The 115,075-nt window shown below is 40.5% G+C and overlaps 6 protein-coding genes across 8 annotated transcripts; 2 read left to right on the forward strand and 4 right to left on the reverse strand.

The window, feature by feature from the left end:
- The first annotated feature begins 4,379 nt into the window (after window positions 1-4,379).
- Window positions 4,380-14,479, forward strand: slc46a1 (solute carrier family 46 member 1). The gene is made up of 6 exons (XM_088346358.1): window positions 4,380-4,835; window positions 6,324-6,715; window positions 7,981-8,453; window positions 9,583-9,666; window positions 12,381-12,537; window positions 12,600-14,479. The coding sequence occupies exons 1-6, from the start codon at window positions 4,518-4,520 to the stop codon at window positions 12,667-12,669; spliced, it is 1,494 nt and encodes a 497-aa protein (XP_088202484.1). The 5' UTR covers window positions 4,380-4,517; the 3' UTR covers window positions 12,670-14,479.
- A 1,712-nt stretch (window positions 14,480-16,191) lies between these two features.
- On the reverse strand, window positions 16,192-32,089 carry sarm1 (sterile alpha and TIR motif containing 1). The gene is made up of 8 exons (XM_088346374.1): window positions 31,179-32,089; window positions 25,809-26,427; window positions 23,896-24,108; window positions 23,717-23,808; window positions 21,972-22,298; window positions 19,552-19,741; window positions 19,323-19,444; window positions 16,192-16,926 (listed from the first exon to the last, which is right to left on the reverse strand). The coding sequence occupies exons 1-8, from the start codon at window positions 31,643-31,645 to the stop codon at window positions 16,803-16,805; spliced, it is 2,154 nt and encodes a 717-aa protein (XP_088202500.1). The 5' UTR covers window positions 31,646-32,089; the 3' UTR covers window positions 16,192-16,802.
- Window positions 32,090-35,180: 3,091 nt separating this feature from the next.
- Window positions 35,181-48,592, forward strand: vtna (vitronectin a). Its single transcript, XM_088345178.1, has 8 exons — window positions 35,181-35,297; window positions 39,250-39,369; window positions 39,440-39,871; window positions 43,034-43,173; window positions 43,240-43,396; window positions 43,475-43,627; window positions 45,935-46,417; window positions 48,023-48,592. The coding sequence occupies exons 1-8, from the start codon at window positions 35,240-35,242 to the stop codon at window positions 48,142-48,144; spliced, it is 1,665 nt and encodes a 554-aa protein (XP_088201304.1). The 5' UTR covers window positions 35,181-35,239; the 3' UTR covers window positions 48,145-48,592.
- scarf1 (scavenger receptor class F, member 1) lies at window positions 47,460-65,721 on the reverse strand. 3 transcript variants are annotated; one of them, XM_088345176.1, is made up of 12 exons: window positions 65,583-65,721; window positions 65,354-65,415; window positions 65,169-65,270; window positions 62,660-62,904; window positions 62,364-62,560; window positions 58,866-59,084; window positions 57,934-58,062; window positions 54,854-54,960; window positions 54,620-54,731; window positions 51,058-51,182; window positions 50,822-50,959; window positions 47,460-50,741 (listed from the first exon to the last, which is right to left on the reverse strand). In XM_088345176.1, exons 1-12 carry the CDS (start codon window positions 65,681-65,683, stop codon window positions 49,705-49,707), a joined length of 2,574 nt encoding a protein of 857 aa, XP_088201302.1. In that variant the 5' UTR covers window positions 65,684-65,721; the 3' UTR covers window positions 47,460-49,704. The 3 variants fall into 3 exon arrangements, with proteins under 3 accessions (XP_088201302.1, XP_088201301.1, XP_088201303.1); XM_088345175.1 differs by having other exon boundaries at window positions 62,364-62,904; XM_088345177.1 differs by having other exon boundaries at window positions 62,364-62,904; window positions 65,514-65,646.
- Window positions 65,722-69,133: 3,412 nt separating this feature from the next.
- Window positions 69,134-93,086, reverse strand: rilp (Rab interacting lysosomal protein). The gene is made up of 9 exons (XM_088346303.1): window positions 92,545-93,086; window positions 88,413-88,539; window positions 82,096-82,217; window positions 76,901-77,086; window positions 76,643-76,806; window positions 74,197-74,319; window positions 74,034-74,111; window positions 71,484-71,611; window positions 69,134-71,413 (listed from the first exon to the last, which is right to left on the reverse strand). Exons 1-8 carry the CDS (start codon window positions 92,875-92,877, stop codon window positions 71,497-71,499), a joined length of 1,248 nt encoding a protein of 415 aa, XP_088202429.1. The 5' UTR covers window positions 92,878-93,086; the 3' UTR covers window positions 69,134-71,413; window positions 71,484-71,496.
- A 3,860-nt stretch (window positions 93,087-96,946) lies between these two features.
- On the reverse strand, window positions 96,947-114,061 carry prpf8 (pre-mRNA processing factor 8). Its single transcript, XM_088345239.1, has 43 exons — window positions 113,916-114,061; window positions 113,313-113,435; window positions 113,066-113,234; window positions 110,942-111,106; window positions 110,582-110,800; window positions 110,288-110,500; window positions 110,055-110,180; window positions 109,872-109,977; window positions 109,386-109,576; window positions 109,193-109,312; window positions 108,899-109,088; window positions 108,680-108,799; window positions 108,456-108,590; window positions 108,202-108,331; window positions 107,762-107,958; window positions 107,441-107,647; window positions 107,018-107,181; window positions 106,821-106,947; window positions 106,432-106,624; window positions 106,133-106,320; window positions 105,782-106,020; window positions 105,469-105,615; window positions 105,167-105,377; window positions 104,882-104,998; window positions 104,547-104,794; window positions 104,291-104,470; window positions 103,897-104,032; window positions 103,576-103,745; window positions 103,363-103,492; window positions 101,734-101,880; window positions 101,475-101,635; window positions 101,192-101,383; window positions 100,854-101,091; window positions 100,613-100,741; window positions 100,270-100,383; window positions 99,996-100,169; window positions 99,676-99,869; window positions 99,350-99,589; window positions 99,056-99,197; window positions 98,832-98,972; window positions 97,944-98,083; window positions 97,619-97,821; window positions 96,947-97,495 (listed from the first exon to the last, which is right to left on the reverse strand). The coding sequence occupies exons 2-43, from the start codon at window positions 113,422-113,424 to the stop codon at window positions 97,341-97,343; spliced, it is 7,020 nt and encodes a 2,339-aa protein (XP_088201365.1). The 5' UTR covers window positions 113,425-113,435; window positions 113,916-114,061; the 3' UTR covers window positions 96,947-97,340.
- Window positions 114,062-115,075: the final 1,014 nt, after the last annotated feature.

Here is a 115,075-nt window from a genome sequence, read left to right on the forward strand (position 1 = left end):
GCTTTGAGACTGGGAGGTCGGTGGTTCGCGCCCCGGCCGAGTCATTCCTAAGACTTAAAAAGTGGTCGGCGGCGCCCTCTGTTGGCTGCGGCTGCATCGGCTCGCTACAACGGGTCAGGTGCAATCGACATTTCGTTCTGTGTACATTGTTACACAGAAGGACAATACAAGGAAATTATTATTATTATTATTATTATTACAACATGGATATGCTCTGACAACGGAATTAGACGACTCCAGTTCCACATTTACAGTGAGGATAAGGAAACAAAGAGATAAAGGAACAAAGAACTAACTGACTTTGTTGTAAGAAGGCTTTGTTTTCCTCCAGGGGGGAGGGTTGCTGAGGGGGGTGAGAGTCAAACAGAGTTGCTGGATACAACCGGAATGTTTGATGTTTGATCTTACACTACACATATTCCAGTGTTTTTTCCGAATTGCTCAGTCCACAATTGAATGGATTTGGGAGTACAGAATATTAAAGAAATTCTTCCTATGTTGTGCACTGAAATTGCCATCAGTGATTTCGTTTTTGGTAGAAATTGTTTGATTGTATTCAATAGCACCAAGCTCAAAGTCTTACACAGTGGCACCGTAAAATAATCACTTTTGTGGCCTGTTGATTATTTTACAATGTCAAATTTACGGGCATATATCATAAAAACAGAATTCAAGATAAGTATGAGTGAAGATGACGAACTAAGCTCAATGTGGTTCCAAAATCATGTAAAAGCATCCCAAGGGATATTGCTAAAGTCAAGTCATGTTTATTTGTGACGCCCTTAATCACAAGGAGTCTCAAAGGGCTGCACAGACCACAGATTGCAAACTACAGACTGCACTAAAAAACTATCGACTAAAACAAAAACCCACAATTGATGGTACTAAGATTACTCATATTATAACCAGAAAATAATACTCAATACTTACTACTTAATTTGTAGCTAAATAGTTACTTTTGTGTGTCAGTAATATAGGTCATAATTAGGGCGGCAGTAGCTCAGGAGGTAGAGCGCTCGTCTTGGGATCAAGGGATCCCAGTTCGAATCCCGGTTCGTCTGTGTTACATGTCGAAGTGTCCTTGGGTAAGACACTGAACCCCTAATACCCCCAATAAGCAGGTTAGCGCCTTACATGGCTGCAAGGCCGCTATTGGGAAATGTGGAGCACATTGTAAAGCGCTTTGGGAAGTCATTGACTTGAAAAGCGCTATATAAATAATAATAATAATAATAATAATAATAATAATTTCCTTTGTATTGTCATTCTTTGTAAGAACGAAATGTCGATACACCTGACCCGTTGTAGCGAGCCGATGCAGCCGCAGCCAACAGAGGGCGCCGCCATTTTACCAATGTTATAAATGCAGATCATTTCATTTCATTTCATTTCATTTCATTTTGAAACTGAACCACTTTCCTCATTGAGGATCAAAGCACCAGTAAAACAAATGGACCCTAGACTGACCAGTTCTGAGATTTGATGCTGGACCTCAATTTGTCTCAAGTCCTAAGAAAAAAACAATAAGTGCAGTTGTTTTGCAACACGTGTCAAAGCCTCCAATTTAGAAAACCCGGCTCCAAAATCCGCCCATGCTTGCAAAACAATCACTGCTTGTCATCAAGAAAACAAGTGATGTCCGCACTGAAGTTAAATACATTGGTATCGTTGTTTGCAGTATTTTGTAACATTTTTTTTAAAAACTTTGCTTGCACATTGTTTTCGAAACCATTATTTAAGACAAAAATAGCAGTCAAACACTCTAAAGTAACTGCGGGATAGAAACGAATTTCAAGAAGTACTGTATATTTATATAATGTACACCAGGGGTGTCAAACCTAACTCGGGGGCCACACGATAGAACAAAAATTCTGTCGGAGGCCGGATTAGTAGATTAAAGAGAAAGAAAAAGAGAGAAGAAGAAATAAGAGAGAGAGGGAGGGAAAAGGAGAGGGAGCGGGACAAAGAAAGAAAAAAAGGGAGAGAGGGAGAGAACGTGAGAAAAAAAAGAGATAAAGAGGAAGTCGTGAGAGAGGGGGAAAGAAAGGGAGAGGAAGAAAGAAATCCAAAGAGAAATAGAAAGACAGAAGGAGAGAAACGAGAAAATAAAGCGCGAAGGATATGAAGAAAGAAAGAGAAAAGAAAAAAAAGAAGTTAGAGCAAAAGAGGTTAAAAGACACAGAGAGAGAAAGAGACAGAGAGCAACAAAGGAAGAGAAAAAGAGAGACACAGAGAATGAAAGAGACAGAGAGTGGGAGAAAAGGGGTGAAAAAGAAAGAGAGAGAGAGAGAGGGAGAGAGAGAGAAAGAAATACAAGTACAGTGTCTTTGTTCGATGCACCTGACATATTTCAACCGGCAGCTTGTCTTTCTCTTGCGTTTCTCTGAGTGTTGTCTCAATCCCGTCTTCAATCCCATCGTGGGCCTGATCCGGCCCGCGGGCCGCCTGTTTGACACCTGTGCTGTACGCCGTATAACAGTTTTCGTATAAGAAAAAAAAGTATCAAATATACTGCTGCCGATAATAAGCAACTCTGAATTTACTTCAAGTGGGGAAAAAACTACACGTATAAATAATGTCAAGAACGCGTTGTTTTTGTTGTTTATTTGGTAAATAAAACTTGTTTACACAAATTATCTCGTTTTAAATTGTAGAAACATATGGGCTGCTTTATTTAAACTGGCCCGCAGTTTATTTTATGAGTATGTCAAAAAGAAGCAAGTCTCTGGCTCATTTCTATCAAAAATCGTGATTTCTTTTCCTTGCCCTCATGTAGGTTTGAGATCAGGGGATGGTGAAGTAATAGTCTGTGGTTTGCAATAATCTGTAGTCTGTGCAGCCATTTGAGACTCCTTCTGATCAAGGGCGTCACAAATAAACATGAATTTACCTGATTTTTTTTATTTTTATAAATCCAAAGCAAGTGCTCCTTCTCGCCACTAGGGAGCAGTAAAGGCGTAAAAGAGCTGACAGCAAAGGTTCTATCGATGTTTGGGACTAATCTTCCCTGTGAAGAAAAATAATAAAACAAGGCGGCGCTCAAGGTTAACAAACAAACGCTCGATGGACATTGTTGAATGTGCTGCTACACAAGATTTGAAACCTGAAAGTGATGCACTTGTAAAGACAAAAAATGGAAAATTTCAGGAGACAGCAGCATCAAGTAGACTACAGGAGTGCAATTAGAAAGAGGGGAAGGGGTTGGGGTTAGGTGGATAGAGAGAGAGAGAGAGAGAGAGAGAGAGAGAGAGAGAGAGAGAGAGAGAGAGAGAGAGAGAGAGAGAGAGAGAGAGATAGAACTAAACCAAAGAGGAGCAGAGAGGGGGGCGAGAGTGTTGTAGGCATCGAATGGACTGAACCATTTCAAGGCAGTAGAGTATTTCTGGCTCTGCATTGCATACCTGTCAACCTGTACGGTTTTGCCGTACAAAGTATATTTATTATGCATTTTAAGAAGTGTACGACGTACGAGAAAATCTGTAGGGAAAAACGCAAATTTGTCAATTATGGGTGCCATCCGGTATACACCGATCAAGAAAAAGCAAATCAATCAAGTCAAACGAGTTCGCCGCGGAAGCCTCTATCTCGGTTTTTTTCGTTGCAAACGAAGCGAGCGGTTTGATGTAGTGAAAGGAAGTCTGTCTCTTTTTATAGAACCGGCTTTTTCGGCTCAACTCATTAAAGAGAGCCGGCTCTCAAACGGCTCACTTGCTTTGATGCATTATATTACGAATTATTATGTTGTATAAAGAAGTTAAGAAAAAAAGGAAGTATAAATGGAGAAAATGAAAAAAGACAGGTTTGTGTTTATCCCTTTAATCAGTATATTACCAACAATATTTTTTTTAAATGAATTAATAATTTGAAAAAGGAAAATGTATTTTTCTACTTAATTATATTTGCATGTATTTTTTTCTTCTACAGTGAACGTCCAAGCTACTCAATTTTTCAACTTTTTATAATGATAAATTTTTGAACCTTTTTTTAATAATAAACCTCATTCATGTAGAGCATCTCAGGATCTCACAATAAAATGTTAATTAACAATATAATTGATATAACGAAACACATGTAAAATATCACATGTTAAACTACATAAATAAAAACGTTTGAAAAAAAAATGGTGGAAGATTATTTTGTATTTTGTAAGGGAAAATACGACAGTTTTAAGGGCATGGAGCCCTGGAGGTTGACAGGTATGCTATTTTATTTGGGTGAGCTTGAGCACCCGCAAAAACGGGCTTGTTACGCCCATGGTTTTAATGAAAAATATGGGAGGAAGGTACTGTATTCCAGTCGTATGTGTTGTAGTACCGCATTTAATCCAACAGGTGTCACCAAGTCAACACCTATTGAGAAAATCAGCAACTTCCTTTTGTTGCTTTTGCTGAGGTTTACAAACCGCTGCCATTAACTTTTTACACGGCGACAAACACAAAATCAGTTTTAAGAATGACTTGTCACTGCATGAAGTAAGTGGACTTTGTAAATGTTTAATACTTGAATACGAGTAAAACATGTACGAGCCGGACACGGCTGCCATCCTTCCCGAGGACGAAGAATCGAAAGCCGACGACTCGTCCAACTTGTCGCTCGGCCATGAGGAAGAAGAGGACACCCGGCCGCCAACCCCTCGCCCGGCGGGGCCGCCGTTTGCGTGCCCGCTCCCGGTGACAGTGGAGCCGGTCATGTTCCTGTCTGTGTTTGCTGTGGTGCTCCAAGCGCCGCTCGTCACTCAGTATCTGTGGGAGCGGATTAGCGAAGACCTCGGCTACAATGCCTCCAAGACGTCCGAATGCGGCAACAGCTCCGTGGAGCCGGGAGCTCTGCACAAGGTATCGCGGAACCCTTGCAGAATTGGGGGTGGTTTATATATATACTATCTCATCTCATCAGCTGCACCGCTTATCCTCAGTAGGGTCGCGGGGGTGCTGGAGCCCATTCCAGCAATCATCGGGCAGTGGACAGGGGACACCCTGAACTGGCTGCCAGCCAATCGCAGGGCACACAGGGACAGACAACTCGCTCGCTCATCACACCTAGGGACAATTTGGACCGGCCAATCCACCTGAATAATATATATATATATATATATATATATATCAGATGGATGTCTAAATAGATAGATAGATAGATACTTTATTCATTCCCATGGAGAAATTCACACTTCCAGCAGTATCCTTGTGTTGAAAAATTAAATAATGAAATAAAAGATATAGAATACAAAAATACCCAATATAGATATATATATATATATATATATATATATAGATAGATGTCTATAGATAGCTAGATAGATGGATAGATGTCTAAATAGATAGATAAATAGATACTTTATTCATTCCTGTGGAGAAATTCACACTTTCAGCAATATCCTTGTGTTGAAAAATAAAATAATGAAATAAAAGATATAGAATACACAAATACCCAATATAAATATATATATATATATATATATATATATATATATATAGATGTCTAAATAGATAGATAGAACAACATATTCCACCAGCCTGCCCTGACCTTGTACATTGAACTAAAGCCCACTCGGTGAAAATCTTTCATTAAACTGAGTCTATCGTAAAAAATCCTTTATAGTCCAATGTATAAAATCCTTCAGCGCTTTTCAAGTCACTGAAGACCTCAGAAAGCGCTTTACACTGTGCTTCACTTACCCATTCACACACACACTCATAGACCAATAGCGGTGTTAGCCATGCAAGGCCTACCCGCTTATCTGGGGGCATTAGGGTTTCAGTTTCATCCCCAAGGACACTTTGACATTTAACTCTGATAAGCCGGGAATTGCGTATTCTATTCTTTGAAAGCAGCCACTGTCTCTTGGCGAATTAGGCAGATGCGATGGTTAGGGATTTCAATGAAAAATGACTACAATTTCCCCTTGTCCTGGAAACGGCAGCCCTCACAGTCAACTTTCCTTTTTTTATTTACAGTCGCCGTGTCAGAAATAGGGTGGGCTAAAATTCTCACAGAAAGCCAAGGGCAACTGCCCCTGGTGAAATGGGGAATTTTCTTTTTGTACAAATTAATTTTATAATGCGGTCAGCACTACTGGCGGGCCACATATTATTAATTTTGTAACAGAGGCCAAGGGTCAGTAAAAAATTGATCATGGGCCGTAACTTGCTCCCAGGCCGGACTTTGGACATGCCTAATTTAGGTTGAGACCAGCAACCCCTACCTGCCATTCGAGAAGAACTGTTTTGGAAGTGGATTTTACAAACTCTCACTGTACTAAAAATAAGTGATTCCCATTTACAACTACTAAAGATCAAGAAAAAATATTCATTTTTGTTCTCCAGGAAGTGGAAACCCTGACAGCACACTGGAACCTCTACATCAGCCTGGCGGGCTTTTCTGTGGGCCTCCTGGTGGTTCCTCTTTTGGGCTCTTGGAGCGATCTTGCAGGTCGCAGGCCGGTGCTCATTATCCCCAACTTGGGCCTGGCCATGCAAGTGGTGGTCTACCTGGTGGTCATGTACCTGAAGCTGCCCGTGGTCTACTTCCTGGTGGGCCGCCTGTTCAGCGGCCTCTCGGGCGATTTCAACGCCATACTGGCCGCCTGCTTCGCGTACGTAGCAGACACGAGCGACAGGAAGACACGCACGTTCAGGGTGGCCGTCCTGGAGGCTTGCATTGGCCTTTCAGGGATGTTTGCCAGCATTATTGGAGGCCACTGGAAGCGGGTGCAAGGGTAAGGAATCCTTTATTTGATTAAATCAGTGTTCTCGTTTGCCCGCGTCCCTGCGTCCTAGACGCATCATTTTCGCTGGGGACGCATAGTCTCAAATCAACTTGCGTCCCCGGGACGCAACGTTTTTGACACCAAATTGTCATTATTACCCGATTACTTTTTTTTTTTTTAACAAAGATTTACCCCACTCCAAACTTTTCCTCAGGCAGATCCGCCATTGTTGTTTTGGTCTCGCGCCGATCTCGGCAAACGAGATCTCGTTGCTTCGAGATGACGTCATTATAAGTTTTTGAGTGAAAGAGACGTATCCCTTGAAAAAACAGTAGGTATTTGGTGCAAATCAACAAAAAATTGGTAATTTCTTCAGTGTCGGTAATAAGTCGAAACCTAACACAGAAAGTGGTAACAACGGCAATAATTCCGGCACGAAAAAACAGAAGACCGCGAAGGCAAGGAAAACACGGGTTTTGAAGCAAACAATTCGACGAAAGAAAATAAACAAAAGAATACTCCGAGCAAGAAAAGGACTTTTCTGCCAAAATGGACTAAATTATATTCCTGGTTACGCTATGAGGAGGATGATAATGGATTGGACTTTGAGAAGGCATTACAACTATGGCGGGACAGCAAACCACTAAGAATATATGAACTGAAAAATTTGAAGTGATAACTGCTTTGTATTACCAATTAACTGTGATGATTAAAACTGCATGAATATGTAAATATTTCAGAAATATTGTTTTGTATAGTGTACAATATTGTGAACTGAAAAATCTGAAGTGATATCTGCTTTGTATTACCAATTAACTGTGATGATTAAAACTGAACGAATATATAGATTTATATTATATATTTGTCGCCGATTTACGATTTCAACCGCGATAACACTAAATTTTGGGGACCCATAGATCTCTGTTGGGACCCATAGATTTTTGAGCATGCGAGTCCCTAGGACCCATCACTTTTCAGAGGTAAAATGAACACTGTTAAATAGGCGTTTTAATGAACAGTTTAATGCAAGGTTGTCTGAATTTGCAACAAGTTTATACTTGGCACTCCAGGATAACTGCGTGAACAGTCCGTGTTGTGGGTGGTCGAGGTCCTTAATGACTCTCGTACAAGACAAAACCCAAAAACAAAGATTTTGATGTGCCTGGTAAAGAAAAAGCAAATTCCTGTCCATCCTTCAAATTTTCTGTATGTCGGACTCACAGGAAAACGTTGGGATTCCTGTATTAACGCCATCCATTTTTTCTTTTCTGTAGCTACGTCAGCCCTTTCTGGTTGGTCCTGGCGACCAGCCTGGCATCAGCTCTTTATGCGTTTCTGTTCGTCCCTGAGTCTGTCAAAAAAGACCCAGACGCAAAGCTTTTTAGCTTCCGCCACTACAAAGCCGTCTGGCATATCTTCTCCACCGGGGGAAGCGAGAGCGCCGGAAGGTTCCAGTGGTGCAAACTGTTGCTCTACATGTTCTGCTTCTTCCTGGTGGTCACTGTGCACACCGGGAGCAGGGAGTTATATGTCCTGTACGAGCTGAGCCCGCCGCTTTGCTGGGGCCCCACACTCATCGGTTACGGCTCGGCGGCTCTGCATTTGGGCTACCTCACCAGTCTGCTGGGCTTGAAGGTCATGCTGCGCTGGTTGGAGGACTCGTGGGTCGCCGTCATTAGTCTGGCGTCCAACATCACTGGGCTGCTTGTTTTCTCCGTGGCTAACAGCACTCTGCTCATGTTCACAGGTGACACATAACTTTTACCATGCAGTTTGTAGTGGGTTTCATCTACTGTAGCCTACTTTACATCCAAGTCGCTTTTCCTCTCTTTCTAAATTGTACTGATAGATAGATAGATGGATAGATAGATGGATACTCTTTTCATCCCAGTAAGGAAATTCACCCTTCCAGCAGTATCCTTGCGTTGAAAAATGAAATAATAAAATGAAAGATATAGAATACAAAAATATAATAGAATAGACCTTTATTGTCATTGTTACAAAATGGGTTAACATATTGTGACAACGAAATTGGGCATGACACTCCAGTTTCACACATTCACAGTGAGGTAAAAAAGCCAAGAAGATAAAGGAACAGAGAAGATAAGGTTATAAAACAAGGAGGATAAGGTTATAGTTATAATTTACACAATATTTACACAAGAAATGTCGGCATGTAGGATGTTACATACAGTTTGGTATCATAATACAGTTTGGTATCGTAAGGGTTTGTGCAATTATGCATTTGGTGCAAAAATAGTCATTATAGTGCAAAAAATAGTCAACATAGTGCAAGGTGAGCAGTAAACATAGTGCAGTCAACATGTGCAAGAAACATAGACATGAGTATCATTTTACGTTCGTATGAGGTCGTGTTTTTGCAAGAGTTTTTCAGTTTTTTGTGCGGTGTCTGTTTAGGGTGGTAATGGATCTGGGGAAGAAACTGTCTCTGAGTCTGTTTGTTTTTGTTTTGTGTGACCTGTAACGTCTGCCGAAAGGCAGCATGTCGAAGAGGTAAATACCAAATATAACGTGTTGATATGGAGTATTTAAATAGTGCTATGGAAACTACACACTGTAATAAAAATAAGGTAATATGCAAATGTGGGGGTGGGGTTTAATGTGGGCTTTTACGCCACCGGGTGGAGTTAGAGAGCCTCATGGCATGAGTAAGAAATGATCTCCTCAGTCTGTCTGTGGAACAAGACTGTGACAGCAGTCTGTCGCTGAAGCTGCTCTTCTGTTTGGAGATGATGCTTATAATATTTTGGATTTCATATTTCCATAATGACAGATGAGGCACAGCCTTACCTGCCTCGCGTGAGTGTAAGTCACATCTCCCCTTGCCAACATTTATTTTAGTATTTTCCCACCAGGTTATGGTTTTCTTTTCTTCTTCGTGGCTGCTACGCCTGTGCTCCGATCTAAGTTGTCCAAGCTGGTGAGCCCGTCTGAACAAGGTGAGATCCAGATTTGATTCCGATTTAGCTCATTTGCTTTCCTGCTTTTGCAAAGACTTCGTTTTAGCTAAAGAGCTGTGAAAAAAATAGTTGCCCTTGTCCTGATTGCTAAGGTTTTTGCATATTTATTTAAGGTTTCAGATTATAACCAATTTTAATATCACAGAAAACCCGTCATGCTTCATCCTTGAAAAGTCTTAAAATGCAGTAAATTCATTTTTCTAAAAAATAAGGCCTTAATTGGAATTAAAATATCTTAAATCCAATTTTCAAAAGTCTTAAAAATTTGATCACATAAGATTTATATTTTTTTTAACTGAAAAGATTTAAAGTCAAGTCATGTTTGTTTTATAGCCCTCAATCACAAAGAGTTTCAAAGGGCTGCACAGACCACAGATTATTACAAACCACAGACTATTATTACACCATCTAATTGATCTAAAACCTACATGAGGGCAAGGAAAAACCTCAAAATGAGGAAAATGAAGAAACCTTGAGAAGTGACCGCACATGAGGTAATGCCCCTTCCAGGATGACCAGGCTGCAATGGCTGTAACAAACAATACACAGATATTGTCAACATGATGTATAAGTCATTCATAAGATATAGAATAGAAGGTTTTATTTTAATCCTAAATATAAATAGTTCCACTGAGGTTGCAGACCGAATCTCAGGGGGAAGAGCATTCCACAGCACCGGGGCCCGAATTGAGAACGCTCTCGAACCTGCGGATCTCTTCTTGGCTCTTGAGATCACTAGTAGACCAGCATTTTCAGAGGGAAGGCTCCGGACCGGAACATAGGGGGAGATTTCATCTTAAAGATATGAGGGAGCAAGTCCATGCATGAATTTGTATACTACCAACAGAACCTTAAAATCACATCTTAAGCTTACAGGGAACCAATGCAGGTTAGCTAAAATCGGGGTCATGTGATCAAACTCAGTCATTTTTTTCATGATTCGTGATGAACATGCTCAGCAATGTAGCAGAAGAGTTCTATGGAATTAGTGGTTATCTGCCAGTTTTGGCTGAGGATCCATACAACCTTTTAATTTATTGTTTTTCATGTCTAAAACTCTGTGGCTTTGTGGGTAGGGCCCGCCCTGAGACTGGAAGGTTGCTGGTTTGAGCCTTGGCCAGGTCATACCAAAGACTTACAACATTGGTACCCATTGCCTCCCTGCTTGGCGCTTGGCATTAGGGGTTGGAATTGGGGGGCTTGGTCACCTAATGACTGCCAATGAGATGTTGCAACACATCAGTTGGGTCGAGCGAGGGGGCTGGGAATCCCCTCCTCTGTATCAATCTCCCAGAAAGAGTCAAAAGTGTAAAAAATGTGAATGTGTTCTTGACTCTAGCCACCTCTCACTAGGGCAGGGGTGTCAAACTCATTTGAACTCAGGGGCCACACGATAGAACAAACATTCTGTCGGGGGCCGGACTAGTAGATTAAAGAGAAAGAAAAAGAGAGATAAAGAAATAAGAGAAAGAGGGAGGGAAAAGAAGAGAGAGGGCGGGACAAAGAAAATCACTGCTTGTCATCAAGAAAACAAATGATGTCCGCACTGAAGTTAAATACATTGGTGTCGTTGTTTGCAGTATTTTGTAACATTTTCTTTAAAAACTTAGCTTGCACATTGTATTCGAAACCATTATTTAGGACAAAAATGGCAGTCAAAATGAGCATCAACACTCTAAAGTAACTGCGGGATAGAAACAAATTTCAAGAAGTACTGTATATTTATATAATGTACGCCAGGGGTGTCAAACTTAACTCGGGGGCCACACGATAGAACAAAAATTCTGTCGGGGGCCGGATTAGTATATTAAAGAGAAAGAAAAAGAGAGAAGAAGAAATAAGAGAGAGAGGGAGGGAAAAGGAGAGGGAGCGGGACAAAGAAAGAAAAAAAGGGAGAGAGGGAGAGAGCGTGAGAAACAAAAGAGATAAAAAGAGAAGTCGTGAGAGAGGGGGAAAGAAAGGGAGAGGAAGAAAGAAATCCAAAGAGAAATAGAAAGACAGAAAGAGAGAAAAGAGAAAAGAAAGCGGGAAGGGTAGGAAGAGAGAAAGAGAGAAAAGGGAAAAATGAAGTTAGAGCAAAATAAGTTAAAAAGACACAGAGAGAGAAAGAGACAAAGAGCAACAAAGGAGTGAGAGAGTGAAAAGAGACAGAGAGTGGGAGAAAAGGGGTGGGAGAGGGAGAGGGAGGGAGAGAGGGAAGAAAGAAAGAGAGAGAGAGAGAAATACAAGTACAGTGTCTTTGTGAGAGGCACCTGGCTTTGGCACCATCAAGTTGACATATTTCAACCTGCAGCTTGTTTTTCTCTTGTGCTTCTCTGAGTGTTGTCTCGCGGGCCGGATTCAATCCCTTAGCGGGCCTGATCTGGCCCGCCGGCTGCCTGTTTAACACCTGTCCACTAGGGGGATATGGCTCCGATATATGTGTCTAAAACTTTGGAGAGAACTATGTTTTTCAGAAGGAACGTTTTCAAATGGCCTGAAATGTGATTTAAAAAAAAATAGTTGTTTAAAATTGCCTCTAATTCATGTGGTCATTTTTTGATTTGTTTGTTTCAATTGTGGAAGGGGTTTTGTCGACCTTGTCTTAAATTTAAAAGGCCTAAAAGAAGTCCTAAAAAGCCTTGAATTTAACTTGTTTTCAGCGTTAGGAACCCTGGGATTAAATAATCAAGTCAAAGTATTTCCTCTGCCAGGTGCCCTCTTTTCCTCGGTGGCCTGCGTGGAGAGTTTATGCTATCTAGTGGGTAGCGGCCTTTTCAACTCAATCTATCCGGCCACGCTTTACTTCATGAAGGGCTTCACTTTCCTTTTTGCTGCTATCATCCTCCTCATCCCAGCCGCAATCATCGGGTGAGTGTCGCTCTTCATTTAAAGAAAAACATCGAGTGTATTCTGAATAAATGTGTCTCTAGGAGCTTGCGTTGCTTGGAGACGAGGGAACTCGGCGAATCCGTCGCGCCCGGGACCGACACTGGACCTTAAATAAGTATCTTAAGCTTTGGGTTTTTGTCATGAGAACCTTATACACTTGAGCACTGTGCAGCAAAGGGAGGAACAAAAAACATTCTTTTTGTTATGACGTTCTACTTAAAGTTTTGGCAGACAACCAATTAGTTATTAAAGTTAATTGACAATTATCCTGCTCATGAAAAATGACTCTGAAGTGAAAACTTGTTTGCTTTTTTTGCTTTTAGTCCTTGGCAGCTGCATTTTGAAATCTCAGTTTGCACAGTTTTGACGGTGATTTTTTTATTAATGTAAGTTTTATATTGAAATCGATTTAAATCCGTCCTTTCAAGAAGTATTGTTCAAAGCTAAGTGAGAAGTCTAAAAAAATTGTTGATCTAAATATCTTAATTTGATGTCGACCTAAGCAGATGCACATGGTGTCCCAAAGAATGTAGACGCACTTTGAAATTGAATAGCCTAACGATTTTTGAATTTTAGCTTTAATTTTGGAGTAAGATAGGGGAATACTGGGCTTCTAGAAAATGGAAATGTGGAAACAAAGCTGAAGTGTAAATAATTCCACACATTAACCATTGTGTCTTTGCACTTCAGCTTTAACTTTAATTTCCACAATGCATTCAAGATTTTTAGTGTTTTTTACAAGACAATTACAGACGCTACCCTACTTACGAACGACATAGGTTCCGGACGAACGTTCGTAAGTTGAATTTGAATTTGAGTTGCTTCAGTGTTATATTTTGTACGTTTAAGGTTTATACAAGTATGTTTAAGGCTTGTATTAGTGACCTGAATTGTTTTGGACTAAAAAATAAACATTTCATAAAATAATATGCTCTATATGCTGTATAAAGATAAATACATTTGAGTTCAACTTACTTTTGGAAGATGGGCTTCAAGAGGTCCTCCTCCGTGGTAAAATGTGGCCGAAAATAAGCGTTCCGACCATTATCTCAACCGCATCAAGCTTTCTTATTCCACTTTCCTTTTAAAAGAAACAGCTCGCCTCTTCTCTACACTCATCACCAACCATATTAAATGGATGCAAGAGATATTAAACAATAAAAACCTCAAAGTTCTTAGCGCTAGCGATACAGTACACGTTGCTATGTTTACACACGAACCAGTGGGTGGATGCTAGGTGACCTCTCACAGCACCACACGGCGGAAAGAATCACTACAGTACTGTCGTGTACTCGGAAAAAGGTGCACACAATACAAAATCTAACTTACAGCAACGTCCAGATATTTTTTGACATCCCGAAAAAAATGTTCGTATCTAACGTTTTACGTAAGTCGAATGGTCGTAAGTAGGGGAGCCTCTGTATCCGCCATACTTGCTCCAAAACCAAATCTTAAATAGAAATAAAGTCTACTTAGAGTCAAAGTGTGGATACATTTTATTGAGAGAAACTGTATATGATGTACAATTGTAGTCAGTCTTTTACGTTTTTATTGTTATAACCAGAATTAGGAATGCAATATTAATATTATATCAGTTTACTGTTCTTTTTTTGCAACTTAATACCTAATGCAATATTTACGGAGTATGGCCTTAGTGGGCCGTTACCCCTAAGAAGGCAATAATGAACAGATGACCTCTACTGTAGACATCAAGCACACTCTTTTTTTTTAATAATTTGAACAATCGGCGCAAAAAAAAAGGTTGTGTCAGCATGGGTACAATTTTTCAATGTTTTTAAAATGCTTTGATATGTTGATCAATTGGTATATCCATTGGTCAGGAAATGATCTCATAATTGTATTTTTGATACTGTATACTGGTAACTTAAATGATTATTAAATATAATTGTTTTGCAATGTACTTGACTGCTCCTTGTCATTTCTTGGCACTTTAAATGTCCGCTGAACTGGTTTTACTTTGATGACTAAAACAATATTTCTTGATGGCAAAGTCAGTAATTTACCTGACAAAATGAGTTTGACTGTCTAAAAATACAATCATGCATTATTATTATGACTTTTATCTGTTTCAAGGATGGTTTTCCCATCCGAAATCAAAATGAGGGCACCAACAATTTAGCTAGAGTGTACATGTTGCATCAATAATTGACGGCACAAAAATGGAAACCATGTAAAGCGGGAGCAAAGCATCTGCTCCAACACCAGATAGTCCCCAAGCACACTGACGTGCTTCAAACAGATCCAAAGTGAGTGGGGGGGATCCAGCCCAGATGCACTGGGAGCTAACAAATCAGCTTTAAAATGCTCAAAGGGAAGAGCAGAGGTTAAGCGGTATATTGGTTTGTTTGGACTGGGCAGCATGGTTTCTAAAGAAACACGCAATGGATACTATTAACTATAAGATTTGTATTGCTTGCAATAGGATATCTTCTGTTTGAATTGCACTAAAGCACACCTGTCAACCTGTGCGGTTTTGCCGTACAAAGTACGTTTATTATGCATTTTAAGACGTGTACGACGTACGAGAAAATCTGTACGGAAAAACGCAAATTTGTCAATTACGGGTACCATCCGGTATACACCGACTATCACCAAACGGCAAATCAATCAAGTCAAACGAGTTCGCCACGGAAGCCTCTATCTCTGTATCGTTTTTTTCATTGCAAACGAAGCGAACCGTTTGATGTAGTGAAAGGAAGTCCGTCTCTTTTTAGAGAACTGGCTTTTTCGGCTCAACTCATTAAAGAGAGCCGGCTCTCAAACGGCTCACTTGCTTTGATGCATTATATTAAGAATTATTGTTGTTGTATAAAGAAGTTAAGAAAAAAAGGAAGTATAAAATGAGAAAATAAAAAAGACAGGTTTGTGGATATCTCTTTAATCAGTATATTACCAACAATAATTTAATGCAGAAAATGAATTCATAATTTGAATAAGAAAATGTATTATTCTACCTTATTATATTTGCATGTATTTTTTCCTTCTTCAGTGAACGTCCAAGCTACTTAATTTTTGAACTTTTTTTTTTTATAATAAACCTCATTCATGGCGAGCAACTCAGGATCTCACAACTAAATATTAATTAACAATATATATGATATAATGAAACACATGTACAATATAACATGTTAAACTACATAAATAAACACGTTTGGGAAAAAAAAGGTGTAAGATTATTTTGTATTTTGTAAGGGAAAATAAGACAGTTTGTAAGGGCATGGAGCCGTGGAGGTTGACAGGTATGGTAAAGTAAAAATGTTTATACTGTTTTTAACATGGGCGTAACCAGCCCGGGCACCCCTGAATTCAACCAGTCTATAGTTTGCAATAATCGGTGTAGCCCTTTAAGACTCCTAGTGATAAAGGACTATACAAATATACATGACTTGACTTGACTTGAGGTTTTTTAGTTTTTCCCTGGCCTCATGTTGGTTTTAGATCAGGGGATGGTGTAATAATAGTCTGTAGTTTGCAATAATCTGTGGTCTGTGCAGCCCTTTGAGACTCCTCGTGATTAAGGGCTACACAAATAAACATGACTTGACTTGGGTGAAGGAAAACTTGAACAATTTGGACAGGATCCCAATAGAAACAATGGATTTAAATGCAAAATGTGTTTGTCTGGCTGCAGCTCTTTTATTGAATAAAATATGGCATCTGACAAATATTAAACAGGCCTTACTGCATCCTTGCACAATAAACTGCAAACCATGTCAACAGATGTGTATGTGCTTTGTGTTTGGGTTATGTTAATGCAGATATACAGAGGATACATATTCAAGACACGCAAGAAAGGACAATCATTTTTTTTCCTGGCAAAAAATAAATAAATAATTCATAGCAAACACAGAACCTGCACAATGGAACTTTGACGTATATCTCCATCAGTGGCATTGAATGAGTGGTACACACAGATAAATAGATTTTTTTACGATATGATACATCAATGATTGTATTTCAATGTGATAAGGACAAAAATGACATTCTGAAGCTTTGATTCATGTTATTCTTACTGACTGTGTAATTTCTTTCACTGTACCTGAGACAGAAAAAACGGCATATACTTGACCTGATTACGCAGTGGAGTCCCGGTTTTTATGCACAATCCATCAAGACTTCATGTTATTCTTTGCAATATATTATTCCTAGAAGCTTCCAAGCATTGTCATGTTAACTTCACATGCGCGTGGGCTTAGCAAAAGAAGGCTCAAATTTGACATCAGCTATTCTTGCTCGGATTTGTTGAGTTTCTTCTTCTGTTCTTTGGAGCTATCCAATAGATCTTGGTTCCCTTTTAGAAAGCGGAGTATCTTCTCTATGGAGGCCTCCTGGTATTCGTGCGACCACCTGTGTCAGGAAAAAATGGGCAATCTGTTTGTAAATAGGCGTGCGAGAGAACGTGCCACTCAATATATATATTCAATATGCTTTTGACAGGAAAAACTAGCTCATTTTAAGTGTATTTGTTCTTAGTTTTAGGTCTTCATCTAATTTTATTGAAAAAATAAAAAAAAATCCTTGAAGTAAATAAGAAAGTTTTACTTATTTTGAATGCAATTTTTCTAGTTTGAGAATATTTTAACTGTTTTTTAAAGTAAAATGAAAACATGCACAGTGCTGTTTGAGATAATAGCAGTGCAATGTGACTAACCACAACATCTCAGGTTTTAGTATATTTTTTTATTGTTACATGCCAAACAAGTTACCAGAAGGTGCAATCGATTCTCAGAAAATAAACAAGCACTCATAATAGGCACGCTCTGAGGGCTGTGCAATTGGAAAAATAGTACACAGGGGTGTGTTCTAAAAATAGCAGTGTCTGCTGTTGACTGTACAAACTCAAAACTATTGTGTACTATTGTATTTCCAAAAAAGGTAGGATTTGGCAATTCTAATATTTAGTTGCATGATCACACTTTTTTTATAACTGCTTCACATCCGTGTGGCATTGAGTCAACCAACTTGTGGCACCTTTCAGGTGTTATTTTACTCCATGATTACTTAACATTCCACAATTCATTCACATTCTTGGTTTTGCTTCACAAACAGCATTTTTTATATCAAACCACAGATTCTCAAATGGATTGAGAGCTGGGGATTGGGCTGGCCACTCCATACTATTCATTTGATTGGTTTAGAACCAACACTTTGTTTACCAGTGTGTTTGGGTCATTGTCTTGTTGAAACACCCATTTCAATGGCATGTCCTCTTCAGCATAATGCAAGATAACATCTTCGAGTATCTTCACATACACAAACTGATACACGTTTAGCCAACCAGTGGAAGTGGAGATGGGTCCGGGAGAGGAGGGGTTTTGTTGTTTGCGTATGCATCCTATGCTATCATTTGACATTCCTCTACCCAGCATTTTTGTGAGGTCCTATTGTTTTACGTATGCATTTCTAAAAAAAATAAAAGTAAAATCTGTATTCAATCGTAACTGTACATCCTATTGTTGAGAAGAAACATTGAGAAAATTCAAAAGCAAAAAAAAATAATAATAATAAGAATAAATCTTGGTAGAAAACATTCCTTAAAGGTTGTAAAATCATCGACCATAAGCTTGAGAAAAGACTTTTACTAATTTTAAATCTGTCATTTTGGATAAGTTACAGTTCAGCCCCTTTACTTTCAGTGCAGCAAACTCTGTCCAGAAGTTCAGTGAGGATCTCTGAACGATTTAATGTTGATCTAAATGACTAACGATGATAAATGGAATCCACCTGTATGTATTCAAGTCTCTGTATAAATGCACCAACACTGTGATAGTCTCAGAGGTCTGTTTAAAGCGCAGAGAGCATCATGAAGAACGGGGAACACATCAGGCAGGTCCGAGATACTGTTGTGGAGAAGTTTAAAGCTGGATTTGGATACAAAAAGATTTCCCAAGCTTTAAACATCCCAAGGAGCACTGTGCAATCAATAATATTGAAATGGAAAAAGTATCAGACCACTGCAAATCTACCAAGATCGGGCCATCCCTCGAAACTTTCAGCTCATACAAGGAGAAAACTGATCAGAGATGCAGCCAAGAGGCCCACGATCACTCTGGATGAACTTCAGAGGTCTACAGCTGAGGTGGGAGAATCTGTCCATAGGACAACAAGCAGTCGTGTACTGCACAAATCTGGCCTTTATGGAAGAGTGGCAAGAAGGAAGCCATTTCTTAAAGATATCCATAAAAAGTGTTGTTCCAAGTTTGCCACATGCCACCTGGGATACACACAAACATGTGGAAGAAGGTGCTCTGGTCAGATGAGGCCAAAATGGAACTTTTTGGAAACAATGCAAGACATTATGTTCGGCGTAAAAGCAGAATAGCTCATCACCCACAACACACCATCCCCACAGTCAAACATGGTGGTGGCAGCATCATGGTTTGGGCCTGCTTTTCTTCAGCAGGGACAGTGAAGATGGTTAAAATTGATGGTCACAAAGATCAAGGGGGCCAAATAATTTTGCAAGCCACTGTATCTGAAAATATATATTTTCAGAAAATGGGTTTTTATTGATTGAGTGATCAACATTTGATTTTTTTCCCAATGTTCATCCAAATACAAGGTTACAATGACGACAAAATCAACAACTTCGATACAATTGAGAAAAACAGGAAAAAAAGTGCTGATAAAAAAAAGATGAAATTTATCTTGGTCCCATCCCCTTTAGTGGTCAAACTTTTCCTAATAATACATTCAGGAAATCAGTATTATATAAATGTTTAAGAAGTCTTTTGTCTACTCACTTGATGCCATTGAAGTTGAGAATTGATCTCATGTCCTCTGGCAGAGTCCCGGGATCAGGCCACGCAAAGTTATCCGTGACTGGCACAATGTTCTTCTTACCGGACAAGGCCGTGACTATTTCCTGTGATATCACATTCAGGATCAAAATAAAAACGTACATGACGGAATATATCATTTTTATCAGATTCTGCATATTAAGATGGAAAAGCCAAACGTAAGCGAGCTTACCTTATGCACCCAGTCTTTCATCCCCATGTCTCCCATGCACTTGTCCAGAGCATTGGCGGACAAGACCAGGATGAAATTTCGAGCCCGCTGGACGCTCTGGATCAGTTTGTCTTCGAACTTTCCGGCTTCCAGTTTCTCCACATCGATGAAAACGCTGAATCCTCGAACCTGCAGGTGCACCTTGAGCAGGCTTTTGTGCCAAGGAAGGACGCAGAACAAAATACCGTAAATTCCGGACTATAAGCCGCTACTTTTTTCACAAACGTTCAACCCTGCGGCTTATTCAGTGATGCGGCCAATGCATGTAATTTTTCTAACAGCCGCCAGCGGCGCTCGAGTTCAAGGCACATGGCGCAGCTTACGAGCTAAACGCAATCGAGCAGTCCAATAAAGAAGGAAACAGAGCTACTGCACGCAAACTTTACCTTGCGAGCGTGTTGCTAACGTGGTTTTGATTAAGGGAGCGTGGGACGACATCTATATGACAAAGTCTCTTTCCCATACTAAAGGAGGACAACTTTGATGACGTCAGTTATAGGGAGGAACATGAGAACGGTCTACCGTGATTTCTACACGTACGGTATGTTTTTCTTAACAGACCTGTTAACTGTATTGCGAGCCTGTTAGTAGCGTTTTGCTACCCTTCACAGGCACGGTTTGGGATTGGTCATTTAACTGTTCACACCAAAAATGAAATTGTTGAGTATTCAACTAACCTAATCACATGTTGTCTGAAAGTAGTCTCTCCTTCCACATCAAGTGTCCTTATCTTCTACCTTAAAATCTGGGAATATTATTTATCACACCACCTAGCTACTTCATTGTCATTCTTCTACAAAACATAACAATACCGTTTCTCTGCAAAAAGGACTGATATTTAAAAATGCATACGTTGAAATAACAACAAAATCGTTTTCCTTGATATTGCTTTTATTTAATGGCAAAAGTCTAAGACGGGTCCCAGGTTCCTAAATGTTGATTGGCCACCCAAAGATAGCCAATACTAGTATCAACTATAATTAAGAAAACAAAACAAAAAAGGCTGGCATGTGCACTGATACCTGTTATTGGTACTTTCCCATCTGTAGGTCTTAAACACTTGTTCTCCTACTACTATTCTACTACTCCAGCTACAAGTACCACTCCTCCAACTACTGCATGTATTAGGTATTGGTAATGTAAGTTTTATGAGAACTTTTACCTGTACTATAGAAACATCCTACAATTAAAAATACTACATGTAAATACTATCATGAGTTTTAGAAGTACTTCTACGAGTAATGCGAGTGTGAGGGATACAAGTACAGTGGAACCTCGGTTTTCGAACGCCTCTCAGTTCGAACGAATCGGTGTCCGACCAAAAATTTCGAGAAATTCTTGTTTTGCTGTTCGGTCAAAAAAATCGAACGCCGGTAATGCGTGAGTGCGTAGGCTGGGGTGCGATGCTGAGCGGCGTACGGGTGTTTTAACCCCTTATTATGCCTCCAAAGAAAGTCAGTGCAAGCAGCAAAGTTGCTACAGGTGAAAAAAGAAAAGTAGTGCGTACAACTATTGCATTTAAGAAAGAAATAATAGCCAAATATGAAGGAGGTCTGCGAGCGCCTTCTGCTGACCACCACAAAGGTAAGAAATCCTATTCATAAGATTACGATAACGCGAACGTACGATTAGCCTGGGTTAGCTTTATGTTTATGTTAAACATTCAAGGTAAACATTCAGGGTGTTGGAACGGATTAAAACGATTTACATTATTTTTAATGGGGAAAATGATTTCGGTGATCGAACAAATCAGTTTTCGAACAGGGTTCTGGAACGGATTATGGTCGAGAACCGAGGTTACACTGTACTAAAACTGGTATTAGAATTATTACATTGAATATGAGCTCGACCGCCAGCACTACAAAAGTTACATGTACACTACATGTGACGTACTCCAAGTATGAGTCCAAGTACTTCTACTAGTATTACAAGTTCAAATATTAGTTTTAGACTATCATACTCTGTGGTTAAAAAAAAAGTCTGTGTGAGCATAATCAATTAATTGCTTCTATCAACATTGACTCTAACTATACTACTCTGCTATGTGACCCACTTTTGGACCTGCTTTCAGTGGGTCGTGGACCTTTGCCTTGGTATAATAATTCTGTGAGAAAATGAATGAACATAGGCCCGGGCAATAAAATGATAACAATGATTATCGTCATATATCCATCCATCCATTATCTGCACCGCTTATCCTCAGTAGGGTCGCGAGGGTGCTGGAGCCCATCTCAGCCATCTTTAGGCAGTGGGCAGGGGACACCCTGAACTACTATACAGTATTTTTTGGTCTGAGGAACATTACAGGCAAAGTTGAACTCTGGCATGTTGGCAACACTTTTATTTTTGCCTCGTTTTGTAAGTGAAACCTAACAACTGACCTCGCCAGTTGCGATCCAGTGGTTCGGCGGTAGCTGATGAAGACATCGGGTCCCGCTGGCTGTGCGTCCGTGTTGCAGGGTCTCAGCGGCTTGCGACTGGCCGACAGAATCTTGGCCCGGTGGACTCCGTTGAGTACGTGGCAGTCCTGCAGAAGCTGCTGGTCTGTCAGAGACTGGATGTTGTTGCGGTCAACTCCAGACTGGACCAGGCCGTACGTGTACTGGCGAAATCGAGGGTCCGCCTCTGTCAGCCAGTCGGCCATATTGTGTGGGTCACACGTAGCATAGTTGGCGTAGGTCTTTAGCACGCGGAGGTCTCTTAAGAACCTGGAGGTACATCACGAATTCAGTATTTGTCAAACTGAATTTTTCAACAAAAAGTAAACATTTTGAGTATTTACCTAGGTAAGCCAGAACCACAAAGTTTTGAGAAGTGAAGGCTTTTTCTCAAGACTAGCCACAAAAATCTAGTTTAACTGCATTTTCAGTAAAAGTAGGTTCCGCTAAAACCAAACTGCAGCAGTATTTTTACTTTCTGGACCTGGATTCGACATTAATGCAACCAAATGCCTGCATCTCGACTAATGGCCGCCTTCTTATGAATCCTCTCACATCTGAAGGTATTCTTGACGAATATGTATGCTGTGTAGAGGACATTGCAACTCTGGACTTCCCGTCCACCCCTCTCTATCTCCTTCTTTGCTGGATTCCAGAGGACACGTAAAGAAAGAGAGAAGTTATAACAATCAAATATTTTAGGTCTGGTTTGTTTATCTGTTAAAATGATGAATGATGTCAAGACATTTGCCTTCGGAATTGTGTCTAATGATCAAATCAATCTAGTGTTACAAATGACTGACCCTTGTCTCTCTCCAGTTAATGTCAGATCACTACCCTCAAACCATGCAAAGATGAGGGAGATGTTGCCAAGACCATCTCCCAGCCTGTGTGTTAAGGAGTGTGACCAAGTACTAACAACACAGTTCTGTTGGGGACTGAGAAAAGTAACAACAGATTTTTGGGTTACGTGCTAGCCTGGCTAGTCAAGTCTGCCTTAGAGGGCGAACAAACGCAAGCTTTCTCTTTCACACTTCTTAATAACTTTTTTGTTTAAGGTTCTAAGTCTACGTATTGTGTACGTAGTCCCCTTGGGACGAATATTAGCTTGGAAATGCTACCAAAGCGGCCAGGAGATGCCTAGCGAGACAAAACCAACAAAGGGACCGCCATTGTTTTTGTCAGGCGGTATCACGCTGTTCATCTGAACCAGCAAAATCCTGAACCTGAAGTTTGTGCATGCAAGCCTTCGGCCAACAAAAAGTTTTTTCCAGCTTGAGGCTTTTCTTGGTTTTTGTTTTTTTTGTCTTATATTATTTTTTCCCAACTCATCTTTACAAATTGGTTCTACTTTCCAACTATGAACCGACCTGAGACATCTCTATTAGTATGTAATCAGATATAAACTGGTGTGATCCGGGGAATATTGATCTGATTAGAATAACGCTGAGTTGCCTAACTGTCCTACGAAAGCTTTTGACTAACGCAAGTTTGAGCCATTTGTGTTGTGTTTGTTTCTCGATATCCCACATGAGCCTATTTTCCTGTCTATCCCTACTTTTTACTATTTTGTCCCAAGTGTTATCAATTTTCTTCTGTAGATTTTCCAGAACGAAGTACCTTGAGTGTTTGAGTATGCAGGTATTGATTCAAATACATTTTGCCTTAGCTCAGTGCAATAGACTTGCCTCTTGCGGCAGAGGCCTGCAGTCATGCCCAGGTCTGTGCTCAACTCTTGCTCTGTGATGTTCAACAAGAGGTCTCCATCCACCTGGTGCTCCTGACTCAACAGACAGACACCCATGTATCAAACATGTGAGACGCAATAAGGGTTTTATAGATTGAGGAGCAAGAAATCCAAACTGACCTGGAAGCGGTCGCAGAATGCACTGAAGCCCACCTGCTGCAACCAGGTCTGCACCTCGCAGGTCTTCCAGTTTGGCACAGTGGACAGGATACGCTTGGGCACCTCCTCACCCATCATTCTTAGAGCTCGCTTGGCCAAGGAGCAGGCTGTCCCGTTGCTGGAGTACATGACAATTCTTTTAAGGCTTTGTACCGCTCCAATTTCGTGGAAAATCTGAAAACAGGCATAGGAAGTTCTAATGTATCAATTGCTTTTGCTTTCCATAATGTGAAGGGTGGAGCTGCTAGATTGATTCCTCTTGGTCTCCACCCTGGACAGATTGACCAGTTGGGCAATGATAGACGTGTACAGTGGATGTAAAACAGAAATCCTCCCCTCTCTTCCCAACATCCCTCACTTCTACACAAGGCATTCAATTAAGTGCAATTTATTACAAGGTAATGGATGCACCTGCAAACAAGATTAATTTAGCTTGCGCGAGGCAACCAGTGCCTAATTTAATTATCCTGCCCTCAGACCGAACACATTAGAAGATTAGCGCTTTTGATCACGACCTTTTTTCATACCGAGTAACATTCAGTTACACAATGGTGCCATATGTTTACTACTCAACTGAAAACTATTTTAATGTTATTGTCAGAAGCTGAGTGCAACGGCTGCACTCACCGTAAGCTACGCAGCTCTAGCATACCACCCAGAGAAACATTGAAAAAACTGCATGGTTTCCTCCAAAACATGTGTTTATTTGGTTGAAAAGAAAACACTATTTTAGGCTTTCCCCTTAACAATAAGATGTTCATTCAAGGATAACTCATTTATCAGTATACATTTTTATACTAAAGTTAAGGCATTATATTTTCTGTATACTTTTTTTTAAAAATAGATTTTATAAACTTTACACATGTATCCTAACGTATATCTGAACGTAATACTATTTGTATTCATCCATCCATCCATTATCTGCACGGCTTATCCTCAGTAGGGTCGCGGGGGTGCTGGAGCCCATCCCAGCTGTCTTCAGGCAGTGGGCAGGGGGCAGGGGACACCGTGAACTGGTTTCCGGCCAGTCGCAGGGCACACAGAGACGGACAACTCACTCGCTCATTCACACCTAGGGACAATTTTGGACCGGCCAATTAACCTGAATTGCATGTTTTTGGAAAGTGGGAGGAAACCGGAGTGCCTGGAGTAAACCCACGCAAGCACGGGGAGAACATGCAAACTCCACATAGGGAGGTATATGTATTCAGGAGTGCATAACACACTAAAAGCTATACCTTAAAAGTTAAGCATATATATATATACTGTTGAAGTGTTGGGCGGCACAGCGGCTGGATAGTTAGCGCAGAGCCCCTCGGTGTAGAGGTTCAAGTCCAGCTACCACAACCTGTTCTTCATGCATGTTCTTCCCGTGCTGTGCTTGGCTTAGATTAAACAAAAAGCTGTATAAAATGTCAGTGCATTGGTCATGTGTGTTATATGTACTTAAATCTTGAGTACACTTAAGAAGGTATAATCAGGGTTGGGTAGGGTTACTTTAACTTGATTACTTTCAATTATTTCTGGATTACTCCAATACCGAATATGCTAATAAAAGACAAAAGAAACTAAATCTGTCGCATTTTATGTTAGTTTTGCCAGAGATCAAAGAGATCAAAGCCAGGAGAGAAAGCTTACCACGTGTTGTGAGTCATAATTTTATTCATATTTAGTTTATTTTGTCATTTATTAGCATATTTGGTATTGGAGTAATCCAAAAGTAATTGAAAGTAATCAAATTAAAGTAACCCTACCCAACCCTGGGTATAATTCAGAATTTCCTAAGGTATAGCATGGCATTGATTAAGCCGCCATCACTTAAAAAGAATAGAAATCGGGATTCTCCACCACGCCACAGAAGTAGACAAAAGTACCTTGGTGTTGCGTTGACGAGACTTGATGCTGGTCTCAACGCAGAGGTAGAAGGCGGCAATGCACTTTCCTTCCAGTCTGGTCCCGTCCAGCAGCGGCAAGAGGTGCTGCAGGTCCGATGCCGTCTTACCCTGCATGCAGTCGGCGCTGTCCGACAAACTGCGTGCAAAATCGTCTGGATCCAGGGACGCAATGAAAGGCTCCACCAGCTCCAAGGTGCCGGATTTCACCACCTCCTTCTCGATTTCCCTGTTGGCCGCCAAGACGGTGACGGCCAGGCACGCGTGGAAACGGATGAGTTCGTCCTCTTTGGAGAAGGCCAGCGGGAAAAGCCACTCGGCTGCCTGCTTCTCGATCATCCACCTCTGGCAGCGGTGGCCCCCGTACATGGCGCAGTTGGACAAAGCCACCGCGCAGTGCCGCAATACGGTCGGGTCGGTGCCTCTGCACCAGTATAGCAGAGTGTCCAAAGCACCATTGGTAATGAGATGCAGGGACGTCTCCTCGGTGTGTTTGAACATGTGCTCCAGGATGCCAGACACACTGCGGGCCAGCTGGGCATCTTCCTGCTGCCGGGTCAGGTTGAGGATCACCCCCAGTCCTAGGCGGGCTACGTAATCTCTGTTCGGGGCAGAGACAGAAATGGTAGTACCTTTCACAGTCATATTGCTTTAAGGATTTTTATCATGCATTGTGTTCTGTATTCCGATTGGCTAATCAGACCCTGAGAGAGTAGGTATTGGTATAAGATTAATAAATACATGTTTATAGGTACAGTATACAGTGCTTGTATTTGTTAAATGAATGGATTGGGCATGTAAAAATGGTTAGTTCTTTGGTTTCAATGTACTTACAGGGAGTGCAGAATTATTAGGCAAATGAGTATTTTGACCACATCATCCTCTTTATGCATGTTGTCTTACTCCAAGCTGTATAGGCTCGAAAGCCTTCTACCAATTAAGCATATCAGGTGATGTGCATCTCTGTAATGAGAAGGGGTGTGGTCTAATGACATCAACACCCTATATCAGGTGTGCATAATTATTAGGCAACTTCCTTTCCTTTGGCAAAATGGGTCAGAAGAGGGACTTGACAGGCTCTGAAAAGTCAAAAATAGTGAGATATCTTGCAGAGGGATGCAGCACTCTTAAAATTGCCAAGCTTCTGAAGCGTGATCATCGAACAATCAAGCGTTACATTCAAAATAGTCAACAGGGTCGCAAGAAGCGTGTAGAAAAACCAAGGCGCAAAATAACTGCCCGTGAACTGAGAAAAGTCAAGCGTACAGCTGCCAAGATGCCACTTGCCACCAGTTTTGCCATATTTCAGAGCTGCAACATCACTGGAGTGCCCAAAAGCACAAGGTGTGCAATACTCAGAGACATGGCCAAGGTAAGAAAGGCTGAAAAACGACCACCACTGAACAAGACACACAAGCTGAAACGTCAAGACTGGGCCAAGAAAAATCTCAAGACGGATTTTTCTAAGGTTTTATGGACTGATGAAATGAGAGTGAGTCTTGATGGGCCAGATGGATGGGCCCGTGGCTGGATCGGTAAAGGGCAGAGAGCTCCAGTCCGCCTCAGACGCCAGCAAGGTGGAGGTGGGGTACTGGTATGGGCTGGTATCATCAAAGATGAGCTTGTGGGGCCTTTTCGGGTTGAGGATGGACTCAAGCTCAACTCCCAGTCCTACTGCCAGTTTCTGGAAGACACCTTCTTCAAGCAGTGGTACAGGAAGAAGTCCGCATCCTTCAAGAAAAACATGATTTTCATGCAGGACAACGCTCCATCACACGCATCCAAGTACTCCACAGCGTGGCTGGCAAGAAAGGGTCTAAAAGAAGAAAAACTAATGACATGGCCTCCTTGTTCACCTGATCTGAACCCCATAGAGAACCTGTGGTCCCTCATCAAATGTGAGATTTACAAGGAGGGAAAACAGTACACCTCTCTGAACAGTGTCTGGGAGGCTGTGGTTGCTGCTGCACGCAATGTTGATCGTGAACAGATCAAAGCACTGACAGAATCCATGGATGGCAGGCTTTTGAGTGTCCTTGCAAAGAAAGGTGGCTATATTGGTCACTGATTTGTTTTTGTTTTGTTTTTGAATGTCAGAAATGTATATTTGTGAATGTTGAGCTGTTATATTGGTTTCCCTGATGAAAATAAATAATTGAAATGGGTATACATTTGTTTTTTGTTAAGTTGCCTAATAATTATGCACAGTAATAGTCACCTGCACACACAGATATCCTCCTAAAATAGCTAAAACTAAAAAAGCCCCACTCCAACTTCCAAAATATTCAGCTTTGATATTAATGAGACTTTTGGGTTCATTAAGAACATGGTTGTTGTTCAATAATAAAATTAATCCTCAAAAATACAACTTGCCTAATAATTCTGCACTCCCTGTAATTGTAAAAAAAAAGGTTTCTTGGCATGAATTTCACTTATCACGGGTTCACTGTATTGAAATTGTGAACACAATGGGAAATGGTAGATATACTATGTAAGTCAATTTGATGTCATGTTATTGTCCTGAAAACACTCAATGGTTCTGTATGTGCATTACTGACTAACTTTAAAATGTTAAAACAAAAATATTTCGCGATTTTAAGCCCATTCACAATAACAGGTATTAAAACATTTCCGTCTTAGAGTTACATATAGAAAAATCGAAAGACACACAGGTCTTTTGTTACACTTTTCATTTTTTAAATAAAGCTTTTTTTTTGTTGTGTTAATACCCATAAACCCAAAAGCAAAACAAAACAAAAACAAACAAAAAAAAAAAAATTCACGTAAAAAACAATTACATTGCATATTCTAGCACCATTGGCAGAACATTTCCTTCATTTTTATTATTAATTTTTATATTGTACTTTGTTTTATAATTGTTTTTCCTATGAGAGAAAACCCTTACAACTAACAATGCTGTCTTGAATATGCCGGATAGCAGGTATTTTTCTATTCATTTTATGTAATTTTATTTAGATTTTATTCCTATTGTTTTTATTATAGTGAAACTTTTACTTAAATGAGAAAAACTGTCTTCCTTGTCTCATATTTTTCCCATACAGTAATAATTTTCATAAGATTAAAATGTATTAAAATGAGCTTTGCAACGTAAAAATCTTGGACATTTAACTAATTAAATGCTATTGAGGTCTATAAAAGTAATTGAGCAAGTTTTACTTGTTTATCTAGGAGTATTATTTTTACGACATGCTTAGAACTGTTGTTAAATGATGGCCAGGTGGCAAATTGCCCACAGGCCATAGTGCTAGCACTAATGCTATAGGGATCGATACGGATATCACCTTTAATGTGTTAGAGAGAAATTTTCTCTGTAAATACAAGTCATTCCTGTGAAGAAGATTCTCATCTGGAAGTAGGTCTTGTTCCTGAGAAAAACTAAGTCCCAAGCAAAGGACCCAATGGTATTCTGTGCTGAACTTGTGGTGCATTCAAAGACCAGATTTGCCAATCCAACCTTCAAATATTCAAATAAAAACTCCTGTCGTCTGAATGTTTATCTTTTTCCAGTGATGTTCCAAATGTTCAATGTTCAGGAACTTCTTTAGGACAGTTTTGTTAGCTATATGAGTTAGTGGGTCTGTGTTTGTATGCTGAATATATGCACTAGTTTGTATGGTTGGTGTTGGTGTATCCCTTGAGCACTACCGTCCTAGGGGCAACAGTTCCTGTGGTGAGTCTTGGACACGGACAGCCTGGTGGCACCAAACCTGCTAGCTGCATACCAATTATTTTCCTTCAAGCACTTTTCTTCATGATTTGGACTTAGGGATTTTTACCCATTGAAGATTTTAGCATAAATGAGGTTTTGGCTAAATCTGATGTAGTCAGGGAAAAATGTTCTGTCTGTTCAAGTATAAATATTCTTAAAGGAACACATCTATGTTTGAAAATCTCATAAACTCGTTTTAAAAAACTACACTGTTTACAAAATGAACGACCGGGTGAAGAGATAGATTGATGGTTGGTTATGTATTCCCTGGATGCATACTTCCAGGAAGTGACTCTGCACTGATGTGTCTGACGTCTTTGTGAGTGTATTTTCTTTGTGGTACTGGCCTGCAACCATTTGATAATCCAATCAAATAAAATGTATTGTTTTTAATCATGGGAGAATGAACAGTATCAGCCAGGGAGAGTGACATGTTTATATCAAAGGAAGAATTCTGTGGGAAGAATAATATTAAGTAATAGTATAGCTACATTAGTATTTTAGCATTATTGTCTATGTTGTATCAGTTGGGAATCAAATGAAACTGGTTAAAGTTAAAGGAACACTGTGTATTATTTGACCACTAGATGTCACTGTAAAAACAAGTGCTACTAAGCAGATAGTCATGTCAGCTTGTGAGGCTCATGTTGTGTAAAATAAATACAAATTTCTTAAACTTATGACGATTTGAAAAAATGCACGTTATGTGATAGTTCGTGTAGTTTTGCTTGTTATTAAATTCGATAGTATTGAATTTTAGAATTAAGTCTTTTTCTACCGAAACGGTTTGACCCATCACGTGCGCCTTCAAGATAAAAAGGAAAGACAACGTGGTACCATGAGTAAAAACAGTGTGATGATGAAATTACATCTACTGATTTTCTCATGTCAACAGCATCCCTATTAGTCTAATAATAAAACAACGAATTTAGGCTTATTAACATTGATTTTATTATTGTCATTATTATTATTCCCAATCTTATTAGTAGGCCAGCCGGAAGAATATTGTCAAACATTAAACTGATCCGTGGTAGAGATATTGTTAAGAGATGCAGGAAGTTATCAGTTACCAGTATCCGTATTGGTATAGGAAGAAAACATCTCATCTCATTAGCCGTACCGCTTATCCTCATTAGGGTCGCGGGGGGGCTGGAGCCCATCCCAGCCATCTCCGGGCAGTGGGCAGGGGACACCCTGAACTGGTTGCCAGCCAATCACAGGGCACACAGGGACAGACAACTCATTCGCTCATTCACACCTAGGGACAATTTGGACCGGCCAATTCACCTGAAATGCATGTTTTTGGAATGTGGGAGAAAACCGGAGTGCCCGGAGGAAACCCACGCAAGCACGGGGAGAACATACAAACTCCGCACAGGAAGTCTGGAGCTGGATTTGAACCCACGACAGGTTCCCATGACATGAACTGTGCCGCACAAGCGCTAACCATATTGCAAGATATTTAAAACATTTAAAAGATATCTGGCACCATGGTTACTCTCATACTGCACATAAAACTGTGCATGTTTGTTTCTAAGACGAAGTTAGAGTTGCAACCAAGTTTTGTGTTTTTCATCATCTCGTGTCCCTGTTTTATTAGACACGTAGTGCTTCATTCTTACCTGTTCTCTGCAACCAATATCTGCTCCAACAACTTGGTGGACTCGTAGGTGATCTCCAAATCAGGTGTCTGCTGGAGCTGCAGCAGGAGCTCCAGGCCTCCATCCAAACGGATCCTGTTGCAGATCTCTTCGGCCACCTGACGCCCGACTGCAGGAAGCACCCAGGCTTCCTCTACCAGCTGGTAGATCTCGGCGATGGCTCCGCGGGTCTCGTCAGAATTGGACTTTTCCTTGGCGCTTTTAAGCCGATTGATAGCGGAGCGCAGCGCGGGTAGGGAGCTGTCTAGAGCCGCTCGCACGTCGGCGTGAATCCCCGGAGACACCGCTCTGGGTTGCTCTCCCCCGGAGCTGCTCCTCCCGCGCTGCAGCCGGCTGACGTATTCGGGCACCGTCAGGCGGTCCGAGCTGAACATGATGTGCAAATGTCTGCAGAGTCTCCACAGGAAGAAGGTGAGAAAAAAGAGCATCTACCGGTGGAAGCAACTGCAACCTGCTTTGTTTACAACAGCATCCGTGCATGTACGATCCGGTTGATTCAGGAGAAACAAACAAGGCCTCTGCTATTAATCCCAATTGGCAACACTTTACAAATGGTTAAACAAATATTTCTCCATCGGTGTGTCCAAAACCATCCAAAGTCAAAATTAACATTACAATGAGGTATGAAGCATTAATCACACAGTATGTCCTTTTGTCTCTTCCTGAAGTCAAGTCTGTTGTTCTCATACGTTGTCAACACCGATGAACAATTTCTTTCTTGTCGTCAAAAGATAATCCACTCTAAAGAAATTAAATATGAAAACAGTTACCCGCGAAATATAAAATGACCCGTCACTGCATTGGCCTCGGTCACCATGCAGAATTCAGCAGCATCCGCGAGCTACTGCGCCCTCCGGAGAATTACTTAGGATGCACTTAGCTCCGCCCCCTGCTCGTGGAAAAAATCGGGACGTAGCTTGTAATAAAAGAAGCAACCCAGTCTACGCGCTTCTGCATCGGAGCGTTGTCCAATACTCATCTCATCTCTCATCTCATTAGCTGTACCGCTTATCCTTATTAGGGTCGCGGGGGGTGGGGGGGAGGCTGGAGCCCATCCCAGCCATCTCCGGGCAGTGGGCAGGGGACACCCTGAACTGGTCGCCAGCCAATTGCAGGTTGTCCAATACTGAAACCAAAAAATAAACTGGTCCTCTACTGCAGTGTTTTTCAACCAGTGTGCCGGGGTACACTAGTGTGCCGTGAGACCTCGTCTAGTGTGCCGTTGGAATTTGCCCAATTTTATCTTTCCAAAAAAATCAGGCCATTATTCAGTATGTTTGCTATCTTCAGACGAGGAACTGTCATAGTCATCCATATCAGTAGGTGGCAGTAGATTTTAAGATGTTTTTATATACTAATTATCTGCTCATGAGGTAGCACAGTACATTTAATAACTGAATTTGTTTAACAACGCGGTTTAAGATTGCACTGTAAAAAATGAAAACATAAATAACGTACATCATTCTTTTTAAGTATTATTTTCTTCTTTTTAAAAATGTACCACAAAAAACGTAAAATAAGTTTAATGATTTATATATTTTCATTGAAAAACAAACAAACAAAATCAGAAAAAGTTAGAAACTAACCGGTTTTTGTTCCACTTTCAGATACAGTGGAACCTCGGTTCTCGACTATAATCCGTTCCTGAACCCTGTTCCAAAACCGATTTGTTCGATAGCCGAAATCATTTTTCCCATTAAAAATTATGTAAATTGTTTTAATCCGTTCCAACACCCTGAATGTTTACCTTGAATGTTTAACATAAAGCTAACCCGGGATAATCGTACGTTCGGGTTATCGTAATCTTCCGTACGAAGGATTACGCTAACATGAACGTGTAAAAATACAAAAATCAGGTCGTTTACAAGTCATTTAGCACCGGGGTCTTCACAACAAGTGGTGAGCGGTTCATTGGAAAGGGGGCTCCGCTCCAACACCCTGAATGTTGGGCTCCGTTCCAACACCCTGAATGTTTACCTTGAATGTTTAACGTAAACATAAAGCTAACCCAGGCTGACCGTACGCTTGCGTTATCGTAATCTTCCGTACTAAAGATTACGCTAACATGAACGTGTAAAAAAAAAAAAAAAAAAAGGATAAAGCAAAGAATTATGAAAAGGATTTCTTACCTTTGTGGTGGTCAGCAGAAGGCGCTCGCACACCTCTTTCATATTTTGCTATTATTTATTTCTTAAATGCAATTGTTGTACGCACTACTTTTCTTTTTTCACCTGTAGCATCTTTGCTGCTTGCACTGACTTTCTTCGGAGGCATAATTAGGGGCTAAAACACTTGGTACACCTATATTAAAAGCAAAAGCAAAACGAAGCACGTCCGCACGCGATAACATTTGGTCACGAAAAAAGCCATCTACACCCGTACGCTGCTCAGCATCGCACCCTAGCGTACGCACACACGCATTACCGGCGTTCGAACTCCGATTTTTTGACCGAACAGCGAAGCAAGAATTTTTCGAAATTTTTGGTCGGACTCCGATTTGTTCGAACGGAGAGGCGTTCGAAAACCGAGGTTCCACTGTATTCCTTTTTCCTATTCATTTTAAGTATTTTTGTTGTTATTTTTCTAGGGGAAAAAACATATGAATGTATAACAAAACTTTAAAAAATGATTAAAAATGTTTTAAAATCATGAATCACAGCATAACTATTGACCAAAATTTGATAGTTTAGTAGACACTCAAAATAAGAAGAGAGGATATTAATGGAGTTGGAACTTTGATGAAGAACAGATAAGAATATCCAACCTGTTACAAAAAGCCCAGCCCTTGAGCCCCCTCTTTTTATTAAAGGTCACAAAATGCAGTTCAGCCCCAATGTGTTAGGACCAGAACGGAAACAGGACCCAATTGCATAACGTTTACCACAATTTTTATTGAAAGAAAGAGGAAGGGCTGCGCCCACGCTCCAATGTTCGCTGGACGCGGGAAGCAAGGCGTTCTCGCACTCGGATTATGATCTGAATACGGAAGTGGATCTTCCGTAGCGAGCGATGGCGGTGTCAGGGACGGGAAAAACAGGTCGGTAGCCGGGACAGGGGGAGCAAAAAACATGGTCGGGGTTGGAAACGAGTCGTAAGCCAGGACGGGAGAGTAGACGTAGTCGGGATCAAAAATGGGTTGTAAGCCATGACGGGAGAGTAGACGTAGTCGGGAACAAAAATGGGTCGTAACCCGGGACGGGAGAGCAGACGTGGTAGGGATCAAAACAGGTCATAGCCGGAGACAAACGGAAGCAAAAACGGGAAAGTTGGGAGTCAAGGTCGAAAAAGGCTTGCCTTGTATACAAAGAGGTTCGCAGACGGACTGACCACCGGAGAGTGACAGGACAGGGTTTAAATAGGAACAGGAAGCCAATCAGATAGTTGGGCGCAGGTGATTTCAATCAGTAATCATGAAAGGTTGTGGAAATTAAAGAACAGCAACATGATTGGCTGATAGTTGCAATGATGAAAATAGTCAAAATGACGAACAACGATGATTTATAATAGTCGAAATAAAGAATTGGCATCCTGTGCGATCTCCTTTGCAGGTGTCCAATATTAAAAAGAAAACAAGCCACTCAGCACTTTATACTGTCAGTTCAGACCACATGATAATCCACGCTTAGAAAAACACAAAACTGAGGCCTGGAATTATTTTTTTTTAGATTAGATTGTTTGAATGGAAAACCCTGGATTTGAAAACCAATCATTAGGGAACCTAGCCTCTGTTTTATGTAATGTTAGAACTCGGATTGTGTTTTACCAATACTGCATACAAACACAATCAAATCCTCGTGTAATGAATCTGCAAAAACCCAAGTTTGACAAAATCTTCAGCAAAATCTCCGTAACATGTCCTCCAACGTGACTTTCTTCATTTGTTTACACAAGTTCGAAAGAATGTGGCCAATTTGGTGAAAGCAAAGCCCGGAAACGGGGTGACTGACACATGTTTCCAATGATTGGGAGCACTCAGTCCATCGTTTTTGCTCTCATTCTGTTTTCCCCGCAGCAAAGGAAACATGAAGCTGTGGGCCGTGGCATTTCTCTCTCTCGTCGCTTGGACTTTAGCTGCCGATGGTGAGTACAAATCACTGTTTACCATTGAAATTATAATAAACAACAGCGCGCAGGTAGTACTTAAAGCGACAGTGCATATATTTTACTCACTAGAGGGGACTGTATTGTGCCGTGCATCCATAAATCAGTACTAAAAGGCAAACGAAAGAATGCAAACTACGGTGAATCAATGTGACCAAAAAGCATAATTTTGCATCTCATTTTCTTTTGTCCAGCCTTTTTTGAAGAAAAAAAGAAGAATGAAAGCAAAGGAAAAAAAAACATAAGAGAAAGCAAGGTAAAAGAGGGGAAAATAGAAAAAAAGAGGGAAAAAAGCAAACAAAGAAAAAAGAAAAGAAGGAAAAAAAATGAGACTATAAAGAGGAAACAAGAAAAAAAAAGAAAGCAGAAAATAGAATGAAGAAATAAGTGAAAAGAAGAAAAGGGGTATAAGAAAGAAAAATAAAGGAAGACAACAGAAAAGGGGGGGAAAGACAGGTTTTGTTTTTTTGCGGCGGACAATCATGTCAACCCCCTCTAGGTGAGCCTAAGAGTAATTTTTAATAAAGACACATTTATATGATTTTTGCTCATTTTTTATATTAATATTGTTTTTTTCTTTTAAATGAATTTTTTATCACTAGGAGGCGCTAAATAATAGTCAAGTCAAGTCATGTTTATTTGGATAGCCTTTAATCACAAAAAGTCTCAAAGGGCTGCACAGACCACAGACTATTGCAAACTACAGACTAACATTACACCCTCCCCTGATCTAAAACCTACATGAGGGCAAGGAAAAACTCAAAAACCTCAACATGAGGAAAATGAAGAAACCTTGAGAAGGGACCACACATGAGGTAATCCCCCTTTCAGTGTGAAAATATATTATCAACATGGAATATAGGTCATTCATAAGCTATAGAATAGAACTGTCTCTTAAGCCTAGATTCAAACATTTCCACTGCGGTTGCAGATCGAATCTACACACTATCCCTTTAAGACTTTATTCGTGCTATCTTGGCAATTAATTGATGAAATCTGCCTCTCTTTCAACATCACATGTGATTTTGTTTTCGAGAAGAAAGTGGAAACTCACCAGAGCCAATTTAACAGTAATAATTGTATCAGTATAGTGGTAGTAAATATAATTTGACATGAAACAATGTGTGTCTGTATGTGGAGTTAAACTTACAGGATGAGCTCAAACAAATATTCACCTGTTCAAATCAAGATACAAAAAAACAATTTTGGCAAGGTAAAGGGAGGAAGAAAATGTCGTTCGAATGATATGGCAAATATTAGATGTAAGCTAATCAACATTGTTATTGTTATTATTATTAATATTATTATTATATTAATATTAGCATAATAATCATTATAATGATTATAACCGTCATTTTCCTATGGAGATGAATAAAGTATCTATCTATCTATCTATCTATCTATCTATCTATCTATCTATCTATCTATCTATCCATCTATCTCTCTATCTCTATCTCTCTATCTATCTCTATGTATCTCTCTCTATCTATCTCTATCTATCTCTTTCTATCTATCTCTATCTATGTATCTCTCTAACTCTACCTCTCTCTCTCTAACTCTACCTCTCTCTATCTATCTATCTATCTATCTATCTATCTCTCAATCTCTCTCTATCTCTCTCTATCCATTTATCTCTCTATCTCTATCTCTATCCCTCTATTTATCTCTATGTATCTCTCTCTATCTATCTATCTATCTATCTATCTATCTCTCTTTCTCTGCCTCTCTCTCTCTATCTATCTATCTATCTATCTATCTTTCTCTGCCTCTCTCTCTCTATCTATCTATCTATCTATCTATCTCTACCTCTCTCTATCTCTCTCTATCTCTACCTCTCTCTATCTCTATCTATTTCTACCCATCTCTATCTCTACCTCTCTCTATCTCTCTCTCTCTCTCTCTCTCTCTCTCTCTCTTTCTCTCTCTCTTATTATTTGTAACTAATGATATTAAGTGATTACTAGCATTTTACAGTTAATAGATGGGTAAAATTAAATTAATCTGGTAGTATAAAACAGTGATGGAAGTAATGATGATGATAATAAAAAAGGGACTGTGTATCCACAGAGCCAATGTGAAAATGCGTCAGGACCAGAACGAAGACAGGACCCACTTGCGTGCATTTTTCTTAGTTTTATTAGGAAGAAGGAAAAGGGTAGTATACACGATTCATAGATCGTTGATCGTGGGGAGCAGGTTACTCAGATGCGGAAGTGGTATTTCCGTGGCGAGCGAAGACAGTGTCGACAGCGGGGAAAAACAGATCGGTGGCCGGGACGGGGGAGCAAAAAACGTAGTCAAGTGCAGAATAGGGATCGAAGCTGGGAATCAAACAGGAATCAGGACAGGTAAGAGTCAGGGTCGGAAGGCTTACCTAGCGTAGACCGGGGTTCAAAAAGAGACAAGCAGCCAATCTGCGTCCGAGGCAGCTGGCGCCAAAGGAGCAGACCCAGGTGCCCCGCATCAGCAATCAGGACGAAATGTATATTCAAGAGGTGTTTGTTTGTAAATACACAGAAGGGCTAACTTTGGGACACAATTATTAATGAAGTCAAAGGGGTAGGATTTATTAAGCATATGCTTCTTCCTACTCCCCTTCAAACATGTACGATAACGTTGTTTGTGTTTGTTTTTTGTTTTTTGTTTTTTTCGTTTTGTTGTTTTGTTTTCTGCATTAAGATGGTTGAATTGAGTGTGTGCTTTAAAATAAACACATTTCAATGAAATATTTGTGTCAAGTCCTGTTTATTAGTATAGCCCTTAAGAGTCTCAAAGGGCTGCACAGACCACAGATTATTGCAAACCACAGACTATTATTGTCAGGAAAGACCAGAACAGAGCAGGAGACCCCAGAGCGTTCGTACAGTTCTTTATTTGGGGAAGCGTAAGGGTTAGCGGGAGACGTGATCAATCGTAGCGTGGGACGAAGGCAGGTCGAGTTGACCAGGACTGAAGAGAAGATCGTAGCGTGGGACGAAAGCAGGTCGAATCGGAGGCAGGCAGAATCAGGTAAACAAGTCAAAAATACACAGGAAAATCAGGCGAGTCAAACGGGGTAAAAAGTAATCCTCCGACAAAGAGTTCTCCGCGTAACGCTTTTAAAAAGGGAGCATTAACCAATCAGGAAGCACATTCCAGCGCGCCACATGATTACCCCAGGTGGCTCCACTTGGGTAATCATGACAATTATGACACCATCCCCTGATCTAAAACCTACATGAGGGCAAATAATACACAGATATTGTCAACATAAAATATGGGGAGGGGGGTCCTGGGGCAGACATGCTTTTGTTCTCCTTAACGACAAGTACTGGAAGAACGAGTTTGCTGCCTTCTGTTCTGCCATCTTTCTCAACTCTTCCAACAAGATGCCTTTGGTTCCTGTGAGGTAAACCAATAAAAGAAGACCATTTTTTTGGTGCAGGGGCAAATCATATTTAATTTCTGACATTCTATGAAAGAATTCCCGGTTCTTACAATAAGGAGATTATTTTAACAGCGCAAGTTCTTCATTGGTTTGTGTACCTATACATTTTTCATTTGGACTGATCAAATTAAGAATATTGATGGACTGCAAAATCCATAATTACTACGTTTTGGAGTAATTACCTTAGATATTATTGGTAGCAGCCAAGATCCCAAATCCTGTTTTTCTGTTTCATAAATCCGGGAGTGTGTGTGTCTTCATTAAGGTACTTTGAACTATCAAAAATGGTAAAAAAAAATTCACTTAGAATTGCTATGTAGGCGTTTTTAAGTGAGACTTGATAGTTTTTTTACTCTGTTTCCCTGGTATAACTATCTGAAAAACAAATGTGGTGCTCCAAAAAAGAGAGAGTTCTGAAAAGAATAAATTCGGCTTTACTATGTATTTGGTCAATGAAGTTTTGGTTAAAAAATGTATTGACCAACCAAATTTTTTTATCATCAGAGTCGTGCATGGGTCGCTGTGAGAACGGCTTCGACTCGGAGAAGAAGTGCCAGTGCGACAGCATGTGCAAGTACTACAAGAGCTGCTGTCTCGACTTCGAGGTCACTTGCGGCATGATGAGTACGAATCCCCTCTTGTGGTGAGTTAAAACCAAATATAAGTTAATTATAGATTTCCTGTCTCCTCTCAGCTCGCGGGGATACATTCGAGTTAGCGGAAGACGACGACGATGATCTTGAAAGTGCAACTCGGTCCACGCCTGAATCGCCGTTCCTCTGGCCCACTCTTCCACCCATCCCGGACTTTGTCCCTGGGGCACAAAGGCCGCAAGAGGCCACCTTTGAAATGAACAAACCTCCGCCGAGGTCTCCAAAAACCACGCGGCCACCAAAAGTGAAGCCCGTGCAGGGCGGAGAAGACCAAATTCCAACAAGGATGTCAGCAAAGCCCACAGTTAGAACGAACATGGGAAACACAGCCACTCAGACTACCTCACCTCCGACTACACCTATGACCACGCCCGGTACCACTGGGGAACCTGACCCGGATGCCGAGTCCTGTAGCGGCAGGCCCTTTGATGCCTTTATGCAGTTGAAGAACGGCTCCATCATTGCCTTCAGAGGTAAGACTTTCAGACTAAAACGGGGCGGCATTAGCTCAGGAGGTAGAGCGCTAGTCTTGGGATTAAGAGATCGCAGGTTCGATTCCCAGCTCCTCCGTGTTATATGTCGAAGTGTCTTTGGGCAAGACACTGAATCCCTAATGCCCCCAATGTCTCAAAGGCGCCTTGCATGGCCGCTATTGGTGTGTGTGTGTGTGTATGTGAATGGGTAAGTGTGAAGCACACTGTAAAGCGCTTTGGGAGGTCTTCATTGACTTGAAAAGAGCTATATAACCATTTTAAAACTCGTAGCCGAACAGTGCTGTCAAGAAACTAAAACGTTTAATTATGATGAGTTGCATTTTTCCCTGGTGAACTCAAAGTTAAAGTTAATTAGTTGATTAATACATACTAGGCGGGGTGCGTAGTTTGACGAGTCTTAAGAAGTTGAAAGGAGAATTCTGTATTAAGGATGTGTAAACAATGCCCAACTGTGTTCAAAGAGCCTTTGTATATTTTTTCATTTTACTGCGCCTGTCTGCTTTTCTCCTACTTTTACTTTCGGTGTTGAGGCCAGATGAAAATGGTGAAAGTAAGAAAACTGTCACGAACCAGGACAGGAAACAGGAATGAGAACCCAATTGCGTAGCGTTACGCACAGTTTATTGGGGAGAGGGGGAAAGCGCGCACACTCGATCCAGGGATCGATGGTCACGGAAGTGGATTGAAATCAGAACGAGGGAATGGTCAAAATCAAACAGATCCGGCCGAAAATAAAACACGATAAAAACACAGGCAAATTCACAGGACTTGGCATATCACACAGAATCTAGCAGGAGTTACGCAGACACTCTGACACCAGGCAACTCGCGAGAACGCGTTTTAGTAGTCCGGCAGCAATCTGTCAACGCGTTTCAGCTGGTGTCAGTGGGCGGGGCCAATTGGGCGCCGTGGCAACCGTGACAGAAAACAACACACACAAAAAAAAGATAAAAGAGCTATCGAATAACGATACGGTTTAAGAAAATTACGTACTTGCCCGTGCAACACAAAGAACCTGACGAAACCTGCAATAAAGATTTCAGCCAGAAGATGGCCTCAGCCAGCAGAACATTTTGAAATTATAGACACCACCTTTAAACACACTTTAAAAATAATCAAGAGAATTGATTTTTTTAACCAAACACATTTTTAAATTTAAAGATGATGATGATGATGCATTTTATTTAAAAGCGCCTTTCAGGCCACCCAAGGACACTGTACAGACAATGAAAAAATACAATTTAAAAAGTTGTAAGCGAAATAATAAATAAAAACAAGACATAAAATCATAAAAACATAGAGAATAAAGAATATAAAGAAATTATAATTGGTTTGAAATGTTTAATATTACTTAAGAAAAAGTGAAAAAAACAAATGTTAAAAATGTGTTTAAAGCATTAAAACCCAAATAACATTTAAGACTCAACTTCAAATGGACCTTGTCTTATATTGATCCCTAGACAAAAAAACTACAAGGAAGATGCAAAACTACTGGGTTTTTGGGTTTGATAAGTTTAATCTGTTTTGATTATTGGACACTTGCAAAGGAGATCTCATAGGATGCGAGTTTGTTATTTTGACGCGTATTGCGCAGTGATGTTTGCATCATTGTCACGATTGGCCAATCATGTTCCTTGATTCCCTCACTCTTTTGGGAGGATCTGCTTTTTTAATTCCTAAAAAGAAAGTTCTCAGGGGAGGGCCTTTAAAACATCTAAGACTCACTCCCCTGTTCTTGAAAATCGAAAAGCAGATGTCATTGGATCAGTTTTCAAGAAATGTGAGGCAAAAAGTTAAATTAATTTCTTTATCACATCCTTCATTCTTTGTTTTTTTTAACAGCGTTTTCCTCTCGTTTCGTGTTTCTAATCTAATTTTAACATGTATTTATTTCATGTTCTGCTGCTTTTTTATGATTTATTTAAAAACATATCATACTGTACTTTTGCGGGGTTGGGGGCGGATTAGCGCATTTACATTCAAAATGCGTTTACTTGACAATATAGAAAATTCTCCTTTCAACTTTTTAAGACTTGTCAAACTATGCACCCCACCTTTTAGGTTACGAAGCTACTCCCAGAACTAGTTAAATTCATAAGAAGTGGTATCACTGTATGAAAACAGAAAAGTCTTACTTTCTTACTTCATTCGAATGTAGCATCTCCTTTTCAGTCGACAGTAACAAAATGGCTGCCACTCGTGATGACGAAAAAGAAGCTAACTGTTTAATGGAAATGAGCAAAATAAGAAACAGCCTTTTCCCAAGAGCCATTACCACCCTGAACACTGATCTACAGCATTCAGGAGCATAATGCATATGTGCAATTGTTTAATACTACTACACTGTGAATGATGCTACCTGCACAACTCTCCAGGAACTCACACATATTTATAACACATCATTAGTATATTGCTTTTTTACATTTTTACACACATTTTTATCTTTTTATCTTTTTCATCCTTTTGCACTGACAGGAGAAGCGCTCAGTTATTGTACTTTTGTATTGTGACATTAAAGGACATTCATGTCACGGTTGCCATGGCGCCCAATTGGCCCCGCCCGTGTGGCGCCAGCTGAGGCTCATTGACGGATTGGCTTTCCGTCTATTTAAGCTTAGTGCTCTTACTCTTCGTTTGTCAGTCCGTCAACGAACCTCTGCCCCGCAAGACGTGGGTTTTGACTCGGTCCTGTTTCCTGTTGGCATTTCCTGTCTGGTATTGTTCCCGTTTATTTCTGTCATGTTTGATATCGGTTTCCAGTTTCTTTCCCGTCTACTTTTGTTTATTATTCGCTCCAGTTTGTCCTGTTTTGTTTCGATATCCTGTTTTATTATAATTCCTGTCTGTCCCGTCCTGTCCGGTATCGACCCAATCTGTTCGATATCTACTCGGACAATTGGTATCGATCTCGTCGGCCTCTAGGTTCCTATCATTTCACGCCAGACTGCTGCCTAACATGCATGACTCCCCATTTCCCGTACAATAAAAGGCTTGTGTGAGACGTCACGCGTTTGGGTCCTGATCCTGTTCTGGTTCATGACAATTCATTCATTTTTTTTAACTCAATATGAATGGGAGGGAGCTTTAATTTTTTGTGTTTGGTGTGTCTTCGATGCAAGTCATCGTGATACTTGTTTGCAGGTAAGTACTTTTTTGAGCTTGACCAGAGGACAGTACTTCCTGGCTATCCAAAACTCATAAAGGACGTGTGGGGCATCACCGGGCCCATTGACGCCGCTTTCACCAGAATCAACTGCCACGGGAAGACATACATATTTAAGGTATGCAAGCGTCCTAGGTAAAACGTTAAAATGAAGGAAACTTTATGTTGAGATCATTTCACTCAGGGTGACAAGTATTGGAGATTTGACGACGGTGTTTTGGATGAAGACTACCCTCGGACGATCAACGTGGGTTTTAATAAGATTCCGGATAACGTGGATGCTGCTTTTGCCCTACCAGCTCACAGCTACAATGGCAGAGAGCGAGTTTATTTTTTTAAAGGTGAAACCAGAATTTATGCTTTATTTCTAAGCATGTGACATCACGCATTATTTTGGTTCTTTTCGTTGTCCTCACCAGCGGATCAGTACTACATTTATGAGTTTATGCACCAGCCGTCCCACGAGGAGTGCGTTCGCGTGGCAGGGAGATCGCCATCGGCGCTGTTCGGGCGCTATACTAGCATGTACTCTGGAAATTACGAGAGCTACTTCAGTGATCTCTTCTCAGACCGTGAGTGCTGTCAGTGCTTTGCTCAAGGGCACAGTTAAAGCAGTCAGAGCTGTGATATTCTAGTTTAGAATTGCTCAAGGACTTAAAATACATTTTAATAATAATAATTTTAGCTTCTCAATTGTAAAAATTAAACAAATTCATTAAAAAAAGGAAAATCGTAATTTTTTTTTTTCAATTCATTAAATCTTTTCATTGATTAGCTTATTTTTGTCTAATCCAAATAAAAAATTTCCCAGACCAGAACCAATTTCCTGAATTTAATATTTTTCCCCAGAATCGGTTTTGGTCTATCTGTGTTTGTATGTAATACCAAATAATGTAAAGTGTTAACAGGCATAGTGTTTTTTTAACAGAAATGGGCAAGTATTGATACCAGATATAAGTATTTGTGAATGTATATTAAAAAGATTTCCTCAATGTAATATTTTGGATTAAAATCGGTATTGGTCAGGTTTTTTTATTTCTTTATGAAGTACAACGAAAACCCAGCAGTGCAATAATTTACTTGGCTGGTTTCTGTGCAGAATGCTCAGCACTTCACTTTTTTTCTGGTCACAGAGGGTTGAAAAATATTCAACTTAGGGAAAGCGCATTTTACCCATCCGTCTAACCGTAGTATTGGCGGGGCGGGACAAACACCTGAATTGGCGCTTTACACAGAGGGAGGGGTTGAATGTGTGCACAAATGCACACCATGGAATTTGAAATAATTTACATACTGAGAAATCTCATAGTTATTCTGAATAACTTCGTATTTGTATATCTATCCATATACTAAAGCCATATCCCCCTGGTGGGGGATGGCTCAAATCAAGAACACACCAAACATTTATTCCCCTTCGCTCCTCCCAACCGGATACCGAATATTAGGCCCACAGTACAACAAGGGACGAGTTGCTGTGCAATGCGCAACCCTTCATCAGCGAAGTGGCCCGACAGCATACACTGGTTTACCCCCTCTGCATCATATGCGTTGATATCAGTCATTCTTAACTATCCTTTGCCATTCATATCTATCCCTAGCACACAACCTTGCATCAATTATATTAACCCACATCCAGAACTCGTTTCACTCCATCCATCCTACCATATTGTCCCTTCCTCTAATTCTGTTTCCCACCACTTCTGCACTACATACTCTTTTAGTCAAAGAGCCTTCATCCATTCTTTCCATTTGTCCAAACCATCTCAGAACATTTTCATCAGCCCTCTCTGCAAGCTCTCTCACCACACCAGTTCTTCTTTCTTCCTCATTCCTTAACCTATCCTGTCATGCCACTCCACACATTGTCACGGACCAGGAACGGAGACGGGACCCAATTGCGTCCGTTTTACTTAGCTTTATTTAGAAGGAGGAAAGGGTATCCACCCACGATACGGTGATCGTTGGTAGCAGATCGCTGGGAACACGGAAGTGGCACTTCCGTGTCGAGCGAAGGCAATGTCGAAAGCGAGAAAAAACAGGTCGATGGCCTGGACGGAGGAGCAAAAACATAAATGGGTCCAGAATAGAGGTCGGCAACGGGAATCAGACGGAAAACAGGGCAGGATAAAGTCAGGAGTTCAAAAAAGCTTGCCTTGCGTGTAGCAAAGGTTCGCAGACGATCCGACAAATGATGACAGGAAGGTGGGGGTTTAAAGAGGCAGGGAGCCAATCAGCGCCCAGGGCTGTTGGCGCCAGGGAACGGGCACAGGTGCCTCGCATCAGTAATCATGACACACATACTACTCAAGCATCTTATTTCAAAGACATTAAACCTATCACGCTCATTTGCTCTCAAACCCCATGCCTCTGAGCCATGTTTGAAATAATAATACAAGTTTTTGAAATTTTGGCGGGTCCAATTAAACCCTCGCGGCCCACCACAATCTTCCTATAGTGTGGGAAACACAGATTTTATTTTATCACATGAAATGAAATGATCTGCATTTATATAGCGCTTTTCAAGTCAATGACTTCCCAAAGCGCTTTACATTGTGCTTCACATTTCCCAATAGCGGCCGTGATCTGTGCAGCCATGTAAGGCGCTAACCTGCTTATTGGGGGTATTGGGGGTTCAGTGTCTTACCCAAGGACACTTCAACAAGTAACACGGACAAGCCGGGATTCGAACTGGGATCCCTTAATCCTAAAACGATCGCTCTACCTCCTGAGCTACTGCCGCCCTCACAGATCACATTCATTGATCTTTTTTATCTACAGCCCAATAAAAAAACAATGCTTTATTATTTACTTTTTTTAAATCTTCAACAAAATGTCCATGACAAATTTAATTGTATTCCTCGGTCTGATTTCTTTTGTAGTTCCCCAGCATCACAGCCATTACCACTTCATTGACAGAGACTGGAAAGGCCTTAAGTCACCGGTGGACGCCGTCATGGCTGGCCGACTCTACGTCCCCCCGAGGCGTCCCCAGCCCGACCGACACTTGGACCGATACCAGCAGTACGGACAGCAGTACAATCAGCAGTACAGTCAACAATGGGGGCGCCGGAGGTGGAACCGCTCGCCTTTCTGGGACTCCATGGCTGAGAGGGGCATGAACATGGGCCAGCGCTTCGCTGAGAGGGGTATGGACATGGGTCTGAGGCTGGCTGAGAGGAGGATGGAGATGGAGGAAAGGCTAGGACGAGATTGGAGCCGAAGCTGGGATCAGGACCGGGACCAGGACTGGCGCAGGGACGGCTACCGGCAAAACAACAGAGGCAATTACGACTCCAGATACAGGAACGACGCGTTTTATGAGAGGAGGCTGCCTGTACAGAGTGTCTACTTTTTTAAAGGAGGTAAATCCCTGCACATGCTTTCATGTTCTAGCTTTATTTCAATTGCCACTATACATTTACTGTGAAACCTAAAGTATGACAAAGAAATTTTGTTTGATTAACCAAAAGAAATAACTAGGACATACCATAGACATCCTTAAGAAATTAATCAAAGAGAAAGTAATATTATACTACCATTATAGTTGGTTCTGATGTAACTCAGGGTTAGCGTGACTTTTATATAAACTCAAAAAGAAGAACCTCACTAAACTGATTGAAAAGTGATTCATAAATGATATAATCATCTCTCAAAATTACACGTGCTGTACATAAGTGCCCGACTTGCTTCCGATCCTCAACCACGCTTGGTTTGCGAGGGTTTCCCCTTCTCCAGTCCAGCGAGGACCAGATCGCTGTCTTTTCCTCTCGCCCTGACTTCCCCGATCTCTTAAAGCAGTGGTAGGGAACCTATGGCTTGGGAGCCTGATATGGCTCTTTTCATGAGTACATATGGTTCCGAAATAAAATGTAACTATTGCACATCTCTCTGTGGCGTTCCTAAGTCAAGTGATTTCATCCCGATTTTGGTCAATATAAAGCCGAAGCAACTTAATGCAGAAGTTTGATAAGAAACCATTAACTGATAAATAAAAACGCTGGCAAACGACTTTGATTGGGTGAGCAGTACAGGTGGGCGGATCCCTGCACACAGCGCAAGGCACTTCCTGCTCTCTCTCTCGCTCGGTGCAGTCTACCAGAAAGTGAATATGACAATATGCTTATCGTTTGCAGTAATTTGTGACATTTTTACAAAAAAACTTTGCATGCACATTGTTTTGAAACTGTTATTGAGGACAAATTTCATGGAAAAAAAAATCCTCAACACTCTTAACTGAAGGTGGAAGACAAATTGTAAACGGCATATTTACATTGATTTGGGACACAGGATTTGACATTATTATCATTTCATACATTTGATTAAATCATCAAATGACACACAGTGAAATAAAATGTGCTGAAGAATTAGCTTTTGTCTAGAGAGTGTGTTTTTTCAATTTTGTCTGAAAATATATGATGTGGCTCTCTCAATTTCTTCTTAAAACATTTTTTGCTTTCATGGCTCTTTGGGTCAAAAAGATTCCTGACCCCTGTCTTAGAGCATTGTGTGAAATGTTACGCATTTGGGTCCACTGCTTGTCCCGGTCACTTGGAGTTTAATAAGATTTTACCATGACGCTGGGATTTAAAAATAATTGATTTAATCTAAAACATTCAACAGTCACATCTCGTGTCAGTTGACTTATTTCTACATTTATGGCAGTCATCAAAATAGAAGCCGCCTAAACACGTGAGACACAGGCAAAACGTGGATAACTTTGTAATTAAACCTACATTTTATTGCTTTATTAGAATTTGTTATAACTTTGACATTGAGTGACTCATTTTTACAATTGCATGACAATTCAAAATGACCTTTTTGGTTACACTGTTTTTATGATAGCAGTTGTTTATGATGCAAGGGTTTATTCATTATTTTCTTGTTCGAGTCCAAGAACAGATACTTGTGTGGTATTTATGTGTCCCTCGTGCAGTCAATAAACACTTTTATCCCCCTGTGATGTGCAGATAAATACTATAGAGTGGACCTCAGCACCAAGAGAGTGGACCCGGCCATGCCTCCCTACCCCAGACCCATTGCCAAGTACTGGCTCGGCTGCAAGGACAAAGCGGGGCCTGAGAAGAAGTAACCTCAATTCTTTTTTCAGATGTTTGCTTCAAAAAAGAGCAGAGTAACACAGATGTGGGTTGCTTGTCTGCATGGGCAAATATTGAAGATAGACTAAAGTCCAAGGTGTTAGTGACCCACTATGTTTACTTCCATTACATCATAATACCCTCATGTATCATATGCAAGGTTTTTTTACATTTAACTCATTCACTGCAAGCCTAATAAAACGGAAAGTTTGACGTCTTTAGCTGTGAGTGGCACTGTTTGTTACAAGTTTGTTTTTTATACTTAGTCTTTTTGAATATTTCATACATTCATATAAACTTTATACCAGCTCCATGTGCTCATAACGTTTATTAGCAGGTAAAAAGCTATAGAACTATTAACTGAAACTGTGTGGATGCATCACAGTTTAGAATTATGTTTTTTTGTTCATCCTTGACAAATAAAGACATTACTTATCTGCACCGTTTTGTCACTGGGGGAATGTTTGAGGGACTTCAGTTTCAGACGAACAATTTCAATTTAAAATTAAGGGGTGGGGTGCCTGCCACAAAATTGAACTTGATTAATTGGATTATAACTATGGAAATTGGTTGGCCATCATATAAACAAATCATTTTATTTTAATCCCATCATCTAAAACCACCAATGTAGAAAAACAGTCATGATTACTGATGTGACTCAGCTGTGCCTGCTCATTTGGCGCCACCCGCCGCAGGTTCTGATTGGCTCCCTGTCACTATTTGAACCCAGTCCTGTCAGTCCATTGGTGTCAGTCCGTCTGCAAACCTCAGTGAATACTACGCAAGCCTTTTTCGACCCTGATTACCACCTGTCCTGTTTTGCTCCCGTTTGTCTCCGGCTAACTCTTGAAGCTCATCTTACAAAAGTAAGTTAAACTTAACTTTATTTATCTTTATAGAGCATATTACTTAATAAATGTTTATTTTTTAGTACAAAACAATACAGGTTACTTATATAAACTTTAAACATACTTATATAAACCTTAAACATACAAAATATAGCACTGAAGCAACTTACGAACAAATTCGACTTATGAACGATCGTCTGGAACGTATCTCGTTCATTATTTTGACAGGTTAAAAACAGGGCCATGAACCACAGCAGCAGTATGTCCTTGAGAATAAAACTCGGAACTTTGAGGGAGATACAGAGAGACCAAGAAGAACAATGACAAGTGGATGAGACTGGGACAGGAAGGAGTTCTTTGAATTGACATTATGTTAAGTTTTATTTAGTACAGTACGTGTTGTGATGAGGGGACCTCTGTTTTTTTTTTTTGGCGGACCACGTCCTTTTTTTCATAATTTAGAATCCACACATAGCTTTAGTGTACATTTTTACAAACCTACATTTATTTTTTTTAAAAGTCAGCGACAGAGAAGCCCAGCCCGACCCGGACGTTATGATTGACAATTAAGGCCTTACGGGGTCGAAATTCAGACTGTACTTGGGCTTGGGCTTGAGATTTTACCTCTAATATAAAGTGCTGTATATTCTGTACAAATATTGCTGTGTTGGAAAAACAAAATTTTGGAAATTTACCGTTTGTGTATTAATTATTTGAGTGTGTTATCATGACGTTTTCATAGCAAGGCTCATTGTTTACACTCACTACTTCACCATCATCAGTTCTGACCTCAATGTGAGTGGCAGCGGCCCCTGCTGCCCCCACTGTCAAGTAACTGCTCTCAGTTTGGGAATCCTGTCCCGGCCTACCTCCCTGAAAGTCGTCCGCCCCCGGCGTATTGCTTTTTAGAATGGACGACAGTGGTCTTTTGAGGGCAATGCACTCTGACGACCCTGAGTCAGCAGGACCCGTTTGCGAAGCCAGTCTTCTCCTCACCGGTTTCCTGACGGCGTGCTCAACTCCTGACGGCCCACCTTGCTCCCATAAATTCCTGCGAGCCCCGAGTTTTCTCCTGGGGGGTTTGGTAATAGCTTCGGGGTCTTTGGTTTTGACCTTTCCGGGTTCCTGTTCTCGAAATCTCTGGAGGCTTCCAAGTCGCCTCAAAACAGCCTGAACGGGGCCTTGTGGTCTAGGTTCCACCCTGGTGGTGGGCCGCCCTGTCTTCCCCACTGTCACGTACACTGTAGTGACACCGGATGGATGATCAGCAGAGGGAGGAGCTGACGTTTTGTTTTGAGCACCTATGTTCGACATGGTTCGCCTTCGTCCAGACCCGGTCCGGATCGCCTTGGTTGGTTTTTGGTCCTCTTCCTGTTCTATAACCTCACAGCTTAAATCTTGGCAACCCCTCACCGAAATATCTCCGCAATCTTCTCGTTTGTCAGCGTTCCCGACCTCTTCCTCACCCGGGACGGCAGAGCGGATCAATCCACCTCGGTTGGATTTCGGTTTAAGATTAGTCGAAGGGGCAAGGTCTTGGGCCGAGCCACGCCTCTCTTTGGGGCTGAAGCGAGTACCCTCGGCGAAAGAGACAGATGGCCGCTTGGATTTGGCAATACTAGACGTGCGGGGGATATCGAAGGGAGACGTTATGTCCTCGCAGCTGAAGCTCGAGGGGTCCAAAAGCATGTTACATTTGGAGCTCATCTCCTGGAAGTTCCCGCCATCCATTCCTGGGACATCTGTGTAGAAAAACTGCAGTTTAGAATTGAAGAAGACTAAAGTGCACTGTACAAAACTTCGACCCCAATAGATTTTGTACCTTCTCTTGGTGGGACGCAATAGAGCGCCTCCCCTTCCTCTTCATCACTTTCAAACGATGACCCTTCAGTCACCCAACCAGAGGAAGGAGGCTCGATAAAGCTATGGTTGAAGGTCAGCTCTGGGTCATGATGAGAAACTGCGTGGAACAAGACATGCAAAAATGCAACCATCAGCTTCAAAGCACACGCGCAGTCCAGATGTCTGAGAGTGGGCAAAAACATTTGTATAAAGTACCTGTGACACGAGGGAGACCTGAGGACCAATCCGAAACGCAGGGCAGCGCAGCACCGATGTTAGCTAAAACGCTATAGACATGATATTTCATGCGCACGGACAGCCTGCCATCTGTAGCAGTTGATCTTGAAACAAGGAAGGCGCAACATCAAATTCTGTGGCAGCAATATCAGAGTTTTGCTGTACTGTGATACATTTTTATACAATCACCTCTATACACGAGAATTTAGATGTACACATTTTTATTAGAACAATAATCTTGCTCGCTAAAGAAAATCCAGTTCACGAGCAGTCCCAGAAACTACCACTAGGGACCACTCGAGATTGCTCACCGCCAGCAACAACTTGGTCCAGTTAGCGCATGCGCCTCCCGGCATCAGGCACCTAAATACCTGGAGAGTACCTGTTTTCTACAGCAGGTTTGTTTTGATGGCATTTCTCTATTCACATTTTATAACATCTCCTTTTTGAGACATTAGCCAATGAGTTGCGGAAAAGAAGGAGAAAGAGGACAATTGAAACGAAGCAAGCAATATTAGAAAAACACGAATGCAGTGTTAGTGTGAGTGACCAAGCCAAGGAGTACACTCGGGAGGCAGCGAGTGCCGATCACAAAGCCACAGAAGAATTTGCGCAGCGCTTCACTGCAAACTTTGCACTATTGTAACAATGAACTAGTTTTTTTTTACTAAACACTACGCTGTAAATATTTTTTCTGCCTTTCCTTCTGATAGTCGTTTATCTTTTATTTCTCTTTAAGTTTTTTTTTTACTTGTTTACCCTGGAGTGCCATGTCCAATCTCGTTGCATACAATGTTTCACAAAGTTGATATCAATGACTATAAAAGATAGTTTAATTCAATTTAATTTGATTCAATATTACTGTTGCGAAAGAACAGTGAAGAGAAGGATGAACCAGAGAAGCTTTTGACCACAAAGATGATTAGAGAAGTACTTGCTAAGTGGGATGAAGTTGGTGTCAGGACCAGAACGGAGACAGGACCCAATTGCGTTATGTTTTATTGAAGGAAAGAGGAAGGGCTGCGCCCACGATCCGGTGTTCACTGGACGCGGGAAGCAAGTCGCTCTCGTACTCGGATTGCGATCTGAACACGGAAGTGGATCTTCCGTAGCAAGCGATGGCGGTGTCAGGGAAGGAAAAACGGGTCGGTAGCCGGGACTGGAGAGCAAGGCGTGGTCGGGGTTGGAAACAAGTCGTAAGCCAGAACGGGAGAGTAGACGTAGTCTGGGACAAAAAGAGGTTGTAAACCGGGACGGGACAGCATACGTGGGCAGGATCAAAAAAGGAAACAGACAGGAGCAAAGACGCGACAGGTGGGAGTCAGGGTCGAAAAAGGCTTGCCTAGTAGTCAGACTGACAACAGGGCACTGACAAGACTGGGTTCAAATAGTGACAGGGAGCCAATCAGAACCCGCGGCGGTAATCATGACAGTTGCTTCTTTCATTTAAAAGAAAACATCCAGAAATATGGCAACTGGCCTTAAGCCTTTCCCTAAGATTATGAAGGGGAGACGGAGACAATTCTCTTTAGATAAGTTTCTTTTGAAAAGACATGTAGAAAATTAACAGCGTTAAGAGTCCATCTAAAAGGGCAAAAGAACGTGATGAATGAAACCTGAAACAGGCAAAAAAGAATGCGTGTTCACATACTTTAGGCACAGAACGAAATGTCGATACACCTGACCCGTACAGTTAAACTGTAGCGAGCCGATGCAGTCAGTAGGTGACCAAACCCCCCAATTCCAACCCTTAATGCCGAGCGCCAAGCAGGGAGGCAATGAGTACCAATGTCGTAAGTCTTAAGATGACTCGGCCGAGGCTTGAACCAGCGACCTCCCAGTCTCGTAGCGGGCCCTACCATCTAGGCTACCTAGCTGGTTTGTTACAGCGACGCGAGTCCCTCCATGGTAAGTGCACATAATAAACTACTTTGTTTCGTTAAGATCTTCATATTTATTTTATTGCGGTAATTTTTTATCTTTAATGACTCTTTAATGTTAGTTTTATAGTTGTTGTTGCTACTATTATATCATAACTGTTATTATAACTATTATGTTTATTTTTATTGTTGTTATTATCATTGGTGCCGCAGTGACTTTTGGTAACTAGGCGCATTATGACGTTGAGGAATGGGTATTACGAAGATTAGTGTATAGAATATGTGATTATTATAATTATTGACATCTGACCTATGTAATAAGTATATCCATGAGGTTTTGTTATATTAGACACAAGAGGAAAGGATTATTTGTAAAATGTATTTAGTAGGGAAGATAAAGGGGTAGGGAAAATAAACATCTGCTTCTGACTACCCCTTTTCGAACATGTTACGTGACATTATTTTGTTGTTGACTCATTGTTTTTTTCCTGTTTTTTTTTTAATGTTCGAAATAAAGTTTTCATTCATTCATTCATAGCTATTCGGGGTTTATAATTACCGTATTTTACGAACTATAAGGCGCACCTAAAAGCCTTTATTTTTTCTTTCAAAAGCTGACCATGCGCCTTATAATACAGTGTGCCTTATATATGGATCAATATTAAGTCACAAAGTCTTCCAACTAAGGCAAGCAGCCGCCGACTAGATTTTCCCCCGAAGGCGAAGTAATCCGCGGTGTATGCTGGGATTTATATACCGGCGTTTCATTTCCTAACCAATGTGTCAATCATCATTTGAATCAGTCACTATTGGCTAAAGTTATTCGGAAGTAAAGGGGGCGGAACCTTTTTGTCATTTACAGGCTTGCATTGGCTAAAGGGGCGAAACAAAGCCTGCAATTGGCCGAAAAAGATGAATGTGAATCACACGTTGGGTTGCACTACGGCATAGAGAAAACATTTTTTACTATTCTGTATTAGTAAATATTTTACTCTTCTGGATTTACTACACTCACGGTTGTAAGAAGACAATGGTTACGTATCATTATTGAACGTGATGGCTGCAAAAGAACTTAGGTGAGCTATGCGGCTTTATATTTTCCTGGTATCTTGTTTTAGAACGATCTTGGTGTTTCTTTGATGAGTCTATTTTTAAACAAAATTCAACTCAAAGTGTTTATTGTCATATGCACAGTAAAGAACCCCGTTTCTCTGCACAAAAAACTCTTACTTTGCTGTCTACACAGTTGCCAGCAAAAAATAAAATGGAAACTAAGAAATGTTCGGCATTTCTTGAGTCCCAAGACTTTAACCTTCCGAATGATATTTGGAACGATGCATTTGAGTGATTGGTGACATCGTACAGACACTGTTTCTGTTCATGTCTGAGACACGTATTTGCTTCTTTGCAAGCTTTCGGAATGTTAAGGGGGTAATAAGTTTGACTGAACTATCTGACGTTCCCATTGTAGCGCCTTATAATCCGGTGCGCCTTATGTATGGAAAATATAGGACCAAAAACTATTTTTTGGGGGTGCGCCCTATAACCCGGTCCTCCTTATAGTGCAGAAAATACGGTAATTCATATTGGCAAAATTCGCTCGTCACACCAAAAATTGAGCTTGTATGTATGAAGAGGTGCTATTAAGAATTGATCCTGACCTGTCTTTGCCTTCTACTGGATGTCCTCCACAACACAGGCAGCAGAAGACTACAGCAAGGAGAAGCAGGAGCAAAGGCACCAACAGACCAGCTAGCAAAGCACCTCGCCCACCTGGCACGAACACAACAACACAATTCACACATCATTCTCTTTGCAAATTCCTTTAGATGGGTGGGCTGATTTAGGGAATGCCCGGATGTCTGAAAGGCAGAGTGGATGACGTAAGGACATACTGTTGGGGCAGGCCCCAGTGACCGGGTGGCAGCTGACGCCTTGACCGCACTCGCAGGCTGAGGAACAGTTGAGGCCAAACTGTGCAGCAGAGCAGCTATTGTTACAACTGAAAACGGAGAAAAATGAAAAATGATGTCATTCCATTCTAATAAAATCCGGTCTCTTGTGATTAAGCTCTGAGTCACCGCATAGTTTTATGCTTCTGACGATTTAAGGGCTGGTCATAGGACAGCATAAGGGATGCTTTCTTGTGTCTAGATTTAAAGACAACTGAATTGATTTCCAAGATTTTATGTTGTATGGGCCCATACTCGTTTATATACGGCATTTGATGTTGATATATGAATCTGATAAGTATGGGTTGGTAGACACTCAAAATAATAAAACATCAACTTTTGAACTTGCAAGTAAAACCAGAAAGGACTGTATATCAAAGCCCTCACAATGCCCAATTCCAAATCTGTTTTAAAAGGCCTCCCGTGAACACTTTCTCTTCAGTAAATCTCCTAGACTACAAAAGAAAATCCGCACAAAAGAATGTGGAAACCAAATAACAGCAACATTATTGGCAGTTAGTGACATTGATGTAAACAGTGCGTAAATATCAAAATAACAAACAACAGTGAGGTAGAATAATCACAATTAGAAACTGGTGTCCTTGTCAGGATCAGAATGGAGACAGGACCCACTTACTCACAAGTTTTATTGGAAGAAAGAGAAAGCGTTGCGCCCACGATCCGGTGATTGCTGGACGCGGGAAGCAGGTCGCTCTGATACTCAGATTGCGCTCCGAACGCAGAAGTGGGTCTTCTGTGGTGAGCGATGGCAGAGTCGGGGACGGAAAAAACGGGTCAGTAGCCGGGACAGGAGAGCAAAAACGTGGTCGGGGTCGGAAGCGAGTCGGAAGCCAGAATAGGAGAGAAGACATGGTCGGGGACAAAAAGAGGTCGAAAGCCGGGACAGGAGAGTAGACGTGGTCAGGATCAAAAACGGGTCGAAGCTGGGGAACAGTCGGAGCAAAAAACGGGACAGGTAGGAGTCAGGGTCGAAAAAGGCTTGCCTAGTGTAAATTGATGTTCGCAGACGGACTGACAAAAGGGGACAGACAGGACCGGGTACAAATACTGATCGGGAGCCAATCAGAGCCCGTGGCAGTTGGCGCCAAAGGAGCAGGCACAGCTGAGTCACATCAGTATTCATGACAGTTCTATGCTGGGTTGGTGGAGTGTTGGAGAGTGACATCATGCTCATTGCTGCGTTATTTTGTTTTGTTTCGATTGATTAGTAGGGCTCGAAAATCCTCAAAGTAAGAAGAAATTTGCTTCAAGTAAAGTCCTTGCAAATGTATCACGAAGGAGCCATCTCCGGGCAGTGGGCAGGGGGACACCCTCAACTACTGCCCAGCCCGTTGCAGGGCACACAGAGACATACAATCCACTCGCACATTTAGGACTGGCTTATTAACCTGACATGCATGTTTCTAGAATGTGGGAGGCAACCACAGTACCTGGAGGAAACCCACGCAGGCAAGGAGAGAACATGCAAACTCTGGAGAGGCCGCAGTCGCTGGAAATTAACCCTGGACCTCTGCACTACAGGGCTGCGCGCTAACCACCCAGCTGCCATGCTGCTCGATTAAAATCTGTTAAAATCCATACTGTTTTCCCATTCTAACTATCACTTTATTATGTTGTTAGTGTGTCGTAAGATGATTCACACATTATAACTTTTAAATCCGATCCAATTGTGGTTTCATTATTTTGCACTACTGATTCATAGTCAAAATATTCTGCAATGAATGGTACTGTCTTTTCCAGACTATTTGGGGCACCTGATTATAAGACACACCTTCAGAAATCCACCCTTGTGAAATATTTTTTTTATTTATATGGCGCAGAGAACTACAAAGCCCATGAAATTAAAACAGAAAATCTATCTATCTACCCTGGTTATATCCCTCAAGAGGGGTGACCGACAGCAAGACAAACACATACAAAAACTAAGAAAATAAAAAAGGGAAAAAAAGAGCAAAACACACACACAAAAATTCCACTACTACTCCAGTTCTGTCTCTCACAATTTCATTTCTCAATCTCTCCAATCTTGTAACTCCTAACAAACTCCTCAAACACTTCATCTCAAACACATTTAATTTCCTTCTCGAATCTGTGTTTAGGCTCCAAGTTTCTTCACCATACAACACCATTCAGGGTAAAGGTGATGAGTATGAATGTAGTATTCGAGAGCTATAAAACAGAAAATAAAAAAACGTATTTCATCAAACATATTTATTAGGGAATCTTGTTTTGAATTAATGAGTGAATTAATTCACGAATGGCTACCGTACTGTATGTACAAGCCTTTTGTTTTAGTAATGCATTTTCTAAATTTTTAACCATATTTCCAGCTCTAGAAAGCTGCACTAGATCTTTGTGCACACTTGTAAATCTTTGGCAAATTTGGAATTTTGGGTGCACCATGTAGTCCAGAAAATAAGATATCTTAGCTGTCATGTTGACATTGTTATAAAGTATTTGTATTTTTTGTTACATTGCTGCTTTTTTTGGTGTGACTCTTTTGACCTTTGTTATCATTTTATTTTTTATATTGTTAAAGGTTTGTATATTGTATCGTTTAATCTATTTGCACTTTGACTTCCTTTTTCAAAATATTGTGTCATTGACGGTATTATAGTCGTCAGAATTACCTTGTAATATTTGAATTTGTGTTAAATTGCTTCTTTTTTGTATGACTGTAGTCACACAAATATTTATATAAGTATTTGTATTATATATAATTCTATAAATATATAATTAATACTATTTATATACATTTGTACTGTTAAAGTTTGCATTGTTGTTATTTAATAAAAATTAAAAAACACAATTTACAGGCTGTTTTTAATAACAAATATTAATAACTCAAGGGAGGAAGGTTAAATTATTTATGATATTGCCAAGCACAAAGTATCGGATCGGTATCCAACGATACAACCAATTATTTACTTGAAGCCAATCGATACTAAAAATCCCATATTGACCACCGCTACTGCACGTCAGCGTGAGGAAATGAAGCTCACCTTTCCCCTTGAAAGCCCGGCCGACAGACGCAATTTCCTGTCACGTGATGACAGTCGCCATGGTAACACGGGCTGCACAGGAAGCGACACGAACCTCCATATGTCATGTCGGGGCAGACCTCCTCGCACCTGCAAACAGTAATGACAATCTTATTGAATTTGTGAGTATTTAATGTTCATTTTGTTGTCTGACAGTGATTATTCCTCATTTAATTGATTTACCCCTTGTTCATTTTATTTTTTGCAGCAAAATACCCCACTTGAAGAATATGAGAATCTCTGCCCACCCCCCCAAAAAAATACTCTAAATTACTCTTAAATACTGAAAAGAGCAATAGTTATTTACCGAAGGAATGATTTTGGATAGAGACTCCTTTCCGAAATGTTTTTTTATTTTTATTTTTTCCTCTCAAGCACCCCTTGAAGTCCATTTAAATATCCTTAGGAGCGGGGTTGGGTAGGGTTACTTTAACTTGATTACTTTCAATTACTTTTGGATTACTCCAATACCAAATATGCTAATAAAAGACAAAAGAAACTAAACTTTGTGCAGCCTTGGGGAGTAACGGAATAAATGGAACGGCAAAAATTATGTTGGCAAGCTGTTTGGATTCATTTTCATTTTGTTTCTGTCGCATTTTATGGTAGTTTTGCCGGAGATCAAAGCCAGGAGAGAAAGTTTACCACGTGTTGAGAGTCAACATTTTATTTGTATTTAGTTTATTTTGTCATTTATTAGCATATTTGGTATTGGAGTAATCCAAAAGTAATTGAAAGTAATCAAGTTAAAAGTTAAAGTAACCCTACCCAACCCTTCTTAGGAGTATTTTACCCCTATTTTACGATGGTATAATCCATCAAACACACCATCAGATACCAACAAAAATGTCTTTTTTTTTTTTTTTTTTTTGTGGAGTTAAACTTGTGCCCACCTAGGTCCTCTCCATCCTGGATTACAGCTCCAACATTTTCCAGTTTTAGGATCGCAGGGCTCATTGCTTCGGCAGCGGGGGCACCTCTCCTGGCAGCTTTTACCATAGAAACCGGGCGGGCACAGTCGGTCGCAGCGGGTTCCATTCCAGCCTGCCTCACAGGCCGAACACGCGCCGTCGGTGGGGGAGCAAACTTGGCCTCCTTTGCATTGTCCGCAACTGGGCAGGAGAATTATGGCAAAAATGAGCGATATAATCAGTGCTGGGTGCATTATTGAAAAAAGTAATTAGTTACAGTTACTAGTTACGTCATTTGAAAACTAATTGCATTACCCCCAGACTACTGACACCCAAAAGTAGCTTGTCACTCAAGAAGTAACAATCAAGTTACAAATTACCGTATACTGTACGACTCACATTGAAAATAGAAGGAAATGTGTACACCAACATGGGGAAGCGTCATATTTCTTGTCTTGTGCAATCATAAGAACTTGCAGACTAACACAGCCGAGACACTCCATATCCATTTTGTCTTTTGTCTTAAAACCACTCGAACATTTCCTTCTCTATCTCTGGGTAAATTCCTAGACCAAAATTGAGCACTCTTTCACCGTAAATTCTATGCCCACGTTCGCCCCTTTGATTTTGTTTTTCATGTATAAGCCACGCCCCCATCCCCACGCGCTGCCTACCATTCGCACATAGCGCACATAAACTGACCCCAGATTTCAGTATTTTATTTATTAGTTGGAACTAAGGTTTAGATATGAATATATACGTTAGGGAGAATATCAGGATATCAGTAGGGAGAAATTACACATCCTTCTCTTTTCTTGTGACAATGCCACCGTTACTGTATTTAGTTGTATTTTGTAGGTAGATATAAATATTCCCACTGTTACATTTAGTGTTGAGATGCTGGCGAAAGGAGGGTCACATAACGAAGCAGAAACAGGCAAACAACAGATGATATAGTAATTCATATTCTACTTTCAAAAAGTAGTGGAGCAACCCATCATGTTGTAAAGACAGTCTTATTATGAAATTTTGGAACCTAGCGTTCACATGCGTAAATGCACATCAAACAAGAAGCTCGGGTCTTGTACAAGTACGCGTTATCGAGAAATAGAGGTAAGATTGGGCCTAAAAAGTTCAGCCCGACCCGACTCAGCTCGCGGGTATTAGAGCCCGAACTAGCCCAAATCCGAGTAATTAACTTGATTTGAGGGACCAAGCCCGTAACGAACCCAATTTTGCATAATTATATGTGTAAGGACTTTTTTGTTCATTATCCACCAGTTATTGTTCTTAGTTGATTTTTCTTTGTGGAGGATCTGCGTGCGTGATGAATTCCGCCCTGTCCCCGACACGCCGCGCCAAGCGCGTGGACGAGGGCTACGTTGCACGAAACAGGGACGAAATGCACCATGCGGATCATACACAAAGAAAAATAAAGTACGAACAATTACGGACACGCCCCAAGCGTCAATTATTTCTTTTAAAAGATGATGATTGATATTTTAGGCCCAACCCGACCTGAATTTCCGTTCAGGCTCAGGCTCAGGTAAGGTTTGTGATCGATCTTAAGATCTTGTACAAGGGAGTAACGCGTTACAAAGGATCAACACTGGAAAGAGGCCAGGTAGAATTAATACACTAACCTCATTTTACACACACTTCCGTAAATCCCGGGCTGACACGGCTAGTTGCAGAATTTGCCCTCGACACTGGCTTAAATATGAGTACATACGGTAGGGAGAATATCAGATAATCAGTAGGGAGAAACTACAGATTTACGTACCATGTGCTTCAAACGACGCCACCATAATTGGATTTAGCTGTATTTTGGAGGTGGGTATAAACATTCCCACTTCCGTTTCTGCATTCAGAATTGAGGGTTACATGTCGTTTTCTTAGCAAACGAGAAATTGGCTATCAACAAAAGATGTAAAATGTAAATGGTCTGCATTTATAGAGCGCTTGAAGACCTCCCAAAGCGCTTTACAATGTGCTTCACACTTACTCATTCACACACACACACTCACACACCAATAGCGGCCATGCAGCCATGCAACGCGCCGACCTGCTTATTGGGGGCATTAGGGATTCAGTGTCTTGCCCAAGGACACTTGGACATATAACACGGAGGAGATAGGGATCGAACCTGTGATCTCTTGATGTTGTGAACCGGGTAATGAAAGGCCTACCGGTAGCTTTAGTAAAAAGAAAACTCATATGTGTTTTAAATAACTGTTTTTGTTGGGGTCTTGTGCACCTCCTGCCACCAGAGGGCACCTGATGGCTTTGGAAATGGGACGGGTGCGTCCAATCACCACCCACCTGTTAGTAATTATCCTTAGCCTTCAAAAGGACACTTTGGACAGCACCTGTTGTCGGATCATCACCATCAATACCGCCGTCACATTACTTAGTTCCAGTCTGGTTTATGAGGTTTGGTTTTCTGGTTCAGATAGTTTGCACACTTTTCATTGACCTATTTTTTGTTACTTTGTTGAGAATTTTGTTATCAAATACCATCATTTTTTAACACTTTACCATAGTTCCTGCTTCGCTATACAATGGAACCTCGGTTCTCGACCATAATCCGTTCCAGAACCCTGTTCGAAAACCGATTTGTTCGATCACCGAAATCGTTTTTCCCATTAAAAGTAATGTAAAATCGTTTTAATCTGTTCCAACACCCTGAATGTTTACCATGAACGTAAACATGAAGCTAACCCAGGCTAATCGTACGTTCGCGTTAGCGTAATCTTCCGTACGAAAGATTACGCTAACATGAACGTGTAAAAATAAAAAAATCAGGTCGTTTACACGTCATTTAGCACCCGGGTCTCCACAAAAAGTGGTGAGCGGTTAAAGGATAAAGAAAAGAATTATGAATAGGATTTCTTACCTTTGTGGTGGTCTGCAGAAGCCATGCTCTATTCCCTCAAAAGAAGGGAAACTCGCACATCTTCTTCATATTTTGCTATTATTTCTTTCTTAAATGCAATAGTTGTACGCACTACTCTTCTTTTTTCACCTGAAGCAACTTTGCCGCTTGCACCGACCTTCGGAGGCATAATTAGGGGCTAAAACACTCCGTTCACCGATATTGAAAGCGAAAAGGAGCACGTCATAACAGTTCCTCACGAGGGGTGGGGGCAATCTACACCCGTACGCCGCTCAGCAACGCACCCTAGCGTACCGGCGTTCGAACTCCGATTTTTTGAACGAAAAGCAAAGCAAGAATTTCTCGAAATTTTTGGTCGACAGCCGATTTCTTCGAACTGAGAGGCGTTCGAAAACCGAGGTTCCACTGTAGTAATTTATTATTTGCTTTAAAAAGTAGTGGAGTAACACATGATGTAATGACAGTCACGTTACAAAAGTGTGTTGAAAACGCATTACAGTACTCGTTACCGAAAAAGGGTCATTCATTTGTAACGTGCTGCTCTCAATATTGGAGGGTGGACCAGGAATGATAAACACACAAACCTCATTTTACACCCGCTGCCGTACTTCCCGGGTTGACACGGCTGATTGCAGAACTCGCCCTCGAACCCCAGGTGGCACAAACAATTCCCGGTGGCGGGGTCGCAACTGCTGTGCGTGAGGTCACAATTACATCGCCGATCGCAGGTTGGCCCCCACCAGGCGGCATCGCACTCGCACACGCCGGTACGCTGGTTGCACTGCGACAGGTAGCAGTTGCAGGTGACTGGGCACTTCAGCCCCCAATGGCCCTTGTGGCACTGGCAGCGGCCCGTCAACTGGTCGCAGCCGGCACCTACCGAGCCCCCGGGGACGCACTGGCAGGGCTTGGCGCAGGTGGAAGTCCACCAGCCCTCGTCGCAGGTGCAATTTCCGTACACCGGGTTGCAGACGGCGTGGCGGGCGCATTTGCAGGCGTGTTGGCATAACGGACCCCAGCGGTTGGGGTTGCAGGTGCACTCGCCGCTCACCGGGTGACAGCGGCCGTGAGGGTGGCACGGGCACACTTGACGACAATCTGAGGCCCAGAACTCTGGGGGACACCCTGGGGTCAAATCACATATTAATGGCGTTAATGAATGAGCAAACTGATCTGATAATGTCTGTTTCTAAAAATAACTTGCATGTGTGTTTATATGACTGGCTAAACCATCATCATCTGCACCGCTTATCCTCACTAGGGTCGCAGGGGTGCTGGAGCCCATCCCAGCAATCATTGGGCAGTGGGCAGGGGACACCCTGAACTGGTTGCCAGCCAATCGCAGGGCACACAGGGACAGACAACTCGCTCATTCACACAGAGGGACAATTTGGACCGGCCAATCCACCTGAAATGCATGTCTTTGGAATGTGGGAGGAGGAAACCCACGCAAGCATACAAACTCCGCACAGGAAGTCCGGTAGCTGGATTTGAACCCACACAGGAGGTTCCCAAGACCTTAGAACTGTGCCGCACACACACTAACCACTGCTCCGCCGTGCTGCCCTTGTTAGAATATGATATGGTGAAATTGTGAATGTGTTTAATTGCTGTTAAAAGTTGTCAATAAAATAATTCAAACCAAAAAAAGTGTGTTTGTATGTGACTAGCTAAACCGATTTTCGGGAAAATCTACACAGTTGTACTTTCGGCCTCCACTTGTGTTTTTAGCTTTCTTTTGTGTCAAGGCACCCCCGTTAAATACCAGAAAAACATTGTTGAACATATGTGTAGTCTCCTTTACTGGGGCCACTAACGCCTCTGGCAGCCAAATTGGGTACTGCAGCTCCACCACCGAGCACTCCAAGCAGCCAAATACAATCTTTTAGCGGCCTGACCATGCCGGGCTTGTATAATTGCTTGTATATTTATATTTGTAAATGTGCAAAGTATGAACTTTTTATTTTTTTACTATTATACACCAAAATACTCTACAATGCATTGACATAAAAGTACAAAACCTTTTTACAGGCCCAAGCGTTCATGGAACAGATTAAAGTAAACATGTATCAGTAGCCTAGATGGTAAGGCGCCCGCTTTGAGACTGGGAGGTCGCTGGTTCGCGCCTCGGCCGAGTCATACCAAAGACTTATAACATTGGTAAAATGGCGGCGCCCTCTGTTGGCTGCGGCTGCATCGGCTCGCTACAACGGGTCAGGTGTATCGACATTTCGTTCTGTGTACATTGTTACACAGAATGACAATACAAAGGAAATTATTATTATTATTATTATGTATTTATGACATATAAATCTGGACCATTTAGGCAATCGGCAATCAAATACACAATGTACTATGCAAATCCATGAAGTAGCAGAAATGTGAAAAGTAAACTGCAATACAGCGGGGATCATTTTCTCTGAGTGTATGTGTGTGTGTGTTCAAATATGACTTATAGGCTCAAAACAGCTTCACTGATTTTTGTGAAAATTTACACAGTAGTACTTTATGCCTCTGCGAGTGTCTTTGGCTAGGTTTCATGTCAAAGCACGCCCAAGAAATACCAACAAAATCAATAAAGATCTGCTTTTGTATACAAGCGGCTCTGGAGCTGGAAGCAGCTCTTTGGTGACCCTAGTGCAGGGGTGTCAAACTCATTTTAACTCTGGGGCCACACGATAGAACAAACATTCTGTCGGGGGCCGGACTAATAGATTAAAGAGAAAGAAAAAAAGAGATAAAGAAATAAGAGAAGGAGGGAGGGAAAAGGAGAGAGGGTGGGATAAAGAAAGAGAGGGAGAGAGCGTGCGAAACAAAAGAGGTTAAAAGATAAGTTGTGAGGGATGGGGAAAGAAAGGGAGAGGAAGAAAGAAATCTAAAGAGAAATACTTAAGGAGAAAAGAGAAAAGAAAGTGCAAAGGAGAAAGAGAAAAGGAAAAAAAGAAGTTAGAGCAAAATACGTTAAAAAGACACAGAGAGAGAAAGAGACAGACCAACAAAGGAAGAGAAAAAGAGAGACACAAGGAGTGAAAGAGACAGACAGAGAGTGGGAGGAAAGGGGTGGAAGAGAGAGTGAGAGAGAGAAATGAATACAAGTACAGTGTCTTTGTGAGAGGCACCTGGCTTTGGCAACATCAAGTTGACATATTTCAACCTGCAGCTTGTTTTTCTCTTGTGCTTCTCTGAGTTTTGTCTCGCGGGCCAGATTCAATCCCTTAGCGGGCCTGATCTGGCCCGCGGGCTGCCTGTTTAACGCCTGTGCCCGAGTGGCTCCTTGGCGCTTTTTAATCAAACCACAGCCCCAACAACCTCGCCCAAGTAGAATGCCCAACAATACCGGGCCATTACGCTAGTTATTATCCATAGAATAATGTCCTCTGTCCACTCACGTGTTTTACAATGAGCGCCATAATACCCTGGCGGGCAGCGACAAACTCCAGGATAGACGCAAAGCTCATCCTTCTGACAGGCATGCTCCCCCTCACACACCGCTGTAAGAACAGACACAAACAAAATCCACGATTTTCCATAACAAAAACCGGGATGCGAAAAAAACCAAACCCCTTAAACTCACGTCTTGTGCACTCTTTCCCTTCCTGACGCCAACCAGTGCAGCACACCAGAGTGGTAAGATCCCTGTAAAAGTGTTAATGAACTAAATGGACATTTAACAAGTACTCATGAATGAAATGAGTCGTTGAGCAGTAAATTGAACTCCATTGCAAGTTACTGACATGCTAGCAATGTGTCCTAGTTTTACAATCAGAAGGTCATCCCCTGCTTGCTGACATCATGAAGTGTACCTGGGGTTGCGGCAGACGTTCCTCCCCTCGGGGTCCAGTACAAGTGAGAAGCACATCAACCAGCAGCATAAAGTCGTCAGACTAGCGAGGAGAGGTTTCATCTTCAACTAATATTCCTTCCCAAAAGTTTGCACTCCCACAAGAGTCTCTTAAAAAGTGCCACCCTCCACCCTTCCCTTGTTCTGTTTCACCGTCCCCTGAGTCGTCTTGTGGCAGAGAGCCACTGGGTTTCCTCTTCCCATTTCCTGGGGAAGCTGAAGCGGCTTCCTCCTATTCATCCAGAAGAGGCTTTTTAAAGATGGAGCCGCAAACATCAACGACAACTTTCTCATTTGAGGATAGAAGAAGCACATAACATCCATGTCGGTCTACTTCCCAGAAACTGCATCGTCCAGGTGGGTTCTCAACTGGTCTGACCTTGAAGACCCAACTTCTTCAACCCAAATCAAGAAATTCTTCTCCTCAAATGGAAGACTGTTTATATCAGGGGTGTCAAACTCATTTTAACTCGGGGGCCACACCACAGAACAAACATTCTCTCAGGGGCCGGACTAATGAGGAAGGAAGAATGAAATGGACAGAAAGAAAAAAAGAAAGAAAGAGAGAAGGAAATGGAGAAAGAAAAAAAGAAAAAGAAAGAATGAAAGACTAATAGATTGAGGAGAAAGAAAAGAGAGAACGAAATAAGAGAAAAAGAGGGAGAGAAAAAGAGAGAGGGTGGGACAAATAAAAAAGAGAAAGGGAGAAAGAAAGAGAGAGAGGTAAAAAAAGAGAGAGATAATATGAGAAACAAAAGATAAAAAAGAAATTGTGAAAGAGGGGGAAAAAAGAGAGAGAAAAAGAAATCCAAATAGAAAGAGAGAAGGGGAGAAAGAGGGGGATGCAAGAGAGAGAAAAAAAAACAGAAAAGGAAAAGAGAGCCAAAGAAAGTAAAAAGACAGAGAAGAAGAGGAACAAAGAAAGAAATAGAGAGACAGAGCGAGTGAAAGAGAGAGAGATAGGTGAGAGAAGAAGGGAGGATGAGAGAGAGAGTGAAAGAGAGAGAGAAAGAAATACAAGTACAGCGTTTGTAAGAGGCACCTGGCTTTGGCAACATCAAGAGGACATATTTCAACCTGCAGCTCGTTTTTCTCTTGCGCTTCCCTCAGCTTTGTCTCGCGGGCCAGATTCAATCCCTTAGCGGGCCTTATCCGGCCCGCGGGCCGGCAATTTGACACCTGTGGTTTATATCATAGTAGAATTTTTTATTTCTTAAACAAACCAAATGAGCCCTTAAAGCAGGGGTGTCAAACTCATTTTAACTCGGGGGCCACACGATAGAACAAACATTCTATCGGGGGCCGGACTAGTAAATTAAAGAGAAAGAAAAAAAAGAGATAAAGAAATAAGAGAATAAGAAAAGGAGAGAGGGCGGGACAAAGAAAGAAAAAGAGAGAAGGGCGAGAGCGTGAGAAACAAAAGATTAAAAGTCGTGAGAGAGGGGGAAAGAAAGGTAGAGGAAGAAAGAAATCCAAAGAGAAATAGAAAGACAGAAGGAGAGAAAAGAGAAAAGAAAGCGGAAATGGTATGAAGAGAGAAAGAGAAAAAAAAATAAGGAAGTTGGAGCAAAAGAGGTTAAAACACACAGGGAGAGAAAGAGACAGAGAGCAACAAAGGAAGAGAAAAAGAGACACAGAGAGTGAAAGAGTCAGAGACAGAGTGGGAGAAAAGGGGTGGAAAAGAAAGAAAGAGCGAGCGAGAGACAAATAAATAAATACAAGTACAGTGTCTTTGTGAGAGGCACCTGGCTTTGGCGACATCAAGTTGACATTTTTCAACCTGCAGCTTGTTTTTCTCTTGCGCTTTTCTGAGTGTTGTCTCGCGGGCCGGTTTCAATCTTTTAGCGGGCCTGATCCAGCCCGCGGGCCGCCTGTTTGACACCTGTGCCTTAAAGCATAACGATTTCAAGTAGTTCTATTCCCTTCAATTCTCAATTAGCTGCATTTTGACTAAAAAAAGAAATGCTTCACTTCAGAAGCTTATGCCATATTTCTACAGCCTCAACATCCACAAACATGGAATAAAAAGGGCAACATTTTCTTTGGTCTCTTGGCTTTTCTGCTTTCTGTCCACCCAAAAATGTATTGCACTCGATCGGCTGCAATCCATTATCTCTGATCGCTTATTGTTGTTAGCAGGGACTGGCAGAAGCGTACTTTTGACAGTCCTGGCAGCTCTTATATACAGTCCGTCTTGAACTACACTCATGAGGCCACAATCCATTATCCCCTATTCCATGTTTCACGATGGATTATCGCGGTGGGGTGTTCAGCAATAAACGGATAACAGTATGTAAACAAACTTTCCAGGTATGGGGGATGTTCACTCACATTTGAGGATATTACTGCCATCTACTGTTAAAAACTGTAATTGACCCCCAGTTATTTTGGTGTTCCTGGCAATTTTCTAACAAGGCAAAGGCCTGCAAACTTCCAAAAAACAGGTTCATGACCCACAGGACTTGTGATTATCAATAACTGTTGTTAGCAAGACATTGTTTGGGGGGGAAAAAAAAATCTATTCTTTTTTTTCATTTTGGTTCCACCTGGTGACGGTGTGATTCACAAAGAACAAAAACCCCAATCGAGAAAAGCTTTGGCCAAGTTTCTTTTCTCCCACGAAAAAATTTTCAATTCCTTTAACGATTTAACTTCCTTGTGTTTCAAGTGGTGGGATACCAAGGCCAGGAATCCAACAAGTATCTGATTCATTATAGAGCTTCACATCAAAGTTGTGGTAGGAATTGGATTATTCCTTTGTTCTTGACTGTGGACGATTGGACTTACCTTAGTTGTAAAACATCAGATTTGTGGTTTTATCAGGAAAATGTATATATATTATCTTGTTTCGGCGGATGAGTGGTTAACAGGGCTGCAGCCCAGTTCTGAGGTCATGCGTTCAAATCCAGCTACCAGCCTTCCTTTGTGGAGTTTGCATGTTCTCCCTGTCCCTGCATTGGTTTTATCCTCCCACATTCCAAAAAACATGCATGGCAGGTGAATTGGAGACTCAAAATTGTCCCTAGGTATGAGTGAGTGAATAAATGGTTGCTTTGCATGTATATATAGATATAAATAAATGTATTTTTATTTTTTGTAAACAGAAATTAAAAAAAAAACGGAAACAATGGTTTCTTCGAAAAACAGACCCCAAAAGTATTTGGATGTCTCATGTCTCTTATTGTGTGTTTCATGCAAAGAGGTGAGGTGATAAACCCAACATTAATGTATTTGAAGTCCATTGCAATAAAATGAAATGAAATGATCTGCATTTCTGTAGCGCTTTTCAAGTCAAGACTTCCCAAAGCGCTTTACAGTGTGCTTCACATTTCCCAATAGCGGCCGTGCAGCCATGTAAGCCGCTAACCTGCTTATTGGGGGTATTAGGGGTTCAGTGTCTTACCCAAGGACACTTCGACATGTAACACGGAGGAGCCGGGAATCGAACCTGCGATCACTTGATCCCAAGACGAGCTCTCTACCTCCTGAATGAGCTTTCTGACAGACACTTAATATTTTTAAAATAGATTTTATTGATCAATGTGTCAGTGTCTCATAAAAATTGTACCTTCCATTTCTTTTGAAGAAGAACAAAAATCCATGCTTACAAAAAAAAACGAAATTGGAGGGTGGGGATCTCATTGAAAGAAGTCTTTGCTCCATGTAGTACTCACTGGATACACAACAGGTTTTCTTTTTGATATTTTAAATATGTATCCCCATACATATGACAAGCATTAAAAACATAGAATGCCCTGTGCAAACAAAAAGGCTTTTTCAAAAGCATTTCTCACTCATTACGGGAAGACAGTTTTGAAACATTTGAATATGTTCCCGGATTTTCCAAAAAGGCCTAGCATCACAAAACATTGCAGAAATACCACCTTTCACAGTGGAAGTTCTCTAGTATACTGCATTTGTTATAATGGCAATTGGAGTTTGGGCTCATGGTGATTTTGAATGTATATCTAAAATAACAGATATATAACATTTTCAACCGGTTATAAAAATTAACCCATAAATTTGCTTTTATGTCCTTCTAATGACAGTGCATTATTTTCTGTACAAATCCCAAGTCAATCTTGGCTCAAATGGCGACGAAAGCAGCAGTTTAAGGCACAAAATACAGTAGCTGCAAAACAAACAAAGACAATAAACAAAGTAAAAGTTCATAAGTCAGATTGTTATTACACTTTTCAAGTTCTAGACATTGCGTTTACACACTTGATAAAATGTTGTATTCAAAATACTTGTATTGGTTAGTCTTTGGATTTTAAAATAAATAAATATATGATATCGGGTAAAGAAAGTTCAGATACAGTAATTGAACTTCATGCTACTATGGAGAATAGGTTTGTTTTATTATATTTTAGTACCGTCAAAAGTAAGAGCTGCTTGAATTCACTAGTTCAAGTACTCTAAATTCTATAATACAAGCCATTACTTTTTCTACATTTTAAACAATGCTGCTTACAATAAGATGCATCTTATTCTTTTTTATTTTTCTTGAAGTGGATGGTCACAAGGGTGTCGACCTCACATGTGTGCCGGGCCCTTCCCGAATATCTTCCTAGCGACAGTGCCTGTCAGCGAGTCTGTATAACTCTAATATGTATGCAAAGGATGGGAGAGCTTAAGATCAGTCCAATGGCTCAGTATTTGCACAGGCATCTGTGATTGTGAATTTCAGTCAGTACAGTACATTGAGTTTTGTTTTGGGAATGTTTTTGTCGCACTCCTGTGTATATGTTAATGCCAATTTACTAATATTTATATATTATATAGTAATAATATGGGGGTAATAAAATATTGAGGGCAGCACAGTGGTTGGGTGGTTAGCGCGCAGCTCCATGGTGCAGTGGTTCAGCTACCGCAGCCTTCCTGTGTGGAGTTTGCATGTTCTTCCCGTGCCTGCGTGGGTTTCCTTCAGGTACTCCGTTTTCCTCCCACATTCCAAAAACATGCATGTCAGGTTAATTGGCCGGTCCAAATTGTTCTTAAGTGTGAATGAGAGAGTGAGTTGTCTGTCTCTGTGATCCCTGCGACTGTCTGGCAACCAGTTCAGGGTGTCCCCTGCCCACTGCCTGAAGATAACTGGGATGGGCCCGAGCACCCCCGTGACCCTACTGAGGATAAGCGGTGCAGATAATTAATGGATGGATAAAATATTGACTGCTGCTGACAGTCTGCAAACGAGTGTCCTGATTGCAGTATAATATGTTTGTTACTTTTCTGTACTAGACATTTCCCCGTAATGTAAGAAATGAACGTGATCGGGTTCATGTTTGTGGCTGTTTAAGCCTGTGGCTTAAAATTAAGTGAGGCTTATACGAAAACAAAGTTGAGTTTCTCCCTTACATTTGTGCATGCGGCTTTTCATCGGGTGCGCTCTGTATTTGGGAAATTACGGTAGCTTTCATGCTTTAACTCGAGAGTTTAAGCAGTAGTTAAAGCAGCTTTAAAGCTTCAGCTTTTAAATTAAAACTCTAATACTTTAGCCTGACAGAACTAAAAATATATTTTGAATTAGAGATAATTACGTAAATCATTTTCGTAAAGAGATGTGGGATTAAAATTAAAAAGAGATTGAGAAGTGTCTCTTTGTTGCATAGTATTTTGTAAAAAAGCTGGAAAGCTTGAAAAAGCAGGCATGTTGGTTGTTTGGTTGGGTCCTTTAACCACACGGGTTGTAGGGGCACCATTTCCTGTTGTGTGTCTTGGGCAAGTACACTCTGGTGGCGCTCATCCCTCTCCAGGCCAACATATGTTTCTACCTGGTCTCGAAGAAGTCATCTATTAAAACAAGAAATAGGATCAAAGAATAGGAGTGGCTCCTTTTAAAAAATAAGAAGTAGCAACAGACCTGTCATCCCTCTTTAGTGTTGTGACTCCCCGCTGGCCTCAGAATCTGCGATGATTTCCCAGCTTGAGGCCGAGTTGCTCATGTGGGTAGGACTCCGGCTACTCCCCGACCACGTCAGGAAGCCGAAGCTGCAAGGAGACAGGCAGGCCTTAGGTCAGCTCAGTGGGTGGGGATTAGACCTAAATATAGCGCGCGGTTGGCTAAGTCCGCTGAGTAATAATGGGAGGGAAGACAGATGCACTAAAGACCACCCTTCTCCAGAGTTTCTTGTTTGTTCGGAAATAAATATAAAATTAACATTTCAAATGTACAGCTGTGTAATGCGCACTCGTAATTTCGGATTAAAAATCTGTATAAAATTGTGTTTCATGGTCTCTCAGCTCAAACTAAGCATTGAAATTAACAAACGTTGATTACAATTATTTATTGACAAGAACGTTAACTATGAACACAATACCAGCATAAAATTTACAATGTATTCGTTTCATGCCCATGAAAGTCCGATTCATCATCAAATACACCAAAGTGTTGGTTCCCTTGTCTAGCTTTTTTGAGTTAATTTATACATTTCAAGACGACTTTCGGTTTCTCTCATCCTTTAACATTTGTCTCTGGTACCGTGAGTAAAAACAATGTGATAATGAGATAAAGTTCCTTTTTTAGATATCATCTAATTGGCGGTCTGGTGGTTATAATTTGGCGCCTTCACTGATGCAACCTGGGTTATTTCCCATTGCATCCGATGTTTTGCAATCGTGGTCAAGAGATATCTTTTGGATGATCAATCATTGCACAAATATGCTAAATACTAATGTAAAAACCTAACGTATATTGCACCTGCAAACTTTAAATTCTCTTTTAGGTAAAAATAAATGCCATATGGACAAATAAATACAATAACTTGTATAATAACTTATTGACTCAAAATAATCAAAATGTATATAAAGATTTACATAAGGACATCAAGTCAAAAGGACTACACAAATAAAAAGCAAGATTTAAAAAATGAAAATTATTATAAAAATGAACGTGAAGATACAAAAATACACCTCTGCACACACATTCTTATTCCATGCTGCAGATGCTGTCAGCATGCAATAGGTCATGAAATATTTTTCAAATTAAAGGGACAGTTGCACTATACAATAAATAGATTTCCTTGCCTAAGTCCAAGTATAATACATCTAGTAAGTAAAAAATAGAAAGACTTCAAGGATTTTGAATGTTGTCAGGTTGCAATCCCATGGCTTTCCTCTCTTTATTCAACCCTTAAAAGGACAGTGTGTATTACTGAGCAGCTCCTCCTATTCATTTTCCTCATGCTGAGGTTTTTGAGTTTTTCCTTTCCCTCATGCAGGTTTTAGATCAGGGGATGGTGTAATAATAGATTGTAGTTTGCAATAGTCCTGCAATAGTACAGCCCTTTGAGACGCCTTGTGATTAGGAGCTATACAAAAAACATGACTCCTAGAAGTAAAAAAAAAAAACCTTCATTCATTAAAAAAAATAAACAATAATGATTTAAATAGTAAGCAGAAATACATAAACTATCATATAAACATTAAATTATTTTTAAATACACGTAGGTCAAGAAACTTGCATATGGTGTGGTTTGGTCACTTTGAAATTCAATAGGTTGTATTCTTCCTTGTGCTGTTAGCGTATTTCTGTTTGCACAACAGTATACAGTGACCTCTAGTGGTGAAATAATACCCACTGTCCTTTTAAGGTGCAGTCTTGGGATAAACCATTAAGGAGTTGGTATTACCATTTGAGTTTATTTTTCAATATGATTCTACATTGACCTACTGTTAGCGCTTTACTTAAGCGTACACTTTGAAATTAAATGCGATGTCACTTCTGTTATGCCACATGTTGATTAGTATGTTGCATGCCAACGTGGCTAGCACTGATAAGTAGCATTGATTATATGTTAGCATGTGAGTATTTCCAATAAACAGACGTTATTAAAGGAGCTGTACAGATTTTGGAACATTTTTACTCACTGCTGCCATCGCCTGGTTTCTGTCATAATTGCAGCCTCTTCGGGCACTTCCTTATGTTGCGCATGTAAGTACATGCATTTCTTAGACACGCTTCAGTAAACTCATCTTGGGGTTCGGGGTTGCATATAGACAGGCCGTTACCTACTTTACCCATTTTAAATAAAAACTGGAGGGTTTCTCTTGTCGGTGCAAATAAAAAGGTAAACATATGAAAAGGATAAAAACAAATTAAAACAATAGATGAATGCTACTAGGTAAATATGCACATATTCATAGTAGCAGTTGTATAGAACATTCGCAGTTCAGGGTGTCAATGCTATACTGAAATTGGCTCAGGAGGTAGAGCGCTCATTTTGGGATCAAGAAGTCGCAAGTTCGATTTCTCCTCCGTATTATATGTCAAAGTGTGGTTGGGCAAGACACTGAATCCCTAATTTTGTTCCTCGATATTGTATGGCTTGTATAACTTGTTTTTAGATTTACAGTTTTTAAGTTTGTCCAAAAATTCTGCCTTAGCAAGGTTCAAGAAATTCAATATACTCACAGGTTTCGTATGCGCGACTCTTGCGGTTTTCCAGTACCGTCCACTTCCGTCACGGGACCTTTGTCTTCCTCATCCTCACTGAAGTGAACACAACATTGTGTATTAAAGTCGTTACAGTTCTACACATTTTGTCATGACATAAATGGATGAAAAAAAGCTTCACCTGCCACTATCAGCGGGAAGAATTCCAAGCATCTTTGCTTTGATGACTTTTCGTTTTTTAGTGATGGCCGCTCGCACGGCTTCTAAAAGGAAGCCGGGACACCGTTCCTCATTCAGAATCTCCCTGGAAAAACGACACAATACCGAACAAAAAGAAGATGTTTTGACATAAATTGACAAATAAGATGCTACAATTATCTTCTAATAAGTGAAAACAACTGGAAATAAATCATTTTCAGGTTCTGATCTGCGGCTAGGATACGAGATAGCGGGCGATCCGAATGATTAAAATCTTAGATCAGGAATGTCAAAGTCAAGGCCCGAGAGAAGGTTTTCTACGACCCCTGAGATGATCTCTATTCACTATTGTTTTACACACCATTATTTATTGTTTGTTACTTTTCCTTGAAAAATGTGATAATGGATTTTCGCACTTTCTATCCAGTTAAGTTTGAAAAAATTTAGTTGAGTAAATGCTGGAAAATTGCCGTTATTATTTTTTCCTTTGACGTAAATGTAGCTCACTTTTGCTAAAACTAAAAGCGACTAAAAGTGCCTGAATAATAACAGCTTCTTTCATTTAATTTTCATGTAATGTTTTTTATACAAAATAGATTGAGCTTTCTTGCTTGTTAAAATTAAAAATGACTGACCGAACCATAAGAAAATAGTGATTCATTTGTTATATTTTTAGTATATTGAATTAGTTTCACTAGACCAGTGTTTCTCAAAGGTGTATCAGGACCTAAAAGTGGGTCGTGGGGCTGTTCTCAGTCAGTCGCAGGCTTTTGCCTTGGTGAAAAATTGCTTAGAAAACAAAATAACTGACAGTCAATTACACTCCCTAACAGTAGATGGTGACAATGCCCGGCAAATGCGAGTTGACAATCCCATTTCACACCACAGCAAAAGGCCGGTAGTTTTTTTTACATATGTTTAGCATTTCGAAACCCAAATACCTTAATCTGTTTATCCTGGTGAATGGGGACCCCCGTGTGATATCTGAAAATCCACCAAGTAGCCTCCCCACCCACATTTTAACATGTCCCCGCTTGCAGCAATGGTCAACCGGAGATAATGGATCGCAACCGCAGGTGGAAAGAACCAGAAAAAAGACCCTCCACGTTTTCTACAGCTTGAGGCAAGTTAAATTTAAGACTTTTTAACTTTATTCAATGCCTTTTGAAATCAAATTTAAATCCAAGTCGATAAAAAAACTAAAATCAAACAAACAAAAAGAAAAAAACAAAGATTTCTTGCACACAATAATTGTGCCTCGTACACATTTCCTGGCACAGCTTTTAGCCATGGTGAAAAGCACTCGTCGAACAGCCACTTCTCATTAAAAGTACACTTTCCCATGGTTCAAAGTAAGCGTCCCTGTAGACCTAAGACATGCGTCTGCTCTGAAAAGCACGACTGAAACCACATCGCCGTTTTGATAGTTCTGTTATGGTGGTCACGTCGTCTTGCCACTAAAGTAAATCGGTGAATTATTAAAAAAGACAATTCATAATTGTTACTAAATCTTTTTAGTTCTAACAAATTAAAATGTTAATGTGTTCACATTTTTAAGACTTTCAAAAGTTGGATTTAACACATTTTAATGCCAGTTAATGTCATGATTACTGACTCCTTTGCGGCCAACTGCCTCGGACGCTGATTGGCTCCCTGTCACTTTTTATACCCCCGTCTTCCTGTCACCGGTTGTCAGTCCGTCTGCGAACCTCAGCTTACGCTAGGCAAGCTTTTCAAACCCTGACTCTCTCCTGTTCTGGTTCCAGTCTGTTTCCCGGCTCCAACCCTTTTTCTGATCTCTTTTTTCAATATTATCTACTATTTGTTTAACCTGCCTTTCATTCAATACATTTGAGAAGTGGAAAATGTTCCTTGATTTTGGTCGCAGTTTGTAATCAGGGTAGGGATGGTGGGTCCTCAAGTCAGACCAGTTGAGAAACACTGCATTGGACAATACGAGTATTTTAAATATTTTCAACAATGCATCAAACCCGGCCTTTGCTTGAAGCCTTTTGTTTATTTGCCTCCTTGTCCGTTTGAATTTTCTGTCTTATCCTCATCCTGCACTTTCTGAGGGTATTTTTGCAGGACAGTTACTCGCATACCCCTTTCAATGTAAAGTCAAGTCATGTTTTCTTGTATAACCCTTTATTTTTTTAAGGGCTGTACTGACTACAATGACACCATCCCCTGATCTAAAACCTACATGAAGGCAAGGAAAAACTGATTTTTAGCCTATATAATAACAGTGGGCATAATTACTCTGGCGGGTGTCAAGTCCATCTTCAAAGAACCTCAAAAATGGCAAGTATTGATTTAACATGTCGAATAACACCTAAGATATGTGTTTTTTTCATCATGGGCATCTTGTGACAAGAAGATTGTGGCAAAGAGAGGGAATCCACCAATTAGAAAGGAGAAAAAACTACCTTTGGTAGTAGTTAAGCTCTTCTTGCACCAGGAACAGGTTTGTTTTGAGCTCATTCCGCTCAAATATGATGTCCCGAACATCCTTCTTGTTGAAGACAGGCTGGTCAGGATCCTCATAGTCCGTTAAGGGTTCTCTCATATGGTTTGTTTGACTTATACTGGACTGAAAATATGACAAAAATTCATTAAATTTATCCTGACACAAATTATAAATGGGGTTAATTAACAGGCAATAAATGAGAATTCAAGCATCATACATGTTGGTTACTGTTGGTTCGATCCATCTGCGCTTGCAGCTTTTCAATGACTTTGACTTTCTCTTTAAGGTCGGCCTCCATGTCGGCCTTTCTCTCCACGGTGCTCTTGAGTTGGGCCTGCAGCACGTTCTGCTTGTGCCGCAACTCCGCATTCATTTTCATGAAACGCTCCAACTGCTCCTGGAGCTGCACAGGAGCACCAACAGTACATCCGTTAATTGCTACACCATTCATAACACTACACGATGTATGTCTGGGTATAACGGTTGTAAAACTGCAATTTGTTGTCGTTGTTGTTTGCAGATGACGCAGCACTTGTGGCTGATTCTGAGTAAACATTGAGAAGGTTGGTCATGGAGTTTGGAAGAGTGTGTGATAGACGTAAGTTATGTGTGAATGTTGGGAAGAGTAAGGTAATGAAGTGTTCACGTGATTGAGTGGGCATGGCATTAGAAATAAGGATGCATGTACAGGTGCTGGAAGAAGTTGAAAGCTTTAGGTACTTGGGTTGTGATGTGGCTGCAGTTGGTGGAACGGAGTGCGAGGTATTGCACAGAGTGAATCCAGGAAGAAAGGTTTTGGGTGCTCTGTGGAGAGTGATGAGCAACAAGAGTATGAGTATGGATGTTAGGAGGGGATTGTATGAGAGTGTGATTTTGCCTACAGTGTTGTGTGGTGCAGAGACTTGGAGCCTGAACGCAGATTTGAGAAGGAAATTAAATGTTTTTGAGATGAAGTGTTTGAGGAGTATGTCAGGAGTGACAAGATTGGAGAAATGAAATTGTGAAAGACAGAACTGGAGTAGTAGCGGAACTGAGCAACCGTGTGGATAAGAGAGTACTCGATGGTTTGGAAACATGGAGAGAATGGATGAGGAGCGAATTTTCAGAAGTAAATGGAAGGAGACCAAAAGGAAGGTCGTGATTGATGTGGATGGATGGTGTTATGAGTGCACTGCAAGGAAGAGGTCTAAATCTAGTGGAAGCTAGAGCTCTTGTTGGCGATAGGAATGAGTGGAGAGGTGTTGTAAAAGGATAGTGGGATGTTTGGATGCGTTCTAAGGGATGGGCAGTGCACCCGTATGATGCGGCAGAGGTAAACCAGTGAAAGCTGTCGGGCCCTGCTGTTGAACAGAACAGTGTGTTGTGTCACAGTGACCCGAGTGACATGGCCGCTTTCTTGTGCCCCGTTTCATCTGGAGGGACGAAAGCATGACCAACTTGGGTGCCGAGGTGCTTAAGTTGTTTGGGTGTTTGGGCTTTTGGGTTGGCCGTGGTCCAAAAAAATAATGTGTGTGTTTTTTGCTACTTTTTCCCTTTTTATTTTCTTTGTTTTTGTGTGTGTTTGTCTTGCTGGTGGTCACCCCTCTTGAGGGATATGACCAAGGTAGATAGATAGATAAAACTGCAATTGAAATGACTGCACAACTATTTGAGCTCAGAAATCCTGTCATTAAGGTCACCATAACGGGGTCACACCCAGTTATGACAGCAGCCGAAATCCCGTGGTATAAATAGCACACCACATGCACACAAAGGAGAGGAAAAACCTGTTCAGACGTGTCAACTAACACTTAAACAGGAACTGTAATGACACTCTCTGATCTATTGGCTTTGTTATGGGTCCTGTCATAAAGTGAGCTTCATTTCTAAAGTCACATAATGATTAAAAGAAATTCAATGGAATATAATTTAACATAAGATTCATTTGGGTTGCTTTAACTTCAGAATTTTGAAGCTTTTGTCACCATTGCTAGGCCATACATTTGCTGGTGTGTCACCCGAGAAAAATGACTCTTTTTTTAAAAGAGAGCAAGAAAATAGTGAGAAGCATTTTTAATTATGCAAAAATCGAATTGAATATAACAATTTCATAGACTGTTTCTGGAAAAGGAAATTATGTTTTTATTGGATAGACAACTTCTTTGATGATAATGTCAAAAATATCTTGTACAACGTTTATTTAATCCCTCACCAGAAAGAAAATGGTCTTGTCAGTTAAATCTTCCAACAAAATTTCCATAATTGAATAAAAAAGATTATTTTCAGCGACCATCATTTTCCAAAACATAATTGAAGTGGGTCAGCACGGTGGCGCAGTGCATAGTGGTTATTTTGTATTCTTTTTTGTGCTTCTTAGCACCTTTAAAATTACATTATGCTGTAGCAAAGATCAAATTGGACGGGTAATATATATTTAATATAGTAAATAATTTTGTTTCTTAGTTTTATGCGTTTGGTCATGAGATCAAACCTTCCTGTGTGGAGTTTGCATGTTCTCCCCGTGCTTGCGTGGGTTTCCTCCGGGCACTCTGTTTTCCTCCCACATTCCAAAAACATACATGTCAGGTTAATTGGCCAATCTGGATTGTCCCTAGGTGTGAATGAGCGAGAGAGTTGTCTGTCTCTGTGTGCCCTGCGACTGGGTGTCCCGTGCCCAATACCCGAAGAGAGCTGGGATGGGCTCCAGCACCCCCGGGACCCTACTGAGGATAAGCGGTGCAGATAAGGTATGGATGGATGGATTGTTGAAGTGCATATGTCTACTCTAAAAACATATTTTATTGTTAGGTGTGCAACAATGAATCAATTAAATAACAATTTTTTGACAAATAATGAATTAACTAATTACATACCTTTTTCAATGTAAATGTTTACCCATTTTTATTGTCTTCAATTAAAGAATTAATGAATTAAAATAAAGCTGAGGAATGTTACCTCAGGATTGGTCAACATACTCTTTTTCGTGAAATCTGTAGATGATTGTTGTTATTATTATTATTGTTATAAATTATTTAAAAAAACAAAAATTGTGAAATGCCAGGTTTATGATTCACAAAGCATATTTTGGAGGTACTTTGATAATTTAATTCCTTTACTTTTAATTTTTCCTTATTGTTCTTGGAATTGCCAGTTACTGAATTGTATCTTTTCAACATTGTTACTTTAAAGGAAATCAGATTTAGAATACAGTGTTTGAACCCCCCAAAAAGGCTTTTGTTAATGCGTTTATCAAAAATAATGAATAAATTGATCAAATATTAACATATTCATCTGTAGCCGCCCTTTTTTACTGTGATATTGATTATGATTCAAAATACAAACTAATTTGTAGGCATATACATACAAGCAAGCATCTACGTAAACTCCAGCGCATGTAAAAACAAACTGCAGTAAAAGCCCAACACTGCATTCTAATTGTTCTTTGTATGTTATTTTCTCAAAATGGCTAAAACCGCAGTTTTACATAACTGCAGAGTAAAAAAGAAAAATCAAGTCGTTTTTTACCATCATTGGCTTCATGTTTATGTATTTGTGGTTTTAGAAGCAATTTTGTCGCTCATTTGAGAACTACTAGCATATTTTGTAGATTTTTATGAGGGCAACATCTAGCATCTCTCAAGATTTTGATGTTGGAATACTATAAAAATGGATTATATTAGATAATAATGTATTTCAGGTCGGGAATGTAAAAGAGTTGCCACAGTTCGCTTCTATTCAACCGACAAATAAACAAGATCTTGGTTGAGAAATACCTGAGGCTAAAGGTAAACTCTGGCAGCGTTTTCAAATGTCTGGAATTACGACCTCCGATAAAAAAGTGTCACACAAAAGCAAAGAGGATAAGCAATCTAGTGTAAAACGTCATGAATTGTGCCTAGAAGAAGATAAAGACCATAGTTTTTTTTCAGTGGGGATTTTCCAGTGACCCGCAGTCAGGTGAGGCAAGTGAGCTTGTGCTTCACCTCAATATAAAATTAAAAATACAAAAAATTGTTGTATTTATTCTGTGTTGCTATTTTTTTCTCATTTACCTTGACAATTTTTTGATACTCTTGTTCAAGATCGCATAATTTTCACATGAAGTTATGAACTTTATAAACACAGTTACTATGTTTTTTTTCTCTCTCCATCCAAGGAGTTTAGTGTATCTAATTCAAGAACATTTCTCGTAGGCTCATTGCTCCTTTATTTTAAATTATATTTTATTTTAAAAGAAAATTGTGTATGTGCATGTGTGTGCGTGTATTTGTGGTCTTGAGTACAAATCTTTATAAGACCGTGGCCGTTTCCATGTATTTTCAGGTCCTAGCTGACTCAAGTAGTCAGGAAACCAGCAGAGCTGAAAAGTAGATGTAGTCGTGTGATTCCTGACAGAGTGAGGAATTCAATTCTCTTGCCTCATGACTGAGGGCGATAGTGAGACCAAGGATTCTGATCCGGCACACACCTCTGCTCCATACAATCGTATTAGTGGAAGTATTAGCATGCTAACTGCAAGTCAAGCCATGCAGTGATATTTTGCTCGTTACATGGCGTTTTATTCATCGTGTAGGATTACCTATCCATTAATGCAGAGGTGTCCAAACTTTTTAGGAAGCAGGCCAAATTTGGTCAACTGAAAATGAGTGAGGGCTGACTATTCAGCCTGTCTTTAAAAAATTCACCCTTCGGGAAAGGTTTGCATTGCTTGGCGTTCAGCGTCGCGATTTAGTAGCTCGCCTTTGTGGCATTTCCGTTTGACTCGCAGGGTCTCGTGAAAAATCTCAGCTTTGCCGTTCAAACAGCTTCCAGTTGCTTCACCTTTTCACAGCGTTCATTTCCAGTTAGCCTTTTGCAGTCAGCGTGTTTCGTCTTGGAGTGCTTCTTGATATTATTCTTGGCAAATTAGGCAGACGCAATTGTTTTGAATTTCATTGGAAAAATATAACAATTTCCACTGGTGCTGGAAGCGGTGGCCCTCGAAGTCGACTTTCCTTTTTTTATTTACAGTCGCCATGTCGGAAATGGGGTGGGCTAAAATTCTCACAGAAAGCCAGTAGCAATGTGGCCAAAGGGCTACTGCCATCATTTGGTGAAATTGTGATTTTTCTTTTTTGTACAAATGTATTTTTTACTGCGGCCAACATTACTGGCGGGACGCATTTTATTAATTTTAAGTTGGCGTAAAAATTTTAGCACAGACCTTAACTGGACCCCGGGCCGGACATCCCTGTATTAATGCTTTTATTCAAAAGAGACAGCTCATAGACTTCATTTATGAGTTGTGGTAAGACAATACAAAGTTGTACTCTATGCTAGTTATAGTTTTCTTGCTCTCCCAATCAAAGGATGAATAAGATGTAGATTCAATTATTTGTAAATCGGACCGTGCCTCAACTGACACGAACCTTACTGCACACCACTGCTACTTACTGCTTCCACCTCCTTGGAGATGGTGGTGATCTCTTGTACTTTAGCCCGTAGCTCATCTCGCTGCTTGTCCACCACCTGCTTCAACTTCAGCATCACTTCTCGCTCCTGCCGCTGGACGCGATCTGAAAAATAAATCACAAGTTGTCATGATTACTGATGTGAAGCACCTGTGCACGCTCCTTTGGCGCAACTGCCTCGGACTCTGATTGGCTACCTGTCCCTATTTAAACTCAATCTTGTCAATCCCGTGTTGTCAGTCTGTCTGCGAACCTCAGTGTATACTGGGCAAGCCTTTTTCAACCCTGACTCCCACCTGTCCCATTTTTGCTCTCGTCTGTCTCCGGTTACGACCCGTTCCTGACCCCGACCACGTTTTTGTTCTCGCGCCCCTGCTTATGACCCGTTTCTGACGTTTTTGATCTCCTGTCCCGGCTATTGACCTGTTTTTCAGTCCTAGTCACCGCCATCGCTCGCTACGGAAGATCCACTTCCCTGTTCACATCACAATCCGAGTACGAGAGCGACTTGCTTTCCACCCCTCGTGAACGCCGGATCGTGGGCGCAGCCCTTTCTCTTTCCTTTAATAAAACTTGTGAGAAACGTGACGCAATTGGGTCCTGTGTCTGTTCTGGTCCTGACACAAGTACATAGTACATGATAAATAACTCTTTAAAATCAAATATTTAACTAAAACTAAGCTAATCAAGCATTCACAAATCTGTGTAAGTTAATGGAAAAGGGATTATTATGTGGGCACTCGATTTGCCGTTGCAATTTTCTTGAAACAAACTGACTTGAATACAGTGAATGTGTTGCCATAACTGACATACCATCTATGCAAGGTTTCATATAAATCAGTCAGTTTGATTATGTGTGAAGACTTTGCTGTCCAGTCATGTGACTGCCAGGCTCGATTTGATTGGTGAAACAGAGTCAAATGTCACGATTGTGGATGAACTGGAATGGTGAAACAGTCATGTGACAACGCCTGCGGTACAAATCCGAAGAACCAAAACAAATAGATTGTACAGGGAATAATAGATACAAAATAACTGTAGAGAGTGGAATGTTTTTAAATGTAATAAAGTAAAAGTAGCATTCTTTTCATGAAAATACTGTTCAAACAGCGTCGCGATTTAGTAGCTAGCCTTTGTGGCATTTCCGTATGAACTTATAAAGTAAATATAAGTCCTGTATCTGCTAAAGTAAATATGTAGGCTTGATTTCAGGATAGACGAACATCTATCTATCGATCTATCTATCCTGGTCATATCCCTCGAGAGGGGTGACCGACAGCAAGACAAACACATACAAAAAAAGAAAATAAAAAAGGGAAAAAGTAGCAAAAAACACACCAAATTTTGTAGACCATGGCCAACCCAAATGCCCAAACACCCAAACAATTAAGCTCCTTGCCACCCAAGTCGGTCATGCTTTCGTTCCTCCAGATGAAACGGGACACAAGAAAGCAGCCATGTCACTCGGGTCAGCACGCAACACACTATTCTATTAAACAGCAGGGCCCGACAGCTTTTGCTGGTTTACCCCTGCCGCATCATACAGGTGCCCTGCCCATCCCTTAGAACGCGTCCAAACTGCCCACTATCCTTTCACAACACCTCTCGACTCATTCCTATCACAAGCAAGAGCTTTAGCTTCCACGGATAGACAAATAACTAACCAATAAAAACGTTTTGTTTTCAGTTCCACAAGGCATAATTTTGAAAAAATGAAATCAAAGATAACAGAGAGTATGTTGTTGTTTCAATGTAGACATTTTCTATCTGTTGGTTCAGCACACAAGCACACACTTATTTCACTTACATTATATTTTATCATTGAAATGTTTAACACCGAAGAAGTCTTGACACCATACTCAGTTGCATCACTCCACTGTGAGGCGTGGGAACCGAGAACTTGCAGTGATAACATAAAATAAACATTTTGACCTCCTGTTCCAAGTATTGCTGCCAAAATAACAAATAGTCATCCAGGGCACTCCGCCCTTTCTGAACGAAATTTCTGGCTAGTGATGTCAACAATCTGGAAAACATTAGCAGAGAGAATCCTGGTGCAAATTCTATACAAAATATGAGTTGCTACACCCTCTAGTTTCTCAGCTAACTAAAGGCGAAGGGCTCATGGAGAGAATTCCATCCGTCCATCCATTATCTGCATTGCATATCATCAGTAGGGTCGCGGGGGTGCTGGAGCCCATCCCAGTTATCTTCAGGCAGTGGGCAGGGGACACCCTGAACTGGTTGCCAGCCAGTCGCAGGGTACACAGGAACAGACTACTAACATGCTCATTCACACTTAGGGACAATTTGGACTGGCCAATTACCTGACATTCATGTTTTTGGGATGTGGGAGGAAACCGGAGTGCCTGGAGAAAACCCAAGCAAGCACAGGGAAAACATGCAAACTCCGCACAGGAGTCCCAGTAGCTAGACTTAAACCCATGAACTCAGAACTGTGACGCGGTAACCGCTCAGCCACATGGAAATAATTATTTTACTTAAATACAAATACATCTAAATACACACAGTACATTTGTATATTTCAGTCTCTGCAGGTCAAGTTATCAAGAGTTGATGGATGCACATTGCACAATGCAGCCAGATTTTCATCTTTAATGAGCTAGGATTTAGTTCAACTTCTTTGTTATTATAAGTACAATAGAAAATAGCCACGATTATAAAACTTGAACTTCACAACTATTTTTTGGATAAAGTACATGACATGAGTCAAAAGTAAACGTTAAGTATTATTGTACTGTAACATTGAAATGTGTCGCTGCATATTTATTAAGGGTCGGCCAATATGAATTTGTCAGGTTCTGCACGGTTGCCATGACGCCCAGCTGGCACCGCCCCTTGACACCAGCTGACTCGCATTTACTGATCACTTCTGTGGGTACTTAAACGCGGCCTTTTGAACTGCGCTTTGCCAGATTGTTGTTGAAAACTTGTTCATACTTGTTGATACCTGTTTATACTTGTTGTGCTTGTTGGACTTTCTGAGAGATTCCTGCAAGTTCTGATTCATTCTGGAAATGCCTAGTTTGTAGTTTTTGCCTGTGTTTGACCTGTTTTGTTTTTCGGTCTGGTCTGTTTGTGTTTTGGACAACTTTTCTTTCTCAATTAAAGTGTAAGGACGTTTACGCAAATGAGTTCCTGCTTTCCGTTCCGTTTCGTGACGTAATTTTTCAAGGCCGATACTGATACCGATTATTAGTATTAAGAGTTGGCCGATAACCGATATTTGAGGCCGGAATAAATTTGCCGTAAAAGCTTAAGAAATGGCGTAAGAAAATTTCGATAATGCAAAAGGAAACAAAAAATATGTTACTGTACAATATTTCCAAAACTTTTACAGTGAACAAATTTCAACACAACTAACATGACTCGTTTTTCACTTTCACATGACTAAAACGTGAGGTGGTTTACACGGGGAAATCCAGTAAAACTGGGGTCTGAGTCACAATGGTGCCCTGGTTACAGCAATCAGTGAACAATTACATCCAAAAAACAGGCATTACAAAAAGGCTATTATAGCACACTATAAGCATGCAATACAATATGGCTGCTATAGTAATCTATATAAAGCCTATTTGTGTACTACTAGTCATGGAACAGCTTTTCTAAAACTCTATTTTGATATAGAACAGGATAAGCTTAAATATAATGAAAATGCTAAATAGACAATAAAAAAAGGAAAACGTCGGAAACAGTCCACTGCCTTGAAATGGTTTAGTCCATTTGATTCCTCGCACCGCTTTAAGATTTTACTGATAATTATGTATTTTCTCCTCATCAGTTGACCACCAGTTGACGTTTTGTTGGATTATCTATAAACCACCTACCTACTAATTAAAAAATATATATATGAATTGACACTGATTTTTATGATTATGAATTCTTATTTTCTTGGTAATAAAGCAGCTTGTTTGAGAACACGGAGGTCGATTATTTATTTATAATTTTGTTATTTATTACTTATTCAAATTACTGAATTAATATGTTTAATGTGGTTATTGGTGGGAAGGGAGAGTGATAAAGACGTTCTGGGTCGGAGCCCCTTTTTCCGCCTAGGGGTTTTCTACCCTAAGACAACCCACTTGGCTATGGAGGAGGAATTTGAATGAATGGGACAGCAGCTCTTAAATTCAGGTATATGTTGATAAGTTAACAGAAAACACTTGACTGTTTTGAATAAAAGGAAAATTAAATAAAGATTTTGATATAGATGAAAATATATTTACCTATGTACAGTATTAGTCATTTGAAATCAAAATGGCATTTGCATTCCTAACAGATTTTTAGGCTTTACACTAAATTCCTATAATCCCTACACATATTTGAAGTAGGCTACTTAAAACATCAAATTCCTCCTAAGCAAACACCGGTCTCTGCAACTTTATTGATGACAATGTCATTATCTAAAGTCAAGTCACATTTATTTATACAGCCCTTAATCACAAAAATGTCTCATAGGACTGCACAGGAGTCATGAGACTTTCATTATCAGTGTACATCACCATGAAGGCCTCCAAAAAAGTTTAGTTTTCACACATTTTAAAGGAAAGAAGCTCCGCTCACATGCAACCTGAGTACAGGAAAGGGTCAACAGGAAGTCAAGTCACATTTATTTATAATAATAATAATAATAATAATAATAATAATTTCCTTGTATTGTCATTCTGTGTAACAATGTACACAGAACGAAATGTCGATTGCATCTGACCCGATGCAGCCGCAGCCAAGAGAGGGCGCCGCCGACCACTTTTTAAGTCTTAGGAATGACTCGGCCGGGGCGCGAACCCGAACCTCCCAGTCTCAAAGCGGGCGCCTTACCATCTAGGCTACTGAGCTGGTATAGCCCTTAATCACAAAAAATGTCTCAAACGACTGCACAGGAGACATGAGACTTTCATTATCAGTGTACATCACCATGAAGGCCTCAAAAAAAAGCCTAGTTTTCAAACATTTTAAAGCAGAGAAGCGCTGCTCACATGCAACCTCAGTACAGGAAAGGGTCAACAGGAACTTATATGCCAGCCCAATGACATGGTGGGCATCTGTGAAGAGGTTGTATTGTGAACGGACCTGATTTTTTATTCTTTTCATTTCATTTCATTTTTTTTTCTTTTCTTTCAAACTCCACCTTGACATGACAAACTTGGGTGCCGAGGTGCTTAACTTTGTTGGGGCGGCAGTAGCTCAGGAGGTAGAGCGATCGTTTTAGGATTAAGGGATCCCAGTTCGAATCCCGGCTTGTCTGTGTTACATGCCGAAGTGTCCTTGGGTAAGACACTGAACCCCCAATACCCCCAATAAGCAGGTTAGCGCCTTACATGGCTGCACAGATCACGGCCGCTATTGGGAAATGTGAAGCACAATGTAAAGCGCTTTGGGAAGTCATTGACTTGAAAAGCGCTATATAAATGCAGATCATTTTCATTTCATTTCATTTCATTTCATAACTTGTTTGGGTGTTTGGGTTGGCCGTTGTCCAAAAATCTTCGTGTGTGTTTTTTGCTCCTTTTTCCCTTTTTTTATTTTATTTGTTTTTATATGTGTTTGTCTAGCTGTCGGTCACCCCTCTCGAGGGATATGACCAGGGTAGATAGATAGATTGGCCTGTGGTGAGTGGCCCTCTCCTCGTTAGAGGTAAGAGAATTCTCCCACCGTGGTCGGCTGCGTGTTGTAAGAGGCCACTAAAGTGGAGGGAGCGAGGGGACTGGGAATCCTCTCCTCTCTATCTCTACTCCCTAAGAGACAGCAAGGCAAAGAAAGGAGGGTGGGAGACCGAAAGGTCTCGCAAACCCTAGTTCTCGGGTCACTAAATATGAGAGGATGTGGAAGTAAAGCGACTAAGTGGAAGAAAGAGGAGATCAGAAGGATGATGACTAAAAGGAAGGTTGATGTGTTAGCCTTGAGTGAAATGAAGATGAAAGGAAAGGGTGAATTACAGCTTGAGTTACGGGTGGACATGCTAGAGAAGGAGTGGCTGTATTTGTGAGTGAGAAAGCAAAGGGAAAAAACTGGTGGAGATAAATAGAAAATGTATCTATCTATTTATCTATCTTCACTGTATAATGATTTCAGCATTGGAACTTTTAATTTTGTAGTTTGTTGTGAAAAATATGTGCTACCAATAAAATAAATTAGTCCTAAACAGATGTGCAATACTGGTTGGCAAAACGTTTGAAACTATTACCAATCAAATGTGGGATTGAATAATACCTCAAAGTTCCTTTCACCATTTAAAAAAAAACTAAAAACGCTTGCAAGTTTAGTTTCATTTTGAAGTACCTTCCTGCGCATGGTTGCCTTTGAGTCTGCTTTGCAGCTGCACGTTGTCCTCCTGAAGCTGCTGGATTTGCACTTGCAGTTCCTCACACTTGCCCCTCCATTGCTGCTCCTTCTGTTGCTGCTGCTCCTGCAACACAGTAGAAATTTTAACTGTTATACGGCCTATTTGACGTGTACCAACACGTTCATCTGGGAGATTTCAAGGTGCAGTTAAACTTGAGACGTTACTGCACTTTTGTGTGAAATTGTTTTCGGGAATCAATGTTTTCTACAACTACAGCAAGGGTCTCCAACGTGGTGCCCACAGTCAAGTCAATTCATGTCTATTTGAGACGGCCTTAATCACAAGGAGTCTCAGATGGCTGCACAGATTATTGCAAATTACAGACTGTTATTACACTATCCCCAGATCTAAAACCTACATGAGGACAAGGAAAAACTCAAAAACCTCAACATGAGGAAAATGAACGGACCGCACATGAGGTTAATCCCCCCTTTCAGGATGACCAGGCTGCAACAGAGGATAATAAACGGATATCATCGACATGAAATATAGGTCATTCATAAACTATAATATAGAAGTGTGTTTTAAGCCTAGATTTAAACAGTTCCACTGCGGTTGCAGATCGAATCTCAGGGTGCAGAGCATTCCACAGCATCAGGGCCCGAATGGAGAACGCTCTCGAACCTGCGGATCTCTCCGTGGCTCTTGGGATCACTAGTGGACCAGCATTTTCAGAGCAAAGGCTCTGGACTGGAACACAGTCGGAGGGCTCCTAAGGACAGCTGAGGTGCCTGCAAACGTGTTCTGGGTCATTGTGATTTTAGTTGTCGACTGAGTCTATTTAAACCTTATTCCAATAACTTGGTAATAAAAAAGTAACAACATAGTAATAACATGATAAGTTGTCATTTTAGGAACGCATCTCAAACTGGGTGTCCTGTGCGCTAATTAGTAATAAAAAGTAGCTCTCGGCTTGAAAAAACGTTGGAGACCCCTAATGTACAGTGAAAGTAAATACTAAAAGCAGGGGTGATTTGTCGTGTTATGACAAGAGAAAAGACAATATGACAGTGGTCAAACTGCCATTTGTGTCGCACTTGTTTTCTGTAGCTTAATTCTCAAACTATATACAGTTCTCAAACTGTAGAAATGTTTAGCTTCACTTAAAAATAAAAGCCTGCTTCTTAACAATGTTATACAAAACCCTAATATTCTAAAAAAATTATTATGAAATATAATGTGTTTATGGAATATATACTACGTTTTAAAATGAGTTTCAAAAGAGACACATGTTTCTCTACAATATTGTTTATGTATCCCTAAAATTCTAAAAATTACGAAACGCATTGTGTTTGTGGAATAAAAACAAAAAAATAATCTGTAGTAGGATATTTGGGGGATTTCTGTGGTATTCTTGTAGTATTTCTGGATTTGTATTTTTGTCGTATTCAAGTAGTATTTCTACAGTAGTATTTCTTGTATTATTTCCATAGTAGGGTTTTTGTAGTATTTCTATAGTATTCTTGGATTTCTGCAGTAGTATTTTGAAGTATTCTTGTAGCATTTTTGCAAAAGTATTTTGTTGTATTTCTATAGTATGATTTTTGTAGTATGTCTGTAGTATTTCTGGATCAGTATTTTTGTAGTATTTAAGGAATATTTATACAGAAGTATTTCTTTTACTATTTACTATAGTATTCTAGGATTTCTGCAGTAGTATTTTGAAGTATTCTTGTAACATTTCTGCAAAAGTATTTTAATGTATTTCTATAGTATGATTTTTCTAGTATGTCTGTAGTATTCATGTAGTATTTCTGGATCAGTATTTTTGTAGAATTTAAGGAATATTTATACAGAAGTATTTCTTTTACTATTTCCATAGTAGGATTTCTGTAGCATTGCTGTATTATTTTCGAGTATTTCTGCAGCAGTATTCTTGAAGTATCCCAGCAGTAACATTTTTGTTGTATTTCTATAGTATTCTCGGATTTCTGCAGTAGTATTTTGAAGTATTCTTGTAACATTTCTGCAAAAGTACTTTAATGTATTTCTATAGTATGATTTTTCTAGTATGTCTGTAGTATTCATGTAGTATTTCTGGATCAGTATTTTTGTAGAATTTAAGGAATATTTAAACGAAGTATTTCTTTTACTATTTCCATAGTAGGATTTCTGTAGTATTGCTGTATTATTTTCGAGTATTTCTGCAGCAGTATTCTTGTAGTATCTCAGCAGTAACATTTTCATAGTATTTCCGTAGTAAGAACTAAGAGATGCTGCAAGAATCGTTTATATTGTTTATTAGGTATTGCTGTATTATTTTCGAGTATTTCTGCAGCAGTATTCTTGAAGTATCTTAGCAGTAACATTTTTATAGTATTTCTATAGTATTCTCGGATTTCTGTACTAGTATTTTGAAGTATTCTTGTAGCATTTCTGCAAAAGTCTTTCGTTGTATTTCTATAGTATGATTTTTCTAGTATGTCTGTAGTATTCATGTAGTATTTCTGGATCAGTATTTTTGTAGAATTTAAGGAGTATTTATAAAAAAGTATTTATTTTACTATTTCTATAGTAGGATTTCTGTAGTATTGCTGTATGATTTTGTAGTATTTCCGCAGCAGTATTCTTGGAGTATCTCAGCAGTAACATTTTTGAAGTATTTCCTTGGTAAGAACTAAGAGAGATGCTGTAAGAATCGTTTGTGGTGTTTATTTGGTTATTAAATAAACAGTTTTTTTGACACAAATTACTTTTATTCTCATTCTACACTGTCTTGCCAGCAGGGTTGGGTAGGGTTACTTTAACGTGATTACTTTCAATTACTTTTGGATTACTCCAATACCAAATATGATAATAGAGGACAAAATAAACTAAATATGAATAAAATTACTCAATTTTGTGCAGGCTTGGGGAGTAACGGAATACATGAAACGGCAAAAATGATGTTGGCAAGCTGTTTGGATTTATTTTCATTTAGTTTCTGTCGCATTTTATGTTAGTTTTGCGAGATCAAAGAGATCAAAGCCAGGAGAGAAAGCTTACCACGTGTTGTGAGTCATAATTTTATTCATATTTAGTTTCTTTTGTCTTTTATTAGCATATTTGGTATTGGAGTAATCCAAAAGTAATTGAAAGTAATCCAGTTAAAGTAACCCTACCCAACCCTGCTTGTTAGTGAGTAAATAGGTGCCGCGTTTTGTTTGTAATGTTTACTAGAGCTTAATAAGGGAAATTGCAATTATTAATACGTGGGGTAATTTGAAGGGTAAGCTAAAAAAAAATTTGTTTGAACAAATTTATTGACACTTTTAACAGCAAATAAACAATGTGAGGTTTGAACCATTTTTCTCGACACTTTTACCAGCAATTAAGCATATTGACAATTTCGTTTTTGCTAACAATATGACGTTTGAACAATTTTTGTCGACATTTTTAACAGCAATTAAACACATTCACAGGCAGCACGGCGGCGCAGTGGTTAGCGCTTGTGCGGCACAGTTCATGTCATGGGAACCTGTCGTGGGTTCAAATCCAGCTCCAGACTTCCTGTGCGGAGTTTGTATGTTCTCCCCGTGCTTGCGTGGGTTTCCTCCGGGCACTCCGGTTTACTCCCACGTTCCAAAAACATGCATTTCAGGTGAATTGGCCGGTCCAAATTGTCCCTAGGTGTGAATGAGCAAATGAGTTGTCTGTCCCTGTGTGCCCTGCGATTGGCTGGCAACCAGTTCAGGGTGTCCCCTGCCCACTGCCCGGAGATGGCTGGGATGGGCTCCAGCCCCCCCCCCGCGACCCTAATGAGGATAAGCGGTACGGCTAATGAGATGAGATGAGAAACACATTCACCATTTCATTATATCATATCCCAACAATATGAGTTTTTATCGACAATTTTAACAGCAATTAAATACATTCGGTAAGCTACATTTATTGTTGAATTGTTTATTTGTAAAAGATGTATAAGTGGGCTAGCTTGTGTTCTACTCCATCGGAGATAATTTATGAAACAGCCAGTCAAATGTCGTAAGATATTTTGTTCACGTGTATGTAATAAACGGTCATTACGTGTTGTTTGTGCTACCGAAAGTGATACATTATGTTCTGGGAGATAAATATCAACGTTCTCACCCCACTTTCGCGGTTTTCGTTGACGTCTTCGATATCCTGCCTACCCGTCCTTTTCTTCTGTTGCAGTCTTAAGCTCTCGAAAGCGCGCAGAAGTTCTTCTTCCCTATGTTTGTGTGCGTGATTCCTGGCCGCGAAGCTCTCCAGAAGTTCCAGCACTTTGACCACCCTGGGCACCAGGCCCGCCACGCTCTCCTTGCCGTAACCGTCGATGAGCCTCTCTAGCTCGGCGCCGATGACTTTGGCGATCTCGTAGACGTCATCCACCGTAAGAGACGAGCAGGTTTTGTCGAAGCAGCCGTTGTTTGTTTTGGAGTGAGATGCTGGGAGCTCCATGTCTGATGTCCTCTTGGTTCCTGTCTGGGCATGCTCCTGTTCGGCGATCGCGAAACCGAATAAGGCTCATCCGAGCAGTCGAAGGGAACGTAAAAGGTTCATTTTCGAGAAAGGGGATCGAGATTAAAAAAAAGAACAGAGTCCCGTGAATGTGGATCCGAAGAGAGAACAAGAACTGGGACATCCGAGTCTGTGTACCCTAGCTTAGACCCTCCCACTTTCCGGACCAATGGAGCTCCAGCGCGCATATGCAAGAGGGCAACAGTAAATTTGCGTGACAGGTTGAGTGGGTGTCGTTGTACATCCATCAGAGTGTAAAAATCGAGTTTTCTCTCTTAAAGAATGGTTATCGTTCATCATGTGTGCATGTCACTCGCTATAAATAGTTGTTCCCAGACTTTATTGCATTAGACGACTGTGAAATATGTATTCTAATCCAAGTGTCCTAGTGGAGGACAAAGAACTGGGCCAACAACATCAGTGGACAAAGCTGTCCAGAGTTGCATCCTCAGTGGTGCCCCGGGCGACCCCATTACTTCACCGTGATCCCTATCTAAAAACTGTATTTAAAGGAAGAAAGAGTTGAGTATGAAAACAATTTTTAAGGTTTGGATTGACAAGACAAACTGATTAAACCTGTGGTTATGGATGTTGCATACCTGTCAACCAGTACGTTTTTTTGCCGTACAAAGTTCATTTATTATGCATTTTAAGACGTGTACAACGTACAAGAAAATCTGTACGGAAAAACGCAAATTTGCCAATCATGGGTACCATCCGGTATACACTGACTATCAAGAAACGGCAAATTAATCAAGTCAAACGAGTTCGCCGCGGTAGCCTCTATCTCAGTATAATTTTTTCCGTCTCTTTTTAGAGAACCGGCTTTTTCGGCTCAACACATTAAAGAGAGCCGGCTCTCAAACGGCTCACTTGCTTTGATTCAGATTCAGATTCAGATCTACTTTATTGTCATTCTAGTACACGTGTATACAGAACGAAATGTCGATACATCTGACCCGCACAGTTTCCTCGAATGTACAGATATAAGTAAAAGTTGTATTGTATTATGGCTACGTATAGTATTTTACCATACCATAGTGCCGATAGTGCAAGAGGAGTAGCTAGCTTTGATGCATTATATTACGAATTATTATGTTGTATAAAAAAGTTAAGAAAAAAAGGAAGTATAAAAGGAGAAAATGAAAAAAGACAGGTTTGTGGTTATCCCTTTAATCAGTATATTACCAACAATAATTCACTGCAGAAATTGAATGAATAATTTGAATAAGAAAATGTATTATTCTTCTTAATTATATTTGCATGTATTTTTTCCTTCTACAGTGAACGTCCAAGCTACTCAATTTTTGAACTTTTTTTATGATAAACCTCATCCATGTCGAGCAACTCAGGAACTCACAATAAAATGTTAATTAACAATATATTTGATACGAAACACATGTACAATATATCATGTTAAACTACATAAACACATTTGAAAAAAAAAATATGGTCTAAGATTATTTGGTATTTTGTAAGGGAAAGTACAACATTTTGTAAGGGCATGGAGCCGTGGAGGTTGAAAAGTATGAATGTGCTTCACACTTACCCATTCACACACACTCACACACCAATAGGCCATGCAAGGCGCCTTTTGGAGGCATTAGGAAGAACTGGGCCAACAACATCAAGGAATGGGGCCATCATCAGTGGAGAAAGCTGTTAAGTGTTGCATCGCCAGTGGCGCCCAAGGTGGTCAAAGTATTACCTAACTGTGATTCCTATCTAAAAAATCTCTAGTTTTTAGTTAAAGGAAGAAAGAGTTGACTATAAAAATATTTTTAAGGGTAGGATTGACAAGACAAAAATTGTTTTAATTTGTAATGGATTGTAATGCATGCTTATAGTGTGCTATAATAGCCTTATTGTAATGCCTGTTTTTTGGACGTAATTGTTCACTGATTGCTGTAACCAGGGCACCATTGTAACCCAGACCCCGGTTTTATTGGATTTCCCCGTGTAAACCACTCCACTTATTAGTCATGAGAAAGTGAAAAATGAGTCATGTTAGTTGTGTTGAAATTCTAATTTGTTGACTGTAAAAGTTTTGGAAATATTGTACTGTAACATATTTTTTGTTTCCTTTTGCATTATCGAAATTTTCTTACGCCATTTCTCAAGCTTTTACGGCAAATTTATTCCGGCCTCAAATATCGGTTATCGGCCAACTCTTAATACTAATAATCGGCCCTGAAACATTCATATTGGTCGACCCTTAATAAATATGCAGTGACACATTTCAATATCACAGTACAAGAGTACTTAACGTTTACTTTTGACTCATGTCATGTACTTTATCCAAAGAACAGTTGTGGAATTTAAGTTTTGTCATCGCGGCTATTTTCTATTGTACTTAAAAGGAAGGAAGTTGAACTAAATCCAAGCTCATTTAAGATGAAAATCTGGCTACATTGTGCAATGTGCACCCATCAACTCTTGATAACTTGACCTGCAGAGACTGAAATATTCAATCTACAAATGTACTGTTTGTATTTACATGTATTTGCATTTAAGTAAAATCATTCTCTCGATGTGGTTGAGTGGTTAGTGTGTCCGAGGCACAGTTCTGAGGTCATGAGATCGAACCTTCCTGTGCAGTTTGCATGTTCTCCCCATGCTTGCATCGGTTTCATCCGGTTTTCTCCCCCATTCCAAAAACATAAATGGCAGGTTAATTGGCCGGTCCAAATTGTCCCTAGGTGTGAATGAGCGAGTGAGTTGTTTGTCCCTGTGTGCCCTGCGACTGGCTGGCAACCAGTTAAGGATGTCCCCTGCCCACTGCCCGAAGATGGCTGGGATGGCCTCCAGCACCGTCATGACCCTATTGAGGATAAGCGGTGCAGATAATAGAAGATACTGGATCAAGATTATGTAATAGAGGTCGAATTCCCCAAAGGACATCCAGTAGTCAACAGTATGTCTGATCAGATGAATGCAATTCATAGATCCGACAGAAAGCACTAAGCCGCGCCCACCATAATTACGGTATCCATGTATCACAAAAGCAAATACGGCAGCTGAATCCGCAGTGACTCATTAGTAGCTATTCTGATAGCAGAGTCCTATCCATTGCATTATGGTGTCCAAAGACGCTAACCGTGTTATGGTGGATGCAAAATGTTGGCGATCTATGAAGTCAGAAGCCCCATACCAACAACAGAGATTAAGATTTGTGAGGGATAATGTTGTAGAGGATATACAATGAGTGATCCAGTATATCAAATTCATTAAATAAGTGGTGTAATTTCAATTTGTTCCTAGTTTCCAGAAAGGAACGTATGGAAATTACATCACGGGTTTTATTAATTTGATATACTGGATCATAAACTGCATAACCCGTTAATCCCATAATTCACAAGTTTTACTTTAATTACGAAACGCCATCATCGCTTGTGTCATATGCCAACGAGGGCACAGTGATACTCAATGAGAGTGCAAGTAAAGCGGTCGCAGTAACTTACAAACTTAAATTGGTAACCGTGATATGTATGATTACTACAAAACACATACAATAAAGTTAAGTTAATTTTAAAAAAAATAGAAATTATTGTACAAATTAAATACTGGGATCTACTGCATATGCCGATCTACAAGGTATCAGATGGCCAGAAGCTCACGGTTCCATATTCTCACCGACCCAACAATAACTTTGTTTCGGTTCCCATCAATCCTCCGCACGTGGAGTTAATCATGCGGTCGCCGGCATGCTTTTATCCATCTCAAACATTTCTCCAAATTAGGTGTCTGAGGAAAAGGGAAGAACCACACCCTTACCAATCGTTCCAGATACTTTTTGATCAAGTGCCCCAGACACATCATCGAACCATTTTGAAACAAAACAGTATGAGCGTGTGGATCACACGTGCATCGTTTAACATACAAAGACATCCGACCGAAATTAGCAGCCACAGGCTGTTGTCTGCCTCACGTCGTGATTGGCTGAGAACAAGTGCTTTCGGATCTATGAATTGAGTGTATTAAAGTGGAGCAAAAAAGGTAACTGGAAATGTTTATTATAAAAACGTCATTTTTATTCTGAACCATCCAGCATCACAAAAAGGTAAACAAATTAAAATGCCTGAAAAAAAAATCAATATTTTACTTCTCACTTAGCAAAAACAAGTACGTCTTCCTTGGATACAAATGTGGACCTTTTACACTGACGTCCTGTGTATACAAAGGACAAAAGAACATTTGATATAGCGGACCTTCTCTTAAAAACACCGCATGATGACAGAAACTACAGAAGCCTGGAACATGGAAACAAACTGAGGGATACTATAAAGGAATAACACAAGTAGGTGTCTAATTTTTACTTTAAAAATGTCTGAACAAGTACACGTGTTTAGAAGAAATTTTACAAGTAATTCTTACAGTAACGCCCAACGACTGAGTCTTTCTGCTCAACCATACATATCTTCACGATCGGCATTGTAAATTTCCCCCTCCTGTAGTGAGGCAAAGTTTAGGAAGTGCGATGGTCTATGGACTTCGTGGTAGAACTCCTTGGGGTTGGCCAACTGCAGGTCGTATTTCATATTAGGGTCATGACGTACACCTGAATATAGGGGGGAAAAAGGCACCGGATAAGCATTTTATTTCTAAATGCCGAATACAAATGTGATCCTGGCAAGAGACACCTCAACCATGAAGTACAGTAAAAAAAAAAGAAGGTACGGACCCATAAAATTGTAGTTCCAGGAAACTTGACCAGGTACCATGAAGAAACCGAGGAAGCGGTCAGACAGGAGCATCTGGACCCTCTCGTAATGGGACGGCAGGTAACCTTTCGGGTTGTTGCCCTTGTCTGTGTTCTGACGGCCCCACTCGTAACCGCTGGGGGTCAGCTTGTAGGCGGTCAGTGTGCAGGAGCCTGGTGTGAAGCTGGAAATCAAACAATACTCATTAATCAGTTGGAGAAACGATGGAATCACACCCTTTAACCTCAAAGAAACCTCAGAGCAGAATTCTTTCTTTGAAGTCTTAATTCTTGATAAAAAGCTCACCTGCATGTTATTATAATCGTCTTTTCTCCATCCCAAGAGGGATTGTCTGCCATGACCTTTGCATGAGTTGTGACATCCTGGGGAGACAGCTGTGGCGACTCATTGGGCTGTGTGTGGATCCAACCCAGTGGCTCCATTTCCTATGGAAAAAAATGCCAGTATAAACTATGAGAAAAAAAACTGCGACTTAAGTCTGTAAAATTTTGCACTTCAAATATTTCTGACATTGTTTACATTACCTCCAGATTCAAAAGGGGCCCTCGCTTGGAAGTTTGCGTTCCCCCCCTGTATTTTATTAAATATTTCATTCCTGCAGTCCAAATTATTAAAATTGGATGATTTAGTAAAATGTTTCACTGCACAACTGCTATTTAAGGTCAACAAAAACATTGTGCCAAAAAATATCCATAAATTATTCATTCGGAAAGAGGGAAATTACAAATTCATAATCCCAAAGGTGAGAACAACCAGGAAAAGTGTGTGTGTGTCTGTGTGAGGAGTCAAACTTTGGAACAATTTACAAGACGAGATCAAACAATGTCCAACTATTCACTTGTTCAAATTTAAATACAAAAAAAAACATTACTGGAAGAAAATGGGGTATGAGTGATACGAGAGATTGGAAATAGTGCGTCTAGAACTATGGCTAACTTTGTTGTTATTGTTGCTATTGTTATATCATAACTGTTATTAATATTATTACTATTGTTTTTATTATCATTGGTGTATCTTATAGGGAAGATGAAGGGGTAGGGAATATAAGCATCTGCTTCTTACTACCCCTTTTCGAACATATTATGTAACATTATTTTGTTGTTAAGTTATTGTTTTTGATCCGTTTTTATTTTATTGTTCAAAATAAAAGTTTTCATTAATTTTTAATCTTACTTTGAGATATTCGTGTCCCGGCAGCTGGTTGGGCAGGTGGACAGTCTGGTGGGTGCCCCATTGAGGCACCATGACGATACAACGGATCTCCTTCACTTGAGGGTTATCTGGTGGACTAGTGCCGTACAGATAACCTGCAATCTGGAGCAGTAAAGAATGTTAACAAGAATTCAAAGTCAATCATTTACATTTTTTTTGTTCAACTTTCAATCACTGGGACATACCTGTGCACGCAAATCTGAAATACAAATGAACTTCTTGAGAACGTTCTTGGGCAGGATGTAGGTGTAGCCTGTCTCCTTGATGTCATCGGATGACACGTAAATGTGGTTGGTGCGGAGGTGGAGGTTGGCAGCTGAAATGGCTCTGGTAGGGCAAGTACAATTATTAAACTTTCCAATACAAAAACCGCCAAGATGAGACAAGTCATGTCTAAAAGTAACCACCACTTTTGAGGGAAAGTATTTTTTCTACTTACAATAATCATAAATATATAAATTATTCAATCCCCTACATACCTGACTCTCCATTCTGTCTTGGAGGAGAAAGTCTGCGTCTCATAGTTTGATGTGGTGGATGTGATGATCTCATCACCGTGTTTGTTGACGGTGCGAGTCTGCGTGGCAGTGAGCTGCGATTGCTCTTTGGTCTGCTTCTCGATCTCAGCGATCTGCTGGCGTTGCTGCGAGGGAGCAGAGATCTCCATACCCAGGATGATGTCTCGAATCTCAGATTGGGTCAGTGACGCTACGTTCACACTGGATATAGAGGAGGGGACATGTGTTGGGTGATTACTTCCTTCAACAACAAAATGCACTTGGTTAAAGCACCACATGACACCTACTTGTTCTTTTTGCCGTAGTCAGCCAGAATGAGGTCTTTAAGTTGCACCTCCACCTTGATCCACTCCTCATCTGTGAGAGTAGGCCAAATGTGATGAGGTTCAGTGATGGTGGTCTTATCGGGTTTGAGGATCACTTTGGCACGGTCGTTGTTGACGTGGAGTGCTCGTAAGATCAGGATGAGTCGAGAGAATGCCTAGAGAGGAAACAAATGACACAAAAACTTCTTACACAGAAAAATAAGTAATCACTTTGTTTCAAATTATGTCATGAGAGTAAAAGAATCGGGAGGGGAAACAAATCTATACAGCTGAAAACTCACTGTGTACGATGAAATTGTCTTAAGCCAATCATCGTAAAGATTGAACAGCACCATCTGAGGCTCTGTGGCTTTGAGAATGAGGTCACCAAACTTCTCTACCTTCAGGCATGCCTGGAAAGGCAGCTGTAACTCAGACCCCTTGATCACAATGTTGGGGAAGTCAAGCAAGTGAACCTAAGAAAAGAGAAGGATGCCGTAAGAAAGACATTCAGGTGCCAAGAATGGGCGAGATTGAAATCATAAATCAAAGGCAATGCACAGGTGGTAATGTTACCTCAAGAGGGTCCAGCATACCCTTCCTTGTCACAATGATCTGCTTCGGTTGCTCCTCCACGGGGAGGGAGCGGATCAAAGCAGCAACTTCTTCAGCTGTCTTCCATTTAGCAAGCTACAAGAAAGCTATACAATTAGTGGATTGCAGTAGCTAGAATTTAATGTTAAACTTTAATCTTAGGACACATTACATAGTTATTCCCTCACTAAAAAGAATGGTCGACTGCAATTTAAAAATAAGCAGCCAATAGCGACTTTGTGTTAATTGCTCCCCGGGACAAGAGAAACACAACGGCTGAGATTAATTAGAAACAGACATTTGCAATCCAAGGTAAATGCCTTACCTGTCCCAGACGTTTTTGTCCAGCCCACACAGAAGTGTGAATGATCTTGAGGAAGAGCTGTCCAGTCCTGGGGTTGAAGATGAAGATAGCCCCATTGATGGGTTTTGTGGTCAAGTTACCTTCAAAAGTCTGGTGAAGGATGCAAAACACATCAGAGTATTAAGCGTGAAACATAGAAACAACTGATAAAAAATGACTTTGAGACTTATCGTTAACGCAAGGAGTTTGATTCTGTACACACCTTATGGATGGTGACTCTGTAGACGTTGGTGTCATCCACAAACCAAATGATTTGGTTTGAGAAGAGCTCACCATAGTTCTGTGAGGACAGATAGGGCTCAGTGGGCTCTGAAGAGTAGAGCTGGAGACCCTTGCGAATGCGCTCCCTCAGCACATATAGGGCAGGGTTAGCCTTCATAATCTTGGCCATGGCCTGCTGGATCAAAGGCTTGCTGCCCGGGAACCAGTTTCCATAGCCACTGCATAGAACACAAAATGCAGAATTTGATGAGGTTCAAATAGTGAGGTTTATCAACTCTTGGCATGAAAGATTAATTTACAGGTGGTTCTAACACTAACCTGTGGAGATTGTAAGCCAAGTCAATGGCAATAAGCACCCCAGTGGGGGACGGGTAGATACTCATGTTGTCCGTGGTGTAGTCCAAGAACTTGGCCCTGGCGTAGCGCTCAATGTCATGTGAGTCATAGTCACCCCAACGCAGCTGAATGTCGATCCAGTATTTTTGTGTGGTGGTGCTGTCCATCACATCCCTAAAAGAAAGGCAACCGAAATGTATTCAACAGTCACTAATTTTGCACATATCAAACCGAACATATATCCCAGGGGTATTTTATGTCATACTTTGAATCTGCAAGCAATGATGGTCGAGAGACATTCCACTTGTAGGATGCAAAAAGAAGGATGTCGGCACAGGAGGAATTCATCTTGTATGACTTCCTGGGGTGGATGGTCTCCTTCTGCACAGTTTCGATCTCAAGAGCATCAAGCTCCTGGTCAAATACCTAAGAACCCAAAGTGTGTTGTTAACTGTACAAGATCATAATAAGGTACTGTTTATTTTCTGTAAGGTAAATTATGTTAAAATTGAAGCATAACAAACCTGACAGAGATCCATGACAACGCTCTCATGAATCTTCTGCCACAAGTGAGCTCTGAAGATCTGAATGAGCGAGATCTTCAGAGTGGGAATCTTTCCGTGCATAAAGATTCCAGTCAAGTCGAGCTGCACCTGGAAACCCACATAGACCTACACACAACAAAGAGGACAAAAGTATTACCGTAATATTCGGACTACAAGCTGCAACTCTTTCCCTAAGCTTTCAACCCTGCGGCTAATTAATGCGTTCTCTAATGGCCTTCAGGGGCGCCCGATAAGAGTGAGACACGTAGAATATATGTGTGTCGAGGAAGACGCAAGTTAAATGTAACTTAGCGGTTTATGCATCAATAAAACTAGCATGAACGGACCCTCATCAAGGAAAAGTTATCAAAAGGGGAGCGCTAACTACCATATTGTGAATAATTTTACGGATTTGTATACTGAAATAATCTAACGAAACGGAAGAATGACAAGAAGCAACGTCCAAGGAAGCAGAAAGGTTTTCGGTGGATTCCTATTCATCTGTCAGCATTATAGTGCGTTTTGGAATATTTCTTTACAGTTTTATTCTATGGATTGTCCTTGATGTAACAAAGCCATTTACACAGACTAAATTACCCCCGGCTTTATAGTTTTCGGGTCTGATCATAATGTTTATTTCAGGAGTATCGTTTGAAATGGCCCTCATATCTTGAATCCCACAAGTTTAAGCTTTCCTATGTCATGTGAAATGACATATTTCAGTGATTAGTGACATCATACTGACTCATATTCGCTTATCAAAAGGCCAACAGCCAACCGGCGGAACATTAAGGGGTTAAGTGCTGTATATTATAACTCTGTGTACCGTCTTTCTTCTTAAATATCTCATGTTTCAATGTGGGCACATGCGCCCTAGTTAGGTGCAGCTTGTGTATGTACAAAATATTTTTTTCTTTAAAAATGCCCTGGATAGGGCTTATTATCTTTTTACTTTTATTTTACTTTTTGGGGTAGATCTGTTAATATTCTTATTTATATTTCATGTATTTTGCATGGATCCTGCAATAATTTGACGCATAATGTTTTTTTATTGATAATATATCGTAAAAAATAAATTTAAAAAATGTGGAGACGCTTGGAAGCCGAGCCAAAAGAGCCGGTTTTCTAAATAGTGCCGTTCTCTTGGCTGTGACCAGGAGGGGGCGCAGACGCTTCATAGGCGTGCCGGTGTCTTTTTCAAGCACTTGAAAAAAAAAAGCTCATTTATTGTCTATAGTCAGACTGCCAAGAAACATGGCTATGGCAACAATTTCAAGTATTTTCAAGCATGTTACCCAAAATTAAACTATTTTCCTGACTCTGAAAATTCAACATTTAAATTCAAACATTTAAGGAATTCAAGCACCAGTACGAACCCAGAATCTTTTTAGGTATCCGCAACACACCAGGTAGGCTTAAACGCGACATATATAATAATGCTGAAAAAAAATTGCGAAATGAGGGGGAAAGAACTTTTTCCTTCACAAAATATGGACATAACTTCTAAACTAATTTGTTCTCTAGTCTGGAAAATGTTGCATCATAAAAAAAAAATTAAAAAAAAAAAAAAAAAAAAAAAAAAAAATCGCAGTTTGTGGTTGGACTTACATTAGCTCTGTTTATTGTGGGTGACCACCAAAGAGTGAAGCGACGGTTGGGGATTTGGTTTAGACCAGATCTCTGAGCATTTGTCAGCTTCTTCCATTTCATGGATTCTTCAAATCCACTGGCCTTCTCCCTAGATGCCAGAAACAAAATGGATGCAGATGTAACAACATTGATAAAAATGGATTAATAAAAAGATTAGTCCTAATTTCTCACCAGAAGAGACCTTCCCAGGTGGGGAAGTAAGTGCCTTTGAAGAGCGTGTGTTCCAGGATGCCCTCTACACCACCTAATGCCTGGATCATATCTGTGCGGTAGTTGTTCAGGTTCCACAACTTACCATCATGCCTTTGGTGAGTCCACCAAAATGGATTTTGCTTTAACACCTGAAATCCACACAAAGTAATACGGAATTAAACCTACATTTGTGGACTACTTTGATCATGAGTATTTCTTAAGTCATTAGATGCTTTGGTTGACAAGAAATTAATTCAATGTTTACATTCAAATTAATTTTAGTCACACAATGCTCTGTACCTGGTATTGCTTAAAATCTGTCCTGACTCTCCAGCCTTTGTCGTATGCCAATGTGTGTCTGTCCTTTTGGAAAAGGGTGTTGATGCGCGGGATTCCTCTATCCCACGAGTCCTCCAAATCTTCCAAAGTCAGTCGCCTGGGAGACGGACACAAAAGAGCATTTGTTTCAGTTGGAATTCTAGCTCTCTTTTTGCATTGTTAATGACAACTACAAAATGTTTGGGCTGAGAAGGCCACAATTCATCCCACATTTATTTAACATAATGTGAAATTGATCTATCAACAAATCAGGGGCTTAAAATCATGACAAATGTGAATAATGCCCAACCAATTAAAAGATCATCCTTATTCTGGTGATAAAGATTAAAAATCAATAGCCTACAAGAGGACATACCTGTTCTGTGCAATGGCCTCTTGCCTCTTGAGGGCATACTCGGCCCACACTCTCTGTGAGTCGATAAACTCACTTTCCCATGGTTGAATGTATCGGTACAAATTTGGAATGAGCTGGTCCTCTTCATGACTCATTCCAGACCTGAAGTGGGTGATTCCCACGTCTGTTTGCTTGGACCAACTGGCAAAATAGAAAGGTTTCAGCTAAACTCAAAAGTACTTTAAGGGTCAAATTATTTTTTTGCATCCAGACTTACCGCAGATCAGACTGCGGAATGAGCACATGACCCATGGACAACATGCCTAAGCCGCCCAACTCTTTTGGGGTGTAGAAAACAACAGGAGGGAAACGGCTAGGCATTTTAGAGTTCAGCCCGATCTTGATACGGGTCTGAATCTTGTTCTCACACTTGACCAACAGATCCAGCAGCTCCTGAGTGTTGACTACTGCTTCACGGAAGTATGTCATCAGGCCAATAAGGGCAGTGTTCCACTTGTTTACGATCTAGACAAAAAACAAAAAACCTTTGAATACACATTCTAGTTTGATAAATACAAAGTTTAGTGTTCAACTTATGGTTTATCTGTTTACCTTTGTGAATGTAGTTGAGCCTGAGGCCATCAGGATCTGTCTCACTCTGTTGTGGAAACGCTGCATTGATTCATCATCCACACGCAGGAAACATTGAGCGGTCCTTTCTTTGGTTACCTATGAATGTATAATTTAGACAAAGTGACCACCTGATGGAGTAATGAAATGTGCAAAGCGATTCAACCCATTAAAAAATTGATTGAGCAAATGTAACTCATATTTCATACTGAGATATAAGAGCATTAAACTCTGCTATAAATCCATGACATATTATGATGTTTGTACCTCATTCTGCAAATTCCAGACACCATCCTTATGGGTGAACTCCTCGTAACTTGTTCGACATTTGGGCAAGATGCGGCACTCAAAACCACACATGTTAAAAAGCAAGTTGGGGTTGTCTTTGCTGTAGACCGACACAAAGCTGTTCTCCCACTGAACTGTAGTGACGGATCTTGGCAGGCGGTTCTTGATGTCCCAGAATACGGCACGGCCACTAAAAAATACACAATAAGTACACTTAAGACATTTGTCAGACTTATTTAGACCACTGGAATCTTATGGAAAAAGGGGGGACAAGTACTTACAGATTCACATCGTGCTTCATCAGTCTCATACGGGCATCACGTGGCCAGCACTTTTTGTTGTTGTAGCCCACAATGTTCTCATTGTTGGGGTCAGGGTGCTCTGTGAGATACCTCTGAATGAGATCCCTCGCCTCATCAGCAGAAAACCTGTTAATGACATTTGAAATCTCAATTAACCAACCCAAATTAAAATACCTTATTGGAAAATATTAGACAAAATAAGTCCTATAAGTTACTTTTGTCGATCATATATGTACTGTAGTTTTTTTCATATTTCCAAACATGCACAAAAGAAAGGTAAAGTGGATCTAACCTGAAAAAGATGTGAATGCGGTCAATGTAGCGGCAGTACAGCCTGATTGGGTGGGCACTTTCGGTCGCGGTATCTTGGAAACTGAGGAAATCGTTGGGCATTTGGGGAGGACCCGCCATTTCGCTGGCACGATGCAAGCCAAGCACCAGCAAATCCATTACCAGGCCGTAATATTGTACGATGAACGAGGCAAACTGGAGTCCTCGAATGATACCGTAGGAGTTTGTGTGGTTCATGTCCTAAAAAAAATACAGGGAAAAAACAAAATCAAGACTCAGTTTGTTGTGTGTCCCACCACCCAAAAAACACCCACAAAATTACGGAAAAAAGTTGAAAACTATAAGTGTTTACCTTGTAGTTGATGACAACGTTGTTCTTGGCTGTCATATAATCAGCAATGTTATGGTCAACAATCAGACGTAGCAGCCTATTAAGCAATGTCAAATCGATTTTCTCATACATCTTTTCATAGCGTGATTCAAGCATCACATTGCACTCTCCTTCTGCAGTTTCCCAAACATCCCCCAAGTTGTTAATGCCTGCAAAGACCAAGTTAACAATTTATATTTTTGTATAGCTGAAAGGTTATGAAATATATTCTGTATACCATGTGAAAACTACACTGTAAATTGACTTTGTGTTATTTTAACCTTGGCACCACTTGTAGACAAGCAGTGGTGGTGGTTCAGTGTCAGCTGGTTTGATCCAGGGTGGGAAGAGTCGCCTCTTGTCTGCCTCATACCAAAGATATTGATCAAGGTAGGCATCAGTGATCTTCTCCAAGGGTTCCACATCATATACTGGAACCAGGTGGCTGTACAGGTCCATGAACTCGATACCCACCTATAAAATAAAGAACGCTGAGTATGATCGAGTGGCAGTTGATAAAACACCTATGATCACAAATCAAAAGACTAATGTGTGATTTTTATTCAAAACCTGTTTGGTTTTTCAATGTAAATGGATATATAAACACAATGTGAACCATGCCTGGGGAAAAGGGTTAAACATTTGTTTTGAAGTTCAAATCTATGCTGACCTCTTTGAAGGCTCTCTGTGTGAGCAAGTGACGCTTGATCCTAGACAGAGCCTCGTGAGGGTTGTCATAAGCCTGCTCGATCAACCCCAGTTCTTCCCTCTGAGACTGATTCAAGCGAGATTTCACACTAAAACACACACAACATAGACATCAGTGAGGCAACTTTCACTTTCATAAGCTGTTGAATCAGTGTCTACCTGTAAGCTTCTTTCAGCCTTTCCAGAGCCAGGATTAGCAGCTTGGTGTCATGTTTGTACGACAGTGGAGGGAAGGGGATGGGTGAGAAACGTCGACTTTCCAGCCAATGAACAGTTGTGGTGTAAATGGCTACTGCTTCTTCAGCTGTGATGTAGGGACCGTCCTGAAAATAAATCATTACTACTTAAACATATGCAAGTTAAACAGATAGTATCTGTTGAACAACCTTGAACCAGACATCAGAACAACGAGTTCCCACAATCACTGTCTTAATGGTAACATGTCGACTGCATATGCAGCCAACAAAAGAAAGTCACAATTAATTTTAATCTTCCTCCAATTCTTACGCAGATGCAAGCAGCAAATGCATTTGCGTCTCAGTAGGAGGTGTTCACAGCAGAGAAATATTTTTGGAGCAATACCTTCAAGTAGTTGTGCTGTCTCTCCTGTTCAGCCTTCAAGTACAAACGGGTGAGTCTTCCCAAGTTCTTTTTGCAGACCGTTTTATCTACAGTGGCTCCACGGCGAATTCGCTCACGGTTGTAGTGGGCAGTGTTGGTCCACCAGTCAGCTTTGGCCTTCACGTAGCGAAGGATCATGTTCTCAATGGGTGTTGGCAAACCTGGTACCTGAAGAAATTTATATATTTAGTTTTATATTTATATTGTATACTAGGATTCATGTGGATGGATGCCATGCAATGACTATTTGGCCTTTTTTGAAGTTTCAGAGGTTCCACGCACTTTCCAGGGGATGTTGGCCTTCCAGCATCTCCAAGACTCGCTCAGGTGCTGCAGAATGGTTCTGGCTTTATTCTGTTTGATGCCCTCAGGCATCATGTCCAAGATGTCGTGCATCACTGCAGCACGCAACTCCAGGTCAAAGTGTGACTCCACACGCTGCTTTGTCACAGTCTTGGCCACACCCTTAGAGTGTCGACCTATTTAATAATGAAAAGAAACCTTTCACAAAAAATGACATTTAAAGTGTCCAGAACATCTCCCGCACAAAATAACTGTTGTGTTGAAAAGATCAACTACCTTTGCTTGGTCAGGTAAATCATTACCAGCAATTTTAATGGTGTCATAAAGTATGCGCTATTACAGGGTAACGTAGCATATTTCTTATATATTCGGGAAGTGATGAACACATCAACGTAACAGGTAACAAGAATTTGACTCACCTTCGAATTGCCTGGCCAGAAGATTTCCGAGCCACCTTTCCAACAGTGGCGTTATGCCTCTCATGAAGAAAAGCCACACTCTCCAACCAGGTGCCCAGAAGCCACAACCAGGTCCTTTGCCTACAGGGCCCTTGGTTAACAAACGAATCAGGAATTAAAGGGGACGGAGGGTTTGCTATAAAAGTCATATTACTTGGATATAGAAATGAAATATTTTGAAAAGTGACACATCTTAAAAGTTAAACAAAACTTACTGTATTAAATCTGTAGTAAATAAGATGTTTCAGATCTTTGCACATCCTGATTTGTCTCATCAACTTGTACTTGTAGCGATACATGCCAGTCAGCTGTCCCACATGAGCAAAAATGTACTGCAGACCATCAGACAACTAAAATACAAAGACAGTTCTTCATCAGTTTTACAGAATCTACCAATAAAGCTCAGAATAACATTTGAGTTTTAAATTGCTAGTATGACCTGAAATGCATCCACATTCCCCAGTCTGTACTGTACATGACTGTCCACCACCAGCTTGCTGAGTCGCAACACCTCTCTACAGAGATGGAAAGCGTTTCCAAATCTGGACTTTTTACGTTCCTACATAGCACAAAAACAATATATAACGTTTCAGTTATAACATGCATGCAGTCTTTAAGGAGTACTGGTGCAAAAAGGAAATTATCTTTTTGTATTCACCTTTGTGGTCAATGTCTTGACAGGCTTCAAATTGAAGTTGTAATCCAAATGAAGATAGTTGAGGTTCTTTCGGTGGATCAGCAAATTCAGCATGTTGTACCCCTGCCGACACACCTGCAGACCCACCTCCACCCAGTCGAGTTTGGTTGACTGAAAGAATTTGGTGGCCTTGAAAGAGCGGAAAAGGTACCTACAAGGCAGAAAGCAAATTTTAAAATGCAATTCAAACTGGGGTGGGGGGTATGTTCTATAGAGAAAATCCACCAAAAGACTAAAATATCTACTTAAGCACACCTCTTTTTCTGGGCCTTGGGAGGTCTGTGTTTAAGAGCGTTGAGTACATAGTATTTTAGAAGTTTTTGGTATGAGACACGCACTTTGACGGGCTGTCCTGCTGGGCAGTGCTCACGATACCTGAAAAAGACACAATTTATGAAGGAAATAAAAGACCATTCTACTCCAGGATTGCAAACGTTTTGTTCCTCACCAGTTCTTGATGAGAGGAATATCTATAGCTCTCCTGGTACGGCCCGAACGCAAGTTAAAGGGTCTTGGTGCCCAAAGCAGTGCAATGCCATTTGCTGTGTTGTCAGTGTAGAGAGGGGTTTCCTTCAAGAAGGGCTCCACAAATTCAGGAAGTTCAAATTCCTCATCATCATCAGGAAGTGGTTCTTGACTCTAAAACGAAGTAGCAATTAATATGCGGAGTAAGAAAATAAAATAATGATTTCTAAATCTAAACTACATAATCAAATATAAGAATGATGGCAGGCTAGCTGCAAATGCAGGCAGCAATAAATGAAGGCCACCATTCATTTTAATATTCCTCCAGTTCTTACGCACAGGCAATAGGGTCAGTACAAGTGCGGCTCAGTAAGAGGATATGCAACAACAAAAACTTTTGTTCCTTTTTTAGGGGATTAAAATAATCCAAGTGGATATGAAATAAGGATAAACTTGAAAGCAATTTTACCTTGACTGAATGCCTGTGTGAAATTGGGTTGATCAGTGGATCAAAATAAAATGCAGGCAGATCTGGATCCTCAGTCTTGATGAACACTACATTTGGTGTGTGATACCTGCACACAAAGCGATCAATGGAAAAGTGTTAATTGAAGGAACAATATTCTAACACTACTGAAGTTGAGAAATATACCAGGTAAGGTGGACATGGTGTGGCAAGTTGTTGTACAAGTAGGGGAATGCTATTTTGTACTCTGTCCTGATAGGCTGTCTGATGATGATCTTATTGATGTCATTGAACTCATTCCAGTCCTCATCCCTATTGCCATTAAAAAAAACATTAGGATTTCAACATTACAAAACCAGACACACATTTTACCAACTAAAATATTGGAAATTGTTTCAGTGATGCTTGATAAATCTTACTGGAGGTTAATGTCTCGAACAAGAGGCTCAAATTTTGGTCCACCGGGTATGGCCATGTTTAAAGCCTTGGATGTGAAGAAGGCTTTCAAGTCAAACAGGTAGAAATAGTTGTAATCCACCAAGTCTGTTAGCAGCTGGTTGGCCAAGCGGTAAAGTGTGGACATCATAGGGAGTGAGAACTGCCATCGACGGTAAGTGGTGCCATTCACAAACCTGAAATAAAAACAAAGTGTCCAAATACATTTTCCCTTAAAATCAAAATGAATAAATATAACATTTTGAGAGAACTCTTACTTTGTTGCTTCTTTAAGGGGCTGGTGCTCATAGAGCCACTCTACCACAGGACCATCCTCCTCCGTGTCCAGTTCCATTTGAATGGCCTCCAGTGGTTCCACGTCAAGGATGTTGTCTGCATAATCAAGTGGCGGCTCCTCATCGTCAAATGGTGGAAAACGCATCCTCTTGAAATGACGTCGGTCACGTTTTTCTCGTCGCATCATGATCCACATTGTGCTACACAAGGGCAGGAAAAAGCTCAAATTATCTTTTCAAAAAGTGAGACCAGGAAGCTGGAGGTTTTTTTATGCCGTGACATTGTAATATTTTTTTATTGACAGTAAAAGTGGGACAAAAATATAGAACAACATTACTTACCCCCACTGAGCAATGTAGACTGGCTCAATAACCCAAGGTATTTCATTCACAAATGAAATGGCTCCAGTAATGTGGTAGAGGACAGGTACATCTCTGATCTGTTCCCAAGGCATTGGCATGTTTTCCAGCAGTTTTAGCACTGCATGGGGCATGTACTTGAGGGCACTGTTGGAAGGGAAAAAATGGCTAAGTTTCGCAAACTTTAAACCATTGTACTCAATAGATGATCCAGACATACAAAACCATTATACCTTTATCACTTTATTAAGATGACGACTGGGAGAATAAGTGGCTACCGTATTGTTGTGAATATTAGATTTGTCAAATTGTGCACCATGCCCTCTAGTGCGATGTGCCCTCCCTGTGAGTGTATCTTGTTATCATAAGGCAGACGTAGTGGTGCACACAATTAGAATGTTTAAGAGGAAAGTGTGGACATTTCTTGTACATGAAAGAACGGTTATGTGCAATACATTTGAGTTTTTCTGGGGATCCCTATTGCTGTTGAACTGTGACACGTCTGTAACATGAGTGGAGCCACAGACAATGGACATTTTGCTTTTGGTGGATGGTGTGGCATCAAAAAAAGTGAAAGCCCCAGTGTTGCAAACGTGACAGTACTTTTCCACGGTATGTTTCGCATTGGCTATTTCTGTACATCCGCAGAAAACTTTGAACAACAATGTACGGTCACGGGAATACGCTACACAAACGGTGCCGCCATATTGAATGGAAGCGGTCATAGTAGAGAACACCATGCGAACATAAAGTGTGGGATTGTGTATGAACTGTACAAATATATGAATGATGGCAGACTACCTGCAAATGCAGCCAGAAATAAATGAAGGCCACCATTCATTTTAATATTCCTCCAGTTCTTACGCACAGGCAATAGGGTCAATGCGAGTGCGGCTCAGTAAGAGGACATTCCACAACGAAAACCTCGGGCCCTATTATCAATTGCGCTTTAAGTGAAAGTTAGCCTGCTGGCGAGACAAAGACGCATCTGCATGATGACACCAGTCACTGAAATCTGTCATGCCACATATTATTGAAAGCTTGATCTCAAATATGATGACTATTCCAAAGTGTACTCGTCAAAGAAACCTCATGATCAGTCCTAAACAAGATACCAGTATAACTCACAAAAAAAGTGACGTGTAAAATATTTACACCGGTAATGCAGACAGGATGAAAAAACTGCCCATGGCGTTCCTGCATCGTTTGATAATCCATGTTGTAATCGATCCATTTCTCATCATAATTACCGTTCAAAGTAAAATGACTCGTCAGATCATTAACAATATGGACGTTAAGTCACATTTAAAGTCACATTTATTTGTATAGCCCTTAATTACAAGCTTGTTTACCGTCCCTCATTTAGCCGATGAGGCCGTGTATTAAAAAACAAAAACAAACGACATAACCTACTTCGGCTTCAAAAACCAGTAGTGTACGATTCTAAAGTTGATCCACATTGGTTAGCCATTATGCACAAAAACATACATAATGCAACTCAGGATCCATTTTTCCGCGCGATTAACACACGCAAGTGTGCAGAGTCAGTGATTGACTTCTTGAAAGAGAAGTCAAACATTTACAACTCTTTCACAATGTCTAAAAATTGGCCAGAGTAAAATACACAGTTGCAGAGGGTTTTGATCTGTGCACAGGTCGTCTCTAGGTGGCCACCTTTGGAGACATTTTGAAATACATTTAGAAAAATGTGTAATATACAATGCTGAGTTTTTCAGATTGTGATCAAATTTGACCAGGGACTGGTTACGGCATACTGTTTTCCAGTCAACATGCCCCCAAAAATAAATAATCAGGCAATAATAAAATCCTTCTATTTCTGTGAGTTCCAACTTAGATTAAACAACACTTGGTTTTTTCCTTTGAAAAAAAAAAAAAAAAACTCCTTAATCTCTAAACGGTTTAAGAACATCATTCAATTTACTTTGGGTAAATCTTGGATTGGGATTTTGGGTGAATTTTACAGGATTGTTAAAGGGTTAACTACAGCAATGTAATAAATACTGCACCTTGTGCTCTCGAAACTAGGGTAAAGTACTATTATATAGGGTATCATTTCAGGAAAAAATGTTGCATTTCAACCCTTACCCTAAGTAGACTCTCTTGTCATGACGAAACTTTCTATTGGTCATGTCACCGTGGTCTCTGATGATCTTGCGGACATGTTCAGGAGGCATGTCTTCTTTCTGAGCATCCACAAAACCAAACTTTCTCTTCTCCGAGTAGCGTTTGGCCTGCAACTGCTGCCATTTCCTTGCTGTGTGGTTGGAAGATATTTCACATTACGAAAAATCTAAGTGCCCCAGCTACATGAGTAAATGCAAACACAGCAAACCTTTCTCTTGAAGTTTCTCCTCGGTCATGTAGTCTGGGACTTGTGGTGGAAGAGGGACACCCGGGGGTGGTATCCCTGCAGGGACCCCCCGAAAAGGGAAGGCAACAGCCATGATGCCTCAAACTAGAAAATAAAAGGAGGTATATTTAACACATATGTATTGGATTTTCTTGCAGGCGAGGATGGTAGACATTTAAATTTCCATACAAAGCCGAAATATTCCCCAGAATGTTCAAACTGCATAATCAAATTTGATTATCTGCAAGTGGAAAATACCATGTTCAGAACGTACTTTACTGCGTGGGTAACATGAATTGCAGCATGTTTGCATAAGAGCGGATGCTAGCCTGTTTTGCTAACGTTAGATAACCCAAAGAATGTCAACAACTTAATAAAGGAACGAATTCAATTGGATAATACCATTCGGTATTAAAAGCAAAAGTTCCATAATTCAAATGTCAATGGAATGAATACGAGGTATTTTTACAAGTTTTCAACTCAGCGCAACAATGGCGCTGGTAAGGCCAAACGTGGTAATGGCGGCGAACAAGCTAATGCTACAGTTACGACAAGTGAATTAAATAGAAATGCAACGTCGCTCACCGTGCTACCTTATCCCCCACGATGATTTTCTAACGTGAAAAATAACTCTTTATCCCACGCTTGTTCACCAAAACATGTTTTCTTTGACGCAGTTTATCTCTCGAAAACTGCAACAACGACCAGACGACGTAAGCAGACTCGCTGAATCCACAGCCGCAACTACGTCAGATAGAGCGTGTACGGTCACAGACATGTATGGACTAGATAGGACACGCCCATTTGAGTGGTGTGCCAATGCGTGCTTAAGCTAGTCGGGTCAAATTATTAAGATCTTCCAGTACATGTGGATGGGGCGAAAATTTTAAACAAATGAAAAAAATAATGCCGTCTCATTGTGCTGTCGTTCCATAGAGTCACAGAAAGCTGGATTCATTTTTGGCTTTATTTTTTCATTAATATTGGTGAGAGCTTCCGTAGCTCCAGTTTCTCTTGGTGGCTTACATTGTTTCAATGTTTTATAAAAGTTAGGCTACACCACATTCCCAGATTCACTTCTCTTGATTTACAAGATGGAAGTACAAGAAAAAAATATTGTAAAACGATCCTCTTTCAGGTTTTCTAGAATGGTTTTACAAGTAGCAAGTTACCATACTGTATATGGTTACTTCAGTAGACATAGAAAGATAGAAAACTTCCTTTAACTTTGTGTTTTTCTTTCCTTTTTTCATATCTATATATGTATATTATTACTACATACAAGCGTGTTTTATATTATTTTTAGCCTAAACTGGATAGTCACTTTTTATATACATTTCGCTAGCGGCCTGCCGGCTGAATGGTCTGCGTCACATTTCTGAGGTCATGAGATCAAATCCAGCTGCCAGCCTTTGTGTGTGGAGTTTGCATGTTCTCCCCGTGCCTGTCTGGGTTTCCACCGGGCACTCCAGTTTCCTCCCAAATTCCAAAAACATGCATGTCAGGTTAATTGTCCGGTCCAAATTGTCCCTAGGTGTGAATGAGCAAACGAATTGTCTGTCCCTGTGTGCCCTGCGACTAGCTGGCAACCAGTTCAGGGTGTCCCCTGCCCACTGCCCGACGATAGCTGGGATGGGCTCCAGCACCCCCGCGACCCTACTGAGGATGAGCGGTGCAGATAATGGATGGATGGATATATATATGGCTATTCATTTTCCTCGGTTTGCAAAATAAAAATCATAAAA

The sequence above is a fragment of the Urocampus carinirostris genome, chromosome 10 (assembly GCF_059441175.1).
Source record: "Urocampus carinirostris isolate Australia breed hairy pipefish chromosome 10, RoL_Ucar_1.0, whole genome shotgun sequence".
Lineage (NCBI taxonomy): Eukaryota > Metazoa > Chordata > Actinopteri > Syngnathiformes > Syngnathidae > Urocampus > Urocampus carinirostris.

Excerpts from the sequence above, each read along its gene's own strand:
- rilp (XM_088346303.1), bottom strand. The coding sequence starts at position 92,877 with ATGGAGCTCCCAGCATCTCACTCCAAAACAAACAACGGCTGCTTCGAC. Across the intron at positions 76,807-76,900 it reads GAACCAACAGTAACCAACAT|TCCAGTATAAGTCAAACAAA; the intron begins GTATGATGCTTG and ends TCATATTTTCAG. Across the intron at positions 71,612-74,033 it reads GAGTCGCGCATACGAAACCT|CTTCGGCTTCCTGACGTGGT; the intron begins GTGAGTATATTG and ends GTCTCCTTGCAG.
- vtna (XM_088345178.1), top strand. The coding sequence starts at position 35,240 with ATGAAGCTGTGGGCCGTGGCATTTCTCTCTCTCGTCGCTTGGACTTTA. Across the intron at positions 35,298-39,249 it reads TTGGACTTTAGCTGCCGATG|AGTCGTGCATGGGTCGCTGT; the intron begins GTGAGTACAAAT and ends TTTTATCATCAG. Across the intron at positions 39,872-43,033 it reads CTCCATCATTGCCTTCAGAG|GTAAGTACTTTTTTGAGCTT; the intron begins GTAAGACTTTCA and ends ACTTGTTTGCAG.
- prpf8 (XM_088345239.1), bottom strand. The coding sequence starts at position 113,424 with ATGGCTGTTGCCTTCCCTTTTCGGGGGGTCCCTGCAGGGATACCACCC. Across the intron at positions 103,493-103,575 it reads ACCTGGGAAGGTCTCTTCTG|GGAGAAGGCCAGTGGATTTG; the intron begins GTGAGAAATTAG and ends TCTGGCATCTAG. Across the intron at positions 98,973-99,055 it reads TTTCAGATTTGCGTGCACAG|ATTGCAGGTTATCTGTACGG; the intron begins GTATGTCCCAGT and ends TTACTGCTCCAG.
- slc46a1 (XM_088346358.1), top strand. The coding sequence starts at position 4,518 with ATGTACGAGCCGGACACGGCTGCCATCCTTCCCGAGGACGAAGAATCG. Across the intron at positions 4,836-6,323 it reads AGCCGGGAGCTCTGCACAAG|GAAGTGGAAACCCTGACAGC; the intron begins GTATCGCGGAAC and ends TTTGTTCTCCAG. Across the intron at positions 12,538-12,599 it reads ATCCCAGCCGCAATCATCGG|GAGCTTGCGTTGCTTGGAGA; the intron begins GTGAGTGTCGCT and ends ATGTGTCTCTAG.
- scarf1 (XM_088345175.1), bottom strand. The coding sequence starts at position 65,683 with ATGAAACCTCTCCTCGCTAGTCTGACGACTTTATGCTGCTGGTTGATG. Across the intron at positions 59,085-62,363 it reads GGCAGCGGGTGTAAAATGAG|TTGCGGACAATGCAAAGGAG; the intron begins GTTTGTGTGTTT and ends TCTCCTGCCCAG. Across the intron at positions 58,063-58,865 it reads CCAGGATGGAGAGGACCTAG|GTGCGAGGAGGTCTGCCCCG; the intron begins GTGGGCACAAGT and ends TACTGTTTGCAG.
- sarm1 (XM_088346374.1), bottom strand. The coding sequence starts at position 31,645 with ATGCTCTTTTTTCTCACCTTCTTCCTGTGGAGACTCTGCAGACATTTG. Across the intron at positions 26,428-31,178 it reads ATATTGGTTGCAGAGAACAG|AGATTACGTAGCCCGCCTAG; the intron begins GTAAGAATGAAG and ends TGCCCCGAACAG. Across the intron at positions 22,299-23,716 it reads GCAGGCCTCTGCCGCAAGAG|GTTCTTAAGAGACCTCCGCG; the intron begins GCAAGTCTATTG and ends ATGTACCTCCAG.